The 144,179-nt window shown below is 44.2% G+C and overlaps 1 protein-coding gene across 1 annotated transcript; it reads left to right on the top strand.

Annotated features, from left to right (window-relative positions):
• The first annotated feature begins 48,040 nt into the window (after positions 1-48,040).
• On the top strand, positions 48,041-140,319 carry ptgis (prostaglandin I2 (prostacyclin) synthase). The gene is made up of 10 exons (XM_086005410.1): positions 48,041-48,331; positions 90,332-90,455; positions 97,216-97,394; positions 104,181-104,324; positions 107,002-107,156; positions 107,375-107,556; positions 119,593-119,746; positions 131,664-131,845; positions 135,967-136,118; positions 137,059-140,319. The coding sequence occupies exons 1-10, from the start codon at positions 48,258-48,260 to the stop codon at positions 137,204-137,206; spliced, it is 1,494 nt and encodes a 497-aa protein (XP_085861536.1). The 5' UTR covers positions 48,041-48,257; the 3' UTR covers positions 137,207-140,319.
• The last annotated feature ends 3,860 nt before the right edge of the window (positions 140,320-144,179 follow it).

Raw genomic sequence — 144,179 nt, 5'->3', positions numbered from 1 at the left:
TCGATAAGGTACAACACAAAAGGTTGTTAAACAAAATTAGAGCTCATGGGATTGGGGGTAATATACTAGCATGGATTGAGGATTGGTTAATGGACAGAAAACAGAGTAGGAATAAATGGGTCATTTTCGGGTTGGCAGGCTGTAACTAGTGGGGTACCGCAAGGATCAGTGCTTGGGCCTCAGCTATTCACAATCTACATCAATGATTTGGATGAGGGGACCAAATGTAATATATCCAAGTTTGATGATGATACAAAGCTGGGTGGGAATGTAAGTTGTGAGGAGGATGCAAATAGTCTTCAAGGGGATATAGACAGGCTAAGTCAGTGGGCAAGAACATGGCAAATGAAATATAATGTGGAGAAATGTGAACTTATCCACTTTGGTAGGAAAAATAGAAAAGTAGAGTATTTTTTAAATAGTGAGAGATTGGGAAATGTTGATGTTCAGAGGGACCTGGGTGTCCTCACATTAATCACTGAAAGTTAACATGCAGGTACAGCAAGCAATTAGGAAAGCAAATGGTATGTTGGCCTTTATTACAAGAGGATTTGAGTATAAGAGTAAAGACGTCTTACTGCAATTATATAGGGCCCTGGTGAGACCACACCTGGAGCATTGTGTACAGTTTTGGTCTCCTTACCTAAGGAAGGATATACTTGCCATAGAGGGAGTGCAACAATGGTTCACCAGACTGACTCCTGGGATGGGGGGATTGTCCTATGAGGAGAGATTGAGTAGACTAGGCTTATATTCTCTAGAGTTTAGAAGATGTAATCCTTCAAAAGATGGCTGGACCAGTTCCTGCCTGACATGGAGATCATGTCCTATAAATGGTAGTTGAAATAGCAGGTACTGTAATACAAGAATGGTAAATGTGGTCTCCTGAACTAGTTTTTGACCACCTAAGGGAGTTGGAGAGGAATCTTCTAGATTTCCCCCACGCCCCAATTGGCTTTGGGTTCTTATCTGATTTTATTTGTCTCCCTCAGGAGATGACATGGCTGCTGGTGATAGGGGGATGTTTAATCATGATGCTTCAGGCCTCACACTTGCGTGGATCAGGCTGGATGGACTAGATGAGTCTTTTCGTCATGTCGTATATGTTCATATAAGCCAAAGTAATTTGTTTCATGAAATGCCCTGAGTTTAGGTTTGGCAATATGTTCAGCAGAATACTCAACATCATTCAACAACAGTCTAATATGTCAATAAATAAGGGCCTAGAAATTCAGTTGGCGCCGCGCCAGGGCTTTAGCGCCGGAAATTTAGCGCCGGCACTAAGTCCCCCTGCGCGCGCCAAAAATTCAGTAGCGCCGCGCCCAAACGGCTGCCGGCGCTACAGGAGGGTGTCAGCGCCTCGAAATGGGCGCTGACTGCCACATTGCGGCGCAATTCCGGCGCTGCGGCACCCGATGCGGTGCGGCAGGCTGGGGAAGTGCAGGCCTCCTCCTTCAGTTAAGGAGGAGCTGCCTGCACCCGCCTGCTGGCCGTTGAAATCTTGAAAAAAATGAGCCCGGCACCTCGGAGAAGTGCCGGGCTCGCAGGCCAGACGCATCTGTTCCGCGGGGGGGGGGGGGGGTGGAGGAGTCCGGGGAGGGAGGTGCGGGCAGGCGGCCGGCGGGAAAGCGGCCGGCCGCCGCGCGACCTTAATGCGACGGCGCTAACTCGCGTAGGACTCTGCTGAAACATCGTTAGTTACGGCTGCCACGGGCGAGGCGGCCGCAACTCAATTTCGGCGTTGGGGCCCGTCACCACGGCAACCGGGACGCTGCGCACACCGATGACGTCATCGGTGCCGGCGCAGCGCAACCGGTCTAACGCCGATGGCAGGGCCCCACTGAATTTACAAACCGGCCATAACTCCGGCGCTAGGCCCTCTAGCGCCTCAAATGGGGCGCTAACCCTACTGAATTTTCAGCCCAAGGTGTTTTTGCTAGTAGTTGCCATAAATATATTTAACAATGTTTCATGTTGATGCATGGCATTTTTACTGTGACAAAACTGGCATTCAATTACATAATTCCTCTTGAAGTGTTAGCTCCAGCTAGCATAATGAGTTACAGTTTGTAGTGTATGTAACCGTTCCACCTTTAAGAGAACTATTTTAAGAGATGCACTACTTTATCTTGGCTGCTGTATACTGTAATACCGGTGGTGACCACACCGGTATATAAGTGCTGTGTAATGATTTATTGGGCAGTTCCGCCCTGACCTTCGACTAGTAAAGACCTGTTAAAATTTACTCTTGTGGTCTGTGTAATAATTCTCATTATAACACACAGACTTAACAGTGGCGACGAGTACGATCTTACCCTGCGGCAGAGATACATCCAAGGCAGTTTGACGGGCGTTGAGAAGAGGCATCCGCCCTCATCATTCTGCTGAGAAAAGACTCGGGTCTGCAGAGCAAAGGAAGAATTCTGACACGAAACCTTCCATCAGCAACAGGCAGTGATCATCCCTTCTATCACGGTGGTGGGTAAGCCGATCAGCGACGAGCAGCAAGTCGGCCACGTTGGCTGTGAAGTAGGGGAGGGAAAAACGGAGGATATAAGGGCGGAGAACTCGACCACGGCCGGGGGAAAAGAGCCGGACAGAAGTCGGGGCCAGAGGCGCTGAGACTGGGGCAGCGTAAGGCACGGAAGCCGCGGTGAATGCAAACGCAGCCGGTGTGAGAGACCGGGCTGCAAGCGGGCTGGGAGACGCAACAGCGTCGAGAGAGAGCTCGACCGCGACCGGTGAAAAAGGCCGGGCAGCTACCGAGGCCGCGAGGCGCAGCGACCGGAACAGCGTAAGGCACGGGAGCCGCGGTGAATGCAAACGCAGCTGGTGCGAAAGACCGGGCTGCAAGCGGGCTGGGAGACGCAACAGCGTCGAGAGAGAGCTCGACCGCGACCGGTGAAAAAGGCCAGGCAGCTACCGAGGCCGCGAGGCACAGCGACTGGGACAGCATAAGGCGCGGGAGAAAATAAAAAAAACCGCGGAGAACTCAGCCGCAGCCGGGGGGAAAGGACCGGACTGCAAGAGGGGCTGGGAGGCACAATTCGAGAACCGCTAGGGAGGGCGAACGCAGCAATACGGCAATCACCATTACAGCCAGCGGGGGAGAAAGGCAAACGCGGGAAGCCGCCATTTTCATAGGCGGGGGAAGAAGACAAGCGCGGGAAACCGCCATTTTGAAAAAAAAAATAAAAGAAAAATTTCTCTTTGTTTCTCAAGAAGATTGCGAGGATGCCTAAGCGTGGTAACATCAACGATTTCGATTCCGATGTTGAAGATTGGGCCACGTATGTAGAACGCATAGAGATTTATCGTAAGGCAAATAAAATATCAAATAAAGATAAAGCACTAACCTTACTAAACTCAATGGGTGCGAAGACATACGGGCTATTGAAGCATCTTCTATCACCAGCTAAACCGGCAGATCAGACTTTCGCTAATATTGTTGCTGTCCTGAGAAATCATTTGAACCCCACACCGCTGATGTTAGCGGAACGATTTAAATTTTATGCGAGAACGCAACGGAAAGAGGAAAGCAACGCGGAGTATTTAATTGAACTGCGTAAGCTAGCGAAATACTGCCAGTTTGGGGAAAGCCTGACAGAGGCACTGAGAGACAAATTCGTGTGTGGATTGTCGAAAGAAGGAACACAAAAGCGGCTGCTTGAAGAGAATGATCTTACACTTGATAAGGCTGTCACTATTGCAGCATCGCACGAAGCCGCAGCGAGAGGCACTGCGGAAATGCAGCTGAAGGCAGCGGTACTCAGCGTAGATCAAATGGCTTTGGGTACAACGAAATGTTATCGTTGTGGAAAGACAACACACGATCAGAACCAATGCTGGTTTAAAGACCAGGAATGTAGAAAATGTGGCAAGCTTGGTCACATAGCTAAAGTATGCCGGTCAGGAAAGAAGACCAGCAACAAAAAGTCACCGCAGGAAAAGTGCAGAAAGGTACATAAGGTGGCTGAGAAGCGTTCGGATGAACAGAATTCGGATTCAGACTCCAACAGCAAGGAACTGGGTAGTCTGAGAATTCACAATGTGAGTAAGGAAGCTGACCGACAAACTATCTGGGCCACACTGCAGATAGCAGGAGTCCAAGTGAAGATGGAATTGGACACCGGATCGGCGTTGACGGTCATGAATAAGCAAGATTACAAAAGGTTATTCACACATATTCCCCTACGGGATACGGAGATAGTATTAAAGACATACACAGGGCAAAGAGTATACCCCATCAGAAAGATAAAAGTCAAGGTGGTACACAAGGGCAAAGAACACCAAGGAATGGACATATATGTACTACCTGAGGGAGGTCCACCACTTCTGGGACGGGAGTGGATCAGGAAAATAAATATGGACTGGCACTCCCTAAAAGCAATAACGGTAGATTCCGGGAAAAACAAAGATGTCAAACCTGCACGATTGTCCAGAATATTGGATGAGAGCATATGCAGCAGTGACAGTGACAAAGCCGAGAGTGAGAACTCGGTGAAGACAATCGGCTCAGACTCTGGAACTGATGATGGTAAGACCAGCCCATGTGCAAAAGACAAGTCTAAAATGGACTTGCAGACTAATGATGGAAAAACGAAGGAGTGCATAAATGCTTCAGAAGAGAACAAAGTATCAGAACAGAATTCTACTGAACAACAACAACATAGTTTGACAGAGAATTCTGAGTCTGTCCAGTCTACAGACATGCACATTTCTGAGGAACACCGGGCTCGAACTCAACTCAATTTCAAACTACAACAGCAATTAGAACAAATGATTCGCCGTTTTGAGCAAGAGATGAATACAAAGAAAAAGTTCTTTGACACAGAGTGGGAGAATCTGGAAAGACAGCAGAAGCAGCTGATTGAGAAAATGGAACAGGAACACACAAACCGTCTGCGCGATGAGGCCAAACGAATCAAAGCTGAGCAAGAAAGGGAATATGTCAAATTCATCGATCAGTTGAAAGCTAAGAAGAAAGAGCACCCTTTTGTGAGCAGTGTCAGCAGTAATAAGCCACTCAGGGAATTGGTGACAGAGGCAAAAGCTGAAGTGATGGAGGAAATAGAAGACAATAGAGAAGAAGCAGAAGATGATGACTCATCTGAACCATTATCACCCCTACCAGGTCACGCACGTGGTCCCTCCGAACTGAGCCAAATCAGTCTGGAAGTAGAAAAACTTCCCAAGGTACTCGAGCCTTTAGAAGTCAGCAATGCTGGTTCTGCAGTTACGAAAGTTCAAGCTGTTAAGTCCAGTGAAGGACTATTAGATGAGTCACCCCAGCAACGAAAAACTACTACACCACCGAGGCGTTATCCAGACCGAGTCAGGAAGCCTCCGGAGAGACTGAATCTGTGAACTGTTTTTACATGAAGTTGTGTATATATGTTATATGTTATGTTTAATGGGGAATATATACTGTTAAGCTAAAAAGGGAGGATTGTAGTGTATGTAACCGTTCCACCTTTAAGAGAACTATTTTAAGAGATGCACTACTTTATCTTGGCTGCTGTATACTGTAATACCGGTGGTGACCACACCGGTATATAAGTGCTGTGTAATGATTTATTGGGCAGTTCCGCCCTGACCTTCGACTAGTAAAGACCTGTTAAAATTTACTCTTGTGGTCTGTGTAATAATTCTCATTATAACACACAGACTTAACACAGTTCTTCACCTTTTTCACCTCGAGGCACAATTCCAGGAGGTACTTTAGCCGAATATAACAAATCTGTTTGAACTTGACTTATATAAAGCTGGTAAACAGTGCCCTGTAAAGTTGTCAAATTTGTGACAGATCAAAACAAATCAAATTTTAGAAGGCTCATGGGTGCTGTCAGTTTCCAATTCTTTGTCCAGTGTTGTCAGTTTTCCACATAATACCCATCCTGTGATTGAATTCAACTTCCCTCCTCCCCATCCCCGCACCCATCGTGGATGAATAAAGAACTAAAGGGAAAATTGAATCTAAAGAAAAAGACATATAAGAAGTACTTCGATATTAAAGGTGAGGAGGACAAAAGAGAATATGAAGAACTTAGGAGAGAAGTTAAAAAAAAACCATCAGGAAGGCAAAGTGAAATTACGAAATCAAATTAGCAAGGAATATAAAAAGAAATAATAGTATTCTATCAACACATAAATAGCAAAAGGAAAATTAAAGTAGGGCTAGGGCCTCTCACGAATGAGCAAGACAAACTCACAGGTAATGACAGAGAAATGGCAGAAGTATTGAATAACTACTGCACCTCAGTTTTTACTAAAGAATATAACATATATATATATAATATATACCTCTGCTATCTCCTCCCTAGTTTCATATATATAATTTCTATAGAAGAGGGGATAGTGCCAGAGGACTGGTGGACAGCTAATGTTGTTCCTGTATATGAAAAGGGAGATAGAACAAAACTTGGGAACAATAGATCAGTCAGCTTAACATCAGTGATAGGAAAGATACTGGAACCTACACTAAAAGAAGTGATAGAAGAGCATCTAGTGACAGAAAATATAATAAAAAATAGTCAGCATGGATTCCGAAAAGCTAATTCATGCTTAACTAACCTGATATAATTCTTTGAAGAGCTAATGGAAAGAGTAGACGAGGGTAATGTAGTAGATGTCAAATACTTGTATTTACAAAAGGCCTTTGATAAGGTACCACACAGTAGGCTCATGACAAAGGTTCGGGCATGTGGAGTCAGGGGACAAATAGCTGAATGGATGGCAAATTGACTAAAAACTCGAAAGCAGAGAGTAGGAGTAAAGTGTAATTATTCAGTTTGGAGGAAGATAGAAAGCAGTGTTTCACAAGGATCAGTGCTGGGACCACTGTTAATTCATAATTTACATTAATGATTTGGACTTAGGAACAAGTAACTCAATATCAAAATTTGCAGATGATAGCAAACTGGGACTATAGCAAACATCGAAGAAGAATGCAACATAATACAACTTCCCCCCTCCCCATCCCCGCACCCATCATGGATGAATAAAGCGCAAAAGGGAAAATTGAATCTAAAGAAAAAGACATATAAGAAGTACTTAGATATTGAAGGTGAGGAGGGGTCTATAGACTCTGGAACAGTTCCCATGGATTGGAGGGTAGCTAATGTAACCCCACTATTCAAAAAAGGTGGTAGAGAGAAAACGGGGAATTATACACTGGTAAGCCTGACATCGGTAGTGGGGAAAATGCTAGAGTCCATTATAAAAGATGTAATAGCAGAGTACTTGGAAAACAGTGACAGGGTCAGACAACGTCAACATGGATTTACAAAAGGTAAATCGTGTTTGACAAATCTACTGGAATTTTTTGAGGATTTAACTGGTAGAATAGATAAGGGAGAACCAGTGGATGTGGTGTATTTGGACTTTCAGAAGGCTTTTGATAAGGTCCCGCATAAGAGATTAGTGTGTAAAGTTAAAGTACATGGGATTGGGGGTAAGATACTGACTTGGATAGAAAACAGGTTGGTAGACAGGAAGCAAAGAGTTGGAATAAATGGCTCTTTTTCCGAGTGGCAGGTAGTGACTAGTGGGGTACCGCAGGGATCAGTGCTAGGACCCCAGCAATTCACAATATATATTAATGATCTAGAAGAGGGAACTAGATGTAATATCTCCAAGTTTGCAGATGACACAAAGCTGGGTGGGGGTGCGTGCTGTGAGGAGGATGCCGAGAAACTCCAGTATGATTTGGACAGGTTGGGTGATTGGGCAGATGCATGGCAGATGCAGTATAATGTGGATAAATGCGAGGTTATCCACTTTGGTGGCAAAAACAGGAAGGCAGATTATTATCTGAATGGCAATAGATTGGGAGAAGGGGAAGTGCAACGAGACCTGGGTGTCCTTGTGCACCAGTCACTGAAGGTAAGCATGCAGGTGCAGCAGACGGTTAAGAAGGCAAATGGTATGTTGGCCTTCATAGCGAGAGGATTCGAGTACAGGAGCAAGGATGTCTTGCTGCAGTTGTACAGGGCCTTAGTGAGACCACACCTTGAGTATTGTGTGCAGTTTTGGTCACCTTATCTGAGGAAGGATGTTCTTGCCATGGAGGGAGTGCAACGAAGATTCACCAGACTGATACCTGGGATGGCAGGAGTGACGTATGAGGAGAGATTGGGTCGATTGGGCTTGTACTCGCTGGAGTTTAGAAGAATGAGAGGGGATCTCATTGAAACTTATAAAATTCTAACAGGAATAAACAGACTAGATGCAGGAAAGATGTTCCTGATGGTCAGGGAAGTCCAGAACCAGGGGTCACAGTCTAAAGGTAAGGGGTAAGCCATTTAGGACAGAGATGAGGAGGAATTTCTTCACCCAGAGAGTGGTGAACCTGTGGAATTCTCTACCACAAAAGGCAGTTGAGGCCAATTCATTAAATATATTCAAGAAGGAGTTAGATATATTTCTTAAGGCTAAAGGGATCAAGGGATATGGGGAGAAGGCAGGGACCAGGTACTGAATTTGGATGATCAGCCATGATCTCATTAAATGGCAGAGCAGGCTCGAGGGGCCGAATGGCCTACTCCTGCTCCTATCTTCTATGTTTCTAAGAGATTAGAAATCTTGCAGACTGGGCAGTTAAGTGGCAAATGAACTATAACATAGAGGTGATGCACTTTGGTAGGAAAAATAGAAACATCACATACACTTTAGAAAATAAGAAACTAAATGGGGTAGAAGTGCAAAGGGATCTAAGGATACAGGTGAACAAATCATTAAAAGCAGCATCACAGATCAGCAAAGCAATAAAAAATGCTAACAAAGGATTGGGATTTATTTCTAGGGGTATGGAATTAAAAAGCAGTGAAGTTATGTTAAACTTGTATAGGATCCCCATCAGACCTCTCTTATGGTGCTGTTGCTAAACAACAGACCAAGTCCCTACCCATTTTTGTTGACTCTGCCTTTATTAGTTTGCTAACTCACACCAAGTCCCGTTCACCCATCACCCCTGTGCTCGCTGACCTACACTGGCTTCCGATTAAGCAACGCCTCGATTTTAAAATTCGCAACCTTGTTTTCAAATCCCTCAATGGCCTCACCCCTCCTTATCTCTGTAATCTCCTCCAGCACCACCACCCCCGCTGAGATATCTGTGCTCCTCTAATTCTGCTCTCTGGAGCATCACTGATTTTAATCACTCCACCATTGGTGGCCGTGCCTTCAGCTGCCAATGCCCTAAGCTCTAGAATTCCCTCCCTAAACCTCTCTTTCCCTCTTTAAGATGCTTCTTAAAATCTACCTCTTTGACCAAGCTTTTGATTGTCTGCCCTAATCTCACTTTATGTGGCTCTGTCAAATTTTGTTTGACAACGTTCCTGTGAAGTACCTTGGGATATTTTACTATGTTAAAGGCGCTATATAAATACAAGTTGTTGTTGTTGCTAATAGGTCAAAAGTCCTTAAGTGTTCATTTATATTATCTCCTTCTTTAAGATTTGGAATGCAGCTAAATTTAGTAAAGTTGCTTCATTAAGGGCTGAGTTCTTGCTCACTGGTCTTGCAGTCAGCATACCTTATTCTACCAATGTATGGTGTGTGGTCACTGCTTTTGCTTTTCTTCTGCCTCATGTCTATGCTGTTCCACCTTGTGCTGTTGCAGTCTCTCTTTTCCACCACCCTCATGCTATTGCTGCTTCTTTTCCACCACCAGCTTCAAACTGCGTGGTTCAATCTCACAGTGGAGCACCTATTAGTTTGCAGTTGTGATGAAGGGTATACACTCAAAACATGAACTTCTTGTAGTGTCCGGGTATCAATAATACTCGGACTGCAGGAGAACAATAAACAGGTACTTACTGAACAGAGGGGAACTCAAGACTGAAATACAGAAGCCTGCTATGGCTTTATATACAGGGGTGGTCACTGATGGTACTGCAGTATAGAATCAGTTCTTCTCTTAAAGGTACATACACAACAATTCCTCCCCTTTTAGATAAACAGTACATAACATTCATTTAACAACTAAATAATAACTAATTACAATTACAATTTTCTCGGTACTATATACATCAACTGAAATAATCATTTGTAAGTTCAGTCTTTGAGGAGGCTTCCTGATCCTGACTGGATAGCGCCTTTCTCGAGTATCCTGTTCTTGCGGCGGAGTTGATTCTGGCTCATTGTCATTGGTTGGTTCGTCAGCTTCCAATACAACTGCTTCTGAGGTAGACGCAATCTGTACTTCGGGTTGATTACCAGGTGCACCTGCTCGTGGTATGGGTTTGGCTTGTTCCTGTGACTCTAGAATCTGGTCAGCATGGCGTCTCACGATGCTCTCTCCAACGTCCACTGTGTACATTAGTGGTCCCTGCTGTGTGCATATCGTTCCTGGCTGCCATTTTTCTGTTCGGTAGTCGTGGGCCAAGACTGGTTGCCCTATCTTGAAGCTCCTGGTTGGCTTCTCATTTATGTGCTGGAATTGCTTATCCTCAACATCTCGTCTTATGTTTGGTTTGAGCAAATCCAGGCGACATCTTAGCCTTCGGTTGAAGAACATTATGGCTGGAGCTTGGCTGGTGACTGCATGTGTCGCATTCCGGTAAGCAAACAAGAAATTATCCACCTTGTGTTGTAGTGGTATGTCGTCATTATGCCTTGCCTTTATGGCCTTTTTAAAGGTCTGAACAAACCTCTCAGCCAATCCATTTGTGGCTGGATGATATGGGGCAGATGTGTAATGCTTCACCCCATTATTCCTCAGAAACCTCCGGAAATCCTCTGACACAAACTGTGGCCCATTGTCGGAGCAAATCTGTTCTGGCAAGCCATTCCTGGCGAAGATGGTCTGTAGGACTGCAATAGTTTTCTCCGTGGTGGTGGAGGACATTTTGGTGACCTCTGGCCATTTTGAATGGGCGTCCACAGCAATTAGGAACATTGAGCCCATAAATGGACCAGCAAAATCAATGTGTACCCATTGCCATGGAGATGAGGGCCACTCCCATGGATGTAGCGGGGCCTGTGGCGGAGCATTTTGGACCTTCTGGCATCCTGTGCATCTCTTGGTCATATCCTCGATTTCTTTATCGATTCCCGGCCACCACACAAACGCCCTGGCTAGGCTCTTCATTTTTACCCCTCCTAGATGACCCTCATGAAGCTCATTGAGCACTCTATCTCTCAACTTGGGTGGAATTACCACTCGGGCTCCACACATCAAGGTCCCCCGGCACACTGACAGCTGTTCTCTCCTTGGCGAGAATGCTGGCAACAGTGAGTCGCCATGTGCTGGCCATCCCTTCACTGTCAAATCATAGACCCGAGAGAGTGTCGGGTCATTTCGGGTTTCCTTCTCTATACTTAAGTTTCTAACAGGTAGACATTCGACTATGGTCGCATGGAATATCGCAACAGGGTCCACTGCAGGTGCTTCCTCCACCGTAGGCAACGGTAGGCGCGACAGCCCATCAGCGTTTCCATGCTGTTTCGTACCCTTGTACTCTATGTTGTACTGATGTGCCCCTAGAAAAAGTGACCATCTTTGCAGCCGTTGCGCCGTCATCACCGGAACGCCCTTCTTTGGGTTAAAAATGGAGACCAGGGGCTGATGATCAGTCAGTAGGGTGAATTTCTGCCTGTGCAGATAGTGATTGAACTTCTTCACCCCCCACACCAGGCTGAGGGCCTCCCTGTCAATCTGGCCGTAGTTACGCTCGGCTGATGTTAACGAGCGCGACGCAAAGGCTATTGGCCTTTCTGAACCGTCAGGGAATTTGTGTGATGCATCACATGCTAACCGAATCGGTAGTGTTGGATTGTAGTGGGCCAATACTTCTTTTGAAGTGATTAGGCATTTACATTTCTGAAAGGCACGCTTACACTCATCACTCCATTTCCATGTGACTCCAGCTTGCAGTAGGGTGTTCAGTGGGTGCAGAATTGTAGATAAATTCAGCAAGAACTTATGGTAGTAGTTCACCAACCCGAGGAACGACCTCAGTTGCGACACATTTTCCGGTGCTGGAGCCTTGACTACAGCCTCAACCTTGTCCGGCGACTTATGCAACCCTTCCTCATCAATCATGTGGCCACAATACGAGATTTGCCTCCTGAAGAACTCGCATTTGGGGCGGTTGGCTCATAGCCCATATTCCTGTAATCTCATGAACACCTGCTCCAGGTTGGCAAGGTGTTCACTCTCATTTTCGCCCGTAACCAGGATGCCGTCCAAATAACACTGGGTCCCCGGGATCCCTTGCAGGACTTGTTCCATCGCCCTCTGCCAAATAGCCGGGGCTGATGCTACCTCGAATACCAGTCGATTGTACTGTTAAAGGCCTTTGTGAGTGTTTATCGTGAGGTATTTCCTAGACACTTCTTCCACCTCCATTTGTAGATACGCTTGGGCCAGTTCAATCTTTGTAAAGTGTTTCCCTCCAGATAGTGAGGCGAAAATATCTTCTATCCGTGGAATTGGATATTGTACTGTGTGCAGGACTGGGTTCACAGTTACCTTGAAGCCCCCACAGATGCGAACCTTCTTCGGTTCCCCAGGCGTGCTGCTCAATGACTTCTTCATTACAGGAACGATGGATGTGGCCCACTCGCTCCAGTCCACCTTGGACAGCACACCCGAACGCTCCAGACTCTCCAGCTCTGCTTCAACGGCTGGGCGGATCACGTAAGGTACCGGTCTGGCCTTAAAAAATTTTGGGTTTGCGTTATCTTCGATTTTTATCATTGCCTTTACTCCTTTTAGAGTCCCAAGTCCTTGTTGGAACACCTCTTTCGCGTCAGATAGAATTTTTGACAGTCGTCCAGGTGTGACGTCATCATCCTTTTTATCAGTCACAGTTAGCGTCTGAATGGAATGCCAATCCAATTGTATTTTTCGGATCCATTCACGCCCCAGTAATGGTGGTCCTCCATCTGGTAGTATATATAGATACAGTTTCTGTGTTTCCTTGCCGTTGTATTCAACTGGCACCCTTATTTTTCCTCTGGGGTAGACTTTTTGCCCCGTGTACGTCTTCAATACAATGGATGTGTCCTTCAAGGGTATGTGTGAGAATAGCCGCTCATAGTCTCGTCGATTCATGACAGTTAGGGCTGATCCTGTGTCCAATTCCATCTTTACTGGGGACCCTGCTATCATGAGGGTGACCCAAATGGTTCGGTGATCCTCCTTTGCGGTCACGTTGTGTAACTTTAGACAACTTAGTCTCCTGCTCCCGGAGTCCTTATCACTCTCCTGATCTTCCGAACTACTGTCTGTCAATTTTTTTACTTTCTTGTACTTTTCCTTAGTAGTTCTTGTAGTGTTGGTTTTCATTCCTGACCTGCAGACTCTTGCTATGTGTCCCATTTTCCCACATTGCCTGCATACTTTGTCCTTAAACCTGCAGTCCTTCTGGTCATGGGTTGTTCTGCCGCAGCGATAGCACTTTTCTGCTCCATACGCCATTTCGTTAGCGCTGTATTCTTTTGGTTTCTGTTGTATTTCCGCAGCTCCCCGTGCTGCTGCTTCGTAGGATACTGCCACGCTGAAAGCCTGTTCTAGCATCAGGTCCTTTTCCGAAAGTAGTCGTTTCTGCGTTCCTTCACTCTGGAGCCCGCAGACAAACTTATCCCGTAAGGTGTCTGCCAGTCCTGCTCCGAACTGGCAGTGCTTCGATAACTTGCGTAGTTCCGTAAGATAGTCAGCATTGCTCTCATCTTTGTGCTGGTTTCTTTTATGGAACTTGAATCTTTCTGCTATCAGCAGCGGTGTAGGGTTTAGCTGGGGTAATTAAATTCCGCAATAGGCCGTACATTCTCGCGCCCATCAAATTTAATAATACCGACGCCTTCTTTCCATCGGCCACCTCATTTGCCTTGCAGTACACTTCAATTCTTTCCACATACGTGGTCCAGTCTTCTACCTCGTTGTTGAAAGCAGTGATACTGCCACTTTTCGGCATCTTGGGTGATTTAAAATGGCGCCTCCCGCGCTTTTTCTTCTTCACCAATGGATTAAAATTGCGCCTCCCGCGCTTTTCCTTCTTCCCCACTGGAATAAAATGGCGCCTCCCGCGCTTTTCCTTCTTCCCCTTGCTGCCACGCTGCTCCTAGCATTCTACAGGGTAATGGCGGCGACCCGCGGCTTCGGCGCGTATCACTTTTCCTTCCCCTCATTCTATCCTCTCCATGCTGTCCGGTTCTTGAGCACCGACCGCACCCTGTGCGCTCCACCCTCTCTCTCTTCCTCCCGACGACACTGCACGGCCCTTTTGCAGAGGCGCTCGATCGAGCTCGAGCCCGCCGCAGTCCGGAAGGGTCAGCGCACTACCTGCTACCAGCACGACTTGCTGGAACACCTCGACTGGGGAGCCAGGCCCAGCTCTCCACAGCCTCCCCTGCAACTCTCCGATGGATCCCTGGGCGGTTGCCCGCGGTCGACGCCCGCCGTTCTGACTTCGACCTCCAAGAAGCTTCTCTTCAGGGAAAAGATCCCCGTGAGGTGATGCAGTACTGCAGGTGAGTTCGAACCTACCCGTCGCCAATGTAGTGTCCGGGTATCAATAATACTTGGACTGCAGGAGAACAATAAACAGGTATTTACTGAACAGAGGGGAACTCAAGACTGAAATACAGAAGCCTGCTATGGCTTTATATACAGGGGTGGTCACTGCCGGTACTGCAGTATAGAATCAGTTCTTCTCTTAAAGGTACATACACAACACTTCTCTTTTCTCTGATTGACCTGCTGTGTATTTCCAGCCATTTCTGATTTTATATCATGCTGGAGAATGCCTTTCCTGAGTTATTGCTGACTCTCTTCTGTTGCCAATCAAGCTACAGGAAACTTTGGTTTATCTGGAGGTTAACTGTCCGGAATGCTCGATCCACCGGCAAAATTCAGGAGTCGGTTCAGTAAGTTTTTTTAAATTTTCGTTGTTTTTTTTCACCAGTCAGGCTCTGCAAGGTCTAGCTAAAGCTATTGCTTAGCTACAGAGACGCTTGCAAGCTACGGCCGACTGTTTAGAAGCTGTTGCCAACAGGGTTTGTTGCTAGATACGGAGCTCAAGCTCCGTATGTTTTAACATTACCGCTGGTTTGTCCGGCAGTTTTGATGGGACGGCAACAGCTCGTCCCGTCGGTGCCGGATATCACAAATTTCCTGTAGTTCATTTTTTTTTACCAGCCAAGAGCACATAGTATTGTAATTTTCTTAGCTTGGTTGAATTAAGACTTTAAGCCCAGTGTTTACATAGTAAATTCAGCTCCATTAGCCCAGTACCAGTGTTGTAGATTCATGGAATACTGGGGCTATGAGTTGGTTGCTTGGGATAAGAGAACTGGATTTGGTATGAATGCTGGGAGCTGGCTCACTGACATCAGTGTCCTGGAATTCAAACTCAACAAGTATCAGTATACAGATGGCTTAGATTTAAGAAAGTGAGTGGAATCCATCTTAGATCTGGGTTAGCACAGCTTTTTAAGTATAAAAACAAACCTAACAGGATAAACCTCTAGTATTTTTCACAATGGGTTTAAAATAGACAATAAAAGAAATGGATAATTTTATGAATTTGCACTACCAATGCTGAACTTGAACACACTCCCCATGATCTTCCATCCAAATTAATGGATGGAAATTGTGTGGACATGCCCTCAATAGGTGAACATTAGTGCATATTCATAAAATTGTCCCATTGTAGTCAATTCTTTTTTAAGGTCAGAAAAGACCATCCAGGACAAAGTAGTTTGCTTGATCAGCAGCCCATCTATCAATTTAAACATTCATTCCTTCCACCACTGGTGCACCGTGACAGCAGTGTGTACTATCCACAGGATGTACTGCAGCAAATTGACAAGTCTTCTTCAGCAGCACCTCCCAAACTAGCAACCTCCAGCACCTATATGGGAACATCATCACCTCTTCCAAGTTACCCTACAAGTCACACACCATCCCAACTTGGACATTTCTCACCATTCCTTCATCGTTGCAATAAAATGCCGGTCTTGCCAATGATGCCCATATCCCGAGAATGAATTTTTAAAAAAAACAGGGCTCAATGAAATCACCCCATACTCCTTTGTACATTATCTTTTCATACAAGTGCTGAAACCTTGTGCAGAAAGAGATGATCCACAAAATATTATGGGGTGATGTAATTTGGCTGCGTCCTATTGAGATGAGAGTGGGGATGCAACACAAAAGGAGGCCTAAACTGTGCAAAACACGGATGATTGACAGCTATGCTCCTATCTTCTATGTTTCAGTTGACAGCCTGCTCCTATCTTCTATGTTTCTATGTTTCAACTGTCCCAGACCCAAAGTCCTTACATCTGCCTTTCTGCAGTTTTGTTTATCTTATCCAGTCTCCAGTTACCATTGGCCCAGAACTTGGTGTCGGGGTCTTCCCGCGGGTGCAAGCCCCCGATCTGCACTCACCCTGCGCGCTGACATCTGAAGCCCGGGCCTGCTTGCATTTCCTGTCACAGGCCCGGTTTAGATGTCAGCGCGCAGTGCTTACCTGATCCAGCGGCGTAGTTAGTGCGATTTGCCGGCTGGGATCAGGTAAGCACTGTACAACCAATCAGGGGAGGGGAAGGTTCATTCATGAGTTTGAGAGTAAGAACTGTCAAACTCATGAAAACTACGGGGGCCCAAAACACTATTTAAACTTTAAATAAAAATTTAAAAACATCCCAATCATTAAATTAAGTATAAATAAGTTTAAAAAAATAATTTAAACAATAATTTTTTTTTTGAAAAAAATAAATTTTTAATAAAAAGGGTCTAAAACTAAACTTACCTTATTGTAGATTCTTTAAAGTAATAAACCTGTGGGGGAAAAAATTCTAAATTGCACTAAAACACCACTTACCTGTAAAAATAAATACTTACATGTGCTTTTTACAAGCATAAAGACCGGAGGCCTTTACACATGCGCAAATCCCCCAAAACAGAGGAAATCCAAGACGCACGCGCTGCCCCCTACAGCGCACGCGCTAGCCTCTTCAATTCTTGGGTTAGAGGAGAGGAAATGCCGGTTTTCAGCGCATGCGCTGTGCATGCTGAAAACCGGCATTTCCTCTGGCCAGACGCGTGAGTACCCCTTCCGTACTCACGCGTTTGGGGAGGAATTACTGCCCCATTATCTTTGTTCATTGATCCTGATTCAAGGTTTCGTGGAGAAACTTTATTACAACTACTGCTACTGTTAAATGCTGACACTACATTTTGGTCTGACTTTGATCAAGCTTCCCATCATGCCTTGCAGTTACAGTTACATTTTAATAGCATAGCTTCTAACGCAACTATAATATACATTTAAAGGTTATCCAAACCTACAGATTACCCTATCAATATTCAAAAATCTATCGATTTCTGTCTTGAATATACTTAACGACTGAGCCTCCACAGCCCTCTTGGGTAGAGAATTCCAAAGATTCACCATCCTCTGAGTGAAGAAATTTCTCCTCATCTCAGTCCTAAATGGCCGACCCCTTATTCTGAGACTGACCCCTGGTTCTAGACTCCCCAGCCAGGGGAAACATCCTCCCTGCATCTACCCTGTCAAGCCTTGTAAGAATTTTGTGAGTGCAGTTGCACATTCATAGAAATATAGAAACATAGAAGATAGGAGCAGGAGTAGGCCATTCGGCCCCTCGAGCCTACTCCGCCATTCAATGTGATCATGGCTGATCATCCAAATTCAGTACCCTGTCCCTGCTTTCTCCCCCTATCCCTTGATCCCTTTAGCCTTAAGAAATACATCTAAATCCTTCTTGAATATATTAATGAATTGGCCTCTACTACCTTCTGTGGTAGAGAATTCCACAGGTTCACCACTCTCTGGGTGAAGAAATTCCTCCTCATCTCTGTCCTAAATGGCTTACCCCTTATCCTTAGACTGTGACCCCTGGTTCTGGACTCCCCGATCATCGGGAACATCCTTCCTGCATCTAGTCTGTCCAGTCCTGTTAGAATTTTATAAGTTTCAATGAGATCCCCTCTCATTCTTCTAAACTCCAGCGAGTACAAGCCCAATCGACCCAATCTCTCCTCATACGTCATTCCTGCCATCCCAGGTATCAGCCTAGTGAATCTTCGCTGCACTCCTTCCATGGCAAGAACATCCTTCCTCAGAGAAGGCAACCAAAACTGCACACAATACTCAAGATGTAGTCTCACCAAGGCCCTGTACAACTGCAGCAAGACATCCTTGTTCCTGTACTCAAACCCTCTCGCTACGCAGGCCAACATACCATTTGCCTTCTTAACCGCCTGCTGCACCTGCATGCTTACCTTCAGTGACTGGTGCACAAGGACACCCAGGTCTCGTTGCACTTCCCCTTCTCCCAATCTATTGCCATTCAGATAATAATCTGCCTTTTTGTTTTTGACACCAAAGTGGATAACCTCGCATTTATCCATGTTATATTGCATCTGCCATGCTTCTGCCCAATCACCCAACCTGTCCAAATCATACTGGAGTTTCTCGGCATCCTCCTCACAGCACACATGCCCACCCAGCTTTGTGTCGTCTGCCAACTTGGAGATATTACATCTAGTTCCCTCGTCCAGATCATTAATATATATTGTGAATAGTTGGGGTCCAAGGACCGATCCCTGTGGTACCCCACTAGTCACTGCCTGCCACTCGGAAAAAGACCCGTTTATTCCAACTCTTTGCTTTCTGTCTGCCAACCAGTTCTCTATCCAAGTCAATACCTTGCCCCCAATCCCATGTGCCTTAACTTTACACGCTAATCTCTTATGCGGGACCTTATTGAAAGCCTTTTGAAAGTCCAAATACACCACATCCACTGGTTCTCCCTTATCTATTTTACCAGTTACATCCTCAAAAAATTCCAGTAGATTAGTAAAGCATGATTTACCTTTTCTAAATCCATGTTGACTTTGTCCGATCCGGTCACTGTTTTCCAAGTGCTCTGCTATTACACCTTTTATAATGGACTCTAGCATTTTCCCCACTACTGATGTCAGGCTTACTGGTCTGTAATTCCCCGTTTTCTCTCTACCACCTTTTTTGAACAGTGGGGTAACATTAGCTACCCGCCAATCCATGGGTACTGTTCCAGAGTCTATCGAATTTTGGAAGATGACCAGCAATGCATCCACTATTTCTAGGGCCACTTCCTTAATTACCCTAGGATGTAGATTATCAGGCCCTGGGGATTTATCGGCCTTCAATCCCGTCAATTTCTCTAACACCATTTCCCTACAAATACTGATTTCTATCAGTTCCTCCCTTTCATTAGACCCTATGTTCCCCGACATCTCTGGGAGGTTATTTGTGTCCTCCATTGATCTCCATCCGGATGTGCACATCATTCCAAACCACACACTCTGCCTTCTCAAGCCTACTCTAGCACATCACTCCTCTAATCCACTTACCTCGCATGTGCACACATCCCTCTCTGTCTATGCACTTGCTCACATCCCCATCTATCCATCCACCACTCCCACTCACCCTCATCCTTATACAATTGAATGCCTCTCCCTCATAATGACCTTCACCAAATGCACTCCAGTCATGAATTGGACACATGCCATTACACTCACTCATAGGTCTGTTCTTTCCCTCCTTGCAGGAGAAGAGAGCACAGAACACCAGGGAGAGGCAGAGAACTGGTGGTGGCCCTCCACAGATCTCACAATTCACAAAGGAGGAGGCGCTGGAGATCAGTGGAGTCTCGGCGTGCCTGGCTGTCCAAGTTTGGGGCCTCCCAGCTACCTGGTGACAGATTTAAATATCAGACAGCCACATGTCATACAACATTCAGTCATGTTGACTTGATGTCAACTGCGAGTGAAATATGATCATAGAATCATAGAAATGTATGGCACAGAAGGAGGCCATTCGGCCCATCGTGTCTGTGCCAGCCAAAAAAGCATTGTCCAGCTATCCCACTTTCCAGCTCTTGGGCCATAGCCCTTTAGAATACGGCACTTCGTGCATATCCAAGTACTTTTTAAATGCGATGAGGGTTTCTGCTTCTACCACCCTTTCAGGCAGTGAGTTCCAGACCCCCACCACCCTCTGGGTGAGAAGAATTTTCCTCAACTCCCCTCTAATTCTTCTACCAATTATGTTAAATCTATGCCCCCTGGTTATTGACCTTGCTGCTAAGGGAAATAGGTCCTTCCTATCCACTTTATCTAGGCCCCTCATATTTTTATTCACTTATTAAGTCTCTCCTCAGCCTCCTCTGTTGCAAAGAAAATGACCCCAGCCGATCCAATCTTTCCTCATTGCCAAAATTCTCCAGTCTTGGCAACATCCTTGTAAATCTCCTCTGTACCCTCTCTAGTGCAATCACATCCTTCCTATAATGTGGTGACCAGAACATTATGCAGTACTCTAGCTATGACCTATCCAGTGTTTTATACAGTTCAGGTATAACCTCCCTGCTCTTGTTTTCTATGCCTCAGCTAATAAAGGCAAGTATCCCATATGCCTTCTTAACCACCTTATCTACCTGTCCTGCTACCTTCAGGAATCTGTGGACATGCACTCCAAGGTCCCTCTGTTCCTCTATGCTTCTCAGTATCCTACCATTTATTGTGTATTCCCTTGCCTTGTTAGCTCTCCCCAAATGTATTGCCTCACAATTCTCTGGATTGAATTCCATTTGCCACTCTTCTGCCCACCTGACCAGTCCATTGATATCTTCCTGCAGTCTATAGCTTTCATCCTCACTATCAGCCACACGGCCAATTTTTGTATCATCTGCAAACTTCTTAATCATGCCCCCTACATTGAAGTATAAATCATTGATATATACCACAAAAAACAAGGGACCCAGTACTGAGCCCTGCGGAACCCCACTGGAAACAGCCTTCCAGTCACACAAGCACCCATCAACCATTACCCTTTGCTTCCTGCCACTGAGCCAATTTTGGATCCACTTTCCCTTGGATCCTATGGGCTTTTCTGACCAGTCTGCCATGTGGGACCTTGTCAAAAGCCTTTCTGAAATCCATGTAGACTACATCAAACGCACTACCCTCATCGACCCCCCTCATTACCTCCTCAAAGAATTTAATCAAGTTATTCAGACACGACCTTCCCTTAACAAATCCATGCAGACTGTCCTTGATTAATCCGTGCCTTTCTAAGTGACGATTTATACTGCCCCTCAGAATTTTTTTCAATAATTTGCCCACCACTGAGGTTTGGCTGACTGGCCTGTAATTACTCAGTCTATCCCTTTCTCCCTTTTTAACTACGGTACAACTTTAGCAGTCCTTCAGTCCGCCTGCACCACACCAGCTGTTGCTAGTGCTGCTGCTGGTCATCTTTGCCCTCATCTGAGGTCCAATCTAAGGCAGCATAAGCACACCAATTTTGATCTGATAGATCAGAGCCCCAAAGTGCGGATGAAACCTCCAAAGTGTAGGTCAGACCTCCAAACCCCCAAAGTGTAGAAAGTAACCTTTCTGCAAAAGTACTGTGAACAAACCCTTTCCCACTAGCAGGTAAGAAAGCAGCTGTGAGTACTGAGTATTTATTGGTTTATTTCCCTGATATTGATTCAGCCCCCTCAATTGCTGCTGTACTCTTGCCTTGCTTTCACTGGTGCATTCCAGGAAGCCCAGGAAACACGTGGACCTGATGTTAAGCACAAAAATCTAGATCAATATCGCTCTAATTGAGCGATTTACATATGTTGATTTACATATGTCTCTCTCTCTCTCTCGGGGTTGCCGCACGCAGGCCAACACGTCCCAGTCAAATGCGGAAGGTGACAGGTTGGAGCCGGCTTCCTGAGGTGCTGACATTTTTGCCCTCCCTTGCCGCACCCAAACCCACGAACTCTTCCATGTATGTCTCAGGTATCGCAGTACTTCACATTTGGTGTCAGCCTTGGTTCAGTGGTTGCCCTCCTGCCTCTGAGTCGGAAGGTTATGGGTTCAAGCCCCATTCCAGAGACTTGAGCATATAATATAGGCTGACAAGGCAGTTAAGTACTGAAGGAGTGCCGCACTGTCAGGAAGTGCCATCTTTTAGATGAGATGTTCACCAGAAACCCTATCTGCTTTATCAGATGGATGTAAAAGATCCCATGGCACTATTTACAACATAGGTGACCTTGCCAGCATTTACCCCCTCCACCATTACCACCACTGTGGTGTATGTAACCTGTTCCACCTTAAGAGTTCCACCTTAAGAGATGTACTACTTTCTCTTGGCTGCTGTATACTGTAATACTGTAATACCGGTGGTGACCACACCGGTATATAAGTGTTGTGCAAGGATTTGCTGGGCAGTTCAGCCCTGACCTTTGAATAGTAAAGACATGTTAAAAGTTATTCTTGTTGTCTGTGTCCAGTGATTGATCCTAAACCTAACTGGGACATACAGACTCAACAGTGGCGACGAGTCCAATCTTACCCTGCGGCAAAATTACATCCAAGGCAGCTTCGTCCTCAAAACGGGCGTCGAGAAGAGGCATCCGCCCTCATCATCCTGCTGAGCACCATCGCACGGGAGGCATCGAGTACCCGGGTTAAAAAGAAAAAGAATTCTGACCACGAAGCCCTCCATCAGCGACAGGCAGTGATCATCCCTTCTACCACAGTGGTGGGTAAGCCGATCAGCGACACGAGCAGAAAGTCGGCCGCGTTGACTGTGGAGTAGGGGAGGGAAAACGGAGGAATAAGGGCGGAGAGCTCGACCACGGCCGGTAGAAAGGGCCGGGCTGCAATCGAGGCCGAGAGGCGCAGCGACTGGGGAAGCTTAAGGCTCGAGAGCCGCGGAGAACTCAAACGCAGCCGGTGTACAGGACCGGGCTGCGAGCGGGGCTGCGAGGCAAAGCAGCGTCGGGGAGTTGAGAAGCTTAAGGCTCGAGAGCTGCGGAGAATTCAAATGCAGCCGGTGTAAAGGACCGGGCTGCAAGCGGGGCTGCAAGGCAAAGCAGCGTCGGGGAGTGAGAACCGCTGGGGAGGCGAGAACGGCAGCAGAAAGGCAATCGCCATCGCAGCCAGCGGGGGAAGAAGGCAAACGCGGGAATCCGCCATTGTAGTCGGCGGGGAAGAAGACGAGCGCGGGAAAGACCGCCAAGCGCGGGAAGCTGCCATTTTAGTAGGCGGGGGAAGAAGACAAGCGCGGGAAGCCGCCATTTTAAAAAGCTTTAAAAATTTTAAAAACTTGCAAGGATGCCTAAACATGGGAGCATTAATACCTTTGATAGTGATGTCGAAGATTGGACCACGTATGTAGAACGCCTGGAAATTTATTGTAAAGCAAATAAGGTAACGGATGAGGAGAAAGCATTAACCTTATTAAGCTCAATGGGGGCGAAGACATACGGGCTATTGAAGCACCTTCTATCACCAAATAAACCGGCGGATCAGACCTTCGCGAATATTGTTACTGTCCTGAAAAATCATTTAAACCCCACGCCGCTGATGATAGCGGAACGATTTAAATTTTACAGAAGAACGCAGTTGAAAGACGAAAGCAACGCTGAATTTTTAATTGAACTACGTAAGCTAGCAAAGTACTGTCAGTTTGGAACAGGACTAGCAGATGCGCTGAGAGATAAATTTGTGTGTGGATTGTTAAAAGAAGGAACACAAAAGTGACTGCTTGAGGAGAATGAGCTTACACTGGATAAAGCTGTCACTATTGCAGCATCGCACGAAGCCGCAGCGAGAGGCACTGCGGAAATGCAGCTACGGTCACCGGAACTCAGCACCAATCAAATGGTCTTGAGTACAGTAAAATGTTATCGTTGTGGAAAGACAACGCACGATCAGAACCAGTGCTGGTTCAAGAATCAGGAATGCAGAAAATGTGGCAGGCTTGGTCACATAGCTAAAGTATGCCGGTCAGGAAAGAAGACCAGCAACAAAAAGTCACCGCAGGAAAAGTACAAAAAGGTACACAAGGTGACAGAGAACAGTTCGAACGAACAGAAATCAGATTCAGACGCCAGCAGTAATGAACTGGGTAGTCTAAGAGTATACAATGTTGGTAAGGAAGCAGACCTCCAAACAACTTGGGTCACACTTCAGGTAGCAGGAGTCCAAGTGAAGATGGAATTGGACACTGGATCGGCATTGACGGTCATGAATAAGAAAGATTACAAAAGGTTATTCCCACATATTCCCCTACGGGATACGGAGATTGTATTGAAAACATACACGGGGCAAAGAGTATACCCCATCGGGAAGATAGAGGTAAAGGTGGTCCACAAGGGCAAAGAAAGCCGAGGAATGGACTTATATGTGCTACCTGAAGGAGGTCCACCACTACTGGGACGGGAGTGGATTAGGAAAATAAATGTGGACTGGCATTCTTTAAAAGCACTAACGGTAGATTCCGGTACAAAAGATGTCAAACCTAAACGATTATCCAGAATACTGGACGATGCTAAAGAGGTGTTCCAACAAGGACTGGGAACACTGAGAGGAATTACGGCAAACATCAAGATTGAAGAACATGCAAACCCAAAATTTTTCAAAGCCAGACCGGTACCTTATGCAATACGACCTGCTGTGGAAGCTGAGCTGGAAGGGCTAGAACGTTCAGGAGTACTGTCTAAGGTAGACTGGAGTGAGTGGGCCACGCCCATTGTCCCAGTCATGAAGCGTTTGAAGTAAGCCCCCAAAGTGTGGACTGAGTGATATACACAGTCGACAACACTGGCTTGTTGTAAGAAAGACAGACTCAATAATTGAGGTAAAAACGGTTTATTCAGGCCTGGGGAGCTATGGCTCTTGCGTCCCAACACAAGGCTCCAACTCCACCGAATCTCTTGAGGTTCACACAGTTATACACATATTCCGAGACCTCCTACTCCAGAGGTCCAATCGATTTAAAAGTCTATACATTAATCACTAACTAGGTGTGCCTAACTTCTACAAGGTAACCAATAACATAAGTTTCACTTTTCACTGTATGGGCCTGTGGCCCCTCTGATTTCTTGGAAATGAGTCATCAGGTCATGTGATTTCTGAGAAACGAGACCCTCTCTCTCTTGACCACTACTAAGTTTCGTTTTTCCAGAAAAGGGTTATGTCATTGTCTCTTTTTGTAAGTTTCATCTCTCTAAACTGGTATGGTCATTTCTGCAATTAAACATACGAGTAATTAGTACATTTCATCTTTAAACATTTTGCTGCGCAATTGCGTTCTACTAAACGTGCCCTGTTACGCTCATTTTTAAATCTTACTTCAGTCCCTCCTTTTGACCTTTTGGACAATTGTTCCAAAACAGGTCAACATGTATGTCCACTGCCTGGTGTCTGCCAGAGCGTGCACTCCCTGGCCTTCTACCAGTCTAGGTTATACATGCATATATCCTATCAGTTTGGAGGCCGACTTCCCCCCTCTGTGGTATGGTGGTCTTTCCTCTACGGTGGGCTTTCCTTTAGGGTGGTCTTTCCTCTATGCACTCCTTCTGGTGTAACCATTCCCGGGGCCCCTTAGACCCTGCACTAATGGTTGAGGCTTTTCTGCTCAAGCCTGTCCCTCATTCCCACGTGGGGTGTGTGTCGTGCCAATTCGAGACTGTCATCACACACCAGTCCTCATTCACCACCCTCCTTCTGCCACCCTCCTTCTGCCACCTCCATCTTACGGTTGGCCGGCCCGGTCTTTAATTACCATGCCCAATTAATCCCATATAATTTCAGGGCTTCCCATCGCGTCTTACACCATTTGCCTTGGAGAGGCGGGGGAGTTGTCCATTCTTAACATCGCTACCTGCCCCTCCTCAGGCTCTACTTCTTTCACCGCACCAATTTCGGCCTTACTCATTCTGGCACAAAGGCACTGGAGAAATAAAAATACACAATATATCAGAATAACAATCAAGAGGAATATCATTATGCCTTGTACCACCGAGGCGCCCAAAGTCCCCGACCATCCTGGTCCCCAATTATCAAAATATGAGGAAGCGGGTGAGTTTCCTCTAATGTTGCACTAATGTCTTTCTGTTGTTTCTTTAAGCCTTCTTCTATTTTATGATAGTACTTTAAAATTTCCTTCGTTTCCTGCCGTAACTTCTGCCAAGCTTCCTCTAACTTAGGAATTGCCTTGGGCTCTGGTATGACATAAGTTTCAACCCTTTTTAGTAAGTCCCATATTATCAAATGACCAGGTTTTCCTATCTGTGTAGGTATCTTTAGACCAAAACAACGGTTTGGTTGGGGAATGGTATAAGCCATATCTTGATATTCATATTTCTGTTCAATTGTGGTGACACAACAGGTCCCATTGTTCCTTGATGCTACCCAGGTCCGGTGTATCCCCTTGGGTGTACCTCGAGGGTGCAATTGGTAATTTTCGCAAATCCGCACTCGGATGTGTCTCCCTCGGTGGGGGGGTGTGTGCACACCCATGTCCTTCCCTTGTGGTGGCACCCGTCCACTACCACCCCCCTTTAGGTTTCATTCTTCTGTTTATTATCTTCATCCCTTTCCCAAAGCACCTTGGTAGGGACATCATGATATTTAACCCACTTTCCCTTTGTACTTCTCCTATATTAATCACATCGTATCGGGGTTGTCCCCCTTCTGGGCATTGTGGGATGGCCAGTACAAAGCCAATCATCTTAGTCCATGGGGTCAGACAATCACCTGCCCGGTGTACTTGTCCCATTTTACATTCCTTACATAGGCTTTTATTTGTGTCAATCCAAGGTTCCAGATCCTTATTAGTAATCCAATCAGGGATCTGTTCATTATTTATTTGCCTCATGTTATGCTGAGCATTCGACAATAGCCATGAGCCCTACATGGCACATATTAGTTCCTTATCGGTTTGGCGAGAAGCATTATTAAGTCTATCAATAATTGTATTGATTGTTTCTGCATGGGGGGCTACTATCTCTTCCACCCCCGACAATTGCATTATTGTTTGGTTTCCCTGCCAGTGTCAATTGCTGGCTAGTTCCAGTAGCTTGTTTTAGTAACTTCTCTATTTTTGCTTGTAATTCTTCTACTCCTTCGTTTACTCCTTCTTTGTCCAAGCTATTAACTGTTGCTAACCCGGCCGCATACCCTGCTCCGGTCGCTTCCAATACTCCCCGTTTCTTACATCTTTGTAAGACAGATTTTTCCTGTGGATCCTCTAAGTGTTTTACCCACAGGGAGTTCCAGGTTTGTTTTGTATCTCAAAAGTACTCATATTAATGGCAAGCTTAGTAACTCTATGTGCTACACTAGAATACACCTCATCCTGTGTTCTCCTTATTACTAATCCCCCTCGATAATGGCAATACTTATATTTATCCCTAGAATCAAGGCGAGGACGCTCCATCTCATTCCGGACGTCCAATGTTCCTGTAATTACAAAAAGGGGGCTGGTCGTCACCAGCCAGTTAGAATTATTCTGCTCTTATACATTTTATCAGTTCAAAATGCTGTACATCTGGTTCATTTCTTGTTCTGTGGCTCTGTCCCCAGACATACCTGAAGATGCAAACTATGGCATATAATATCATCATACACAGCCCTATCATTGATATATGTAGTAACTCCCCTTCCCATTCTTTATATCTTCTAGTATACTCCTCACTCTGTCAAAAAGGGCACCATCTCTGGTTTACTCATTGTCTTTCTTATATATTTTTAACTGGGTCCAGTGTTTCCACCTTCCTTTACCCGTTCCAGACCCATCTACATGAGCACGTGTCATTATTCATTAATACTTCATAAGGTCCTGACCATCTGGGTGCTAGCCCTGGTTTGGCTGGTATTATTTCTGCTATCACTTTGCTGTCTATTGCAAAGACCTCCTTCTGGTCGTCCCGTGTATCCTGTTCTCGATCCCGTATAATCTGTTGGTCTTTGGCCTCATGTCTCTAACTATCTGTCCAGATTTATCTTTGGGTAACAGGACAGCCTCCCCAGCAGTCTCCCGGCCGTTTGAGACGGTGCTGCAATTAGTTTATAAGATAACTTCCATTTATCAAATCCTAATTTTCCTTCTATCACTGTGGGGAAATATCAGCTTAACATTAAGAAACTTAAATTTAATAATGTCCAATATCTTTAAATTCTATTCAGTAATACTGAAGTTGTTGCTTGGTGAACTCAAACAGCTGTCAGTGGAAAGGGTTAACTCCTTCGCAGGCTTTTGAAGGTGGAGCTAAACATTATTGCGTCACTGCACGCAACCCAAAAAAACATCCCTGACTGAAAGACAGTTGTGGTTTCACACTTTGATTCAACATGAACATTTGGGCTTCATTGGTCAGATTCCCTCTCTCAGTTGATCGTTTAGCTGCCCATCCTCTTGTGTGCTTTAATTTATTATTACGGACTCTTTGGGTAGGAGAGAGGTTCCTACTAATTTTTTGATTATATTCTTGTCTCTTACGGGTCTTCTCCTGGTGTCATATATCCCTGCCTACTCCCGCTATCATGTAATCAGACACCACCCCAAAGGCATTCCGACTATCTATATAGGTTTACACATTTTCCTTTGGCTACCCCCCTTTGATCAAATCCTGTATAGGCTGGGCCATTTCTACTTTGTTTCCCGGGCCTGCCTGTTTGTTTGACTTATAATCTGGGGGCCAGTACACTTCATTCGCTTTAGGGTCGACTAAAGCTCCTACTTCTCGTAGTATATCTATCCCTAGGATTGTTCCTTCGGTGTTCTCGCATACCCACAACTGGGTAGGTATTATTATACATCCAATTTCTAGTAAGACTGTTTCGCTCTTATAAGCCCTGATTCTTCGTCCACCGATTCCTGCTATACTAACTGAAAGTTTCGTTCGGGGCAAGGGTAAGTCTGCAATGAGATTGTGGCTCCTGTGTCTATTAACATTTTGCACTGTCGGCCCCCTACCAATGCATCAACAAACATCCTCGGATCCCCCTCCCCTCTCTGGCGTGGTCCCTTCCTGCTGCCATCCCTAGAAGCTTGCAAGCAATCAAAGCACGCAGCCAGTCCTAATGCCCCTCCCATCTGTTTTTGGGCATTTGTCTCTTCCCTTGTGTCACTATGTATCCTAGGTCGACTACTTCATCCTTCCCTACCTATACCTTTCTAAGGTTTAACTCTAGTCCCGCCTTCTATAAGGCTTCCAGTACCATAGTCAATTAAATATTGTAGAGGGACCTGCCACTATCGGATATTCTTGCGGAGTTGAGTTATCTTATTCAATTTGGACTACACCAATTTACATCAACCAGAATTTCACTGTGGCCACAATGAAAGTCTGGTTTTAATAGGTTAATTTACCTCATAACTCCAAGGTTAGATCTTAGACTGAAACTTAATCTTTCATTAAACAAACTTTTTGTTGCTCTTCTCAGTTTTTACACTCCAGCTTAACTTAAATTGTAATAGGTTTTTTTCATTCTGAGGGCACAATCTTATTTGCACATTCTTAAACTTCCAAAATCCCCGACAAGACAAAGGGGTTAAATGCTTTTACTTTAACACAGAGAAGTGGGTGGAGCTACAACACACAGCAGACAGTTCTTTTTCTTAACGGACAGATTTTCAGACAAAGGAATATTGAATCCTCTTAAACATTCCTAATCAGGAAAACATCCACACTCACACATTTTTATACAAACTGTAATTTCAGCATATGTCTAAGGTTCCTTTCACTCAGCAAATCTCGTGTTTTACTTGTCTTGGTACAGATGCTAATAACTTCCATGTTGGTAAAGCTTTAAGTTTATCTTTTCCTTCCTTTTTAAATCTGACTCAACAGCTTTCCCTAGTTTCCAAATCCCTGTTTGTTTTTTTTTTTTTGCTGGGGTTTCAAATTGGTTCGCCTGCAAATTAGATCTTTTTCCTTCTTTATCTCTCCCTTCTGTTTCAATTCCTTACATTATCTGTTGCCTCTTTATCTTTAGCTCCTCCCCACCAAGCCTTTGGCTCTCTGCACTGTTTCTTTTTATTTTCCAGGAGTCGGGTTATAGAATCCAGGTCCCTTGAGGATTCTTCTTCCACCCTCTTAGTCATAACTAACTGCTATGTTTCACGCATAATTCACGATGTTGAGGAATTAGGTTTGTACGCTACGTTGTTCGCCCCATAGCATCACCTTCATTAGTTTCTTGCTTTCTATTAGTCACTTTGTTTCGTTAGACACACACCAACCCTTTAGTCCCGAGGTTTTGGTACTGTGGGGTCTGTAGCTCCCGGCGTCCTACTTGATCCTGGCCGTCACGTGGGACTGCTGTCCTCTTAATTCAGGCTCAGGCTAGGTGCTGGGGACAGACCTCACCCTTGTCCGTTCTAACCTCTTTAGGACCGTCGGGTTTTATCTCATTCACTCACCACGGTGCACCCATTCATTCAATTGTTGAGATTTCACCGTCTCACGGATTTTAGGGAACTACCTGCCCCTAACTGAGGTATCACCACCTCCCGGTCCTTAGGGAACTACCTGCCCCAAAGGTTGGTAGGGAACTACCTGCCCCTACCGAGGTTTTCCCGCCTCACGGTCCTTCGGGAACTACCTGTCCCAAAGGTTGGTAGGGAACTACCTGTCCCTACCCCTACTGCAGTTTACTTTTTAACCGCCTTCAATTAAAGGTGTCTTTCTTTTTATAGTTCTTTTATACGTCGATTCTGACTCAACGTCTCGCCAGCAGTTAACCCCTAATTTTACAGGTGGTAATTAAAACATACTCACCCGTCTTAGGTTAACGCTGTCCGAGAGTCTGGTTCAGAACGCGTATCCCATCCTCGTCGCCAATTGAAGTAAGCCCCCAAAGTGTGGACTGAGTGATATACACAGTCGACAACACTGGCTTGTTGTAAGAAAGACAGACCCAATAATTGAGGTAAAAACGGTTTATTCAGGCCTGGGGAGCTATGGCTCTTGCGTCCCAACACAAGGCTCCAACTCCACCGAATCTCTTGAGGTTCACACAGTTATACACATATTCCGAGACCTCCTACTCCAGAGGTCCAATCGATTTAAAAGTCTATACATTAATCACTAACTAGGTGTGCCTAACTTCTACAAGGTAACCAATAACATAAGTTTCACTTTTCACTGTATGGGCCTGTGGCCCCTCTGATTTCTTGGAAATGAGTCATCAGGTCATGTGATTTCTGAGAAACGAGACCCTCTCTCTCTTGACCACTACTAAGTTTCGTTTTTCCAGAAAAGGGTTATGTCATTGTCTCTTTTTGTAAGTTTCATCTCTCTAAACTGGTATGGTCATTTCTGCAATTAAACATACGAGTAATTAGTACATTTCATCTTTAAACATTTTGCTGCGCAATTGCGTTCTACTAAACGTGCCCTGTTACGCTCATTTTTAAATCTTACTTCACGTTCATCGAGCAACAAGCCGGGGGAACTGGGGAAGGTTCGCATCTGTGGTGATTTCAAGATCACTGTTAATCCGGTGCTTCACACGGTGCAGTATCCGCTTCCACGGATTGAGGATATCTTCGCTTCATTGTCTGGCGGGAAACACTTCACCAAGATAGACCTGGCGCAGGCGTACTTACAGATGGAAGTTGAGGAAGAGTCATGCCAGTATCTCACGATCAACACGCATAGAGGCTTGTACCGGTATAATAGACTGGTTTTTGGAGTGGCATCGGCTCCAGCAATTTGGCAGAGGGCCATGGAGCAGGTATTACAGGGAATTCCTGGTACACAATGTTACCTGGACGATATTCTGATTACAGGAGATGATGATGAGGAACACCTTGCAAACTTGGAACTGTTGCTCACCAGATTGAAAGAATATGGTCTTCGAGTTAATCATCAGAAATGTGAATTCTTTCAGAAGCGGATCTCGTACTGTGGTCATGTCATTGACCAGGAGGGGCTTCATAAGTCTCCTGACAAGGTCGAAGCTGTTGTGAAGGCTCCCGCTCCGGATAATGTATCCCAATTGAGGTCGTTTCTAGGGTTGATTAACTATTACCATAAGTTTCTGCCAAATTTATCCACGGTGCTGCACCCGCTGAATGCTCTTTTATTGAAGGGAGTACCGTGGAAGTGGAGCGAGGACTGTAAGAGGGCTTTTCGCGAAAGCAAGGCATTGATCACCTCAGAGGAAGTGTTGGCTCACTTCAACCCAACGCTGCCTATTCGTTTGGCTTGTGATGCTTCACCATATGGTATTGGGGCAGTACTCTCACACAAGTTACCAAATGGCTAGGAGAGGCCAGTTGCGTTCACATCCAGATCATTGACCTCCGCTGGGCGCAATTATGCTCAGATAGATAGGGAGGCTCTCAGCCTTGTGTGGGGAGTAAAGAAGTTTAATCATTACCTACAGGGCCAAAAGTTTACGCTTCTGACAGACCACCAGCCGTTGGTATCCATTTTTAACCCTAAGAAGGGTGTTTCGGTGATGACAGCATAGAGACTCCAGAGATGGTCCCTTTTCCTAGGGGCACATCAATATCAGATAGAATTCAAAGGTACAAAGCAGCATGGTAATGCTGATGGGCTGTTGCACCTGCCACTACCTACAGAGGAGGAGGCACCGACGGTTGATCCTGTGGAGTTATTTCACTCGACCATCATCGAATGTTTACCAGTCACCAATGCAAGTATTGAAAGAGAAACCAGGAACGACCCGACACTGTCCAGGGTCTACGAAGTGACAGTGAAGGGATGGCCAGCACATGGTGATCCACTGTTACCGGCATTCTCAGCAAGACGAGACCAGCTATCCGTCTGCCAAGGAACATTGATGTATGGAACAAGGGTGATTATTCCTCCTAAGTTAAGAGAGAGAGTTCTAAAGGAACTGCATGAAGGTCATCTGGGGGGAGTCAAGATGAAAAGCCTTGCTAGGGCTTATGTGTGGTGGCCGGGTATAGACCAACAGATAGAGGAGCTGACGAAAAGCTGCTCAGGGTGCCAAAAAGTGCAAAATGCACCTCCGATTGCACCACTGCATCCATGGGAATGGCCTTCAACCCCATGGCAACGTGTACATATTGACTTTGCTGGTCCCTTCATGGACTCCATGTTTTTAATTGCGGTGGACGCACATTCTAAATGGCCAGAAGTGATTAAGATGACTACCACTACCTCAGAAAAGACGATCGCGGTGTTAAGAACGATATTTGCGAGAAATGGATTGCCAGGAGAAATATGTTCAGACAACGGACCGCAGTTCGTGTCAGAAGAATTCCAGGGATTCATGGAGAAGAATGGGGTGAAACATTATACCTCTGCCCCATATCATCCGGCTACAAACGGGTTGGCAGAGAGATTTGTACAAACGTTTAAAAAAGCAATAAAGGCCATGAGCGAAGATCAGACTCCACTACAACACAAGGTGGACAAATTCCTACTGGCATATCGAAACGCCACTCATGCAGTGACAAACCAAAGTCCTGCCATGATGTTCTACAACAGGAGGTTGCGGTCCAGGTTGGACTTGTTAAAACCAAATGTGCGGAGGGAAGTTGAAAATGAACAGTTCCAGCATATAAATAACAAGACCACTCGAAGTTTCGAAATAGGACAACCAGTGTTAGCCCGGGACTATAAAAACGAGAAATGGCAATCTGGAACAATTCAGGCCAGACAAGGACCCCTGATGTACACGGTAGATATTGGTGAAAATGTAATACGGCGTCATGCTGACCAACTGGTAGAATCGAGAACAAGGGTCGAACCCATGGTTACGGCAGAGACAACAGTGAAAGAAGTTAGTGAACCTGAAGCATCTACCTCAGAAGTGAATGTACCTGATGATGATGTCCAATCCATAAGAGACCAACTAGATGAGTCACCCCAGCAACGAGAATCAGAGACCCCTGAAAGGCGTTATCCAACTCGAATCAGGAGGCCTCCTCAGAGACTGAATCTTTGAACTGTTTTGCATGAAGTTGTATATATATATATATATGTTATTATGTTATTATGTTATGTTAAATGGGGATATAACTGTTAAGCTAAAAAGGGAGGATTGTGGTGTATGTAACCTGTTCCACCTTAAGAGTTCCACCTTAAGAGATGTACTACTTTCTCTTGGCTGCTGTATACTGTAATACTGTAATACCGGTGGTGACCACACCGGTATATAAGTGTTGTGCAAGGATTTGCTGGGCAGTTCAGCCCTGACCTTCGAATAGTAAAGACATGTTAAAAGTTATTCTTGTTGTCTGTGTCCAGTGATTGATCCTAAACCTAACTGGGACATACAGACTCAACAACCACCAAGAAAGCAGATTATCTGGTCATTATCTCACTGCTGCTTGTGAGACTTTGCTGTGTGCAAATTGGCTGCTGTGTTTCCCTACATTACAGCAATGACTACAGTAAGTACTTCATTGACTATAAAGCACTGTGGGATGTCCTGAGGTTGCAAAAGGTGCTAAATGTTTCTTTACAATGAATTAGTTTGAAGTACAGTGACTGTTATCATAGAAACTTATCGCACAGAAGGAGGCCATTCAGCCCGCCGTGCCTGTGCTGACTCTTTGACAGAGCAATCGTGCTTAATCTCACCCCCCGCATTTTTTCCGTATAAGTTCCGCATCCTCAAGTACCTGTCGGACTCCCTTTAAAAATTATTTATGGAATCAGCTTTCACCATCTTTTCAGGGAGATAAAGTTTCCACGTTATTAATTTTTTCAGTGGGGTCAGGGATCAGTAGATAGAAAATCATGGACAGTGAACCAATAATTCTCCAAAAGCCACTCGTGCTTGTGAGATCCCACTGTGGGAAGAAAGGAAATGGAAAAAATGGTCTTGTAATAATAGAACATAAGTAGAGCCATGATACAAATAGTCTCCCTTCAACTTAAAATAATAATGAACTTAACTATCAGAGACCCTTCAGAACAGAAACTTAGTCATCCAGTGTCACGTGGCTCATTACTCAGTGTCTTCTAGGTTCTTTAGAAATGCAGTACATTTCTTTGATGAGATTGTTTGAACTGGCAATGCACAGACTTTTCATCTATTAACCCTGAGTTTCCATGAGGCCCTCCCGACCTTGTACTGTAGCTTTGGTGGGATATTGCTGCAATCCCTGAAGAAATGACGAAAACGGCCATTTTTAGCTATTTATGTTGTCGCTCTGGGGGCTCCACCGATGTCCTGCCAGAGAACTCCTGTGAAAATTCCAGGCAGTTGTTTTATTTTCACACAATGAATGTCCAGTTAAGGGGCAAATTTCACTGGAAATGCTTTTCCAGTGGCCATCAGATTTATAACAACTGTACTAACTATTTAACATACTTGTACAGATTTCCTATGAACTACATTTATTATAACATAGAATCATAGAATAGTACAGCACAAAAGGAGGCCATTCGGTCCATCAAGTCTGCGGCAGCTCTTTCGAAGAGCAATCCAGTTAGCCCCACTCCCCTGCTCTTTCCCCGTATCTCTGCAATTTTTTCTCCTTCAAGTATTTATCCAATTCCCTTTTGAAGGCTTCTGTTGAATCTGTATCCATCACCCTATCAGGCAGTGCATTCCAAATCCGAACTACTCGTTGAGTAAAGACGTTTTTCCTCATGTCGCCTCTGGTTCTTTTGCCAATCGCTTTAAATCTGTGCCCTCTAGTTATCGACCCTTCAGCCATTGGAAACAGTTTTTAAACACCTCTATCAAATGTCCTCTTAGCCTTTTCTGCTCCAAGGAGAACAACCCCTTCTTCTCTAGTATATCCACATAACTGTATTCCCATCCCTAGAACCATTCTAGTAAATCACGTCTGTACCCTCTCCAAAGCCTTCACGTCCTTCCTAAAGTGTGGTGCCCAAAATTGGACACAATGGGCTAAAAATTTGTTATAGCCAAGGAATGGCCGGTGTTTAGACTAAAATTGGTTAAGTAGCGCCAGTTGAAAATCGTCTAGAGTGCACGCAAAATTCATCCTCACTCCTCATTAAAATGATCGCAGCTATGATTCTAGTCTAAAAACCCAAGCTCATTGACGTTATACTGAAAAGATGGACCAATATTGGGTGTAGTCTAAATGCAAGTAATGATTGCCACAGGCTTTTTTCACTGCCTAAAGGGGAGGTCCATTGATGCTGCAGCACCTCATTCTCAGCATTGTTTAGTGTGCAGCTGCCTCAACAACCATAAGAAGGACAACGAGAAGGAGCACTTATTTACAAATGCTGATGGCAGATCGCCGTCCCAGGAAGAGAGTCCGGGGGTTTTCCGAGGGAGCTTTGGAGGCATTGGTTTTAGTGGTGGAGAGAAGGCAGGTGGTCCTTTACCAACTGGCAGGAGGCCCTCGCCACAAGTCTGCCGGACTATGTGGAGGGTGGTGGCACGCCACGTCACAGGCAACGCCAGCTTCTCTAGTCTATCCACATAACTGTATTCCCTAATCCCTGGAACCATTCTAGTAAATCTCTTCTGTACCCTCTCCAAAGCCTTCACATCCTTCCTAAAGTGTGATGCCCAGAATTGGACACACCCAGTGCAGGAGGAAAGAGGAAGTTTAATGAGCTCACATGGGTGGTCAGGGTGAGTGAAGGCTTCAACAAATGCTACATAACACCATCTGTACCACAAGCTTCACACACTTCTCAATGTACCACACCCCCAGTACTTGCCCACCAACAATCTCTACATAGCAGCACTCACATCCACATCTCATGCTTTGCACACAATGACAGCTATTCAACTATGGCAGGCACAAGGGTCATTCATTATTAGAATTCATGTCATATGTGTGATATGTTTATAGATACATTTATTAATGGTCTTTGGAATATTTTTTGGTCTCTCTAATTTCACCTTTATGCCCAGGAGGATGCTGTGATGCGCCATGAGACAGGGATTGTTTGATGGGAATGTGGTGAGCTACAGGGATCTGGGATTTCATTCATGTGAATCGGAGTCTGATGAGCCGGTCATGAACCGCCCATCCAGAAGGCCAATTATTTCACTGCCTCCACCCTCCCTCGTCCTCTTCCTCCTTGTCCTCCTCTGCCTTGTCGTCCTCCTGAGGTAATCCTGCCGCCCCCATGACTGTGAGGAAATGTTGTGAGCAGAAGCCTTTAATGAATAATGAGTGACTTCTGCACTTAAATGAACATTCCCTGTCACCAAAAAAACTTGAAATAACTAAAGAAAGCTGTTACAGTTGCAGGAAGTAGCAAACAGACACTAAAATGGCAAAACCCCGTCATGTCCTGATTGGGGATGGTGCCTATTACGTCCGTGAATAATTGAGACACGGACAGCAGGAGTGGAACAAAATAAGTCTTTACTGATGGAAGTCAATAGTGAAACTGAAACAACCGAGGCTCACTAGCGCCTTTTATACAGGGGTGGTCACTGCCGGTACTGCAGTCTGAGACCAGTTATTCTCTTAAAGGTACATACACAACAATTCCTCCCCTTTTAGATAAACAGTACATAACATTCATTTAACAACTAAATGATAACTAATTACAATCACAATTACGGTTGCTAGATACATTGGTTAAGTTTAAGCAATTATAAGTTCAGTCTTTGGGGAGGCTTCCTGATTCTGTCTGGATAACGCCTCTTTGGGGTATCAGGTTCTTCTGGCAATGTTGAGTCGGGATCAATGTCGTTGTTTGGTTCATCTGCTTCCAATATTACCGGTTCTGCGGTAGCTGCAATTGGAACGTCGATTTCATTACCAGGTGTATCAGATCGTGGTGTGGAGTTGACGTTTTCCAGTGACTCTAGAATCTGGTCAGCATGGCGTCTTACAATGCTCTCCCCAACGTCCACGGTATACATGAGAGGTCCTTGTCGTGTACAAATCGTTCCTGGCTGCCATTTCTCAGTGCGGTAGTCCCGGGCCAAAACTGGTTGACCTATCTTAAAACTCCTGGTCGGCCTTTCATGCATATTCTGAAACTGCCTGTTCTCCACATCTCTTCGAACGTTTGGCTTAACCAAATCCAAGCGGCATCGTAGTCTTCGATTGAAGAACATCATGGCTGGAGTTTGGTTGGTAACCGCATGTGTCGCATTCCGGTAGGCAAACAAGAAGTTGTCCACCTTGTGTTGTAGGGGTATATCTTCATTACACATTGCCTTGATAGCCTTCTTGAATGTTTGGACAAACCTCTCGGCCAATCCATTAGTGGCTGGATGATATGGGGCAGATGTGTAATGCTTAACACCATTGTTCTTTAAGAACCTCCGGAACTCTTCAGACACAAACTGTGGTCCATTGTCAGAGCAAATCTGTTCAGGCAGCCCATTCCTGGCGAATATGGTTCGTAAAACTGTAATAGTTTTTTCCGTGGTGGTTGAGGACATTTTTATTACCTCTGGCCACTTTGAATGTGCATCCACCGCAATTAAAAACATCAAGCCCATGAAGGGACCAGCAAAATCAATGTGCAGCCTTTGCCATGGAGATGAGGGCCACTCCCATGGATGCAGAGGAGCTTGTGGTGGGGCGTTTTGGACCTTCTGGCATCCTGCACAGCTCTTGGTCATCTCTTCGATTTCTCTATCGATTCCCAGCCACCACACAAACGCTCTGGCTAAGTTCTTCATTTTTACCCCACCCAGATGACCCTCATGAAGCTCATTGAGCACTCTATCCGTCTGTGGTAAACCACTGTCATACCTGTCTGTGTCTGTATGTGTATTCCACTAGGTACAGGTCTGGACATGCCTCGGCTGACTCCTCCCACTATTCCAGGTATATAAGTGACTACCTCCCAGTCCCTTAGTATTCTGGACGGGTCGACCACTCGAGACAAGACCTTCATTCTTTAGTTAATAAAAGCCTGATTGTTACTCGCTCAACTTCAGTCTTTTGAGTAATTGATGGCGCATCACCGTCAACTTAGGTGGAATTACTACTCTGGATCCACACATCAAGGTTCCTCTGCACACTGACAGCTGTTCTCTTCTCGGCGAGAATGCTGGCAGCAGTGGTTCGCCATGTGCTGGCCATCCCTTCACCGTTAAATCATAGACCCGTGATAGTGTCGGGTCATTCCGTGTTTCCTTTTCTATGTTTGCATTCGTCACAGGGAGACATTCGACTATGGTCGAGTGGAATAACTCCATTGGATCCACTGCAAGGTCTTCTTCTTCCACCGTCGGCAACGGTAGGCGTGACAATCCATCAGCATTTCCATGCTGTTTAGTTCCTTTGTACTCGATGTCATATTGGTGTGCCCCTAGGAAAAGGGACCATCTCTGCAGCCGTTGTGCTGTCATTATCGGTACGCCCTTCTGAGGGTTGAAAATGGAGACAAGAGGTTGATGATCGGTTAGTAGAGTAAATTTTTGACCGTGCAGGTAGTGATTGATCTTCTTCACCCCCCACACTAGGCTGAGGGCCTCTCTGTCAATCTGGGCGTAGTTACGCTCGGCAGACGTTAACGAGCGTGACGCAAAAGCTATCGGCCTCTCTAAACCATCAAGGAATTTATGTGACAGTACCGCCCCAATGCCGTAGGGAGACGCATCACACGCCAGTCTGATCGGCAGTGCTGGGTTGTAATGAGCCAATACTTCCCTTGAAGTGATTAAGTCCTTACTCTTCTGAAAGGCACGCTTACAATCATCGCTCCATTTCCATGCTACCCCCGTTCATAGCAGGGCGCTCAGTGGGTGCAGAATTGTCGACAAATTCGGCAAAAACCTATGATAGTAATTCACCAATCCGAGGAATGACCTCAGTTGTGACACATTTTCAGGCGCTGGGGCCTTAACAACCGCTTCAATTTTGTCAGGGGACTTATGTAACCCCTCTTCATCAATCACGTGGCCACAATACGAAATCTGTTTCTTAAAAAATTCGCAATTGGGGCGGTTGGCTCGCAGCCCATGTTCCCGTAGTCTAGTGAGCACCTGTTCTAGGTTGTTAAGGTGTTCACTGTCATCTTCACCTGTCACAAGGATGTTGTCCAAGTAACACTGCGTCCCCGGAATCCCTTGCAGGACTTGTTCCATCGCTCTTTGCCATATCGCCGGAGCCGATGCTACTCCGAATACCAATCGATGATACTGGTAAAGACCTTTGTGAGTGTTTATCGTGAGATACTTCCTAGAGGACTCTTCAACCTCCATCTGCAAATATGCTTGTGCTAGGTCAATTTTTGTAAAACGCTTCCCTCCAGACAGTGAGGCGAAGACGTCTTCTATCCTTGGAAGAGGATATTGTACTGTGTGAAGGACTGGGTTCACCGTCACCTTGAAATCCCCACAGATGCGAATCTTCCTTGGCTCCCCGGACTTATTGCTTAACGTTTTCTTCATGACAGGAACGATGGGTGTTGCCCACTCGCTCCAGTCGACCTTAGACAACACGCCTGCCTTCTCCAGATTCTCCAGCTCTGCCTCGACGGCTGGGCGAATTGCATATGGTACCGGTCTTGCTTTGAAAAACTTGGGAACTGCATTCTCTTCTATTTTTATCGAGGCGGTTACGCCTTTAAGCGTGCCCAGTTCTTGTTGAAATACCTCTTTGGCGTTAGCTAAGATTGTTGACAATCGTCCAGGAGTGACGTCTTCATCTTTTTTACCATCCACCGTCATTGCATGAATGGAGTGCCAATCTAAGTTTATCTTCCTGATCCATTCCCATCCCAATAACGGTGGTCCACCATTTGGCTGTATGTAGAGATACAATTTCCGTATTTTCTTGCCGTTGTATTCGACAGGCACCCTTATTTTTCCTCTGGGGTATACTTTTTGCCCCATATACGTCGTCAAGACGATGGATGTCTCTCTCAAGGGTATGTGTGAAAATAGCCGCTCGTAGTCTCGTCGATTCATGACAGTTAGCGCTGATCCTGTATCCAATTCCATTTTAACTTGGGACCCTGCTATCGTGAGGGTGACCCAAATGGTTCGGTGATCCTCTTTTGCGATTACATTGTGAAGTTTGAGACAGCTTAGTCTCCTGTTCCCGGATTCACTATCGCTCATCTGGTCTTCGGAACTACTGTCCGTCATCTTTTGTACTTTCTTGTACGGTTCCTTAGTAGCCTTTTTGTTGTCGCTGGTCTTCTTCCCAGACCTGCAAACTCATGCAATGTGTCCCATCTTCCCGCATTGCCTGCATATTTTGTCTTTGGACCAGCAGTCCTTCTGGTCATGGTTAGTTCTGCCGCAGCGATAACATTTTGCAAATCCCTGTGTCATTTCGTGGGTGCCGTATTCCTGTGGTTTTTGTTGAATTTCTGCAGCTCCCCTGGCTGCTGCTTAATACGATATTGCCACGCTGAAAGCCTTATCTAGCCTCAGCTCTTTCTCTGAGAGTAACTTCTTCTGTGTTCCTTCACTCAGGAGTCCACAGACAAATTTGTCCCGTAGGGTATCAGCCAGTCCTGCTCCGAACTGGCAGTGCTTTGATAGCTTGCGTAGTTCCGTAAGGTACTCAGCATTGCTCTCATCTTTATGCTGAGTTCTCCTGTGAAATTTAAATCTTTCTGCTATCAACAGCGGTGCAGGGTTTAGGTGTTCCTGTAGGACAGCAACAATTTCGTTAAAACTCTTCGCCTTCGGTTTGGCTGGAGTGATCGGGTCCCGCAATAGGCCGTACGTTCTAGCGCCCATTAAGTTTAGCAATATCGATGCCTTTTTCTCCTCCACTATTTCGTTTGCCTCGAAATATACCTCGACTCTTTCCACATACGTGGTCCAGTCCTCTATTGTATTATCAAAAGCAGTGATACAGCCAGTCTTCGGCATCTTGCAAATCTAAAATGGCGCCTCCCGCGCTTTGCCTTCTTCCCCGATTTAACAAAATGGCGCCTCCCACGCTTTGCCTTCTTCCCCGCTGATTAAGATGGCGCCTCCCGCGCTTTGCCTTCTTCCCCGCTGTTGTTAGCGCTGCTTTCCGCGGTTTCTTGCGCGTTTAATATTTTTTTTAAAAATCATTTTCCCGTCGTGGAACAACCCTGTGGGACTCTTGCCTCCCTCTTCGCGGGTCTATACGCAGCCCGGCTTCGTAGCACCGGCCGCGCCCTGTGTGCTCCACCCTCTCTCTCTCTTCTTCCCGACAACGCTGCTCGGCCCCATTGCAAACCACCCGCTCGAGTTCGCGACCGCCGCAGCCCAGGAAGGATCAGTGCACTACCTGCCACCAGCCCGATTAGCTGAAGCACCGTTGACAGGAACCAGGCCCGCTTCCGACAGCTTCTCCAGCAATCTTCAACTCCGCAACACAGGGCGGATGCCCATGGTCGACGCCCGTTTCTACTGCTTCTTACTTTCTTTTCTTTCTGGCCTTGACCTCTGCTCACTTCGCTGTAGGAATGGATCCCAGGAGGTGGTGCAGACTGTAGGTAGGTTCGTATCTGCTCGTCGCCAGTATTACGTCCGTGAATAATTGAGACACGGACAGCAGGAGTGGAACAAAATAAGTCTTTACTGATGGAAGTCAATAGTGAAACTGAAACAACCGAGGCTCACTAGCGCCTTTTATACAGGGGTGGTCACTGCCGGTACTGCAGTCTGAGACCAGTTATTCTCTTAAAGGTACATACACAACAGTGCCTTTTAATATCGCTGCTGGAGCCTGCTTTCTGCTTGTAGACACCAGCTCTCCCTGTCATTGTTCTGTGCTGCTGTTAAGGTAAGTGGCTAAATCCAGTGTTGGAGATCAGGCGTCCAGTGAGCGTTGCATACTCACTGATGTCACGATCTCCATCATGGCGCGCTCCCTGGCAATCAAGATGACCAGCAGTGCTACCGGCACCACTGATATGGCGTGTGGCACTGGAACTGGCATCAGCTGTCATTACAGCTGTCAATGGCATTTCAGTGCCATCTCCTGGTGCTAACGTGCGGCGCAAGCCACACGAATTTCTCCCCGAATACTCCAGCTGGGGCCAAACTAGTGTTTTACATAGGTTTAGCATAATGTTCTGGCTTTTGTAACTTGGTAGATCTCTGGTGGTTTTGCTCACGGGTAACCTAAGCACAGATTTTAAACTAACCTGCCTGGTGAGAACAGGGCAGGTTCGGGTTGCATGCCCATTAATCCATTGGGCAGGTTAGGTTAAAATTGGGGCTCTATTTCCCTGAGTGAAGTTTTTTTATGTTCACCAGAGTCCTTTAATAGAGTTATAATTATTGCTAATACAGCAAATTTATTAAAGCATATAACTAGCACGAGACAAAAATATTACTGACCTCATGGGTATAATATTTGTAATACTATTTACTACCACTTCACAAAACTTGTTCACGATGAGAGTCATTTTGTTAATAAAAGGAAACAAAAAAGCTGCAAATGGTGGAAATCTGAAATTAAAACAGAAAATTATGGAAACTACGTTAGGTTTAACGGCATGTGTCAGTAGAAAAGTCGACTAATGTTTTGAGCAGAGATCTTTCATTAGAATAGGGAACTGGAAGAAAAGCAAGTTCTTAGGGTTGAAACAAAATAGGCGAGAGTATCAACGGATACTCTGATCGCTTTGCAGCCCTGGCTCATGATGCCAATCAGCAAGCCCCACGCAGCAGCAGAGAGGTGATACAATAAGGTATACGGGAGTTAGTGTGGAGCATAGCACAGGCATGCTTAAGCAATGATTGAAAGTCATTGTTCTGGTCGCTTCAGAAGGGTGTTGCTGCACAGTCCAGCCAACAGGAGTAAGATCATAATTCTTCACAATTTTGCAATCAGAAGATATTTATGCAGCTAGCTGAGAAGGACCAGAGATTTACAACCCTCTGGAAAATGCAGGAGGAGTCCTACTTAGAGGCAGCCGGTGTGCAGGCAGGCAGAGTGGAGCAAAACTCCCCGATTGCCAATTATTTTCTATAAAGGGTAGCACTTGTCATTATGCAGCTGTAGTTTGTCAGTGAAAGCACAAATATTATAACCACATGAAGATAACAAGCATTCCATCTACTGAACCTGAATTGTCTGGTTCTGCTGCATACTATCACTAAGAGCCTTTCAACCTGTCCTATTCCTCATGGTGCTTCATTCTGTCAGAAATATTGGATAAAGCGCTGCAGAAATCTGGCAGGTGGACAGTTAAAATCGCTCGTGACCGGGAAACAGTAGTGGGTTCCTGCCAGACTAACCCAGCGCAGGAGTGGATTAGGGCCAGAAGAGGTCCGAAAAGATAATTAAAAAAAAAAAAATTCCTTGTGGGGCCAGGAAAAGCAGAAGTGCTCCTCCAAGACCCACAAAGAAATCTTAGACACGTCTCCGACACCCACCTGCCCAAGCCTACCAAAAACTCTGGTGCCTGCCCACTTATGCGAGGTGGGTTGCCCAGGCCTCCCTCAATCCTCAAAATGGTTACATTGCCCCCCTGAGCAAATGAACTTATCTATGCATTAAAAAAAAAATCTGTTTGGAGGTCCAAGCTGATTGTCTGGCCTGTACCCCATTGATAGGTGCAACATACGCCCTTGTGGCGGTCAGCATGATTCCACTCACTTGGCGTGCTGGCCACCACTATAAAGTTGGGTCTTGACTGAGGCTCAGGAGTGGGAACTCCTGGCTTAGGGATTCTCTGGCCTTGATTTCATCCTTGGCTGACATTTATTCTGTAAAGGGTAGAAGGAGGTCCCATTTTCCTGAGGGTTCAGTTGGTCTTCTGCCAGAGTTACGACTGGAAACTGCAGGAACCACCGAAGAGTTTCAGGGCCAATCATTACAATTGCCTACCCCTTTCCAGTTTTAACGACTATTTCATTTTTGGTTGGGTGTTATAGTACCAACATGGATAGTTATAATATTTTGATTATTGAAAATTTAGTTTTCCTTATTCAGGGGCTTCAAAAATTAATGCAGAGATTGCAAAATGATAAGTGGGAATGCTCACAGTCAAACCTGAAAGAATCTCTGCTCTTTGTAAATTCACTTTCATGTGGAATGTAGGGGTTGTTGGTTGGGTGGTCGGTTTGGCCCGGGCCTGACCCAGTGGACGTTTTCGAGGCGTCCCCACACTCCCACTTAGTTCTGACACTGGGATCCTACTAGGCAGCTGATGCACAGAATAACAAGCTCGAGACAGACAAGCAGGTGAAAGGTTAAAATAATAACGGTTTTATTGAGAGAAAAATAAAACAAAACAAGCAAGCAGAGAAATTAATTGGTTCAGCGATACTAAACCAAGGCTACAGCTCTATACACTTTAAAAAGAAAAAAAGGAATACTATATATTCAAAACAGAGGGCACGCGAGTGCGGGAAGGAGTACGACACATCGAGGGGTATCACACATTAACACTCCCCTTAGCCTTATCCCCACCTCCTACACTATCCCTAACCTAGGTCGAACTAAAGGGGGATCAGACTCTCATGCTCACCCAACGCATTGGAACAAAGGCCTTTAGGTTGTCCTGGGACTGCAGCTTTAGTTGGTCTGGCCTGGTAAAGTTCAGTGTGCACTGGCCACACACTCTCCCGTCAGTCAGGTAGTGGATCTTCCTCCTTGGCTGGGTGAAAAGGCTTCCCTCCTGGGTCGGGCTGCGCCGTTTAGCGAGGCCCGCTCTGGGCACCGGTCCATACCGGGATGGTGCACTCCGTCCCGTGTCTTCCTGGTTCCACTCTGAATCCCTGCCTGAGGTGGTGGGCACGGGGTGGGGGGAACAGTCAGGTTTAAATCGGGAGGCAGTATGGACCGGGAGCTTCGCCTGCTTACCAAAGCATGGGCCTGCTGCGCATAGCCTTCCCCGTCTTGGAGACTGCTTTTCCCAGTAGAGTCCTCGAAGTTTCCCTTTTGCAGCGAAGTCCCAGGATGAAATCGAAGCGAAGTGTAGAAGCTGTCTCTCCCGAAGTGTGTTCCAAGTCGAAGTGTCTCTAACTGCCCTTTCTGTCTGCTTACTAAAAACAGTTATACTCTCTCGATCTGCCTTGCCTTCCCCAGATCGAGAGGTGTCCCAGGTTACTTCGTTAACTGTAAATGGCTGCAAAACGGCCGATTTCCCACTAACGGCCTTATCACCGGCCCTCATTGTTTTTGGTTTCAGTCACACAATGGTGTCTCTGGTGCCTAGTCCTCTAAAACGGTTTCTGATATGATTGGATCTGTTAGGATGGGCCCGATGATGGTTTTAACTAGCTTAACCCTGATTGCAGTGCAACCAGGTTCATTGTTCTTACTGGCCTACTGGCGACTTGCTATTACATATTCAATTCCATGTCTGGCCTGGAATCCACATAGGGACTGTGGAATTCCAGGCCCTGTCTCCAGTCTTGTTGCTGGGGAGAAAAATGACTCGCTTCCAGCAGCTTTCTGGTCACGTGTCCCAGAACTCCATTTTGTACGTTTAAAAAGTGGCCAACTTTGTTTGATTCGGAAAGTAGGCGAGGTGGGGGAATTTTGCAAACTCCCTACAAACTCCCTACAGGAAGGTTGTATAACATTTTTGGTGCATGAGAGACGCATTTACTCATACCGGAATCTTAACTTCTTACAATAAATGATGACAGCATGGGGAAAATAGATTATTATGATGCTTGATATTGAGCCAACACAAGCTGAGTTTTAGTTGACCTTTGGGGTTTTGTTTCAGTATTGTACAGAAGTCAATTATTTCATGTTTAAATATTTGAATTTGACTGACCCAGAGTACTGAGTAATTTTCTTTATATGTTACTATAAGTTGTATATTAGCAATACAGGAAACTTTGTGCTCTCCGGCACCGACAGGACCGAGCTGTTGCCGTCCCATCAAAACTGCCGGACAAACCAGCGCTAATGTTGAAACATACGGAGATTTTGAGCTCCGTATCTGGCAACAAACCCTATTGCTTAGCAACAGCTTCTAAACAGTCGGCCGTACCTTGCAAGCATCTCTGTAGCTTAGCAACAGCTTCAGCGAGACCTTGCAGAGCCTGACTGGTGAAAAAAAAGCAACGAAAAGAAAAAAAACCTAACGAAACGGCTCCTGATTTTTGCCGGTGGCTCGAGCATTCTGGACAGTTAACCTCCGGATAAACCAAAGTTTCCTGTACCTGCCTCACTGATTGAGCAGTGTGTAATCTTTTTGTGTGTTACCTATTGGAGATGTAGCTTGTGCACATAAGTTTAATTTGATATGTGTATGGGGTGGATTTTATCTGCCTTTGTCCTCATTCACGCTGAAAATTTAGGGGCGGTAGGCAGACAGAAATTTTTGTTAAATCTCCCGCCCATTGGCCGCCTGAGGTCCACCTGTCTCGTTCTTTGAGTGGTGGCTAGCGCTCTCACCTGAGCTGGAAGCCTTATTTCAGTATTTAAATAGGGGTCCTACGTAGGTTGCAAGACCCCAATGCCATTTTCATGTCACAAACGGGCAGAACGTGCGCCACATACGCTCCACCCATTGGTACTCGTCATTGAGCAGCCTAACCAGCAATCCTTAAAAGGAATGCTCCTACTGCCCCATAAACATATTACAGCCTGCTGCCAGCCTTAACTGCTTACTTCTGGCCCAGCTCTTTGGGAAGTCTCTGGATATCCCGCCCCCGACCTGGAAAGTTGCTTGTGCTTCAGCGTTCGCAGCTCGCCAGCATTACGGATATGGGGTCCTCCCACGAAAATTGGTCAGGCCTCGGAGCGATTCCATCGGGCGAGTTGTGGGCTTGCACTGCCCGCCGCTTGCCTGATGGAATCGGGTGCCCAAAATTCATCCATGTTTGTGTACGGGACGGCCTCATGTACCACACATTTAAACAACTGTGTAATTCTGTGCTCATTTATCTCATTCACTGTTGTTAACAAATGTAATAACTTAATTTTGTTTGGTATACAATTAAATAAATATTACTAAACAAATATTGCTTCCTGGATCCGAGGAAATAGGGTAGTTAAAATCTCATGTTCTCTAACTATCTCTGAGTATTAAACAGTGATTGAAATAGTCATCCAAGCAGAACTATTTACCTTCTGCTTATAGTTTTCTTAGTTTAACACTAAGTTAAATAATAAAATGTTAGAATTAAATGATCCCAATGCCTTTACCAACTTTCTCCAAGGTGGTGACATCGGAACAGATTTTGGAAGGCCTGGAGCTTCAAGTTATTTAACTAAAGTCTCCTAGTTTATCTATGAGCTGCCTCTTTAGGGAGATATCCAAAGCAGCAGATTAAGGTCTGGTTTGCATCTCATACGACAAAATCTCTGCTCTTTAAAACAAATAGAATCCTGCAGCACAGAAACACAGCAAGTCCATTTTTAAAAAAGGGGAGGAGTCCAGGAAATGGAAAGGTGCCATATACTCAACAGAAACTGTGCAACCAGTTATAAAGCAGTGTGGTTTTGCACTGTGTCCCTTCAAATAACAGAAAGTCACAAGGCAAGTCAAACCTGTTGCAGGTTGGATTGTCAGCCTTTAGAATTAAGCCAATTCTTACACCGAGATTTAAAAGATACTACACAGAGCTCATTTAGCATCACTACAGAAGCAGTGAAAAAAGCATTTTTGTGGGACAAAAAATGCAGTGGTACACTTTGTTCTTCTTTGCAGCTATTCTGTTAGTTATACTCTACCTTAAACGGAGGAGGAGAAGGTAAGACGAATAACTTAAAATATTTCTTTTCCCTTTTTTTTAGTAAAAGCAGAGAAGCAGGTGAATGCTTGTATTGGAACTTAAATTCCAGGGGACTTTAAATATCCTTTTTCATGTATTTCAGTCTTGAGCCAAACCCGCTGATATTTTGCTTATCCAGTTAAAAAATAATTAAATAGTTACAATTACAATGAAAATAAGAGTAGAGTGTTAAAAGGCGATGCAAAAGCTGTAGAAATTGATAAAAAGATTTATGATGTGCTGTAGCAAGTTTTTGTGATAATGAAGTATATAAATATATATGTGGCATGGAGTTATTGAATGTCAGTAGGCTGAAGGTTAAACCACCCAACAATTTATGGGGCTCTAACCTAGCAATAAATACAGTGAGGAGAGGTATTCCTGCCTTACATTAGTCACTTAGCTCTGCTTGAAATAAGCATGATTTGATATACTTGAAATGATAAATAGTTACAATTACAATGAAAATAAGAGTAGTGTTAAAAGGCGATGTAAAAGCTGTAGAAATTGATAAAAGATTTATGATGTGCTGTAGCAAGTTTTCGTGATAATGAAGTATATAAATATATATGTGTACCACAGAGAGATTTATGTCTGTATTACTTTATAAAGTAAAAACAAAGCCTCCTGTGCAACTCATTGCATTTTTTGATTCCAGGGAAGGTTGCTTGTTTTTAGTTTTTTTACTAATATTCTCTAAGAAGCTCCCAGTCTCTTAATCATGCTCCTTAGTTTTTCTTTACTGATTTTCATTTGAGAACTGATAGACTCACCAACTTGTGATTTCTTGAAATCTCATCAATTTCACCTGACTTGGTTCTATGTGCTGCTTTCAACTGCATGTGGCATGGAAGTATTGCTCGGTGTTGGCTGCAATATTTCCACATTCACTTATTCTTCAGGCCATCATCAAAAATATGGCGTTATTCTTTTGACCAAAATAAAACTAGAAAAAAAAAATCCACAGAAACATTATGAGATGCAAAACAGACAAAAAGCCTGAAATTCTGACTGTGCCATTGCACCATTGGCACAGAGGTGGAGCAGGACATCCATGGAGTGCAGGTCAGCTAATTTAAATAGGCAGAGGCATGCAGGTTGTGCAAGTACACCCTACAGTACCTCCGATATGCTGTGGGGGACATTGGCGGGCGTTCGGCCCCAAATGACTATGAATGGATACAAGCGAGGCCCTGGAAAATATCAGGAGGGGGGAATTTGATGGGTGTAGGGTGGGAGGAGGATTGAGGGGACAGAGAGATGGGGAATGGTAGTGAGGGTGATAGATGCTAGAAAATACTTGGAGAAGAGGCAGACACTTAGTGCAGCAGCATGGTATAAAACCTGCCGTTGCTTAACGGGACATTGGTAGCACTGGGTGGCAACTGGGTCAAAGATACAAGCAGTGCAATTCTGGTGTAAATGGTGGAGTTTCTGGAACAGCTTTGGGCCTCATTGTCCTGTAATTTTCATACATGCATCGCTTTGGAGGCCATTAGCTAAGTCTACCGGAATTTAGTGTGCATTTTAAAAGAGGCGTTAATCCCAGCATATCTGATTTACACCCAAATTCCAGTGCAGTCTACCAGAGCTATCCCACTTTTGCATGAAAATAAACAACTCATAATTTTGGGCCCAAAGCATATAAAGGTGGGAAAGATTTTACTGAGTCTTTTCATTGCATTAGACTTTCAAAGAGAAGCCTTAAGATTAGAAATAACAGTCGGAGATGTTATCATATGAATTTATAACAAATTCCTCTCTCAGCTAATTGAATGGAGGTGTTAATCCATTTGGAATGAACAGATTAACTCCTCTGTTAAAATAGCAGAAAGAGAAATTTGGTACAAGACATTACACATTCGTGTGATAAGATCCAGAGAAACAAAAGATTTTCCTGTCCTCGAGGAAGGCTGCTAAAATGCAAACTGTTACACTAATGATAAGTGGAATCCACTACCTTCTTCTGGTTATTAATGTTATATAATATATTGTGGATAATTCTGACTTAATTAGCTCTTCTGCTTTTCAAATAATGTCTTAATATTTAGATATTTAACTGTTTAAAGATCCCAGTTCATAGTAGAGAATCTGTAGTGTGATTCAAAATAAATGAGCTGACTTTTTTTAAATGTGCTTTGTTCCTTGCCTTTTTTTGGGACCTGCCTACAGTCTTCAACAGAGACCTGTTCTCAGACCAGTTGCACAGCTGCTTTGAATCTGCCCACTGAAAAGGGGATGAGAGTTGCCTGGGGAGACTCCCTCAGATTTTTCAGTCTCTCTGTGATGAAGAGACACAAGTGTTCCACTTGTCACCTCCCACAGAGATTCCTTTCTGTTTAATTGTCACCATGGTGATAACAAAGTGATAATCAGATATAGTTTGGTCGATTTTAATCCACAGTCTTAATATCATCGTAGCTAATTATTTTGGCAAATGAAGTACAAATTTTATTTGGCATTGCAATTTCATCTATTTTTTTTTACCCAGGCTTTTGTGTATTTTATTTTGAAAATGGTACAATGTTTTGTTTTGTTAACTTTAACACAATTGTGAATGCCATGTACATTGTGTAATCAAATAGAATTTTTTACTAAACACTTGTGGAGGGGGATGTGGTAAAATAGTAAGGGATTGGGACTAATTGGATAGCTCTTTAAGGAATGGGCACAGGTACGATGAGCCAAATGGCTTCTTTCTGTGTTGTATGATTCTGTGATTCCATGGAAAATGATGGAAATACCTGGAAATGTCTTTGTGGAAAAGGTGAAACAAGCTTATATAAAAAAGGGGAAAAATAACAAACAAGGGAAAAGAAGGCAATCAGGATGAGAAGCATATCTGCTGCAAGAATATCAGATAACTTTGAAAATACTATATAATAGTTAAAAGGATTCAAAGAATGAACAGAAAGGTCAGAGTGTTGAAGTCATCAGCGGGTGAGGCTTTTGACTAGCAGTAGTCTATTCATTTCTGTGCTAGGTGTGTCTGTAGGTTAAGTTTGAGTCAGCTGTGACAAACTTTGATTTTATTTTTGATGCCGTTATCTCCATAGTCCCTCCTTTGCTCTCAGGTTGGGGGTGGGGGTGGTGTGTAGCGGGGGGGGGGGGCGGATGGGCAGGTAAACATGGAACTTCTGTTTGAATGAGACTGAAACTGGAACTTTTGCCAGTTTTCCAATTGGAGTCCACTTAGTATTTCTCCAATTTTTTTTTAAAAAGCAGCTTTCTATCACCACACCAACCAGTAAAAATGCATTTTTACATTTCTCTCCCTTGAAAGAGAAGTTCATTAGATTCACAATAATCTTTATTTTAGTTTAAACTCTATCTGATTCATACTTTGCTGCTGGGCCATGGCTCTCTTCCTCACCTGATACTGTGCATTACACACTTCTGATGTAAAAACATCTGAATACACGCTAGCAACACCAAATTTAAATAACTGGCACTCATTGCTGAGCTAGGTTTGGCAGACTTGTGGGGTGGGGGGTGGAGTTTGAACTCAATATTGGCTGACTTGGCAGGAAGAGGACCGAACTGAGTACTGGGGAATGCCAACATATCTCATCTGAAGGCTGCGCTGGGAACCGCACAGACTTTCAAGCCGAACCTGGAGGCCGAAGACGGGTGACAATGGTTCCTAGGAGTAAATGGAAGCAGTCCTCCAAAGCTGCATTGATCAACCTCAAGATGATTTGGGGGGGTTATGAACCCCCTGACCTCACCCACTGATTGTTGACATAGGAAGATAGCAGCAAGAGAATGTAACTATTTCCTACCAGCCATCAACCCTACCAATGACCAGCCCTACAGTGGTTAACTCTACCAGCGGTAAACCCTACCATAGTAAATCCTACTGCTGTAGATCATAACAGTGGTAAGCCTTACCTGCCTAAATCTTACCAGATGTGAATCCTATTAACCTAAACCTGGTTAGGCATAAACACTACTAGTGGTAAACCCCACTAATGATAAATCGTAACAACGATAAACCCTACCCTGGCTGTCCTATTGTGAGAGACTGAGTAGAATGGGCCTATATTCTCTGGAGTTTAGAAGAATGAGAGGTGATCTCATTGAAACATACAAGATTCTGAAGAGGATTGACAGGGTAGATGCTGAGAGGTTGTTTCTGTGGCTGGTGTGTCTAGAATTAGGGGGCATAGTCTCAGGATAAGGGGTCGGCCATTTAAGACTGAGATGAGGAGGAATTTCTTCACTCAGAGGGTTGTGAATCTTTGGAATTCTCTGCCCCAGAGAGCTGTGGATGCTGAGTCTTTGAGTATATTCAAGGCTGAGTTAAAGATTTTTGGACTCTAGGGGAATCAAGGGATCTGGAGATTAGGCGGGAAAGTGGAGTTGAGGATGATGATCAGCCATGATCTTATTGAATGGCTGAGCAGGCTTGAGGGGCCGTATGGCCTACTCCTGCTCTTATTTCTTATGTTCTTACCAACCGTAAGCCCTACCACTGCCCTACTGTAAACCCCATCAGCGATAAACCCTACCAGTTGTAAACACTACTTGCAATAAGCTCTACCAGCCATAAATCTTACTAGATGCTCAAAGGACAATTTCTTCAATACTTACTTCAGCGGTGATTGATAACGCCATCAGTAGGGAAGGCTGCATGACTTAAAATGGGATAGTTTGCGCAGGAATGAATAGAAACATTTTGGCCCTTTGGAACTTATTAAACGATGGAGGTTATTATATACATTGCAAAGATAGTAAGCAGTTTTTGATGTATGGATTTATATAATTTAACATTGTAAGAGTTTGTGGCGGTGAAAGAATTAAGAGATATTGGGAGCAGATTTCATCTAACGGCCACCTGTTTTTCACTGGAAAAATGGGCACTAGGCCTCCGAATTTTTGGTGGGAATTTCGCTCAACCAATGTTCGCTGGATGTGCGGCCATCATCATTTTGACTTGAGTGCAATTTAGTCATCCAGGGCACCCGCCAGAAACCAGCAAATGCCGAATGCATATGTAAATGAGGGTCTTGCGCCTGTTTCAGGATGCTACTGCCATTTTCAACATCCTCAGCTCTGGATTTGCCCTTTCTAAAACCCAGCCATATACCCTGGGTGGGACCAGTCAGGAGAGCAGGTGTAGCAGTGTTATTTAAAGAGAATAATTACACACAAATGCAGAGTGCTGCACCCAGCCAGTACAATTGAAGTGTATTGAGTGCACTTCAGGTATTTACACACCCTTAAAACATTTACACAGGTTCTGCTTAAACTTCTAAAAGAAGACCCAATGGAACCCCTGACAACTTTGTGAACCTGGCTTGACATCACAGTAATATTCCAAGTGGTGTGATATGGTTTCCCACACTGGTGCTTAAAGGGACCACTGGAGGCCACCACTGTAGTGTATGTAACGTTCCACCTTTAAGAGTACTATTTTAAGGGTTGCACTACTTTATCTTGGCTACTGTATACTGTGGTACCGGTGGTGACCACACCGGTATATAAGTGCTGTGTAAGGATTTATTGGGCAGATTCGCCCTGACCTTCGAATAGTAAAGTCCTGTTAAAGTTACTCTTGTAGTCTGTGTATTAATTCACCATATAACCCACAGACTTTACAGTGGCGACGAGTTCGATCTTACCCTGCGGCAGCGATACATCCGAAGCAGTTAACGAGCGTCGAGAGGAGGCACCCGCCCTCGTCATTCTGCTGAGAGAAGACTCGAGTCTGCAGAGCAAGGAAGAAGGAAGAATTCAGGCACGAAGCCTTCCATCAGCAACAGGCAGTGATCGTCCCTTCTGCCACGGTGGTGAGTGAGCCGATCAGCCACGAGAAGCAAGTCGGCCACGTTGACTGTGAGTAGGGGGGAAATAAAAAAAAAAAAGAACGGAGGAAGGGCGGTGAACTCGACCACGGTCGGGGGGGAAAGGAGCCGGACAGAAGTCGGGCCCAGAGGCGCTGAGACTGGGGCAGCGTGGGGCACGGAAGCCGCGGTGCAAGCGGGAACGCAGCCGGTGTGAGAGACCGGGCTACCAGCGGGAACGCAGCCGGTGTGAGAGACCGGGCTACAAGCGGGCTGAGAGATGCAACAGCATCGTGAGACAGCTCGACCGCGACCGGCGAAAGGCCGGGCAGCTACTGAGGCCGCGAGGCGCTGCGACCGGGATCGTAAGGCGCAGGAAGAAATAAAAATAAGAAACCGTGGAGAACTCAGCCGCAGCCGGGGGAGGAAAGGACCGGACTGCGAGAGGGCTGGGAGGCGCGATTGGAAGCCGCTGAGGGAGAGACAGAGCCCGAGCGAGCGGGAGAGACAGAGCCGAGCGAGGGAGACCGAGGAGATTCAGCCAGCGGCTGGAACTGTTCGCCGTCAACGGGTTGTCCCCAGCGCCGGTTGCCCTGCCAAGAAAAGGGAACAAAGAACGCACTGAAGCCGGCGCGCAGGCTGCGAACCCCGAAAGCCAGCGGTCGTCGCCCGAGGGAAAAGCTTACCCCTCCCGCCAGTAGGCGGAGAAGAAGACAGGAGTGGGAAACCGCCATTTTGAAAGTGGGCGGGGGAAGAAGACAAGCGCGGGAAACCGCCATTTTTGGAAAAAAAAAGTTAAAGAAAAATTTCGTTGTTGTTTCTCAGGAAGATTGTGAAGATGCCTAAGCGTGGCAACATCAACGAATTCGATTCTGATGTGGAAGATTGGACCACGTATGTAGAACGCATCGAGATATATTGTAAGGTCAATAAGATAGCAAATTATGATAAAGCTCTAACCTTACTAAGCTCAATGGGTGCGAAGACATACGGGTTATTGAAGCATCTTCTATCACCAGCTAAACCGGCGGATCAGTCTTTCGCTAATATTGTTGCTGTCCTGAAGGATCATGTGAACCCCACACCGCTGATGTTAGCGGAACGAGCTAAATTTTACGGGAGAACGCAACTAAAGGAGGAAAGCAACGCGGAGTACCTGGTTGAACTGCGTAGGCTAGCAAAAGACTGTCAGTTTGGGGTAAATCTGACAGAGGCACTGAGAGACAAGTTCATGTGCGGGATGTCGAAGGAAGGAACACAAAAGCGACTGCTCGAAGAGAACGATCTTACACTTGATAAGGCTGTCCTTATTGCAGCATCGCACGAAGCCGCAGCGAGAGGCACGGCGGAAATGCAGCTGAAGACAGCGGTACTCAGTGTGGATCAAATGACTTCGGGTACAAAGAAATGTTACCGTTGTGGGAAGACAACACACGACCAGAACCAATGCTGGTTTAAAAACCAGGAATGTAGAAAATGTGGCAAACTTGGTCACATAGCTAAAGTATGCCGGTCAGGAAAGAAGACCAGCAACAATAAGTCACCGCAGAAGAAGTACAGAAAGGTACATAAGGTGACTGTGAAGAGTCCAGATGAACTGAATTCGGATTCAGACCCCAACAGCAAGGAACTGGGTAGTCTGAGGATTCACAATGTGAGTAAAGAAGCTGACCGACAAACTATCTGGGTCACACTGCAGATTGCAAAAGTCCAAGTGAAGATGGAAGTGGACACCGGATCGGCGTTGACGGTCATGAATAAACAAGATTACAAAAAGTTATTCAAACATATTCCCCTACGGGATACGGAGATAGTATTGCAGACATACACGGGGCATAAAGTATACCCCATCGGAAAGATAAAAGTCAAGGTGAGACACAAGGGCAAAGATCACCAAGGAATGGACTTATATGTACTACCCGAGGGAGGTCCACCACTTCTGGGACGGGAGTGGATCAGGAAAATAAAGATAGACTGGCACTCACTAAACACAATGACGGTAGATTTCGGAAAGAAAGATGTCAAACCTGAACGGTTGTCCAGAATATTGGACGAGGCTAAAGAGGTATTCCAGCAGGGACTGGGAACACTGAGAGGAATTAAGGCAAAAATCAAGATTGCAGAACATGCAAGCCCAAAATTTTTCAAAGCCAGATCGGTACCTTACGCGATACGACCTGCTGTGGAGGCAGAACTGGAAGAACTTGAACGTGCAGGGGTACTGTCGAAGGTGGACTGGAGTGAGTGGGCCACGCCCATTGTTCCCGTCATGAAGTCTTCATCAAGTAGCAAGCCAGGGGGACCGGGGAAGGTCCGCATCTGCGGAGACTTCAAGATCACAGTTAATCCGGTGCTTCACACGGTACAATACCCGCTTCCGCGGATTGAGGATATCTTTGCTTCATTGTCTGGCGGGAAACACTTCACCAAGATAGACCTGGCACAAGCATATTTACAGATGGAGGTCGAGGAAGAGTCACGCCAGTATCTCACAATCAACACGCACAGAGGCTTATATCGATATAATAGACTGGTTTTTGGAGTAGCTTCGGCTCCAGCAATTTGGCAGAGGGCCATGGAGCAGGTCTTACAGGGTATTCCAAGCACTCAGTGTTACTTGGACGATATCCTGATTATGGGAGAAGACGAGGAGGAACACCTCACAAATTTGAAACTGGTGCTCACCAGGTTGAAGGAATATGGCCTTCGAGTTAATCGCCAGAAATGTGAGTTCTTCCAGAAACAGATCTCGTACTGCGGTCATGTCATTGACCAAGAGGGGCTGCACAAGTCACCTGACAAGATCGAAGCGGTCGTGAAGGCCCCCGCTCCGGAAAATGTATCACAGTTGAGGTCGTTTCTGGGGTTGATTAATTATTACCATAAGTTTCTGCCAAATCTATCCACGGTGCTGCATCCGCTGAATGCTCTGTTGCGGAAAGAAGTACCACGGAAGTGGAGCGAGGACTGTAAGAAGGCCTTTCGCAGAAGCAAGGCGTTGATTACCTCTGAGGAAGTGTTGGCTCACTTCAACCCAACGCTACCTCTTCGTCTAGCTTGTAATGCTTCCCCTTATGGTATTGGAGCTGTACTCTCACACAAGTTACCAAATGGCTCGGAAAGGCCAGTCGCATTTGCGTCCCGATCATTGACCTCCGCTGAGCGAAATTATGCTCAGATAGATAGGGAGGCTCTCAGCCTTGTGTGGGGAGTAAAGAAATTCAATCATTACCTGCAGGGCAAGAAGTTTACATTGCTGACAGACCACCAGACGTTGGTGTCCATATTCAACCCTAACAAGGCCGTTTCCACTATGACAGCACAAAGGCTACAGAGGTGGTCCGTTCTATTAGGGGCACACCAATATGACATCGAATACAAAAGGTCCAAACAGCATGGAAATGCTGATGGGTTATCGCACCTACCGTTGCCAATGGAAGAAGAGGCGACTACAGTGGACCCAGTGGAGATGTTCCACTCAACCATAATGGAATGTCTACCAGTAACAAATTCCATGATCGAAGAAGAAATGACCCGACTCTCTCACGAGTCTACGATTTAACGGTGGAGGGATGGCCAGTACATGGCGAACCAATGCTGCCAGCATTTTCGCACAGAAGAGAACAGCTGTCAGTGTGCCGAGGAACCTTGATGTGTGGATCTAGAGTGGTGATTCCACCCAAACTCCAGCAGAAAGTACTAAAGGAGCTTCACGAGGGGCATCTGGGTGGAGTGAAAATGAAGAACCTAGCCAGAGCGTTTGTGTGGTGGCCAGGTATTGATGGAGACATCGAAGAAATAACCAAGAGCTGTCTAGGATGCCAGAAGGTCCAAAACGCGCCACCACAAGCTCCTCTGCATCCATGGGAGTGGCCCTCATCTCCATGGCAAAGGGTACATATCGACTTTGCTGGTCCATTTATGGACTCAATGTTTTTAATCGCGGTGGATGCACACTCCAAGTGGCCGGAGGTAATAAAAATGTCCTCCACCACCACGGAAAAAACCATCACAGTATTAAGGACCATATTTGCCAGGAATGGGCTGCCGGAACAGATCTGTTCTGATAATGGACCGCAATTTGTGTCCGAAGAATTCAGGAAGTTCTTAAAAAGCAATGGGGTCAAGCACTATACGTCCGCCCCATACCATCCCGCCACCAATGGATTAGCTGAAAGGTTTGTCCAGACCTTCAAGAAGGCCATAAAGGCCATGGGTAATGAAGACATAAATCTACAACATAAGGTAGATAACTTCTTGTTGGCGTACAGGAATGCAACACATGCGGTCACAAACCAAACTCCCGCCATGATGTTTTTCAATAGAAGAATAAGATGCCGGCTGGATTTGATTAAGCCAAACGTCAGAAGGGACGTAGAGAACCGACAATTTCAAGGCATGAATGAAAGGCCAACTAGATCCTTTCAGATAGGTCAACAAGTTTTGGCCCGGGACTACCGTACCGAGAAATGGCAGCCGGGAACTATTGGAAAAAGGCTAGGACCGTTGATGTATACCGTGTACATTGGTGAAAGCATAATAAGGCGCCATGTTGACCAGATCATAGAATCATCCACAAAGGCCCAACCTACTCCACAACTCTATACGTCTAATGTTGAAGCAGAGATACCCAGAGCATCTACCTCCGATCCGGTAATACTGGAATCTGATGAACCTGAAACGGTCCTTCAAGCCGAATCGACCTTGCCAGAAGAACCTACTACACCACCGAAAACGACTACACCACTGAGGCGTTATCCGGACAGAGTCCGGAAGCCTCCAGAGAGACTGAATCTGTGAACTGTTTCACATAAAGTTGTATATATGTTAAGATGTTATATTAATGGGAATATGTATATATTGTTAACCTAAAAAGGGAGGATTGTAGTGTATGTAACGTTCCACCTTTAAGAGAACTATTTTAAGGGTTGCACTACTTTATCTTGGCTACTGTATACTGTGGTACCGGTGGTGACCACACCGGTATATAAGTGCTGTGTAAGGATTTATTGGGCAGATTCGCCCTGACCTTCGAATAGTAAAGTCCTGTTAAAGTTACTCTTGTAGTCTGTGTATTAATTCACCATATAACCCACAGACTTTACAACCACCAAAACAGGTAAGTTTTGTAAAAACTACTTACCTGTATGTGGATCTGGGAGGAGCACTCCTGCTCCCCCCGGCTCCACAGCAGTCCCGATGGGAGCTGCCAGCCACACCCACCCACCACGTCCGACCTGAGCGGCCTGAAATTGATGTTAATTTTACTGGGAAGCTGTCTTGGGATGTGCAGCAGGTGTCCACAGCTCAGCAGTCTTATTTAAATGAGGCCCAGAGTACAATTTCAATCGGCCTCGGGCCTACCTGTTCCGGTGCAGGGATTGTTCTGTGGTCCCACCTCATGCCAAGTTGGCACTATCCAATTTCTCTGCCATTGTATCACACTGCTCCCCACTAGAGTGAGGTAAAAGCAACACACTGGATTTATACCATCATTTTTGCAAATGCTGTGAAGTGGAAGCACTTTGCAGATGTGAAAGTGGTATAACAACTACACTCTCAGTGACCCATACAGTGGTTTCTATGCTTTAAAATTGCTTGTTAGACATAGTCTAGATGGATAGACCTACCCTGGTTCACATTATGGTTTCACTCCAATAATATACAGGAGGAGCGGAGGTGTCACCTGAATGGAGCTGCAGGATGCCTCATCAGGATGAACACGCCTTTATAATTCTACCCGTGAGAGACATAATAAAATGACATATTATAAAGGAAGAAACTTACAGATTTGCTGCAAACTTGCACACACTTGACAGCTACAAATCCTGACTGAAGAAAATGTCCATGCTGACTTTGAGTGAGTCAGGAATAGGGCAGTGTGAGCACTCCTGCAGTTCTCCCACCCTGATGAGATATAGGGGGGAAAATTCAGTTGATTTGCACTTCCGCTAACGGGGCGCAAAGCAACTAGCACCTGGGCACGGCACCGCTAACGCCTCCCTTGATATTCAGCGGGAGGTTAGCGGTGGCGGTAACCGTTAGCACCCTACGGCACTGGGCTGCCGGCAATGACGTCATCACCGTGCGCAGCGCCCCGCTCGCGCCTTGGCTGCGTTCTTCGGTAATGCCCCTGACTTACTGCCAGACACTATGTCTGACAGGGTCAGGGGGGCCTACCTGTGACGCAAATTAAAGGGAAGGTGCTGGGCGGCCATTTTTGTTGCTGGCCGCCTGCCAGCACCTGCCCGCTTTGCCGTCCCCGGCCTTCTGTGCAGCCCCCCCGCCCCCGCAGAGTGCCAGCTGCGCTCCGTGAGCCCGGCACTTCTCTTGAGTGCCGGGCTCTTTTACCGGCACTCCAATCCCTGGTGGCCCAGCTGGGCCCCGGGTCGCGCTACGCTAGGCCCCTCCCCTTTAATAAGGGGAGGAAGGCCTGTAGTACTGCGGCACGTAGCACCACGATATTCACTCGCAGCGTCCCAAGAGGGAGGCGGGGTGCTTCGAGTAGCACCCCTCCTCCCTTTTGGAGCACTACCGGTGAATTTCGGGCACGGGGGCGATAACTTGCCGAAGTTAGCGCCCCAAAGGGGGCGCGACCCAATTTTTCCCCCATAGTGTTTTGCTGAATCTAATATAAGTTTGGAGGAGAATTGCCAGGGGGTGCTATTTCTACAGAGTTTAGAAATTATTTTTTTTATGGTTGTGGCAACTACCAAAGTTGCTAAATATTAGAGACTGGCATCAAACAGTATGCTGCGTGTAAAATATCCCAGATGGTGGAGCATCAACTGAGCAAATCTGGCTGGCTGGTGGTCTGAAAGAGAATCAAAGGAGGCAGCAATGAAATGAAACAACATAAGGTGGGAGAGAAAAGATAGAAATAGATGTTCAAGAGAAAGAGAAAAAATACAGGGCGATAAGCCAGAGGCAAAGAAGATCAAGTGAAAATAGAAGAGAAGCAAAGCACCTGAGAAAAGACACAAGAGATGTGCATCTGGTTAGAAAAGTCCCAGGCCCTGGCCTTTGTTCCAAGTTTTGGGAGGGTGGGGGGCCTATTTGGGGCAGAACTTCCATCCACCCCAAACACAGCCCGTTATGTTAGAGGGAATTTCCTCAACTCCAGTCTGGATTACGCCTGGCGGCCAGTACACCAGGAGGATTGCCAGCAGGATATGTGGGACCTACCTAAGTCTTGTCCCAGAGCTCACAAAATAGAGGTGTAATTTCTGAGCCTTCATCAGCCCCCTTTACAACGGGCCATCAAAAATAAATGATTCTGGTGGCTCGGGCACAGAGTTGTATGGCTGGCCAACATTGCTTTTCCAGCCCCACCCCCACTCTGGCAGATGCCCGAGATACACCCATAAGAGCACAAATACCCACTAGCAACATGAGAATCAGTGTACCTCCCTCTGACCCTGGATACTCCAGTGGGGTCAGTAGTGAAGCTTCCCAGTGGGGACATCCCAGCACTTACACTGGGAGTGATGGAGATTGTCAGGTCCGGTTTCTCCGATTCAGGTCTCCATTATTTTGCAGGGACTGCACCTGTCCTGAACTGAGAAATGGCTAGGGTTATGTTGCATTGTAATGTTATTGTCTCTTGTTCTAGTAAGAAAGGGAGACTTTGGTTTCCCAGCTGTGACTGGAGGAGTGGATTCCTCAACTTGACTCTGCTCACATGCATTGTCGGACTCCAAAGATCTCTTCCTGTAGAAGGCATGAAGTGAATGAGACTCTCATTTTGAATGTTTCTGCAGAATATCCAATACTATCACCATGGAGATAACCCAGAGCATTTATTGGCCAATGTCTTGAGGTGGCAACAAAAAGTCACATCGACTTGTAATGAACACAAGGAATGGTCAACTTGTGACTCACCTTGAGGAGATTAGCTGTGTAAATTATCACTGGTCTTATTCTGATCATTATCAATTGGAATTCAGGTCATGTATGGTTAGCTGTCTAAACATTAATGTATTTGGAGCAAGAGGGGGAGCAGGCTGCTCTGGAGGTAGACATGATTATAGAAGAGTTGCTCCAGTTTCTTTTAAACTGATAAGCTTTTCCTGGGGCTCATGCCTTCTACAAAAAGTTGATCTCAGAACTTCTGTTGAAAGTTTTCACCCTGCCGCTTATTCTGGTTCAATTCTTGATACCTGCAGAGACCCATCACCTTTATTTCGAAAAGGGACATAGGTCTGCTTCAGACAGAGCCATCTTCCCACTTCATATATGTTTTTAAAAATTCAACCTAATTGATTAATTTCCAAATGCGTCTACCCTAAGCTGGATGAGTTTTATTAAAACACTCAAATGATAATATTTTCCCATTTATAAATATTATACATATTGCAGTTCTTTGGAACATGCCAATTTGGCCCTCTCACTTGATGCTGGGAAGCTGTTGATTGAGTCCACTGGTCTTTCCTAAGAGTACTACTAGAAACTATGGGGCGGAGGAAAACCATCACTAGTTTTATTGTATTCTTACCCTTGATCTTTCATGGTCACCAATAAGATTGCATCTCCTTCTTTTGAACTGTTCAAAGTACTTAACAAAGCTATGCATTATCTCAGTCCCCAAATCTCCTGCTCTTGCACTAGATATGTAACTCTTTGCTGTGAGTAACTCGCCTGGTTCCATTCTTATCTATCTAATCGTAGCCAGAGAATCACCTGCAATGGCTTCTCTTCTCACTCCCACATCATTATCTCTGGTGTCCCCCAAGGATCTAAGCTTGGCCCCCTCCTATTTCTCATCTACACGTTGCCCCTTGGCAACGACATCCGAAAACACAGTGTCACCTTCCACATGTACGCTGACGACACCCAGCTCTACCTCACAACCACTTTTCTCAACCCCGCCACGGTCTCTACATTGTCAGACTGCTTGTCCGACATCCAGTTCTGGATGAGCAGAAATATTGGGATGACCGAAGCCATTGTTTTCGGTCCCCGCCACAAACTCCGTTCCCTAGCCACTGACTCCATCCCTCTGCTTAAAATCTGTCTGAGGCTGAACCACACTGTTCGCAACCTTGGTGTCATATTTGATCCTGAAATGAGCTTCCGACCACATATCCGCAGCATAACTAAGACCGCCTACTTCCACCTCCGTAACATCGTCCATCTCCGCCCTTGCCTCAGCTCATCTGTTGCTGAAACCCTCATCCATGGCTTTATTACCTCTAGACTTGACTATTCCAATGCACTCCTGGCTGGCCTCCCACATTCTACCCTACGTAAATCTTGAGGTGATCCAAAACTCTGCTGCCCATGTTTTAACTCGCACCAAGTCCCGTTCGCCCATCTCCCCTGTGCTCGCTGACCTACATTGGCTCCTGGTTAAGCAACGCCTCGATTTCAAAATTCTCATCCATGTTTTCAAATCCCTCCATGGCCTTGCCCCTCCCTATCTCTGTAATCTCCATCAGCCCCACAACTCTGCCCCCACTGTATATCTGTGCTCCTCTAATTCTGCCATCTTGAGCATCCCTGATTATAATCGCTCAACCATTGTTGGCCGTGCCTTCAGCTGCCTAGGCCCTAAGCTCTGGAATTCCCTCCCTAAACCTCTCTGCCTCGCTGCCTCTCTTTCCTCCTTTAAGACGCTCTTTAAAACCTACCTCTCACCTATCCTGAGTTCTCCTTAAGTGGTTTGATGTCAAATTTTTTGTCTTTTAACACTCCTGTGAAGCGCCTAGAGATGTTTTACTATGTTAAAGGCGCTATATAAATCCAAGTTGCTGTTGTTGTTGTTGAGTATGCACACCTCCCAGATATCAGAGGGATTCAGGAGAAGACAAGAACACTATGTGAATTATAAGCCTGCAGTAAACTAGGAGCAGCTGGAAACCTCAGGGCTCTGACAACGATCTTGGTGCTGTGCAGTCTGGCATCTATCAGATGCAGAGACATGACTGTCTTGAATCATACTGTGCAAATAGGTTTGACACGCTCACCTGATTAAGTTGGCTGTCTGGTCAATCTACTAATGACATTGGATAACAAGCAGCAACATTGCTGCTCAGCACGGCAATTTGTAATTATCTTACATTATACTCGAGCAAAACTCGAATTGGAGAATAAGTAAGTCAAAAGATGCTGAATTGTTGACACTACTTCACCATTCACTTTTACTGTAGATGTAGGCTGTATTTTAAATACATAATTAATACCATGCCTAGTTGATCAGGCGATCTAGGGGATCAAAATTCTTCTCTTTGCTAATTATAATTCTTTTTACTTATAAGAACATAAGAACATAAGAAATAGGAGCAGGAGTCGGCAATTTGGCCCCTCGAGCCCGCTCCGCCATTCAATAAGATCATGGCTGATCTGGTCTTGGCCTCAACTCCACTTTTCAGCCCGCTCCCCATAACCCTTGACTCCCTTATCGTTCAAAAATCTGTCTATCTCCACCTTAAATATATTCAATGACCCAGCCTCCACAGCTGTCTGGGGTAGAGAATTCTAAAGATTCATGACCTGAAGGGATAATTATTGTCCTAGCCCTACTCGGGCTACCCCAGATCAGGCGTATTCCCCAGATGTTCACCTTCAACTAAAGTTAGAGATAGCCGAATTCTATAAGACGCTTAATTGGGTCTAAAGGTCCAGACTATCTCTCTCTAAAGGAAAGGAATTACTTGAAGATGTTACCATCCTCCAGATAGCACTTTTAATAAGTTTAACTAGACTGTAACCTTACGGATATTATGAGGGTCCGGAAACCCCCCCCCCCCGCACCCAGAACTCTGCAACTCCTCACAAAAGAGTGTACAGAGATTGAGTTTGCGAGTTTAATACAGAAATACTATGTGAGACAATTCTAAAAATATATAGATTTATTAAAGAACCAACATGTAGTTAACAGCTGGTGAGTCAATTGCAACTTTAACAGTTCAAAAACAAATAGCTTACATTTCTTATTCTCAGAGATCCTTATTCTCAAATCTTAACTTCGTTACATTTTTACATTTCTTATTATTTCTAATCCAGAATATCCACCAAAATCAAATAAAAGCACCTTTTGATCCCCAAGACTCAACGGGCTAAAAATTCGGTATCGCCGTGCCAGGTCTTTAGTGCCCGAAATTTTGCGCTCGCCCGGATTCCCGTAGCGCCCGCCTGAAATTCAGTTGCGCCGCCCCAAGACGGAGGCGGGCGCTATTGCAGGGTTTGGCCGCCTCGTTTGGGGCGATGAAAGTCAGTTTCAGGCGTCCAGCTGCCGCTGCGGCACCCGATGCGGTGCGGCAGGCTGGGGTACTGCAGGCCTCCTCCTTCTCTTAAGGAGGAGCTGCCTGCAGCCGTGAGATCGCCGCTGGATTCCCCCAGCAAATGAGCCCGGCACCACGGAGAAGTGCCGGGCTTGCGGGAGTCAGACACCAATGCCGCGGGGGGGTGGTGCAGGAGTCCGGGGAGGGAGGTGCGGCCAGGCGGCCGCCGGGAAAGCGGCCAGCCGCCCCTCCACCTTTATGCGCCGGCCTCTCGGAGCTGCAAGGCACTGTTTTTCAAACGCTGTTTGCGGCCGCTACGGGCGAGGCGGCCGCAACTGAATTTGGCCATCGGGATGGAATAGCATTGGAACCGGGGCGCTGCACACACCGATGACGTCATCGGTGCCGGCGCAGCGCTACCGGCTAATGCCGATGTTAGGGACCAACTGAATTTCGGGTGCTAAAAAACTTCCGGCGCAAACCACTCTATAGCCAATAAATGGGCGCAAACGCGACTGAATTTCTAGGCCAAAGAGTTAAAAACTTACAGAGCCTGCATCTGAAGTTGAGAATCGCTCGCCCCTTCCAGCGACTTCGGACTTTCTATCTGAAAGTTCCATATTTTATACCCTTTTTGCGGTGGTATATCCTTTGAAGTTTTCTGCTGATGTAAGCTAATTATCTCTAGTCATTCTTTCTGTTGACTTCTTTCTAATCTTACTGTCAGTTCAGCTGTTAACTTGCAGAATCCTGTCTCTACCTTTAGGTGTTCAAATTTTATCATAAAAAATGGTTATGACTGATGTATCTATTTGATGCCATTCTTACAAATGTCTTCCATTCAATTTTTAAATCACCTAGCTGGTTTTAAGCAGACATCGTGTCTCCTAACTGTTCCATTTTCAACACAAGCACAATGTGATTGCTTGGTGCATCTATTGATGTAATATTTATAAAGGCTTCTGTTTGTACCTTTTACAATAAGTAAATCAAAAACACTTCAACCGAGTACTTGATTGTTTCCCTAGCCACCTCAATTGGTTGTAAGCAGACTTCTGTCTCCTTGTTCTATGTTTAACATAAAACTATTTTACGGCAGGTATTTCTTTTACTTTATGTCATTTTTTCAAAGGCACATGTTTTTTTAAAATTTGTGTGATGCTTTCTGAAGTGTTGGTTTATAACACTTAACTTGGGCATTGCTATTGTGTTTCTTCCAATGTTCAGACATAGAGGAACCTTGAACCTGCTTCAATAGGGCCATTGTCTCAGTTTAAACAACCAATTCCCATTTCAAAAGCTTGTATGGTGTTTACAGCTTGTGTTAACACTTCATCTTATCTCAGAAACCTGTATTCAGTTTACAACCCGTGTCTTTGAGGCTTTTAGATTTTTAAACCCAGTTTTCATATTTTAATAAAGTCAAAAAATCAGTTCATAGGATGGTGTATCTTTCTGAAATATGGCTATTCCTTTACAGACCCTCTGAGAGAAGAAATTCCTCCTCATCTCCGTTTTAAATGGGTGAACCCTTATTCTGAAACTATGCCCCCAGTTCTAAATTCCCCCACGAGGTGAAACATCCTCTCTGCATCTACCCTATCAAGCCCCCTCAGAATTTTATGGCCCAGAAATTAGGTTCGGGGGCTTGCCGTGCGTGCAAGCCCCCGATGTGCACTCACCCGGCACGCCGACATCTGAAGCCTGGGCCTGCTTGGAATTCCTGTCACTGGCCCGGTTCAGATGTCAGCGCGCTGTGCTTACCTGATCCAGCGGCGTAGTTAGTTCGATGTGCCGGCTGGGATCAGGTGAGCACTGTGCAGCCAATCAGGGGAGGGGAAACTTCATTCATGAGTTTGATAGTAAGAACTGTCAAACTCATGAAAAGTACGGTGCCCAAAAGACTAGTTTAACTTTAAATAAAATTTTAAAAAGCATCCCAATAATTAAATAAACTATAAATAACTTTAAAAAACTATTTTAAACAATTAATCCAATTTTTGAAAAAAATAATTTTTTTAAAAATCGGGTCTAAAACTACACTTACCTTACTGTAAAGTCCTTAAAAACAATAAAGCTGTGGAAAAAATGTTATAATTTTAAGTAATAGACCACTTACCTTAAAGAATGAAGTCCTTACGTCTCCTTTTTACATTAAAAAGGAGAGGCCCTTACACACGCGCAAACCTGTCAAAAAGAAGGAAGTTCAACGCGTGTGCACAGAGCCCTGTGCACACGCGTTGGACCTCTGAACCCCTTGGAGGAAATGCCGGTTTCCCGCGCATGCGCTGTGCATGCTGAAATCCGGCACTTCCAACGGGCCCACGCGTGAGTACCCTGTCCGTACTCATGCGTTGGGACCGGAATTACTGGCCCACTATGTTTCAATAAGATCACCTCTCATTCTTCTAAACTCCAATGAGTATAGGCCCAACCTGCTCAACCTTTCTTCATAAGGCAACCCCCTCATCTCAGGAATCAACCTAGTGAACCTTCTCTGAACTGCCTCCAATGCAAGTATATCCCTCCTTACATAAGGAGACCAAAACTGTATGCAGTACTCTAGGTGTGGTCTCACCAACACCCTGTACAGTTGTAGCAAGACTTCCCTACTTTTATACTCCAACCCCCTTGCAATAAAGACCAATATTCCATTTGCCTTCCTAATTACTTGCTGTACCTGCATGCTAACTTTTTGTGTTTCACGTATGAGGACACCCAAACCCTTCTGTACCGCAGCATTTTGTAGTCTCTCTCCATTTAAATAATAATTTGCTTTTTTATTTTTCCTACCAAAGTGGATAACCTCACATTTTCCCACATTATACTCCATCTGCCAAATTTTTGCCCACTCACTTAACCTATCTATATCCCTTTGCAGATTGTTTGTGTCCTCTTCACAACTTGCTTTCCCACCTATCTTTGTATCATCAGCAAATTTGGTTACATTACACACAGTCCCTTCATCTAAGTCATTAATATAGATTGTAAACAGCTGAGGCCCCAGCACTGATCCCTGTGGCACCCCACTAGTTACAATTTGCCAACCTGAGCATGACCCATTTATTCCGACTCTCTGTTTCCTGTTAGTTAACTAATCCTCTATCCATGCTAATATATTACCCCCAACCCCATGAGCCCTTATCTTGTGCAGTAACCTTTTATGTGGCACCTTATTGAATGCCTTCTGGAAATCCAAATACACTACATCTACTGGTTCCCCTTTATCCACCCTGCTCATTACATCGTCAAAGAACTCTAGCAAATTTGTCAAACATGATTTCCCTTTTATAAAACCATGCTGACTCTGCTTGACTGTATTATGATTTTCTAAATGTCCTGCTATTACTTCCTTAATAATAGACTCCAGCATTTTCCCAATGACAGGTGTTAGGCTAACTGGTCTATAGCTTGCTGCTTTCTCTCTCCCTCCTTTCTTGAATGGGGGTGTTACATTTGTGGTTTTCTAATCTGCTGGGACCTCTCCAGAATCCAGGGAATTTTGGTAGATTACAACCAATGCATCTCCTTTTTCATTGAAATTAGTAAAGATGAGAAATTCAGTTTGTAATTAGCATATTCTCAAATCTAAATAGCATAATAAATAATTACAAATGTCAAGAGCAGGATACCTAATAGCTATATTCAAACATTTACTGCATAAATGTTGGCAAACATTACAGTTTTGCGTACAGAAGAGTTGGCAGGTGTTGTTAAGTGAAAGGATGCAGCTGCTGTAGATTTTAGCAAAGAACCCAGTCCCTGCAAGTTCACAACTTATCGTAAGTTATTTCGATCTCACACAATCTTTCACTGACTGACATTGATTGATCGGCTATTCTGTTTAGGCCCATCCATGCTGAGAGAAGAGTGGGAGGGTGAAAAGGTGAGACAAAGTTCTAGAAAATATCAACCTTTGATCAACTGTCTGCAAATTGTAACAAAATATTAGAATCCGATGCATGGCAGCAGATTTTTCAGTCCCTGTGCCTAGGGGTATTGAGTCACCTGGGCACAGTGCATAGATGAAAACCGGGGTGGGGAGGATCACACACCTGTAAGGAAACCTGCCCAATTTTCCACCCATTTAGTGTAATGGGCATTGGACTCTCCCCTGTCAATTTTTAGCTATGCACTGTGCCTAAGTGATCCAATGTGCCCAGGCTTAGGAACAGGAAAATCTACCTCATATATTTTAAATCACTTGTACTTCGGGTAAGTGATTTAAAAATAAAAATAATTTGTAGTTTCTTCGAATTTAGAAAACATCAAAATTAAATAATTTGATTAAATTTTTACCATCACATTTAATATTTTAAGGACTAAGTTTCCCCCTGAGGCGGGTTCACTGGCAGAGCTGGATTGGTACAGGACTGCCACCTGCTGCCGTGACTCTGGCCCATTTTCATAGGTTGGGGCTCATTAGGAATTCAAGGTAGGCTCACGACGGGATTTCTGCCACACCGAGGGAGCTCGCCGCTACCAGCCAGAGAACTACTACGGCGCTGCAGCTGGACGCCTATATGAGGCACCAAAGAAGGGAAAGAGTCACCTTTAAAGGGGGCGACCCTAAGATTAGTGCTGCAATTTTATTTAAGGCTTCAGAATGAGCCAAGGCCTTTTTAAAGTTAGTGACTAGGACACAAGAAGCAGAGATGGCCGCTCTTTGGCCCTTTGCCCACAATAAAAGACTTGCATTTATATAGCGCCTTTCACAACCTCAAGACATCCCAAAGCGCTTTACAGCCAATGAAGTATTTTTGAGGTGCAGTCACTGTCGTAATGTAGGAAACGTGGCAGCCAATTTGCACACAGCAAGTTCCAACAAACAGCAATATGATAGTGATGCTGATTGAGGGATAAATATTGGCCAGGACACCGGGGGTAACTCCGCTGCTCTTCTTTAAAATAGTGCCCTAGGACCTTTTACATCCACATGAGAGAGCAGACAGGGTCTCGGTTTAACATCTCATCTGAAAGGGCCTTCAGCAGGCTTTTCACTGCTGCCTCAGGATGTACCACCATCTCTCTTCTGACAGTAAACTGGGTTTGCTGAGTCCCACCACCCAGTACCCAGGAGGTACAATATATTCACTGAACACGTTTCAAACCACACTATAGGCTAAATTCAGCAATCCAGTGCTCCTATTGGCAGAGCTGTGCTTGAAGGGAGAGGGCTAGAACACTGTAACACCCCGCATCTCGCTCCCTGTGGGATTAGGACATATATATATATTAGTTATACTGTATCCAGCGGTGTGTACATGTGACGTGGGACTGACTCCCCAAATGATGCTGTCACTTATGCATCATTCTCAAAACTGCACCCTTGGTCAATTGGATCATATTTAGTCAATCAGTATATCATGAAAACAATATTAGCCCATTAAGAAGCAACTCATTTTGTACATCACCAAAATATTAATACGTGGTATTTCCTGCTATCTTACGTAAACTTGAAAGCATAATGAAACCTGTTGATTCATTAAGTAGTTAATTTCCATGATTTCTCAACACTATATGAATAAAAGCATTCATTTGTAGCTCAAGAGATCTTAATTACTGGTTTAACAATCGAGGAAGGAATGAAATGTTACAGGAAATCCCATCTTAACCTCACTTCAATCTGTTGCAAAAATTATCAACAGAAAGAAATTCACCCCCTCGATTTCACAATCTTTCAATAAATTTCTTTGTTCTCACAATGAATAATTCTTTCTCTGCCGCTGCATCACGTAACTTTAGATATTAGTCAATTAGACGAAAAAAATTAGTCAGCAGCAAATTCAATTGTTGGACAAAAGCTTTATTGTGTTCAGTGTGATCATGGCCTGGGGAGAAATCTTGGTTTACCCCACATTATGTGGAGGAGAGCATGTCCTGTGATAGCATCTCTTTTATACAGTCTGCATAGTTATATTCTTGATTAATAGAAGTCTCTTTCTCAAATGCCAAGATATTTGAGTGTATAAAGCACCTTGGGACATTTTACTATGTTAAAGGCACTGTATAAATGCAAGTTGTTGTTGTTGATGATGTTATTGAAAGTAGCTTCTTACACAAAGTCCAGGAAGAGCCCAGCTTCAATCGCCATTCTGTGCTGAGTTAGTTGCTGTCAACAGAAGGGTGCTAAAATTGGTCTCTGTGCTCCTAGACTAGCAGAGCAAAGATTAGCAAATGTTTCCACCTGATTGCTGCCTACTGACTCCTTGTGGAAAGGTCACGTGTGTTGTTGTTGGTTGAAGACAGGATCAGGTTTGAATGTGAGAGCCACCTCAACAACTTGTGCTGGCTTCATACCAAGAGCAGAACCTTGGAAAATAATCCCTTACTGGTATACAATAACAACTTGCATTTATATAGCGCCTTTAACACAGGAACGGGAGGAGGCCACTTAGTTCCTCGAGCCTGTTCTGCCATGCAATGACCTGTGACCTAACTCCATATACCTGCCTTTGCCCCATATCCCTTAATAACTTTGGTTAACAAAAATCTATCCATTTCTGATTTAAAAGTAACAATTGACCTCGCCTCAAATACCGTTTGCAGAAGAGAGTTCCAAACTTCTACCACCCTATGCATGTGGAAGTGTTTCCTAACTTCTCGCCTGAAAGGCCTGGCTCTAATTTTCAGACTATGCCCCCTAGTCCTAGACTCTCCAGCTGAAATAGTTTCTTGCTATTTACCCTATCAGTTCCCATTAATATTTTGAAAACTTCGATCAAATCACCCCTTAACCTTCTAAATTCCAGAGAATACAACCCTAGTTTGTGTAATTTCTCCTCGTAATTTAACCCTTGGAGTCCAGGTATCATTCAGGTAAATCTACACCGCACTCCCTCCAAGGCCAATATATCCTTCCTAAGGTGTGGCGCCCAGAACTGCTCACAGTACTCCAGGTGTGGTCTAACCAGGGTTTTGTATAGCTGCAGCATAACTTCTACCCCTTTGTATTCTAGTCCACTAGATATAAAGACTAGCATTCCATTAGCCTTTTTGATTATTTTCTGTACCTGTTCATGACCTTTTAATGACTTATGTACCTGGACCCCCAAGTCTCTTTGGACATTCACTGTTTTCAGCTTTTCACCATTTAAAAAATACTCTGTTCTAACCTTTTTAGGTCCAAAGTGGATGATCTCACAGTTGCCTACATTTGAAATCCATTTGCCACAGTTTTGCCCATTTGCTTGATCTACTAATACCTCTGTAATTTTATGCATCCATCTACACTGCTTTCAATGCCGCCTAACTTTGTGTCATCGGCAAACTCAGATAGTTTTATAACAACAGAAAATGCTGGAAAAACTCAGCAGGCCAGGCAGCATCCGTGGAGAGAGAAACAGAGTTAACGTTTCAGGTCGATGACCTTTTGCTATCGGATAGTTTTATGTTGTCCCTTACCTCTTTAGTCGTCCATGGGTGTTTTTTGGGGGTATTAACTGGTTCTGTATTCTTTTTTGAACACCTCCCGCTGCTGTCGTTTTAGCCATTAACCGATTTGCCCAGTTTACTGTGGACAGTCTCTGTCTCATCAGTTGAAGTCAACCTTACCTAAATCTATTGGGGCGTGGGCTAGGCAGGGACCCTGGATCCCGTCGCACCTCCGTTAAAACTGGAAGTGGGCGGTGTAGTGTCCGGGTATCAATAATACTCGAACTGCAGGAGAACAATAAAACAGGTATTTACTGAACAGAGGGGAACTCAAGACTGAAATACAGAAGCCTGCTATGGCTTTATATACAGGGGTGGTCACTGCCGGTACTGCAGTATAGAATCATGTTCTTCTCTTAAAGGTACATACACAACAATTCCTCCCCTTTTAGATAAACAGTACATAACATTCATTTAACAACTAAATAATAACTAATTACAATTACAATTTTCTCGGTACTATATACATCAACTGAAATAATCATTTATAAGTTCAGTCTTTGAGGAGGCTTACTGATCCTGACTGGATAGCGCCTTTCTCGTGTATCCTGTTCTTGCGGCGGAGTTGAGTCTGGCTCATTGTCATTGGTTGGTTCGTCAGCTTCCAATACCACTGCTTCTGAGGTAGACGCAATCTGTACTTCGGGTTGATTACCAGGTGCACCTGCTCGTGGTATGGGTTTGGCTTGTTCCTGTGACTCTAGAATCTGGTCAGCATGGCGTCTCACGATGCTCTCTCCAACGTCCACTGTGTACATTAGTGGTCCCTGCTGTGTGCATATCGTTCCTGGCTGCCATTTTTCTGTTCGGTAGTCGCGGGCCAAGACTGGTTGCCCTATCTTGAAGCTCCTGGTTGGCTTCTCATTTATGTGCTGGAATTGCTTATCCTCAACATCTCGTCTTATGTTTGGTTTGAGCAAATCCAGGCGACATCTTAGCCTTCGGTTGAAGAACATTATGGCTGGAGCTTGGTTGGTGACTGCATGTGTCGCATTCCGGTAAGCAAACAAGAAATTATCCACCTTGTGTTGTAGTGATATGTCGTCATTATGCATTGCCTTTATTGCCTTTTTAAAGGTCTGAACAAACCTCTCAGCCAATCCATTTGTGGCTGGATGATATGGAGCAGATGTGTAATGCTTCACCCCATTATTCCTCAGAAACCTCCGGAAATCCTCTGACACAAACTGTGGCCCATTGTCGGAGCAAATCTGTTCTGGCAAGCCATTCCTGGCGAAGATGGTCTGTAGGACTGCAATAGTTTTCTCCGTGGTGGTGGAGGACATTTTGATGACCTCTGGCCATTTCGAATGGGCGTCCACAGCAATTAGGAACATTGAGTCCATAAATGGACCAGCAAAATCAATGTGTACCCGTTGCCATGGAGATGAGGGCCACTCCCACGGATGTAGCGGGGCCTGTGGTGGAGCGTTTTGGACCTTCTGGCATTCTGTGCATCTCTTGGTCATATCCTCGATTTCTTTATCGATTCCCGGCCACCACACAAACGCCCTGGCTAGGCTCTTCATTTTTACCCCTCCCAGATGACCCTCATGAAGCTCACTGAGCACTCTATCTCTCAACTTGGGTGGAATTACCACTCGGAATCCACACATCAAGGTCCCCCGGCACACTGACAGCTGTTCTCTCCTTGGCGAGAATGCTGGCAACAGTGAGTCGCCATGTGCTGGCCATCCCTTCACCGTCAAATCATAGACCCGAGAGAGTGTCGGGTCATTTCTGGTATCCTTCTCTATACTTGAGTTTGTAACAGGTAGACATTCGACTATGGTCGCATGGAATATCTCAACAGGGTCCACTGCAGGTGCTTCCTCTACCGTAGGCAACGGTAGGCGCGACAGCCCATCAGTGTTTCCATGCTGTTTCACACCCTTGTACTCTATGTCGTACTGATGTGCCCCTAGAAAAAGTGACCATCTTTGCAGCCGTTGCGCCGTCATCACCGGAATGCCCTTCTTTGGGTTAAAAATGGAGACCAGGGGCTGATGATCAGTCAGTAGGGTGAATTTTTGCCCGTGCAGATAGTGATTGAACTTCTTCACCCCCCACACCAGGCTGAGGGCCTCCCTGTCAATCTGGGCATAGTTACGCTCGGCTGAGGTTAACGAGCACGATGCAAAGGCTATTGGCCTCTTTGAACCGTCAGGGAATTTGTGTGACAGCACCGCTCCGATGCCGTAGGGAGACGCATCACATGCTAACCGAATCGGTAGTGTTGGATTGTAGTGGGCCAATACTTCTTTTGAAGTGATTAGGCATTTACATTTCTGAAAGGCACGCTTACACTCATCGCTCCATTTCCATGTTACTCCAGTTTGCAGTAGGGCGTTCAGTGGGTGCAGAATTGTAGATAAATTTGGCAAGAACTTATGGTAGTAGTTCACCAACCCGAGGAACGACCTCAGTTGCGACACATTTTCTGGTGCTGGAGCCTTGACTACAGCCTCAATCTTGTCCGGCGACTTATGCAACCCTTCCTCATCAATCATGTGGCCACAATACGAGATTTGTCTCCTGAAGAACTCGCATTTGGGGCGGTTGGCTCGTAGCCCATATTCCTGTAATCTCGTGAGCACCTACACCAGGTTGACAAGGTGTTCGCTGTCATTTTCGCCCGTAACCAGGATGTCGTCCAAATAACACTGGGTCCCCGGGATCCCTTGCAGGACTTGTTCCATCGCCCTCTGCCAAATAGCCGGGGCTGATGCTACCCCGAATACTAGTCGATTGTACTGGTAAAGGCCTTTGTGAGTGTTTATCGTGAGGTATTTCCTAGACGCTTCTTCCACCTCCATTTGTAGATACGCTTGGGCCAGATCAATCTTTGTAAAGCGTTTCCCTCCAGATAGTGAGGCGAAAATATCTTCTATCTGTGGAAGTGGATATTGTACTGTGTGCAGGACTGGGTTCACAGTTACCTTGAAGTCCCCACAGATGCGAACCTTCTTCGGTTCCCCAGGCGTGCTGCTCAATGATTTCTTCATTACAGGAATGTTGGGTGTGGCCCACTCGCTCCAGTCCACCTTGGACAGCACACCCGAACGCTCCGGACTCTCCAGCTCTGCTTCAATGGCTGGGCGGATCGCGTAAGGTACCGGTCAGCCTTAAAAAATTTTGGGTTTGCTTTATCTTCGATTTTTATTGTTGCCGTTATTCCTTTTAGAGTCCCAAGTCCTTGTTGGAACACCTCTTTCACGTCAGTTAGAAATTTAGACAGTCGTCCAGGTGTGACGTCATCATCCTTTTTATCAGTCACAGTTAGCGCCTGAATGGAATGCCAATCCAATTGTATTTTTTGGATCCATTCACGTCCCAATAATGGTGGTCCTCCATCTGGTAGTATATATAGATACAGTTTCTGTGTTTCCTTGCCGTTGTATTCAACTGGCACCCTTATTTTTCCTCTGGGGTAGACTTTTTGCCCCGTGTATGTCTTCAATACAATGGACGTGTCCTTGGGTATGTGTGAGAATAGCCGCTCATAGTCTTGTCGATTCATGACAGTTAGGGCTGATCCTGTGTCCAATTCCATCTTTACTGGGGACCCTGCTATCATGAGGGTGACCCAAATGGTTTGGTGATCCTCCTTTGCGATCACGTTGTGTAACTTTAGACAACTTAGTCTCCTGCTCCCGGAGTCCTTATCACTCTCCTGATCTTCCGAACTACTGTCTGTCAATTTCTTTACTTTCTTGTACTTTTCCTTAGTAGTTCTTGTAGTGTTGGTTTTCTTTCCCGACCTGCAGACTCTTGCTATGTGTCCCATTTTCCCACATTGCCTGCATACTTTGTCCTTAAACCAGCAGTCCTTCTGATCATGGGTTGTTCTGCCGCAGCGATAGCACTTTTCTGCTCCATACGCCATTTCGTTAGCGCTGTATTCTTGTGGTTTCTGTTGTATTTCCGCAGCTCCCCGTGCTGCTGCTTCGTAGGATACTGCCACGCTGAAAGCCTGTTCTAGCATCAGGTCCTTTTCCGAAAGTAGTCGTTTCTGGGTTCCTTCACTCTGGAGCCCGCAGACAAACTTATCCTGTAAGGTGTCTGCCAGTCCTGCTCCGAACTGGCAGTGCTTCGATAACTTGCGTAGTTCCGTAAGATAGTCAGCATTGCTCTCATCTTTGTGCTGGTTTCTTTTATGGAACTTGAATCTTTCTGCTATCAGCAGCGGTGTAGGGTTTAGGTGTTCCTGTAAGGTATTAACAATCTCTTCAATACTTTTCTCCATTGGTTTAGCTGGGGTAATTAAATTCCGCAATAAGCCGTACGTTCTCGCGCCCATCAAATTTAATAATACCGACGCCTTCTTTCCATTGGCCACCTCATTTGCCTCGCAGTACACTTCAATTCTTTCCACATACGTGGTCCAGTCTTCTACCTCGTTGCCGAAAGCAGTGATACTGCCACTCTTCGGCATCTTGAGTGATTTAAAATGGCGCCTCCCGCGCTTTTTCTTCTTCCCCAATGGAATAAAATGGCGCCTCCCGCGCTTTTCCTTCCCCTCGTTCTATCCTCTCCACACTGCCCGGTTCTTGAGCACCGACCGCGCCCTGTGCGCTCCACCCTCTCTCTCTCTCTTCCTCCCGATGACGCTGCACGGCCGCTTTGCAGAGCCGCTCGATCTAGCCCGAGCCCGCCGCAGTCCGGAAGGGTCAGCGCACTACCTGCTACCAGCATGACTTGCTGGAACACCTCGACTGGGGAGCCAGGCCCAGCTCTCCACAGCCTCCCCTGCAACTCTCCGATGGATCCCTGGGCGGTTGCCTGCGGTCGATGCCCGCCGTTCTGACTTTGACCTCCAAGAAGCTTCTCTTCAGGGAAAAGATCCCCGTGAGGTGATGCAGTACTGCAGGTGAGTTCGAACCTGCCTGTCGCCAGTGTAGTGTCCGGATATCAATAATACTCGGACTGCAGGAGAACAATAAAACAGGTATTTACTGAACAGAGGGGAACTCAAGACTGAAATACATAAGCCTGCTATGGCTTTATATACAGGGGTGGTCACTGCCGGTACTGCAGTATAGAATCAGTTCTTCTCTTAAAGGTACATACACAACAGGCGGATTCAATCAGGATTCCAATTTTTAACAATTTAACTACCCCCACGCTCCAAACCCACCTTTTTCTTAAGTTAAAATTCCCCCCTGCGTGTCTGGTGAGGATCACCTGTAAAGAAAGAAAGAAAGACTTGCATTTATATAGCGCCTTTCACACCCACCGGATGTCCCAAAGCGTTTTACAGCCAATGAAGTAATTCTATTTTGAAGTGTAGTCACTGCTGTAATGTGGGAAACGTGGCAGCCACTTTGCGCACAGCAAGCTCCTACAAACAGCAATGTGATATTGACCAGATAATCTGTTTTAGTCATGTTGATTGAGGGATAGATATTGGCCAGGACACCGGGGATAACTCCCCTGCTCTGCTTCAAAATAGTGCCATAGGATCTTTTATGTCCACCTGAGAGAGAGCAGATGGGACCTCTGTTTAATGTCTCATCCGAAAGACGGCAGCGCATATCAGAAACTTGGGCACTCACTCTACACTATTTTCAATCTATTAATTTCAATGGTTGTAAAATCATGTCAGTGTGTTCCTGAATTTCCAGTATGCACATCTAGCAGGTGAAGCACCCACCAGAAGCGTGAAGTTGAAAAATTACCCCTTAAAAGCTTGTTTCACAATACAATAGCAAATATTAGTCTTGAAAATATGGGTTCTATAGGAAAAGAAGTTTAATGTGCTTGTACTAAATTCATCTGTCCACTATTTTAGCAGAAGGGTTAACTTCTTAATTTTTAATAGCAGTGAGATATCCAAGTGTTAAGTTGATTTATACCATATCATCACCATGGTCATTTCTACCCTTGTATTTTATTTCTTCAAAGCACAGTCTTGCTATTTCTTTTAGGAATAATTCCGGTTACTATATTATTTTTAAGAAGAATCTATTAAATAAATTAATTGCACTTAGAGCGTCACTGATGAATTACAGTAAATTGATTTTACACTAATCTGGACAGAAACTCATCGAACTTACAGCACAGAGGGATACCACTCAGCCCATTGTACCTGTACCAGTGCTAACACCCCAACTGGAGCAGAGTCCTGCAATCCCATTACCCTGCCCTTTCCATTTACAGCATCTTTCTTCGTATTGAATAACCATTCCTTTTTCTGATAATTAATAAGATTTTTGCTTGGACACATCAACAAGAAATATAACAAATATTTTTTTTAATTGTTTACAGAAAACCAATCAGTTTCTGGCAGAAAAAAACCCCATGTCACACAGAAACTGAAACACTTATAATAGTTTCACACTGCCATTGTACAGGCACTGAACAGAACAACTCTAGTCCGTTGCCCACTGCATATGAGTTCAAATGTAAGCAAACATTCACCAATGAGCAGTGAGCTTCTGATTCACGTTCAGGCTGGGGTATTTTGACTCCCGGGCCTCATTAACATTTGATTGGTGAGTTTGCCACCTGTTTACGTTGGAAGCGGGAAGCTCACCCACTTTCATGGTACAATTTCCAGTAGGCCTGTAGAGGACTATTTAAAGCGAGCACGTACCTCTTCTGCAAAATTACTTCAAGGAGTTTGTCTTTGGAGAAATGAAGCAAGCTCCCAGGTTCTCCGAGGCCTCCCTGGAATCACTGGTTGAAGAGGAGGGAAGTTCTGCTTTCCACAAGTGGGAGGAAGATAGCAAAGTATGACATCCACCAGGCCTGGAGAGATGTGGCTGAGATGATGGCCTCCAGGAGCACCACCTCCAGGACCTGGAACAAGTGTAGGAAACGGTTCAATGACCTCACCAAGTTAGCAAGGCCTTCTACGAGCATCCCTCCTCATCTGCTCTCTCCTAACAGGCCCACCTACTGCTCATTGTGGTTGTTGAGCCTGCTGCTGCTCCTCCTCTTCAACTGTTCTTCCATCCAAAGCAATGAAGCAAGAAAAAGTGCCCATGATAAGCTGTGAGACAAAAAAAAACAACAGAAGGAAGCAATCGCAAGCTGGAAAATGCCTTGACAATCTACTCAGCACAATAGCATGCAAATCTCTATGATCTCAGTGGCTGTCACTATGTGCCCCTTTAAATTGTGCTTGCAGTCAGTGGGCAAGATTTTCATTGGGCCATGGAGGCAGGATTGGAGGCATGTGGGGGGTTAAAATCCTGAAATCGGGGGGCATGAACCCATCCCGCCCCCAACCCGCCTCCATGCCAGTTTCAAAGGAGGCGGGTACCCAACCTGCACTGGGACCCGCCTCCCCGAGGCGGAAAGGGGATTAGTGCCCATTAACTGCCTGTTTAGGCAGTTTTTTGCCTAATTCCTATTTTCATTCTTGAAGTGTGGGATTCCCGACGGCTCCAAACCACGCCAAGTTAGCGAGGCGGGCCGTCGGGCTGAAGGGCTTGGAGGGGTCGAGATGTCTGGTGTTCAGGTGAGTGATGGGTGCATAAGTACAGAGATAAGTGTGTTTGATGTGATTAAAGTGTTTAAAGAAGTTTTACTTACCTTTACAGCCTTCCTTCCTTCAGGTCTCGGGATTCCCTCATCTCACTGGCACAGAAAGCAGAATGGTCGCGATCTGTCAAAAATTGCAGCATTCAGCTTTCTGTTCCGGGGAGATCTCTAAATCATCCTGAGAGGAAGGAATTAAATTGGAGTACAGATTGTCAGTGTTTGACAGCTTCAAACAGCTGTGAAACGCTGATATTTCATCTGTCAAATGGTCTTGACAGATGACATATCAATCTGTGACATCACCTATTGCCAGGTGGCCTTTAATTGGCCTGCTGAGCCTGCTGGGCGGGCTCAACAAGGTCAATCAAGTCAAAATTGCATGGGTTGGCTACAACTCGATGGAGGCGGGACTACAACCCCGAAAGTTGTAGTCCCGCCTCCTACCCGCCTCCTCAATGAAAACCCAGCCCAGTGAGTCAGACAGTGCCTGAAGCCAAATCCCATGAGAATTTCAGGATCAGTTAAAGTCGCATTGGGGTCCTAATGACATCATAGAACCCAGATTTGCATTCATCCATGAGGCAACCGTCTACTTCCAGTTAGTGCATCAGTCAATTTACATTAAGTCAGGAGTTAAAATAGTAGCCAATGCGATTGTAGTGACAATGGGACATTGTGACATTGATCAATTGTAATAACCCCCTACCCTATTGTTGCCGCGGCGGGGGGTTAAATTCAACCTCCGTATCTAGGAGCAGGAAGGATTCTGATTCCTATTCATTTCAGTGACATCCAGCCAGAGAGAGATCTCTTACACATATCATCTAAGTAAGACCTTTCCAGACAGTTAACACAACATGGGCAGTCTCCACAAGGCTGCTGTTAGAATGACATTGGTTTTAACTACTACCATTTCTCCTCGATGTGGCATAAAAATGTGTCCACGTGTGTGGTGAATACCAACCAGTTAATCTGTTGATGGTTTATTAGTCTAGTCCATGTTTAGCATAAAACATTAGGAAAATCCAAAATCTAATTTTTTTTCCATCTAAGTAGATATAAGGCAAGTTGTTTAAAATAAATGAATATATTTGGCAGACGTAAGTATAATATTGTTGCTCTTCATATCTTGCAATAACTAGAATATGAAAAGAAACATTATTCTATCTACAATACATTATGTGTGCATTTACTTTTGTGAACTAACTAATTGCAACCAACAAGCACTCTATTAATAATGTTTACTTAGGAGAAACATTTAACTCAGGCACAAAATGGAAAATATGCTATTTAATAAGGGTAATGAGACAAAGAAAAAACATTTGCTTTGCAAAGTGCTGTTTTGATTAACATTGTGATTACTGCCTCTCTTTAAGTAGCTTTCTTAAAATACACCAACCTAAATTCAGTAACAAATGATATAACATTCAGCAACATTGGCAACATTGGCGTTCGGAAGAAAAAGCTTCAGAACCCCTGGCCCTGAACATAAGAATATAAGAAATAGGAGCAGGAGTAGGCCATTCGGCCCTTCGAGCCTGCTCCGCCATTCAATGAGATCATGGCTGATCTTCTGCCTCAACTCCATTCACCGGCCCTATCACCATATCCCTTGATGCCCTTACTAGTCAGAAATCTATCGACTTCTGTTTTGAATATACCCAATGACTGAGCCTCCACAGCTCTCTGGGGTAGAGAATGGGGTAGAGAATTCCAAAGATTCACCACCCTCTGTGTGAAGAAATTTCTTCTCATCTCAGTCCTGAATGGCCTATCCTTTATCTTGAGGCTGTGGCCCCTGGTTCTAGACTCCCCAGCCAAGGGAAACATTCTCCCAGCATCCATCCTATCAAGCCCTGTAATAATTTTGTATACTTCAATGAGATCCCCTCTCATTCTTCTGAATTCAAGAGAATACAGGCCTAGTTTACTCAATCTCTTCTCATACGACAGTCTCGCCATCCCAGGAATCAATCTCGTGAACCTTCGTTGCACTCCCTCTATGGCAAGTATATCCTTCCTTAGGTAAAGAGACCAAAATTGTACACAGTACTCCAGGTGTGGTCTCACCAAGCCTTTCTGTTTTTTCTACCAAAGTGGATAACTTCACATTTATCCACATTATATTCCATCTGTCATGTTCTCGCCCACTCACTGAGCCTGTCGAGATCCCCTTGAAGCCTCTTCACATCCTCTTCGCAACTTACACTGCCACCTAGCTTTGTATCATCGGCAAATTTGGAAATGTTACATTTAGTCCCCTCATCCAAATCATTGATATAGATTGTGAATAGCTGGGGCCCAAGCACCGATCCTTGCAGTACCCCACTAGTCGCAGCCTGCCATCCTGAAAAAGACCCGTTTATCCCTACTCTTTGTTTTCTGTCTGTCAACCAATTCTCACTACATGCTAGTATATTACCCCCAATTCCATGTGCCCTAATTTTGTTCACCAACCTCTTGTGTGGGACCTTATTGAAGGCCTTCTGAAAATCTAGATACACCACATCTACCGGTTCCCCTTTGTCTACTCCACTAGTTACATCCTCAAAGAACTCCAACAGATTTGTCAAACAGGATTTCCTTTTCATAAATCCATGTTGACTCTGCCCAATCTTATTATTAGTTTCTAAATGCCCAGTTATTGCATCCTTTATAATATGGTGTGGAGATGCCGGAGTTGGACTGGGGTGGACAAATGTAAGAAGTCACACGACACCAGGTTATAGTCCAACAGCTTTATTTGAAATCACAAGCTTTCGGAGCGCTGCTCCTTCTTCAGGTGAAGTGGAGAAATGCATAAAGACACAACTTATATAGTCAGAGAATCATGTCAGATGTTTACAGGTAACCTTTCCAACTGCCATTTATCACACCTCGGCAGAGAGATAATCACAGCAGTCAAAGGTGTGAATGGTGTCCAAACAGGTCAGTCAGGGAAACATTACATCAAAGAACAATGAGGTGGGGTCACAAGGGGTCAAATATTGCAGATGCTGGGGTCTGTATGAAAAACAAAAAAACAGACAAAAAACATTTTTTTTGGCTGGAAATCACAGCAGGTCCGGCCGCATCTGTGTAGAGAGAACAAGCCAATGTCGACTCGAGTCTGGATGACCCTGCATCAGGTGGGGTTACATGTAGCGTGACATGAACCCAAGATCTCGGTTAAGGCCGTCCTCATGGGTGCGGAACTTGGCTATCAGTTTCTGCTCGACGATTTTGCGTTGTCGTGTGTCTCGAAGGCCACCTTGGAGAATGCTTACCCGAAGATCGGAGGCTGAATGTCCTTGACTGCTGAAGTGTTCCCCGACTGGGAGGGAACACTCCTGCCTGGTGATTGTTGCGCGGTGTCCATTCATCCGTTGTCGCAGTGTCTGCATGGTCTCGCCGATGTACCATGCTCCGGGGCATCCTTTCCTGCAACGTATGAGGTAGACAACGTTGGCCGAGTCACATGAGTATGTACCATGTACCTGGTGGGTGGTGTCCTCACGTGTGATGATGGTATCTGTGTTGATGATCTGGCATGTCTTGCAGAGGTTGCTGTGGCAGGGTTGTGTGGTGTCGTGGTCGCTGTTCTCCTGAAAGCTGGGTAATTTGCTGCGAACGATGGTCTGTTTGAGGTTAGGCGGCTGTTTGAAAGCGAGTAGTGGAGGCGTGGGGATGGCCTTAGCGAGGTGTTCGTCGTCATCGATGACATGTTGAAGGCTGCGAAGAACATGGCGTAGTTTCTCCGCTCCAGGGAAGTACTGGACGACGAAGGGTACTCTGTTGGTTGTGTCCCGTGTTTGTCTTCTGACGGGCCACAGCGAAAAATCGCATAGACCTCCTCAGAAGACAAACACGGGACACAACCAACAGAGTACCCTTCGTCGTCCAGTACTTCTCCGGAGCAGAGAAACTACGCCATGTCCTTCGCAGCCTTCAACATGTCATCGATGACGACGAACACCTCGCTAAGGCCATCCCCGCGCCTCCACTATTCGCTTTCAAACAGCCGCCTAACCTCAAACAGACCATCGTTCGCAGCAAATTACCCAGCTTTTAGGAGAACAGCGACCACGACACCACACAACCCTGCCACAGCAACCTCTGCAAGACATGCCAGATCATCAACACAGATACCATCATCACACGTGAGGACACCACCCACCAGGTACATGGTACATACTCATGTGACTCGGCCAACGTTGTCTACCTCATACGTTGCAGGAAAGGATGCCCCGGAGCATGGTACATCGGCGAGACCATGCAGACACTGCGACAACGGATGAATGGACACCGCGCAACAATCACCAGGCAGGAGTGTTCCCTCCCAGTCGGGGAACACTTCAGCAGTCAAGGACATTCAGCCTCCGATCTTCGGGTAAGCATTCTCCAAGGTGGCCTTCGAGACACACGACAACGCAAAATCGTCGAGCAGAAACTGATAGCCAAGTTCCGCACCCATGAGGACGGCCTTAACCGAGATCTTGGGTTCATGTCACGCTACATGTAACCCCACCTGATGCAGGGTCATCCAGACTCGAGTCGACATTGGCTTGTTCTCTCTACACAGATGCGGCCGGACCTGCTGTGATTTCCAGCCAAAAAAAATGTTTTTTGTCTGTTTTTTTGTTTTTCATACAGACCCCAGCATCTGCAATATTTGACCCCTTGTGACCCCACCTCATTGTTCTTTGATGTAATGTTTCCCTGACTGACCTGTTTGGACACCATTCACACCTTTGACTGCTGTGATTATCTCTCTGCCGAGGTGTGATAAATGGCAGTTGGAAAGGTTACCTGTAAACATCTGACATGATTCTCTGACTATATAAGCTGTGTCTTTATGCATTTCTCCACTTCACCTGAAGAAGGAGCAGCGCTCCGAAAGCTTGTGATTTCAAATAAAGCTGTTGGACTATAACCTGGTGTCGTGTGACTTCTTACATTTGTCCTTTATAATAGATTCCAGCATTTTCCCAACTACTGATATGAGGCTAACAGGTCTGTAGTTCCCCGTTTTCTTTCTCCCTCCTTTCTTAAATAGTGGGGTTACATTTGCTATCCTCCAATCTGCAGGAACCGTTCCAGAATCTATAGAATTTTGGAAGATGACAACCAATGCGTCCACTATTCCAATGGCCACCTCTTTCAAAACCCTAGGATGTAGGTCATCCAGTCCTTGGGATTTATCGACCTTTAGTCCCATTAATTTTGCTAGTACAGTACTGCTTTTTTACTAATAATAATTTCTTTAAGTTCCTCATTCTCATCACACCCTTGGTTTTCTCATATATCTGGGAGTTTTTTTGTGTCTTCCTCCGTGAAGACAGAAACAAAGTATTTATTTAATTCTCTGCCATTTCCTCATTCCCCATTATAAATTCTCCCATCTCAGACTGTAAAGGATCTACATTTACCTTCACCAGTCTTTTCCTTTTTACATACCTATAGAAGCTTTTACAATCCGTTTTTGTATTTTTCGCTAGTTTGTGCTCATATTCCATTTTCCCTTTCTTTATCAATTTCTTGGTCCCCCTTTGCTGATTTCTAAAAAGATCCCAATCCTCAGGCTGACTGCTTTCTCTGGCAACTTTATAAGCTTCCTCCTTTGACTTAATATTAGCTTTAATTTCTTTTGTTAGCCATGGTTGGATCACTTTTCCTTTTGGATTTTTATGCCCTAGAAGAATATATGTTTGTTGCAAATTATGTATTATTTCCTTGAATGTTAACCATTGTATGTCCACCTTCATACCTACAGTTACACTGTAGGAAACTAATGTCCAAGCGCACAACATATTTGCTGAAAATTGTTTCCGCCACTGTATTAGCGGATGTATTACCCAAATTAAGATAAATCATTTAAGATCTCTGCTAAAATAGCAGAGGAGGAAATTTGAGATGGACATGTTAAGTGCTCATATTCCAGAACACCTCAGTCTCATTTCAGGGCCCATGTGTTTATCTTAGAAAACAATATTTCTATTATTCTTTTTATTTGTACATTAAATCAGTTTAACATACAACACAATCAGACTTCAGAGGGTGGGGGTGGGAATTGGTTTCTGTTGCGCTTGTATTTTGTGCACAGAATGGGCGTTAAGGGTCCAATTTCCGGGTGCAATCTTGCTCTCTCAATCCCCCCTGGAAGTGCCCGAGATGCTTGCCTGAAACAAATGCTAGGCCCCTTGAATGTGCTAATCAGGGGCCTGTTTTAAGACCCCACTGCCAAATGTGGCAGAAACTGGATGGAGCATGTGCTTTTGGGGGTAAAAATTGGTGGGGGGGGTGCTAATGGGAGGTGCAAATCAACTGAATTTAGCCCCCTTGGAGTCTAAAGGAGTGCTCCTCCTGTCTCCACAGCAATACTATGAGCCGCTGGCTGGTTGTTCTTGCTTCCACCCCGTCATGTTCACCGACCCTCCCCACCTCCTCCACCCCAGGACTTACTCGGCGTCCAAGCCAAACAATTTTGGAAAAGCCTGGGCTGGTGAGCTGGATGCCTGATTGGAGCCCGCAGCTCACTGTTATTGTAGAGATTAGGCCCAAGGCCCAATTCCGATTGAGCCTCAGGCCTCCCTCTTGGGGCGCAGTTTTTAGCTGGGCCGCTCACTTTCGTGCTGAAAACCAGCGCAAAAAAGAATTGCTGTTGTCTTTAGAAAAGAAATAGGCCAGTTTTCATTCACAGTTACTATTTTAAACCTACAAATATAGATCTGCTTGTCTAGCTCAGCAAGGAGGTCCCAGCGGTATCCTATTCATTTCTTTCCATTACCTCTCCATTTGAGCCAGCAGGAACTCTGCCCAATGGAAAAATCCTGCAGCCTTATCAGCCCAACTGAAAAAACAAATTGGAACAAACTGAAATTGTTATTTCAAAAATAATAGGATAATGTTACATGCTCGTAACTGTTTGAGAACTGAATTACTTTTATTATTAAGTAGAGCATCAACTTGAATTTATATAGCATATAGTAATGTAGTAACCTAAAGATCGATGTTTCTATATTCCCTACATAACCTTCACTCAGCACATTTCCATGACGACTTGTTTATGTGTAAGGAATTTAAGACTTAAACTTGTATCCTACGACATGACATAAAAGCAGAAAACACTATAAATACACAGTAGATCGATCAGTATCTGTAAAGAGATGAGAGAGATTGATCTTTCGGGTGTAGACCTTGGAACTGATGAAGAGTCTACACCCATGAGACAAAGAAAAACATTTGCTTTGCCAAGTGCTGTTTTGATTAACATTGTGATTACTGCTTCTCTTTAAGTAGCTTTCTTAAAATGCACCAACCTAAATTCAGTAACAAATGATATACCATTCAGCAACGTTGGAAACATTGGCGTTCGTGTTAATCTAACCTTTCTCATTACAGATGCAAATGGATTTGTTGTGTGCTTCCGCAATTTCTATTTTAATTCCGGGGGGGAATTTTAACCTTAAGAAACGGGTGGGTTTGGAGCGGGGGGTAGTTAAATTGTTAAAAATGGGATTCCCGACCTGATCCCACCTCCAATGGTTTTAACGGAGGCAGGATGGGACAGGTGAAAATGTAAATATTATAATGAGACTGGAAGCCTCTTTTTTAACCTCCATTTTGTTTTTAACTGCGTGTGGACGGGTTTCATACAACTTGTGAAACCCAACAGTTAAAGCAAGACGGGGACTGCTGGATCCAGGAAGTAAGTGTCTTATCACCCACCTCCTGGATCCAGGGTCCCTGCCTAACCCACCCCCCGCAAACAGAGACCACCAACAAGGCCTCCGATCACCCCCCAGACATTCCACCCCCCGCCCCTCAGCAATGATGCTGAGGCCAGCCTCAATCCTCCGGTGGCCGGCCATGATCTTCCCTTCCCTCCCCCGCCCCCGCCATCCGGCCCCGATCCTCTCTTTCACTCCACCCCCCCCAATCCTCTGCCCAACCCCCCTGATCCATTTAACAGCCCGAACCCCGATCCTCTACACCCCACCTTCGACCCAGTTAAAGGTCTGGCCCGACCCCCGATCCTCTACCCTCCACCTTCGATCCATTTAACGGCCTGGCCCGACCCCCAATCCTTTACCCACCCTCCCCCGATCCATCCACTTAACAGCTCGACCCCCACATGAACCCTCCCTGTATTTTCTGTGCGGCCGCAGGCCTACCCGACCGGCACTCAGCCAGCCTCTCAATCTGGCTGGTTGTGGGCGGGAAACCGAGACCTCGCATGCAAATCAGGCCCTGCCGTTAAAGTTGGCAGGGCCTGCGGGAAACCCAGGCCGGGTTTCCTGACTGCCTCGGAGCCCCCCGCCCCAACCCGCCTTCCTCCTCAAAATTTCGGCCCAGGTTGCCAGTATTTGCATTTTTTTTTACTTCTTATATACTTCAACTGAAAAATCGGCACGGGACAGGTGGGAAATCCCTGCTCCCTTCCCTTCCATTTTTATTTTTCTCTTTATTGGTTTTCACTGTTTCACTGTAGCACTGATTAGGGCTGCTTTTGGTGCTGAGAAGTGTTCCCTAATCCTCACTTTTTTCCTATGTTCTTGAAATGATAGACACAGACTCAGATTAAATTCATTTCTCAGTTTATTTTTGTCAGTTCCTGATAACTACAAAGGGTACTCGACGCTTGCTATTTTTGCTACCAGTTCATTAGGCATTGATACGGGTGTACGGTTCTATATCCATTCATATATTATATACTCCTTAACATTTTAAACCAGCCACAGATTGGATTTTATTTAATTCTTTTGCTTCCAACTCACATAATTATCAGAGTGAAGTGATTTAATTGAAGAAGTCATTAATGTAGGAGCTGCCAATATATTATGCACTCCACCTCAAACTTGGGCTAAAATAATTCTTGGGAGGTTTGCAGTGCAGTTTATTTCCACTTAATGATAATATTGTGTGTCTTCAACAATTTGTAACTACTTTGACACAATTGTGTTTTTATAAATTACCATGGCTTAACCCACTTAACAGCCATTGAGGTTAGCTGTTAGAATAAGCTGCTGAAAGCTTGAGATCAGCAGGAACGGAGTGTGAAATGGAATAACTCTATTGTAACTGTTCCCCCACTGCTTTCCCACCAATTTGGGAGAGTTAAAATTCCCCCTTAAGACTCAGGACCAGCCTTGTGGCTCTTCTTTGCACTGCCTCCAATTGCTTGGCTGTCCCCTTGTGCCTCAGTGATCAGAACTGGGCACAGTGCTCAATGTGCAGTGTGATCATGACTTTCTCTGACTTGTATTCTGCTGTTTTGCCTCTGCTGCTGAACATTCAGTTGGCTTTGTGAATCACTGCTCTGCACTGGGTGAACATATTGAGCTCTGAGTCGACTGAGATGCCTAGGTCCTTTTCAACTTCATCCATAGCTACTTTAACACCATTTATTAAGTATTTGTGTTGCCCATTGTTTTACCTATGTGCAGTAGTTTACATTTGTCTGTATTAAATTTCATCTGCCATTGTTCTTCTCACTTACATATTTTGTCCAACTCATTTTGTAATTTCTGAGCTGCCTCCTCTGATTCCACTGCCCCTTTCCTAGGTTGGTATCATCTGCAAATCTGACCAGTTTACTTTAGTGTTATGAGTCTAGTTCATTGATGTAAATTAGACACAGTAGTGGTCCTTACGCCGAACCCTGGGACAAACCACTCAGTATTTCACCCCCTCCAAACCCCAACATAATTCCTAACATTTTTTCTACCCTTCAGCCAATCTCATATAGATACCCAAGATTAACTCTGAACCCCCACAGCTTTGAGCATAATTAATAGTTTTTCATGTGAAACTTTGCCTTCTGAAAGTCTAGATAGGCAGGACTTACCACAATCCACTTAGGGTGCCATATTCTCAAAGTAATCAAGGTTATCAGACAGAATCTTCCCCTTCTGAATACTAGATTCCTCTGTGTGTTTTAATGCAGGTTTTAACCCAATTATGTTAGTGTTGTGTTTAAGGCATACATGTTTTCTTATCCATTTTAGTAATAGTGATAGTAGTAATAATAATGGTGAACTTAGAATTAATATTTTTGATTGTTCTTTTAGGTTATCAAATGAGCCACCTCTAGATAAAGGTTTCATCCCATGGCTGGGACACGCCGTCGAGTTTGGGAAGGATAGTGCCAAATTTTTATTGAAAATGAAGAAAAAATATGGAGACATTTTCACAGTAAGAACTCTTTAACTTTGATACTGAAGTATAGCTGCAAACTTCCAAATATACTTGTTTTCATTTAATGTTGCTTTTAGAACAGCCTATACGCCAATTTTATTTTTTATATTTATTACTCTAGCAGCAGCAGAGCAGACTTCTCATTCAGTTGGCTTTGGTTACACAGCCTAAACACTTCCACACTCCGAACTGAAGAACAGGACAGTGTTATACTATAGTGAAAAGATTAAATCTAGTATAAAATCGTAAAAAAATACTATCATTGATACCATTCTAATGTGAGAATTATCGTTACTATTATCAGCTGGTCTGTTGATGATATAGTGAATCCAATTTGAACTTGTATGAAAGGGAAAGTGATGAATTAAAATGTAATACCCTGCCTGGCAAGGCAGATACATTGAAAAAATACTTTCGCTATCATAGTTCCTGAGGCAATGTTAAAATTCAATTCTATGGCAGGTTCTTCTCGACAGCCGTATGCAGGGAATTCTAGCAGGATGATAACTTCCACTGCCACCTAGTGTTACTAAAAGTTAATTCAGGAAACAGCACGACCAAACAGGAGAATGGGGGAGAGATGTTGGGAATGATTGGCAAGATGTTCTGAAAAAAACAAATGAAAGGAATGTTAAAGTATTTTACAGAAATGAAATGATATTTTAGGTGAGGTGTTTACTTCCAGCTACGTTTTCTTTATTACAGACTTGTAAGATTAACTTTTACAATCGTCATTATTTTTATGTCAGTGTTAACTCGTTCATGCTAAACGGGTTAACATCAGTGTTAAAATAACACTGAACGGAAAGTTTAGCTGCAGTCTCAGAAGTAATACTTATTTCTGCATCAGGACTATATCATTGCTTTAACACTGCATGCTTTGACTGCATTTCATTTCAGATCACCAGCCTTTTACAGAAGTAGACTGCCCTTCCATTTTTCTGCTTCCTTTACTTCCCTTTTCAGTTATTAAGGGCTGAATTTTAATGGGGAAGGCACATTGGGGACCAGGGGGTGGGGCTCCGAGGCGGTCGGGAAACCCGGAAGAACGGGTTTCCTGCAGGCCCTGTCGAATTTAACGCAGGGCTTGATATGCATGGGAAGCCTCTGTTTCCCACCCACAGCCAGCCAGATTGAGAGGCTGGCAGGCTCCGGGTAGATAGGCCTGCGGCACTAGGCCGCACAGAGGAGGGAGGAATCGTGTGGAGGTCGGGGCGGCCGGAGGAGCACAGGGTGGGCCGGGACCAGCATGGGAGGGGGTGGCTAAGAATCATGGGGGGTGGGGGGGCGTTAGGTGCGAGAATGATCGGGGTGGGGGTGGTGGTGCAAGGAGGATTGCAGCTGGCGAAGGATTGGGGGGGTGGTGCGAAGAGGATCGGGGGCCGGGAGCAGCACGGGGGGGGGGGGTGGCAAACAGGTTCAGGGCCGGAAGCAGCATGGGCCGGGGGGTGGTGGGGGGGAGAATCGTAGGCCTGGGGGGGATTAGATGCCTGGGGGAGGGATTCGGAGGCCTTGTGGGAGGGTCTCCAATCGCAGGGGGTGGGTTAGGCAGGCACGCTGGATCCAGGAGGTCAGTATAAAGGCACTTACCTCCTGAATCCAGCTGTCCTCGCCTTACTTTAGCTGGCCGGTTTCACGAGATGTGCAAAACCCGACCAGCTAAAGTTAATTACAAAATGGAGGTTAAAGCAGAGGCCTCCAGCCTCATTATAATATTTAAATAGATAACCTTCCTCCTGGCAGCGGATTGGCTGCCCTCCTCCCGTCCCGCCTCTGTTAAAACCGTAAGTGGGCAGGTGGGATGCGGGTTCAGGTCGGGATTCAGATTTTTAACACATTAATTACTCCACCAGTCTTTTTAGGTTAGAATTCCCCCTTTGTCTCTCTCCTGCCTGTGTTGGGCGGAGGTGCTGGGCGTTCATTTAAAGACCTGTCTGATAGTTGATTCAGGCAGACAAGGTCTCCATCAGACGTTCAACTGCCAGTCACCTGTTTTTCAAGTGAGAAACAGGTGGTCGGCTGTTTAAAGTCTCCCGCTATAATTGATAAAACATGTTAGCTTGTCCTCCAGTCAGCAGGTCCTTCCTCCAACACTCCCACTTTCCCTTCCTCACTCATGTGAGTGAATCACTAGAGCTCCCTCCTCAAGCTCACCACCTAATTTGCCAAGGGGTGAATCCACCTGGTGCTTATGGCAGTGTTATGTGGTGCTGGTTTGTTCAGTACCAATGGTATTGCTGCTTAGCTCTACTTCCAAGCCTACAAAAACAGAAAAGGACCATAAGTTACAATGCTACCTGCAAAGCGTTCCTTCAAACAGTGTTTACACGATAATATATATATGAAACTATGGCAGCAGTCTGAACATGCATTGACAAAGCAAAGATTTCCCTTAGGCCTCTGACATGGAGGCCTTTGTTGCAAATGTCCCTGGAGCTGCTACACACTCCATGGTGGACTGCAGTGCTGTTAAATGGTCATTCAAAGTGCTGCACGTGTTGCTGGTGGAGTCCTCCACCTGAGACACCATCTACAGCACACTAATATACCTCCAAGACATGGTGCTCTGCCAGTACTGTTCCTTTAAATGCAGGGTCTATGAACTGCACATTCTCAGGTTGATTAGCTGAGAGGCAAAGCATCCTGATCATCTGGCTAGCAATGTCCTCCTCCCTATGTGCCAATATTCCAGCTGCTAAAGTGTGTCACCCTGTGCAGTCCCCTCGTCCTGACTCGCTAACTTCCCCAAGGTGTATATCTCTGGAATGGTACTTGGTATGGATAGAGTGAGTGATGGTGCATGCTGTGAAGTGCTTGTATCACCAAATGCTAATAAACCTGTTATTGGTCTGGTAGAACATCTAGAGAATGGATTAGAGTGATTTCTTGAGGTGCAAAACTTGTAGAAGAAGTGACAGGAGGGTTTCATAATATGGTTAACTAACAATTAATGAAGGGTGCAATAGGAAGAAAAGTAAAATGTCATGATGCACCCTCAGCTGCCCTCCTACTCTCCCATATTCAGTTTTTCCAATAACCTCCATCCCCAGGATGTGCAGAGATTCCGCTTCATATGGAGATAGGGATCTCAGGTTGTGAGTCTGAAACCTGTGGCTGATCTCTCCCTGCTGTTAATGGCAGTCTTGTCCTGGAAAAAGAAAGGCAAAAGGGTCAAATTACCTTCAATGACAATGGAATACAGTAAAACCCAAGTTTCTGCAATAATCGGTGTGATGACTGGTACATGCAACAAGTAATTACATATCATGCAAAGCTTTTTATAGGGTCAAAACATGGAAATTCTGGAATGAAGAAATATTCCCAGGTCGAAGCTGGGATATAAAATGCACTGTCATACCTCCTAGGCATTAACAGTAAGCCATTACATTTTAACATGTGAGGGGGGGGAATCATTGTGAAGTGGCAAATATGCTTAGTACAGTATTTTCTTGCACGTTGTAGCTGATTACTCTTACCTTGCCTTAACTGGTAAGGTCATTAATTGTTTTTCTTGCATTCAGTGGCAGTGCGATGGGTGATTGCATTTACTGTCTGTCACATCCATCTACTGGTCCTGAACAGCTCTTCTAGTGTATAGCTTAACCAAAGAAACTTCTGGCAACAACTAAAATATAAATAGCTAGTTTCCATTTTTCTTATCTAATGTTTTTCTCCTCTATACAGTGTATTTCTCAACTTAGTATACCCAAGTAATAATGCTTCTAGAAGATATATTTAATGGTGATATTTGTGATCTGTGCATTCCTTCACAAGAGCATTACCTCAACATGACAAAAGTTACAGCTCAAAAACTTTTACTGACATAGTCCCTATCAGGATATATATACTGTAAATAAAAAGACTGGAATATCAATATTTTAGATCCTTGTTAAAAAAGAAACTGAAAGCAAACTTTTGAAGCCAGAATATTAGCATGCTAAACATGTAACAGTTTATTTGAAATGGGTTAGCATTTCTGTTACAATAGCGGACAAAATAATGTCCTAAAAACACGTCAAGGGTTCATACGCTGACATCACACGCAATAATTTCTCTGCTTACGCTATTGAATAAATGCATGTAACTTTGACAATGGCAAAAGATCTAACAGCTGTGTAAAACTTTTACAGAGACTAAATAAGGAATGCATGGTCACCGTCACTACTGTGATTAATTATTCTGATGATTGTCAAATTCCTGTCAAATTTCTGTGTCTCTAAACTCCCAGTAAACATTGGGGGCGATTTTAACCCACCCTGCCCAGCGGGAACAGGGCGGCCGCGCAACATGAAACAACCTCCAAAAACTTACCAGCCTCTACCCTGCTCAATTGCCACTCGCCACCTTAACTGGGCTCTTTTTTTAAAAACTGACTCAGATAGGAACCTCATTAATACATGCAATTCGGGGTCCAATGGTGTCATTAGAACACCACTGGCATTTTAACCACTGATTGGGTGAGATACCTACTGCTAATGGTGCAATTTGGTTCTCTTTTTAAAGTCATACATTCTGTCCTTATTTTGTGTACATAACGCTTTGATTTTATATTATTTATTTGAATAGCAAATGTTATGGTAATTTGGGAAAGAGTGAAGTAGTGTTGGCTAGAACCTAAGAGTTTCTCTACAGTGCAGTCTAAATAACTGGGAGTCACAAAATTGAGATGGTACAGTGCCACTATTTACAGGAGTATGTAATTGCAGTGTGACAAGTTTACATAGGCAGTTTCCATTGTAAATGTGGGCATAGGAATTTATATTGGGAAAAAGATGACAACAGGAAGTGAAGCTTTGTAAACAGGAAGGCCTAGAAATTCGGTTTTGGCGCAGCGAGGGCTTTAGCGCCGGAAGTTAGTGCCGGCGCTAAGTCCCCCTGCGCGCGCCAAAAATTCAGTAGCGCCGCGCCCAAACGGCTGCTGGCGCTACTGAGGGGTCTCAGCGCCTCAAAACTGGCGCCACGCGCCGCATTGCGGCGCTATTCCGGCGCTGCGGCGCCCGCTGCGGTGCGGCAGGCTCGGGAAGTGCAGGCCTCCTCCTTCCGTTAAGGAGGAGCTGCCTGCACCCGGCCGCGGCCCGCGATAATCTTTTTAAAAATGAGCCCGGCACCTCGGACAAGTGCCGGGCTTGCTTCTGTTCCGGGGGGGGGGCGGGAGGGAAGTCCGGGGAGGGAGCTGCGGCCAGGCGGCCGGCGGGAAAGCGGCCGGCCGCCGCGGGGCCTTTAATGCGCCGGCGCAAAGTTCTGTAAGGCACCTCTGCCAGAACGTTGCTTGCGACTGCCACGGGCGAGGCGGCCGCAACTCAATTTCCGAGTTCGGGCGGGTTACCATGGCAACCGGGACGCTGCGCACACCGATGACGTCATCGGTGCCGGCGCAGCGCTACCGGCCTAACGCCGATTTAGGGCCCCTGTCAATTTCTAAACTGGCCATAACTTCGGCGCTAGGCCCTCTAGCGCCTCAAAAGCGGCGCTAAGGCCAGTGAATTTCTAGGCCGAACTGTGTGCAGATGTAAGATTTTTAATATATTATAGATAGTTTCCATCTGTCATATAGACCTCTTTCATGGTACTTGTGGAGATTTTCTAAATATCAATACTTTCTCAGTAAAAAATGAACAAATGTGACTGGGATGAAAAGGGTAGATACTCCTGAAATATAAAAATTTTAAGTATCACAGACCTCCCTTTGTTACAGTTTTAGGGTAATATTAACAGAAGGGAAGGGACTATTTAAGCTTTTAATGTGCTTAAAATTAATTTTTATAATATAAATTATAAATAAAGACAATGTCACAGATCTACGATTACTTAAGCCATGTGGCTTTAGAGCCCTGTCAAATGTTCTCTTATATCTTTGGAAAAAAAGTTTGTGTGGTGGAAGACAAATTTTATAAACGCCCATGTTATCCAATCTAACCTCCAACTTTTTTATCAAAACTTAGATTCACGTGAACAAACTGTGCGGGTTTCATTATGGGGAGTTCCACAATGGCCCAAATTTTCTGGGGCCTATGACTGCATATGTGGTGCATACGCGATCGTAAGTGCCCCGCGAGCTCCAGTTTTCCACATGCGATGCTTTGAGCTTGTTTCAGCTTGACAGATCCACCGCATCCCCAGGAAATGGACATTCGCGGGCGGAGAGTTGGGCTATTTGCCCAACTACTGCCCAGTGAATGCCCATGAAACTCTTATGCCTGGTAAAAGCAGGCATAAGGCCTTCTTTTACCAGTGTAAAAGTTTAAATAAATAATTAAATCATTTTTTTTCATTATTTAAACATAAAAAAAACTTTCAATTTAGTTTAGGTTATTTTTAGCTCCTTTTAGAACGTTTACTTTTTTTTCAAAAAATGTAATTTCTGTTTTAAATGTTTAATTAAATTGTATTTTAATTCATTTTGAACATGTAATGATTTATTTTTATTTAACTGGTGTGTAATTGTGTTTTTTAGGGGATTCCTATTCATGCTTATGGGGATTCTGTACGTAAGTGGAACACCCATAAGCATAATGGGGATCCCCCTTTTTGATTGGTTGGCCTGGCCCACATGATCCCAGGGGCGCTTGCGAACCGTGTTCGCCCCTGGGATACGTGGGCCTTTATGCAGGCGTACGCGTGTGTTCGAACCTCTGAGACCATCAGGTAGGTTCGTACTTTTCTAGTGGTCAGGGCATTCGCCAGCGGGAAGCCTCCGACCGCAAATTCAGGCCCAATGTGTGCTTACTAACACTAGCCTGTTGTTTTATTTCCTTAGGTCCAAGTGGCAGGACGATTTGTAACTTTCCTATTTGATCCTCATTCATTCAATTCGGTTTTGTGGGAATCCAGTGCAAAGCTGGACTTTACAAAGTATTCATTAGCTTTAACAGATAGAATCTTCAGCCTTCAGTTTCCTGACTATGATCACAGCAAAGAAAACGCTTTGATGAAATTGTAAGTATTCTGCAGTCACCTAATATACATTATAAATATTTCAAGAAAGAAATCAATGGCATGGTAATCAATCCATTATAGTTTCCACTGAAGTGTGTGATGGAATAAATGACTTTATTGTACGGAAATGAGTTTCATTTCAAGTAAAGTAATAATTCAGATAAGTGACAAATAAAAATTCGTAAGCTGCATCAATTATCATTTACAAGTACATGCAACTCTCTAAAACATGATTTAAGCTTGGCACTGAATTTGCAGGGATAGAGTTAAAAAAATATTTTGCAGGTGATTTTCATGGTTTCTATCACTCGTGCCTTAAGACTGTTTTTTGACTCTTGTGAATTAACTTCAGTGACTCCATGGGCTGGATTTTCATTCAGGAGTCGGGTTGGAGGCGGGACTACAACTTTCGGGGTTGTAGTCCCGCCTCCATCGCGATGCGGCCAATCCACGCGATTTTAACTTGATTGACCTTGTTGAGCAGCCCAGTTAAGGGCACTTAAAGGCCACCCGGCAACAGGTGATGTCACAGACTGAAATTTCATCTGTCAAGACATTTTGACAGATGAAATATCAGCGTTTCACAGCTGTTTGAAGCTGTCAAACACTGACAGTCTTACTTCTAACATGAGTTCTTCTCCACAGACTCAGTTAGAAATCTCTCCTGCACAGAAAGCTGCAAGCTGTCACTTTTGACAGTTCGCAGCCATTCTGCTTTCTGTGCCGGTGAGATAAGGGACTCCCTGAACCTTAAGGAAGGAAGGCTGAAAAGGTAAGAAAAGGTAATTTACACTTTTTAGACACACCAAACACACTTACCTTTGCACTCATGCACACATCACTCACCTGAACACCGACATTTTGACCCCTCCAAGCCCTTCAACCTGACGGCCCGACTCCTCCAACTTGGCGTGGTTTGGAGTCGTCGGGAATCCCACAGTTCAAGCTTAAAAATAGCGATTAGGCTAAAAACTGCCTGTTAACTACCTGTTAACAGGCAGTTAATTGGCACTAATCCCTTCCCGCCTCGGGGAGGCGGGTCCCAGTGTGGGGCGGGTTGGGGGCGGGATGGGGTCGGGACCCCCGATTTCTGGAATTTAACCCCCCGCACGCCACCAATCCCGACTCCACGGCACACTGAAAATCGAGCCCCTTGTCATTGGTGAAGCCATGAGAGACCCTCAAAATATATCTATCTATAGCCATCATTACTAGTGTTCAAAAGGCAGCTGACCAATAGGGAACTAATTGTGTCAGTACTTCATTTGAGAAAACTTACCCATAAGTTATCCACTCCTTCAAAAAAAAAGGATAACATTTCCGAGACTTCGGAATCAGCAGGAACACTGTTCAAAAAATATGGAAGAGAGGTCAGCGTGCCCAAATTGCAACACCTCCATTTTCTGGTCATTAATTTTAATGAGTGCCAGACATAGTGGGCTCGATTTTCCAAGCCCCGAGGAGGCGGGTTTAGAGGCGGGAGTGGTGGGAAAATTGCAGAATCGGGGGGCAAGAACCCATCCCACCCGCAACCCGCCTCCGTGCCAATGTCCCAGGAGGCGGGTAGCCGACCTGTGCTGGGAGCCGCCTCCCCGAGGCGGGAAGGGGATTAGTGCCAATTAACTGCCTGTTAACAGGTAGTTAACAGGCAGTTTTTTGCCTAATCCCTATTTTTAGCCCTGAAGTGTGGGCTGTCCGACGGCTCTGAACCACGCCAAGTTAGCGAGGCGGACCGCCGGTCTACAGGGGTTGGAGGGGTCGAGATGTCCATTGTGCAGGTGAGTGATGGGTGCATGTGTGCAGAGGTAAGTGTGTGAGGTAAGTGCAAAGTGTTTTAATAAGTTTTACTTACCTTTACTTTCTCCTGCAGGCTTCCTTCCTTCAGGTCTCGGGAGTCCCTCATCTCACAGAAAGCCGAATGGCCGTTGAAATGTCAAAAGCTGCAGCCTCTGCTTTCTGGTCTGGAGAACTCTCTAACTGAGTTTGAGTAGAAGGACTCAAGTTAGAAGATAGATTGTCAGTGTTTGACAGCTTCACAGAGCTATCAAATGCTGATTTGTCATCTGTCAAAAGCTCTTGACAGATGAAATGTCAATCGCTGATGTCACCAGTAACCAGGTGTCCCTTAATTGGCCTGCTGAGCCCGCTGGGTCAATCAAGGGAAAATAGCGTGGGTTGGCCACAAGTCGATGGAGGCGGAACTACAACCCAAAAAGTGGGAGTCCCGCCTCCAAAAACTCCCCATTGACAAAATCGAGCCCAATGTGTCTTGGAAAAGCTGCATTTTTTTATTTTTTTATTCATTGATGGGATGTAGGCGTCGCTGGCTAGGCCTGCATTTAGTGCCCATCCCTAATTGCCCTTGAGAAGATGGTGGTGAGCCACTTTCTTGAACCGCTGCAGTCCATATGGTGTAGGTACACCCACAATGCTGTTAGGAAGGGAGTTCCAGGATTTTGGCCCAGCGACAGTGAAGGATCGGCGATACAGGTCCAAGTCAGGATGGTGTGTGGCTTGGAGGGGAACTTGTAGGTGGTGATGTTCCCATGCGTCTGCTGCCCTTGTCCTTCTAAGTGGTAGAGGTCGCGGGTTTGGAAAGTGCTGTTGAAGGAGCTTTGGTGAGTTGCTGCAGTGCATCTTGTAGATGGTACACACTGCAGCCACAGTGCGCCGGTGGTGGAGGGAGTGAATGTTGAAGGTGGTGGATGGAGTGCCAATCAAGCGGGCTGCTTTATCCTGAATGGTGTCGAGCTTCTTGAGTGTTGTTGGAGCTGCACTCATCCAGGCAAGTGGAGAGTATTCCATCACACTCCTGACTTGTGCCTTGTAGATGGTGGAAAGGCTTTGGGGAGTCAGGAGGTGAGACACTCGCCGCAGAATTCCCAGCCTCTGGCCTGCTCTTGTAGCCACAGTATTTATATGGCTGGTCCAGTTCAGTTTCTGATCAATGGTAACCCCCAGGATGTTGATAGTGGGGGATTCAGCGATGGTAATGCCATTGAATGTCAAGGGGAGATGGTTAGAGTCTCGCTTGTTGGAGATGGTCATTGCCTGGCACTTGTTTGGTGCGAATGTTACTTGCCACTTGTCAGCCCAAGTCTGAATGTTGTCCAGGTCTTGCTGCATATGGACACGGACTACGTCAATATCTGACGAGTCTCGAATGGTGCTGAACAGTGTGCAATCATCAGCGAACATCCCCACTTCTGACCTTATGATGGAGGGAAGGCCATTGATGAAACAGCTGAAGATGGTTGGGCCTAGGACACTGCCCTGAGGAACTCCTGCAGTGCTGTCATGTGATTGAGATGAATGACCTCCAACAACCACAGCCAACTTCCTTTGTGCTAGGTATGATTCCAACCAATGGAGAGTTATTATGATGGTGGAGGTGCTAACCCATTTATTTTAAATGAGTTATCAGACAGACTTATTAAACATTCTTATGCTCATATCCCACAGCATTAGAAGCTAACAAAATATTTAATAAATTAAAATTGAATAAAGCTAACTCATGGACAGATTTACTTGTGGTATTCCTTTCAATTCTATTATACGGATGATTAAAATATGGAGCTGAAGATTATTTTTCTAAAATGATGGGATTTTAAAATGTATTAATTTATCATGAGGATCAATGAATGAGGCTGCACAACACTCTGTTGGCACATGTCAGTATTTCTTTAATAAGATGATTATGTACCACCAAGGCAGTTTTTCCCTTTCACAGACAGGCTTCTCTTCACTATCCTTCTCCAGTCATAAGGGGGAGTAAGTGAGCTACAGATTCAGCCTTATTTCCTGTTTCCCATGTTAGTCATCTGCCTGGAGACCCTCACTTGATTTTGGCGTGTCTTTGTTCTGTGGAGCGGCAGCTATGAAATAAATGTTACTGGGTGAACTTTAATTCACAGTAATATCTAGAATGTGTAGGAATGTGGGATTCTCCATATTACTGATCCATAACAGAGCAAGCTCGAGGAGCCGAATGGCCCACTCCTGCTCCAATTCTTATTTCTTGTAACAGGATGAGACAAGTGCTCTGAAAGTTCAGGAGAGCTCAAAAGTTCAATTTTTCATTTTAAGTTACTTTTCTCAAGCTGGAGGATCAGTTGGTATTGCGAGCTAGAGTTAAACTGTTCCGGAACACAAAACTATGAGGTGGATATTCAATAGTGGTGTTATTGTCATTGGAGAGATCCCTACATCGTTTCCCTCTCAAGTGGTAAGGAAACTGTTAGTAAAAAAAACAATGTGAGGCATTTTAACAGTAAAGAGCGTGTGGGTTTGGGTTCGGGAGGGTCGTTAAAATCAGTGAAAATGTCAGTGTGTCCAGAAGCTGGCTCCAATGCGCCAATTTCCAGGTTTAACGCGGATGCGTTTTGATGCATTTGCGTAACCCCCTCCGGAGAGGTGAGTTAATGCTTATAATATTTAAAATAGGAAATTTGAACGAGATTTTCACTGGAATTTAAATTTAACATGACATGCACGAATTTCCTGGGCTTCCTGAAACTCGCCATTGAAACAAGGACGAGAAGACTGAATGGCAATTCATGGGGCTCATTAAATGTCAGGCATACGGACATCAACAAATACTCAGTGCTCACAGCTGCTTTCTTACACCCCTGTGGGAAAGGGTTTGTTGAGAGAATTGTGTTGAGAGGCTAAGCTGTGCACTTTAGAGGTATTGAGACCCAAGGTCAGGATGGGTGGTGCCATGGTGACCTTAGATTGGACCTTGGATGAGGAGCAAGTTGGCCATCAACAGCCTGCTGTAGAGAGGCCTGCAGGTGGTCAGCAGCAGAGAGGAGAGCAGCAGAGTGGTTGAGCTCGCAGGAGGCATTACCCATATAACAGGGTGTACAGGCAGAGGCTCAGCTTCCTTGACCTCTCGGAAGAGCAATGCTTCCAGAGGCTGTGTGTGATGAAATATTCCATTCATCACTGCCTGTGACTGTGGTTGGTTTCAGGTTTCCCCTCACCATTGTATTGCCTGTGACTGTGGTTGGTTTCAGGTTTCTCCTCACCATTGTATTGTATATTGGAATGTATGGAATGTGTTGTGTGTAGGGCTCCGCCCATACCTGGCCTCTATGTAAGCCAGCTCAGTCTGGCCTCATATCCAGTACTGCAGAGCTCCAGATGGAAGATACCTCTCTCCACTGCGTGTTATCTTCTAAGTTAATAAAAGCCTTGTTTTGTTTCGCTAACATCGAGTCTCGGGATTATTGAGGCACATCACTGTGTGTGTCACCTTAGGTGGTGGCAGATATCTGTGGCCTCCTAGAAGAAGACCTGCTCCCTGCTGGGCCTGGTGGTCATGCATTACCAATGGCTGTGTAAGTGATCACCGCCCTCAACTTTTTTGCCTCCGGCTCCTTCCAAGGCGCTACCGGAGATGTACTCAGGATCTCCCAGTCGGCTGCACATAAATGCATAAGGCAGGTCACTGATGGGGTGTTTGCCAGGCCAGCAATTATCTCAACTTCGTCTGTAATGACACTAGTCAGAATGTGCAGGCACTCGGGTTTGCGTCTCTGGCTGGCTTCCCACAGGTGCAGGGTGTCATTGATAACCCAGAGCCCACCTCTGGGTTATTATCGGGGCCAATGATTCTATACGATACATAGAAAAGCATTCTGTTACATTAAGGAATTTGTTTTATTCCTGAGAAGTTGAACATAAAGGGGAAATTACCACTTCTCCCCCAAATATTAGCTGCTCATGAAGCCACTTTAAAAAAAAAATAATGAGATTGCAGTGAACAGTAAAGTCAAAACCACTCTGGCAGTTGCATACTACTCTGCACGGCAACTGTGTCTTTGAAATTCTGGTTCAATCTGGTTCCCAACACCTGTATTACAGTTATTTACAAAATGTCTGTTTACCTCAGCTTCACAGTTGTTTAAGATCTCCTTGTCCTTCTCCTGCCAGCATGATGCAGATAACATCACAACAAAATATGAAAATCTTCTGTGGTTTTCATTAATCCAACCAATGTATGTTTGGGACATTTGACAATCTAGTTTACTTCAGACTGAGTTTAATAAGCTTCTGAGTTCTATTTGTAGCAGACATCAATTGCTCCTTCGGGCACAGGAATTATTCAATAAAAGTACATTGGGCCTGACATGTGATCAGAGCCTACCCGTGGGCAGAAGCCTCCGACCTGTAAAAAATCTACGAATGCATGGAGGCAGGTTGGGGGCGGGATGGGTTCATGCCCCCCAATTTCGGGATTTTAACCCCCCACATGCCTCCAATTCCGCCTCCACGGCCCAATGAAAATCCTGCCCATATAGTGTAAATTGGGTGGTAAGGAGAGCTTCAAACTGAAGTGGAATAAGATTATTCCCCTGGGAATCTCTACTTTGCTCTGATGCCACTATAACTGCATCAGTGTGAAGCAAAATTACAGAGGCTACAGTTGTAGTATAAAGCACCTTAAAATAACAAACAATTATGTAGTGGCATCCCTATAAGCAGTTTTAATCAGTGAAAATATTGCTTTATAAAGATTACAAGAAGGCTAATGGTTATAAGAAAGATACTGGTGCACCCACAGCTCTTTTTCAAAATTTCTCTTGGCCACTTGTAACCTCACATCTATGGTTTTTAAAACAGGCCTACAAACAAAAAAAGTTCATTTATAACACATTTAAGAGTTATAACCCTGGAAAATTATTATTTATTTATTGAGTTAATGCTTGACCTGGAATCTCTAAATGATGAACATAAAGGCATTTTGTGAATGTTAATGCTGGTTATTTTTGTTTATGTAAGGCAACTCCAAGGGAAAAACCTTTCTTCGCTGACACAGGCAATTCTGTCTAATCTTAAAACAATTTTACTGGCTGATGAAAATGGAGCAAAGAACGCCTGGAAGGAAGAAGGGTTATTCAACTTCTGTTATGATGCTATGTTCAGGTAGTGTTTTAATGAGGTTTCTGCGCTTATGTGGATTTTACTCTGAACTCCAGAGTATGAGCTTACGGTGTAAGCCTTTTTCAATATCAAAGTAATTTCTCACAGAGAGAGAGAAGTAATTGTACGTACAAATTAGACTAGTCTTTCAAAAAAGTTTTGTCATCTGATATAAGTACTTTGTAGGAGACTTTATTGTTTAGCAGTAACTACCAATGTGTTGATATTATAGTATTTACAGGAAACTCTTTTTTATCTGGCACCGACGGGACCGGCGTGGTGCCGGTTGATCAAAAAGTCCGGATTACAGAGAGGTATACTTACCAAGGTACGAGAGCCCCGTACACGGCCACAGATGCAGGAGCCCCGGTTACACGGCACTTGTGCAGGAGTCCCGGTTACACGGCCACAGATCCAGGAGTCCCTGTTGCACGGCAACAGGTGCAGGAACCCCGGTTACACGGCCACAGATCCAGGAACCCCGGTTACACGGCCACTAATATATAGTAAAACTTACCTGAACCTACTCCTGAATTTTGCCGGTTAAGAGAGATTTCCGGATTTTTTTTAGGTGCCAGTTAAAAGAGAGTTTCCTGTAGAAACTAAGCAGAATGTAAAATAATGGTGTAAAAATGATAGTAAAATGCACTAGCTGATGTGGTATTGAGACTAGAATGTCTCAGGTTAGAATCCTGCCAATGCTGAATCGGTAGAACTTTTAAAACTTCAATTTAATTAATTATTACAGGCACCCTTCAGGCTTACTGGTTCAAATCAATGAGTAGTTGAGTCGTACAGACCATCTTGTTCCCAAATTCGAACTAGGTCTATGCTGAGAAAGAAAAAAGAAAGAACTTGCATTTATATAGCGCTTTGCATGACCTCAGGACATCCCAAAGTGCTTTACAGCCAATTAAATACTCCAAAGTCCCCATACCAAACAACACAGCATCAGCTTAGTATCAAAATAATGCATTGCACGCGTGCTGTTATATAGAAAAGCATATCATCCAATTTAATATGAGCAACATCACGGGTGATCCACAAGTATAAAATATTTAAAATGGTATATCAGCACATGCAGATATCACACTTACTCGAGATGCCACACTCCAGATGTCACACTGGAGACGTCACACTTTGTTGTAGATGTGACAAAAAAGAAAGGAGATTGTTATTTAACGCTGGCTGCTTCTGACATACACCTGAAACTAACAGGGACTTCCTAATTTGCAAAATCTTCTGACTAAAAAACAATTTAGCTTATTTCCACAGCCTTGACTTAAAAATTAGCCGTGACGTTAATAAGTACTTTAAAAAAAGCTAGTCTGACCTGTAACTGGCTAGAACATGAAAATCAAGCATACATAGCAATTACACTGTAGCATTAAAGGGACACACACCTACACTGCATGTTACTTGTTATAAGCTTCTGACTGCAAGTATTTGTCTTCCTCCTGCATGGTTATGTTTCATTGGATAACAACATTTTACAGTATGTAGCAGATAACAGTAAACTTGGAGCTGTATTATGCATCTGCAAAGATCCTTCACGATGCCTGTCACGTGTTCAATGATAATCTTAGTAGCTATATGGGTCTCAATGTAATTGCGCTCTGCTGCTATTCATGGCTTTTTCAGCGGTATAATGAGCCAGGGGCCTAGAAAGTAATCTTGATCTTTTAGAAGCATTCTTTTTTGTACTCAAGAAATCCCAGCACTGTGAACTGCCCTAAACTGAAAATAAAAGTTCAGGGCTGTGATGACCTTGACAGCCACTCACAGTGCTCTCTCTGTGATGGCGATTGACTGGAGGTCAGTTTCCAGGCAATCCCACTGCTGTCACTGCCTCTCAAGTGAAGCATAACTATGAAGACAGCTTTCCTCAGACATACCAAGGGAGGTTTGACTCTGCCTGTAGATACAGATAACAATGGGGCATTCCTCTTTTTCTTCCTCCAAATAATACAGAAATAGTAGGATTCCCATTGCAGGCCCATGTTGTAAATTATAAGTGATTTAACTAAAAGTATCTTGGCCAAACCTGTTGTATGAGTATCTAGAAAAACAACATGGTACAATAAGTGCACCGATAATCCTTATCCTATAAATCTCCACTAAACTGAGTTTCACCGTGCAGTCCAACGAAATCACAGATCTCCTTTTAAATGCTCACTCCCTGTTAGTGTTGAATGACACTCCCAAAAGGCCTGCTTTATATAAATGAGGTTAACACAGCAAAAATCATGGGAAATCGTGTGTGAGTTTATCTAAATATCATTACCAATGAGTTTAAGATTGTAAGAAAACTTCTGCTCCTTTTCAACGAGAGCTTCATCTGCCCACTTATGACACTCAACCCCTCCTGAACTCTAATCGTGGCCCACGGTAGATTGGGTTTTCTGCCCAATTTTCAACTGTCTGTTCCACTAGTGGTGACAATCAGAAAATATACCCTTGCATTGTAGGCTGTGAAGATGTACTTGGATTTATGAATAACAGGAAATAAATGACCTTATGACTAGTACATGTGAGCAATGTCATTTGAAAATGAAATGTCCATGATTGATTCCAAAGGAGATTTAAAATCATTTAGGAAAGAAGGTTAATTTTCTTGTCGACAATCAGCACCTGAAATTATGACCAGCATATGTAATGTTATTTTTCCTTGTTTAATTAGGGCAGGATATCTTACGCTGTATGGAAATGAAGCTGCACAAAATAATGAGCAAACATCAAAAATTAAAGATGCAATTCATTCAGCAGAACTCTATAATGTATACAAGAGACTAGACCAGCTCTTGATGAAACTAGCCCGCTCAACACTATCTGCTGGTGAGTCACCATTAGTAAATCATCTGTGTCATATTAATCAGACGTGTAATGATGCTGAAGGAAAAATAACTTGAAACAAATTATATTAGAATTACAGATCTAATAAGCTGTCACTTATAATTGTTGACCATCGTAATAGTTTCATACATTGAAATCATCTTTAATTATTACAAATTACAGCAGGTTATTAAACAAATTATTCATTTTACTCTTGGTAGATGAGAGGAAGGAGGCTGCCTTGGTGAAGGAACACCTATGGCAGTTGTTGTCTGTGGAGAATTTAAATGCAAAAGTGAACAGAAGCAACTGGCTTGAAAGCTACATCAACCACCTTCAGAATCTGGGCTTGCATAATGACATGCAGGCCCGAGCAATGGTACTACAGCTGTGGGCCACACAGGTAAGGAATCCCTGCAGTCTGCAGCAGGATATCCCTTTCACTGCTACAAACCTACGCTTAGATTTGAATAGCATGCTATCTGCCCAGAATATCTCCATCCTCAACATATGCAGTAATAGCATTTTTAAATCTTTACATTTATATATATATGTAAGATATCTAAGTCACTTAATATTTCAACAGATGAATTTATTGATAAGCCATTACTTCTAGTATCCATGCGACAGCTATATCCAACACAGTAAATTGTTTTCACTGAGTTCTGTTGAATGTACTTTGCCCCCTAAATACACATAGATTGAAACTTTCTTGTATCGGTGTTTTTAAGGCTATACAATAAGGGCGCACATTTTAAATAGATTATTAATGGATGACCATCTACATAAGAACATGACAACATAAGAAATAGGAGCAGGAGTAGGCCATTCGGCCCCTCGAGCCTGCTCCGCCATTCAATGAGATCATGGCTGATCATCCAAATTCAGTACCCTGTCCCTGCCTTCTCCCCATATCCCTTGATCCCTTTAGCCTTAAGAAATATATCCAACTCCTTCTTGAATATATTTAATGAATTGGCCTCCACTGCCTTCTGTGGTAGAGAATTCCACAGGTTCACCACTCTCTGGGTGAAGAAATTCCTCCTCATCTCTGTCCTAAATGGCTTACTCCTTATCCTTAGACTGTGACCCCTGGTTCTGGACTCCCCGGCCATCGGGAACATCCTTCCTGCATCAAGTCTGTCCAGTCCTGTTAGAATTTTATAAGTTTCAATGAGATCCCCTCTCATTCTTCTAAACTCCAGCGAGTATAAGCTCAATCGACCCAATCTCTCCTCATACGTCTATCCTGCCATCCCAGGTATCAGCCTGGTGAATCTTCGCTGCACTCCCTCCATGGCAAGAACATCCTTCCTCAGATAAGGCGAACAACACTGCACACAATACTCAAGGTGTGGTCTCACCAAGGCCCTGTACAATTGCAGCAAGACATCCTTGTTCTTGTACTCAAACCCTCTCGTTATGAAGGCCAACATACCATTTGCCTTCTTAACCGCATGTTTACCTTCAGTGACTGGTGCACAAGGACACCCAGGTCTCGTTGCACTTCCCCCTCTCCCAATCTATTGCCGTTCAGATAATAATCTGCCTTCCTGTTTTTGCCACCAAAGTGGATAACCTCGCATATATCCGCATTATGCTGCATCTGCCATGCTTCTGCCCAATCACCCAACCTGTCCAAATCATACTGGAGTTTCTTGGCATCCTCCTCACAGCACACATGCCCACCCAGCTTTGTGTCATCTGCAAACTTGGAGATATTACATCTAGTTCCCTCATCTAGATCATTTATATATATTGTGAATAGCTGGGGTCCTAGGACCGATCCCTACGGTACCCCACTAGTCACTGCCTGCCACTCGGAAAAAGAGCCATTTATTCCAACTCTTTGCTTCCTGTCTGCCAACCAGTTCTTTATCCAAGTCAGTACCTTGCCCCCAATCCCATGTGCCTTAACTTTACACGCTAATCTCTTATGCGGGACCTTATCGAAAGCCTTCTGAAAGTCCAAATACACCACATCCACTGGTTCTCCCTTATCTATTCTACCAGTTACATCCTCAAAAAATTCCAGTAGATTAGTCAAGCACGATTTACCTTTTGTAAATCCATGTTGACTTTGTCCGATCCTGTCACTGCTTTCCAAGTGCTCTGCTATTACATCTTTTATAATGGACTCTAGCATTTTCCCCACTACCGATGTCAGGCTTACCGGTCTATAATTCCCCGTTTGCTCTCTACCACCTTTTTTGAATAGTGGGGTAACATTTGCTACCCTCCAATCCATGGGAACTGTTCCAGAGTCTATCGAATTTTGGAAGATGACCAGCAATGCATCTACTATTTCTGGGGCCACTTCCTTAAGTACCCTAGGATGTAGATTATCAGGCCCTGGGGATTTATCGGCCTTCAATCCCATCAATTTCCCCAACACCATTTCCCTACAAATACTGATTTCTTTCAGTTCCTCCCTCTCATTAGACCCTATGTTCCCCGACATCTCTGGGAGGTTATTTGTGTCCTCCTTTGTGAAGACAGAACCAAAGTATGTATTTAATTGTTCTGCCATTTCTTTGTTCCCCATTATAAATTCCTCTGATTCTGACTGCAAGGGACCTATGCTTGACTTCACCAATCTTTTTCTCTTCACATATCTATAAAAGCTTTTACAGTCAGTTTTTATGTTCCCTGAAAGCTTACTCTCATACTCTATTTCCCCCCTCCTAATTAATCCCTTTGTCCTCCTTTGCTGGATCCTAAACTGCTCCCAGTCCTCAGGTTTACTGCTTTTTCTGGCCAATTTATATGTCCTCTCCTTGGATCTTATGCTATCCCTAATTTCCCTTGTTAGCCATGGTTGAGTCACCTTTTTTGTTTTATTTTTATGCCAAACAGGGATGAACAAATTCTGTAGTTCATCCATGCGATCTTTGAATGTTTGCCATTGCCTATCCACCATCAACCTTTTGAGTAACATTCCCCCAATCAATCCTTCCCAACTCGCGCCTCATACCATTGTAGTTTCCTTTATTTAAATTCAGGACCCTAGTCTCTGAGTCAACTACTTCACTCTCCATCTTAAATGGGCGGCCCCTTATTCTGAAACTATGCCCCCTTGTTCTAGATTCGCCCTCGAGGGGAAACATCCTCTCAGCATTAAGGAAACCGGCTGATGATATGTCATCAAATGATGTCATCAGACCCGCTTCCTTTTAATTGGCCGGGAACCTCGTAGGGCGGGCTTAACAAGCCCTATTAACGTAAAATCATGTCGGAGGCTGGGATCCAGACAGCTGCGGGGTCGGCACCCGCCACAGACCTGCTGAGGTTGCTAAGATCCAGCCCCTGGTGTCTCACAGATCACAAGTGAGCAAGTACAGATGGTGGAGACAGTGACAGCAGTGGAGACTCCTCATCGGAGGGCGCAGGAGTCTCCTAGCTCTGCTCAGCTGCATGCAGACACTGAGCCTCGGGGACCATCCATGAACAAGTTCAGGATTCCCTGACTGGTTTTGCCACTGCAGTGACTACCAGTGTGCAGAGAATGGAGGAGTTCTTCTCCAACATGAGCACCACCATGGCACAGTCACTGGCAACTATAGCTTCCTCCATGAATAGGATGGCCACCTGCATAGAGGAAACACTGCGCCAGTCTCATGAGAACATGGTTTCACTTCAAAATAGATGGGCATCTATGGAGGATAGATGGGCATCTATGGAGGAGAGAAACCAGAGGCTCATAGAAGTCCTTTGTAGGAGAGGACAACCACCAAAGGCATCTAAGCAGGTGCAACAGGGAGGTGAGGAGGCTGCCTCTACCTCTGCTGAAGCCACAGGGTAGCACCACCTAGAAGCTCCCGGAAAAGAAAGATCCCACGCAAATAGTCACAAAGGTAGTCACTCAAGTGTCTTTTTCATTATCACTGTCCTCTTTATATTATATGAAATAATTGTAATCAATCATTTATTTGTCACACTTTGCCAAATGTGTGTGCTCAAACGGAAGTGACAGAGTGAACGGTCGGGGCTCATTTCACATCCAGCAATGGTGGTGGGAGTGAAAACAAGGGACTAGTCATTGTTTGACTGCTCTATGGTGTTGGTGTGGGATGATGCCAACCTGCGCATACCTGTGGCAGCCACATGTCTGAACTGCATAAAACTAGTTAAGTCTGGCATTGATTAGGGCATCCCTGGTGTGACGGGCAGCAATATGCTCATGTACTGGTCACAATGGCACCGCCGGCTCCTCCAGGTCTTCGTCATCCTCGTTTTCAACCTCATGGTGCTCCTCCTCATCCTCCTCTGATGAGGCTGTGCGCGCTGCGCTGTCTTCCTCATCCAGTGCTAATCCTCACTGCTGTGCTATGTTGTGCAGGGCGCAGCAGACCACGACTATTCTGGACACCATGGCTGGTGTGTACTGAAGGGCTCCTCCAGATCTGTCGAGGCATCTGAAGTGCATTTTCAGCAAGCCTATTGTTTGTTCTATGACAGTTCTCATCCAGATGTGGCTTTGATTATAACGTCCCTCAGCCTCGTTTGTTGGCCTCCTCAAAGGTGTCATGAGACACGCCCTTGTCTCCAAGCAGCCAGCCAGAAAGACTGTTTGGCAGAACGAAGAGCTGAGTGGTGCAGGATGTACGAGTCATGGCAGCAGCCAGGGAACTTGGCGCACACATGGATGATAATCTTCCTATGGTTGCAGACGAGCTGCACATTGAGGGAGTGGAAGCTCTTGCGGTTAACAAATACTACTGGGTTCTGTTAGGGTGCCCTGATGCCCACATGTGTGTAGTCGATGACTCCCTGCATCCGTGGGAAGCCAGCTAGAGCGGCAAAATGGATATAATTGGCGGACTTGTTAAAGAGGGTATCGGTGAGCTGTGTGATGAATCTGTGGGTGGCCGACTGCAAGATGCTGCAAATGTCTGCTGCAGATGCCTGGAAGGAGCCTGAGGCGAAGAAGTTGAGGGCAAGGGTGACTTTGACAGCCACTGGTAAGGGGTGTCCACCCCTTCTTCTGGGCTGCAGGTCTTGCTCCAGCAATCCATAAATGTCAGCGATGACCTGGCGCGATAGCCTGAGTCTCCTTTGGCACTACTGCTCTGTCATGCTGAGGAAGCTCATCCTCTGCATGTATATCTTGTGTTGGGGGTATCACCTCCAGCGCAGTGCAGCCCTGCATTGGAAGTGATGCAGTTTTACAGGTTGGTGGAGTGTCCTACTGGTGCTGTTTCCTGGCACACTAAAAAGACCTTGTGAGATATTGTGAGTAGCTCCTTGGCAGCCGTTCTGCTCAGAAGAGCATAGATTAGACTGGAGCCAGTGCTATTTTAAATATGGATTGCATGAAATTACTAGATCCTATTACATTGTACTGTGCTGTTATTCCCCTATATTATAAAATGATCCCAAACCATTTTTGTCTTTAAAGATTTCCCTCCTATCATTCTATCATTTTATGGCTATTTTAGACACAAATAATAAGAGAATAGAATACCTCGGTCAAAGACATTGAGCCCATAGATGTGTCCATTAAAGAAATCTAATGGTGATTAGCTGCAATTCCACGCCAAAATATTGTGCAATATTTTATATTTAAAGTGAAATTGCATAAAATTGTGTTATGCAGTGGGAATCTGGTCTTCTACATTTTCATTATGCTTCTTGGAAGACTTTGCATTTTGGCTTACATTGAAAAGGCAATCATTTAAAACTTGGAACAGATGCACAGTGCAGTAAAACACTGTGTCAAAACGTCATAGAACATGGCTATTTCCTTGTGGTTTCCTGCACAGTGACATCTCAGAGGATAGTCTGGAATACAAACAGCCAACAGAATGTGTCTTCCGAGAAGGAGTGAGGAAAAGTCAGAGGGCGAGTAATTAAAAGGCTAATAGGCTAGAATAAAAAGGGGTGAAAGTTATTCTACAGTTGCATAAAACTCTGGTTAGGCTACATCTGGAGTACCACAGTTCTGGACACAAAGGATATATTGGCCTTGGAGGGGCTGCAGGTCAGATTCACCAGAATGAATACAGGGCTAAATTATGAAAACAGTTTGCATAGACTAAGCTTGTATTCCTTTGAGTATAGAAGATTAAGGGAGGATTTAATTGAGGTTTTTAAGATAATTAAAGGATTTGTCAAGTGGGGGAGTTCAGAACAAGTGGGTATAATCTTAAAATTAGGGCTAGGCTGTTCAGGGGTGTTGTCAGGAAGTATTTCTTCACACAAAGGGTAGTGGAAATCTGGAACTCTCTCCCTCAAAATCTGTTGAGGCTGGGGTGTTAATTGAAAATGTCAAAACTGAGATTGATAGATTTTTGTTAGGTAATGGTATTAAGGGATATGGAACCAAGGCAGGTAAATGGAATTAAGATACAGATCAGCCATGTTCTCATTGAATGCTGAAGGGGCTGAATGGTCTACTTTTGTTCCTATGTTGTTATTTTACTAAGTAAGGTCATACTGCCTTGTAGCAAAAAGGAGCTTACATTTATTATAGCACTTTTCACAACCTCTGGAGTCCCAAAAAACTTCCTATCAATGAAGTACTTTTGAATAGTTACTGTTATAATGTAGGGGAACAATTTGTACACAAAGTCCCACAAACAGAAATGAGATAAATAACCAGATAATCTATTATGGTGGTGCTGGTTGAAGTGTAATATTGGCCAAGACACTTGGAGAACATCCTTGTTCTTCTTCAAATAGTGCCATGGGATCTTTTTTATGTCTGCTTGAGAGGGCAGATGGGGTTACTATCTCACCTGAGAAAGAGCACCTCTGATAGTGCAGCAATCCTTCAGTGCCACACTCAAGTGCCAGTCTAGATTATATACTTCAGTCCCTGGAGTGTGGCTTAAACCCACAACCCTCTGACTCAGAGTTGAGGGTACGACCACTGAGCCAAGGTTAACACTTGAAAGCTTAGCCCCACTTGCTATTATTGGCAAATCAATATTTCACAAAACCTATATTTCCCTGTAATGGAGCATTATTCTTTTTGGGAGCCTGCATAAAAAAATCCATCTCTTGCTGCTGGTAATTCTATCTTATTTATATTGAAATGCATAATTTTTAAACTACCAATGAGCAATAAGGTAAATGTTGTGAGGCAAGGCTACCAGTGTGGTGCTTCACTCACTAGGAGTACAAATCAGTGCCCAACTCACAGCATTCCAAATTGGCCGATCACCCATCCAATCTTCTAATCCACGGTCCTGGCAAGCAAGGACCTGCACTGGGACCCTCACCTCCCAACATTAGCTTATTAATTCTGTCTTAACATATTTATTATATTAGGATATAAAATATTCACTCCCTTGTCTTTCTAACATTTAGCAGCATTTAGAACCTGATTTTTGGAATTCAAATGAGCAACATCAGTAAAGTAAATTGTCATTTAATAGAAATGGCTGCAGGAAAAGTTATGTGGAAGAGCAGTACAAAAATAACAATAGCTCTTAGCAACCAGGGACCAGATGGTGCAAAATAAAAGGCGAGGTGTTAAAGCCTAAGTAAACACGCAACCTTTTTAGTTTGTTGTTCCGAGCAAGTTACAAGTACAGGAAACAATGTTGTCTCACTGAGTTCCCAGCAGCAGCTGGGTTTGCTAATTGATTTCAATAATCACAACCATCTTTTTTGGCTGAGAAGAGCAAGGAGCTCTATTTTGTGTCCTGGCCAACGTTTCCCCTCCAATCAATGACACCAAATAAAAACAGATTAACTGGTCATTCATCGCCCTGCTGTTTGTGGGATCTTCTTGTTTCTAAAAGGACAAGTCTGCTGGCTTCTATAACAAGAGTCACTGCACTTCAAAGTAATTAATTGTGTGAAGTTCTTGGGATATGTCTGAGAGATGCAGTAAGTGGTTATCTTAATACAAGTCATTTTTGACTCTTCACTCATGCTGTGAAAAGTGCTATTATTCTCCTTTGAGTGGTATCTTATTAAAAAGTTATTTTTGTCTTGATCTGATCACTTGGGAGAAAAAAATAGCAGTCTCTGATTCATCCTCTGCCTAGTTCAATGTAAGGAAACTGAAGGGCTTGCTTCTATATTTGCAGTACTGTCTCATAACCACTAGGTGAAGCTTTAAAGTCTTGTGGAATAGATATGTGTGTCCTTGACCATGGTGCTGCATTCTCAGAAGATAACGCAGAGTTGCTATCAGATATTGTACATGACAGTTTGTCTGTTATTATCCGCATTATGTATTCACATTTCCTCTGGGTATAAGTTTTTTTTAGTGATTTGAATTGTTGTTTCTATTCTAACACACAAAGGATAAAAATATAAAATCCAAGGACACAATTCATTGATTTTTTTTGTGTTAGATACCATATACATTTTCTAAGTATCTGCAGAAAATAGATAAAGATTGTAAGTATTCAGTTTTAGTAAAAAAATGAAAACCAGCCAGGTTTTTAAAAAATTGATTTTCCCTTTTACTCTCTGGCTGTGTGTGCACAGTCACATCTATGATAAACTGTCATGGGCTACAGTACCTCTGTATTGTTGCAGGTGGGCAGGGAATGTTGATGGGGTGATAGTTTTTTTTAAATTTGTGTCACTGGGAGATTCCTGATTCAGGGGTAAACTGACCACATGCATTACTCCTACTGATTCTACCGAGCAGCTGTAATTGTTATCAATAAAGCTGCAGTCTATGCCTGTGCATGTACAGCAGCTTCAACTTATTTTCACCTGTTGATGTCCATTCTAATGATAAGCACTTTTATTTCCTGGACCCCATACCCTTCTGAAACAATTTCATTAATTTCTAACACCTATCAGGTGTCAGCCTTTGACATAATCTAACCTGACACCTCAGTGCAGTGCTGGGGAAGTGTTGCATGGTTAAAGGTTCTGTCTTTCAGATGAAAGATTAGATGGAGCCTCTGCCACCCCCCCTCAGGTGAATATAAAAAAACTCCAAGCATTATCTGAAGCAAGAGTAGGAGAGTTGTTTTGGCTAACATTTATCCCTCAACTAACATCACTACAAATAGATTAGCTGGTCATTTTTTTCATTGCTGTTTGTCAGACCTTGCTGCTGTCTTTCCCTATATTACAACCACAACTACACTCATTTCAAAATTATTTAATTGGCTGTGAAGTGCACAGGGATATGCTGAGGTCGTAAAGTGCACTATATAAATGTAGGTTCTTTATATATATAGTAAGAATTTCTGCAGCTGTTCACCCAATCTACCACCGTTTATGTCAGCAAAGATCAGCAGAACCACCACCACCACACCCACCCCACCCCCTCCCCCCACCCCTCCTCCCGGAGCCATTTCTCCAGGATTTCCACCAATCTTCTGCTGAAGTTACAATGGGAGCTTGGGAAAACCTCATGGAAATTCTCCCCATATTGATTAAATGGAACATTCACTTTTTTCCCCTACTTCTTAGGAACATTTTGTTATTTAAGCAGTGAGCATGTTGGCATTGATGGAGGACTGTATTGACTCTGTATTGAGGAGTTGCGTTTACACACAAATGGTTGAGAAGGGGAGGGAAGATTTCCTCTGTTCTCTATTTGTAACAAAATACACACATTTTATCTTTGGAGTCGGTAGATTCACATACCCCCGCCACCCCTTTATAAAAATGGCATAAATGACTAAAAACAGCCATTTACTTCGATCCTCTGGGGTTTCCACGATTTTCCGCCAAAGTTGCGGTGGGAGATTGCAAATTTCCTCCATGCTCTTTCTGCACAGAAGAAGTCTTCGCCCATTGTTGTAATAACAGAAAGATCCCAGGAAAATGATAATAATTCAGCTCTTAGGCTCAATATCTCCTATATACCAATTCCCAGTAAAGTCAATAATATGGGACAGAAAAGAAAATATGAAAGGATGCTACAATTAATGATAATTCTTTGGAAAATGTTTAATAATTAAATGGGGTCCGGATAATGAGACTCCCTTTTAATATTCCTCAGAACTGTTATTGCCATTGGCAAACCATAAGTGAGAATAACCTGAGCGCACTTCATTAAGTAAGTTTTCATATCTGGCAGTTTCAGAAAAAATTTATTAAATTGTGTAATTCTAGTCTCTAGGAGAGATATTTACCGCAAAATAGGTTTAGTAATTTAATGAAACTTTTCAGTTAAAACTGTAAAGGCCAAATAACTGCATATTCAGAACGAGGAGTAAACTGGTTTCCTGCCTAGCATGGTGACAATGTGGAAATCAAGGACAAATTGCAGGGTTGCCATTTTGAGTGATCTGATTGATTAGACTTGGTGCATCACCAGTGTAACTGGAAACCAGCCTACCTATTACTTCCATGACAATGCACGCAATTCAAGGTCACCAGTTTCCTAAGATATTTCTTAATCAAAACAGCTGTCCAACTCAGAATTTATTCCAAATTAAAAGATATTGTTCATGTTTAATTAAAAATTTTATAGAATATTGAAAAATGTAATCTAAATGTTACAAATTGCCTTGCTTTTAAGTCCAAATGTTTCTTTGTTGGGACAATAGATAAATTATGGCAATAGTGCTCTACTGAAGATCCTCGACACATATAATTTTAATGATCGCAAACCAAACCATGAAAGGGAGCTGAAAGTATGAGTCAAATTATGGTTCAGTTTCATCAGTGAACAATAAATCAGCTCTAAAATTACAAATTAAACACTGTCAATCATGTTAGGCTACAATATATAGATATATAGACAGTGACTATCTTTGTAAAATGGTGAATATATAAAAGTCTCCATTCCTGTCAAATGAATTTTTGGACATGAGACCTTTTTAGCCTACAATTTCACCCTGCCTTCTCTCCTAAGGTTGCTGTCCCTTGCTGGAATACTGTTTTGCAAATGACGACACATCTGTTGTATCATTCTTCATTTTGTGAGCCTAGTGTCAGCACTACACCAGTCCTTTTCTCACCTGACAATCGTGTACATATACTTTTCAGCAAGGGTCACTGGATGGCGATCAGGCCAGGAACCCAGGCTGATTATTCCCCTAATAACAGAAAATGCTGGAAACCCTCAGCAGGCCAGGCAGCATCCGTGGAGAGGGAAACAGAGTTAACGTTTCAGGTCTGTGGCCCTTCGTAGTTCGGACAAAGGGTCACAGACCTGAAATGTTAACTCTGTTTCTCTCTCCACGGATGCTGCCTGGCCTGCTGAGTGTTTCCAGCACTTTCTGTTATTTCAGATTTCCAGCATCCGCAGTATTTTGCTATTGATTATTCCCCTTCCTAGATCATGATTGTAGCATTCTGGTTGAGATCAGTTAACTGAGCGCAGACTGGGAATCAAAACTAGGACCTCTGTCCTGAATATCTTTAGCTACTTGGCCATTTGTGGGGGGGGGGATGCGGGGAAGAGAGGGGCAGGGGGAGCGCAGGCATTTAACTTTTCTTGCCACATGTAAAATTTCAGGGCAACACTCTTCAAGTATAAAGAAACAACAACAACTTGCATGTATAGAGTGCCATTAATACAGAATAAAATGTCCCATGGTGCTTCACAGTGGCAAATGAATGCTGAGCCAAAGAAGGAGACATTAGGACCCATGACTAAAAGCTTGGTCAAGAAGTTTGGGGACTAATTTTAACATTGTTGCACCCGTTTTATGGTCCCAAAATGGGCACAACAATAACCAATTTAGCAGTGCCGAGGCCCACACCCAATATACACGAGAGTTCGGGCCACTGCTAAATTGGTCGGGGCCTTTTTTTTAGGTGACCTTAGCAGCCACCAGAAGTAAACATAGCCCTCGTTTCAATATTAAAATGAGGCTCCTATGCTATTTTCAGAGGACTCATAAATTTGTTTGCCCTAGCCAGAGCTTGTGGTGCGCATGTACTGAATGACATTTCTCAGGCTTAAGCAGCGATCCTTAAAGGAACCATTGGAGATGCTCAAAACAGTGAGGCAACAGTGCTGGGGCAGGAAGAGAAACTGGAGTTGCTCTGGCTAAAATTGGATACGCAAGAGTGGAATCAAGAAACTTAGCATTCTGAGTGGCAGGAACAGAAGATACAAATATAAATAAAAGTTGCCAGTACTAATGGAAAATTGCCACCCTCACTGTAAAGTATATTAACAGTACTGGAAAATACAAACTGACACAATAACACAAAGCTGGCTCTTATATTATGAACAGCTGCTTCATTTCCTACTTTTTAAAAACAGCTTTTACACCATATGAAAATTAAATTACTGGGAAATAGAAGAGGCAATCGTCCAGTCCATTAGATGCTGATAAGGGTTCTTATCCAGAGAATACATAGATGCACAATCATCTTCTGCCCTGAATCTCTGAAAGTTTTTCCAGAGGCTCTGTCAACAAAGACTTCTACAAACTGTGTCCTACATGTCTATTTATAGCCATTGGCACTTGACATTGACACATGTACTGAAGAGCTTGATAAATAAAATCTTTCTTGTCAAAAATGTAACAACATTCACTGCTTTTGATTTTTTTAGGGTAATATTGGACCTGCAGCATTTTGGCTCCTATTGTTCCTGCTGAAAGATCCAGAAGCAATGGCTGCAGTCCAGGAGGAAATCAAGAAAATCTCCTTTAGCCGTGCAATGTCTACCATTAGTCAGGATGTTCTTGACAATACACCAATTTTCGGTACCATTTTCTTTACTTAAAATGTTACTTTATTCATTTCGTAATTACTATATGTTGATAACCAATAATTGTAAGAGTTTTTGTAAAATAATGTGATTAGCTCCTACCCAAACAGCAGGTCATGGACCCAACTCTGCTTCAATTTTCGTATGACTATCTTTAATCCCTGCTTTGGAACTTGTAGATTTACAGTTCTGTTGTAGTACTTTTTCTTTCTAATAGTGACTAAATTTGTAACATTAAGTGCACTGACGATTTCATATTTCCTTTCTTTGTAATGACCTTATTGAAGTGTATGAAAATATTCAACAATCAACTGGCACAGAAGCAATGTTGTGAATCCGACAAGTTTACGTTGGTGTGACTGTGGGTGCATGAGACCCATGCATCGGGCCGAAGCATTGGTACAAACGCCATATTAAGGCTAATGTAAAAGTGACTATGGTGTAGATAGTGTCTGGTCAACTTGTAATTAATATTTGATCATGTTTGTAATGTAGTATCACATGGTTTGTCACATGGTTTAGTATGAGCATGCTCAGTTTGCTCTGGCCTAGTAAACTAGTTCCTGGACTGGCAACTCATGCCTCTGTCCTACATTTGTTCCACCCACATATATTACATTTTTGGCGACGAGGATGGGATCCCAAAGCCATTTTTAGGGATCATGGAAGGACAGTGTTCAACCTTCGAGTGGTAAATTTTAAGGTGAATTTGTGACCTAAACTGAATTTTTTGCGATGTTTTACTGTTAATGCTGATGCAGAATCATCTGTGCTTTGCCTTCGTGTGTATGTATAGACAGCAACAGTGGCATTGATTCACACAGATACACAGGTAGCGTGCTGAGTCACTGTTCGACAGGATCGGGACAGTCATGGCCGCACCTACAGGATTCATCGGAAGCCTCGGCATGTATGACTGAGCTCGCGAACCATTTAGTTCTTACATTGAGCGGATGGAGATATATTTTAAGGCCAATAACATTATTGAGACCGAAGGTGCAGATGAGAATGTTCAAGCTGAAAATAAAATAATTTGTGAACATAAAAAAGCTATTTTTCTAACGGCGATCAGGCCAGATGTCTACAGAATGTTGACAAACCCACTCGCGCCAGGGAAAGCGAAGGATTTGTCGTTTGAAGACATTGTCAAAAAACTCAAGGACCATTTCGACCCAAAGCCATTAGAAATAGCAGAGAGCTATAAGTTTGGTACCAGAAACCAAAAACAAAGTGAAACCATCAGTGAGTACATTGTAGCTCTTAAAACCCTGTCTTTGCATTGTAACTGCGGCACATTTTTGGATCGTGCGTTGTGAGATAAGTTTGTGTGTGGTCTGGTGGATTAGCGCACACAGTCCAAGTTACTGAACGCTCCGGCCCTAATGTTTGATATAGCATGCAAAATTGCCCTATCTATGGAGATGGCATCTAAGAATGTTAGGGAACTCCACCCAACTCAAGTGACTAGTGCAGCTGAGGTCTACAGTCGTAAAGCCACTGCCAAATCTAAAGCTGTGAGACCAAGTCAAAAGCATGTAGGTGCGAGCAGTTCAGTGAATTGTTGGCGCTGCAATGGAAATCACCCACCACTGTCCTGCCAATACAGAAATGCGAAGTGTTTTCACTGCCAGAAGCAAGGCCATATTTCAACAGCTTGCAGAGCTAGATCGAAAGCAGGAAGTAAGAACCATTCTAATGGCAACGCACAGCAGCGACAACAAAAGGGAGGAATTCACAATATTGAAGTGAACACACCTGATATTAAAGAACTAGGCATCTACAGTATCTATGCCACTAGCGGCAATGCCAGCAGTCGTGAGAAAGACTTCCGTACAAAACTTTTGATCAATGACCAATATATTGATATGTGTATTGACACAGCGGCGGACTGCTCTATCATAAGTAAGGACACATATGAGAGTAAGTTTAGCCAAATACCACTTACAAAGAGTACCGTAGAGTTAAAAACCTACTCCGGAGAAATCCTAGAGACATGTGGACAAATGGAAGGTACAGTTTAGCACAATGGCCAGTCAGTAAAGCTACCTATTATTGCTACAACAGGCCAACCCTCATAGGCAAAGTTTGGTTGAGAAAGGTGAAACTAGACTCGAAAAACAACTTCAGTGTGGATGCTTCAAAGAAGCGGCTCAACACAATGCTGAACAAGTCAGCATGTTCTCAGACAGTTATGAGGGCATCACTGGATATAACGAGCATATCCGCATCAAGTCCAAGAACATAAGAACATAAGAAATAGGAGCAGGAGTAGGCCAATTGGCCCCTCGAGCCTGCTCCGCCATTCAATAAGATCATGGCTGATCTGATCCTAACCGCCAATCCACTATCACAGAACCATCTCCTGAATCTAACAGAATTAGACACTCGAAATAGGAGCAGGATCAGGCCACACGGCCCCTGGGCCCGCTCCGCTACCCACAGGGCCATGACCGATCCGAACCTAGACTCATGTCCAAATTCCTGCCCGCTCCCCGTAACCCTTAACTCCCTTTACTTCTAGGAAACTGTCTATTTCTGTTTTAAATTTATGTAATGATGTAGCTTCTACAGCTTTTTGGGGCAGCATATTCCATGGACCTACCACCCTCTGAGTGAAGTAGTTCCTCCTCATCTCAGTTTTGAAAGAGCAGCCCCTTATTCTAAGACTATGCCCCCTAGTTCTAGTTTCACCCATCATCGGGAACATCTTCCCCACATCCACCCGATCCGACCCCTTCATAATCTTATATGTTTCAATAAGATCGCCTCTCATTCTTCTGAACTCCAATGAGTAGAGTCCCAATCTACTCAACCTCTCCTCATATGTCCATCCCCTCATCCCCGGGATTAACCGAGTGAACCTTCTTTGTACTGACTCGAGAGCAAGTATGTCCTTTCTTAAGTATGGACACCAAAACTGTACGCAGTATTCCAGGTGCGGCCTCACCAATACCTTGTACAACTGAAGCAATACCTCCCTATTTTTATATTCTATCCCCCTAGCAATGAAAGCCAACATTCCATTGGCCTTCTTAATCACTTGCTGCACCTGCATACTAACCTTTTGAGTTTCGTGCACCAGGACCCCCAGATCCCTTTGTACTTCAGTACTTTCCAGTTTCTTGCCATTAAGATAATAACTTGCTCTATGATTTTTCCTGCCAAAGTACATAACCTCACACTTTCCAGTATTGTATTCCATCTGCCAAATCTCTGCCCACTTACTTAGCCTGTCGATGTCCCCTTGCAGGTTTTTTATGTCCTCCTCACTCACTACTTTCCCTCCCATCTTAGTATCATCTGCAAACTTTGATATGTTACACTCGGTCCCCTCCTCCAAATCGTTAATATAGATTGTAAAGAGTTGGGGACCCAGCACTGACCCCTGCGGAACACCACTAGTTACTGATTGCCAGTCTGAGAATGAACCATTTATCCCAACTCTCTGCCTTCTGTTAGATAGCCAATCCTCTATCCATGCCAGAATATTACCCCCAATCCTGTGATTTTTTTTATCTTAAGCAATAATCTTTTGTGTGGCACCTTGTCAAATGCCTTTTGGAAGTCTAAATACACTACGTCCACTGGTTCCCCTTTATCCACCCTATACGCTACTTCCTCAAAGAACTCCAGCAAATTTGTCAAACATGACTTCCCCTTCATAAAACCATGCTGACTTTGTCCTATTAAATTATGATTATCCAAACATCCTGTTACTGTCTCCTTAATAATGGACTCCAAAATTTTACCTACCACAGATGTTAGGCTAACCAACGCAAAGCCTGTCTATTGTAAGGCAAGGCATTGAAAAGTCAGGTGGAGGAAGAGCTAGAGAATGGAGTGCTAGTAAAAACTGACAAAAGTGAATGGGCTACCCCGATTGTGGTAGTGCCCAAAGCAGACAAAACTGTAAGCTTGTGCGATGACTACAAAATTACTATCAACCAAGCAGTTGACGATGAACAGTACCCGTTACCTACATCACAAGATTTGTATGCAGCACTCTCTGGGTCAAAGGTTTTCTCTAAGCTTGACCTGTCGCATGCTTACGCTCAAGTGAATGTTGACAAAGAGAGTCAACAGTATCTCATTATCAACACACACAAGGGACTGTACTCAGACACCAAGCTGCCGTATGGTGTAAAGTCCTCCCCCAAAATCTTCCAGGCTACGATGGATAACATTTTGCAAGGTTTTCCAAATTGCTTATGCAATCAAGATGATGTGCTGATCGCAACAAGCAGTGAGGAAGAAAATCTAGAAGTGTTGAAGTTAGTGCTTCAAAGGTTGAATTCCCACAATGTAAAACTGAAAAGGAGCAAATGTGCTTTTGTGCAGCCCTTGGCCTGAAAGTTGATGCAAATGGCTTGTAATCAGTTAAGGAAAAGGTTAATGGGGTCATCAATGCTCCAAAATGACAGAATGTGTCTGAGTTAAGATCATTCCTTGGAACGGTCCAGTACTACGCACGTTTCTTACCTGAGTTAGCGACCATGTTAGCTCCATTGCACGAGCTCCTCAAGAAGGACGTCCAGTGGAAGTGGACAAAAGCACAACAGGAAGCTTACGACGCTTGTAAGAGAAGTCTCTCTGGCAATGCTCTACTTGTGCACTACAACACAGAGCATGAGCTTAAGTTAGCCAGTGATGCTTCTAGCTATGGTGTGGGAGCTGTCTTAAGCCACGTAATGGATGACGGCCAAGAGAAACCAATCACGTTCGCATTGCGAACCCTCACAAAGAGTGAAAGAAATTACATGCAAATTGAAAAGGAAGCACTCGCCATAGTGCTTGGAATCAAGAAATTCCAACAGTTCCTAATCGGCAAAACCAATCACAAACCGCTCCTAGCAATATTGGGGCCCAAATCTGCAAAGACTTTCCCGTGAACGCGACTGAGATTGCAAATGAGACTCAAAAGGACTTGCTACTGGAAAGAGTGTATGAAAACACCTTGAATGGATGGACTGATCGGTGTCTGGACAGAGAGTTGAAACCATTCCATAAATGTCATACTGAATTGTCTTGTGAGCAAGGTTGTATCAAGTGGGGAAACAGAGTGGTGGTACCTACTTATTTGAGAGATAGAATTCTGGCCAAACTTCATACTGAACATCCAGGGACCGCCAGTATGAAATCAATTGTAAGAAGTTTTACTGGCCTGGATGGGACAGTGATCTTGAATAACTTGTCAGGAAAGGCAGCGTTTGCCAAAATTGCAGAAACAAACCACCCAAAACTCCATTACAACCCTGGTCAGGGCCAAGTAGATCTATTCAGAGCGTATATGTAGACTTCTGTGAGAAAGCAAATGATTATTTCCTGGTACTTGTAGATAGTCACTCAAAATGGATTGAAGTGAAACACATGGGTTCAAATACTACAACTGACTGTACCATAGATGAGTTGAGGTCCATCTTCGCATGTCTTGGATTACCTGAAGAGCTTTTTTCTGACAATAGTCATCAGTTCCATTCTGCTCTATTCCATGAGTTCATGAAATGAGACGGTATCAAACACACTGTCATTCCACCATATCATCCACCTTCAAATGGAGCAGCCAAAAGGTCAGTCAGAATAGTAAAAGAAGCTCTCAAAAAACAAGTGTAGCAGGGTTGTTCGGGACTCGGCATGAAGCAACGTTTGGCAAATTTCTTGCCAAAGTACAGAACTACTCCACACACTACAACTGGATATACCCCAACAGAACTCCCGATGAAGAGAAGATTGAGAACACGATTCAGTCTTGTTCAACAAAATTTGGCCTCAAGAGTTGAACAGAAACAGTTGAGTCAGAAACGTTATTATGACAGCAATCAGAAAGAACGCAATTTCAGACAAAATGAGTGTGTTCATGTTCTCAGTCCCCCTGACAAGTCGAGTTCACACAAGTGGGATATAGGAACCGTAGTAGAGGTTGGTGGAACCAAGAGATATTTGGTTGCGATTGGTGACAACATCTGAAGTGTTCTTGTAGATCAAGTGATCTAATCTATTATTAAGGACGTGGTAACAGGGCTTTAGAAAATAATAATAGGATTGGTCAGAGTCAATTTTTATGAAAGGGAAATCGTGTTTGACAAATCTGTTGGAGTTTTTGAGGTTGTCACTTGCAGAATAGATAAGGGGGAACCAGTGGATAAGGGTGGATGTGGTGTATTTGGATTTTCAGAAGGCATTCGATAAGGTGCCACACAAGAGGCAATAATGGAAACATGGCTAAAAAACAGTGGGAACTGGGCACTTAATATTCAAGGGTACAAGGCGTTCAGAAAAGATAGGGAAGGAAAAAAGGGAGGTGGGGTGGCAGTGCTGATTAAGGAAGACATTGTAGTGTTGGAAAGGGAGGATGTTCTTGAGGGGACAAGAATAGAATCCACTTGGTTAGAGTTGAGGAGCAAAAAGGGTATGATCACACAATTGGGGGTATTCTATAGGCCTCCAAATAGTGAGAGGGAGGTAGAGGAGCAAATCTGCAGGGAAATTGCAGAGATATGCAAGAGCTATAGAGTGGTGATATTGGGGGACTTTAATTACCCAAATATCGATTGGGATAATGCTAGGGTAAAGGGAAAGGAGGGGGAGGAATTTCTGAAATGTGTTCAGGAGAATTTCCTTGACCAGTATGTTCTTGGCCCAACTAGGAAGGAGGCATTGCTGGATCTGGTGCTGGGGAATGAAATGGACCAGGTCGACCAAGTGTCTGTGGGAGAACATTTGGGTACGAGTGATCATCGTATCATAAGATTTAGATTAGCAATGGAGAGGAGCAAAGAACAATCTAGAGTGGAACTTCTAAACTGGAATAGGGCTAACTAAAGGTACAAGCAATGGAAGGGATGAAAATTGATAGACAGGATGTACTAGAAAGGCTGGGTATGCTTCGAGTGGCTAAGTCGCCTGGTCCAGATGGCTTGCATCCTAGATTGCTAAGGGAATTGGGGGAGGAGATAGCGGAAGGGCTTGCCATAATTTTGCAATCTACCCTAGATGCGGGGGACGTGCCTGAGGATTGGAAAGTGGCAAATGTGACACCATTGTTCAAGAAAGGGCGTTTGGACAATCCTAGTAACCACAAGCCGGTCAGTTTAACATCAGTGGTGGGTAAAGTTTTAGAAACAATAATCAAGGAAAAAATTAACAGGCACTTAGAGAGGTTGAAGCTAATTAAGGAGAGCCAACACGGATTTGTAAAAGGCAGATCATGTTTGACTAATCTAATTGAATTTTTTGATGAAGTAACAGGGAGGATAGATGAAGGGAATGCAATGGATGTTGTCTACATGGATTTTAGGAAGGCGTTTGACAAAGTACCACATAGAAGGCTGGTTAATAAAATTGAGGTTCATGGAGTAGGTGGGCCAGTGGTAGCTTGGATAAGGAATTGGCTTAAGGACAGAAAACAGCGAGTTGTGGTAAATGGCTGTTTTTCAGACTGGAGGATGGTAGACAGTGGTGTTCCCCAAGGGTCACTGCATTTTTGATATATATATAAATGACCTGGATATTGGAATACAGAGTAGAAATTCTAAATTTGCTGATGACACCAAACTTGGTGTGGCAAACAGTGAAGATGATACCAAACGACTGCAACAGGACATAGAAAGGCTAGCAGAATGGGCAGAACAGTGGCAGATGGAATTTAATACAGAGAAGTGTGAGGTGATGCATTTTGGCAGAAGGAACAGAGAGAGACAATATACACTTAATGGCACAGTTTTAATGAGTGTGCAGGGACAGAGGGACCTGGGAGTTAATGTGCATAGGTCCCTGAAGGTGGCAGGACATATTGAGAGAGTGGTTAGCAAAGCATATGGGATCTTGGGCTTCATAAATAGAGGTGTTGAGTACAAAAGTAGAGAAGTTATGCTGAATCTTTATAAAGCGCTGGTTAGGCCACAACTGGAGTATTGTATCCAGTTCTGGTCACCACACTTTAGGAAGGATGTGAAGGCCCTTGAGAGGGTGCAGAGGAGATTTACCAGAATGGTTCCGGGGATGGGGGATCTTAGCTACAAGGACAGGTTGGAGAAGCTGGATTTGTTTTCATTAGAGCAAAGGAGGTTGCGGGGTGATTTGATAGAGGTGTGCAAGATTATGACGGGTTTGGATAGGCTAGACGGGGAAAGGCTGTTCCCACTAGTTGATGGTACAAGGACTAGGGGACACAGATTTAAGGTTTTGGGCGAGAGATACAGGGGGGATGTGAGGAAAAACTTTTTTATACAGCGAGTGGTGAGGACCTGGAACTCGCTGCCGACGGAAGTGGTGGAAGCAGAGACACTCAATGTTTTCAAGGGGAGACTGGATAGACACTTGAGGGAAATAAAGTTGCAGGGCTACGGGGATAGAGCGGGGGAATGGGACTGACTGGATTGCTCTGCAGAGAACTGGCACGCACTTGATGGACTGAATGGCCTCCTTCTATACCATTATGACTCGTTGGGCTGGATTTTGTCAATGGGGAGCTTTTGGAGGTGGGACTCCCACTTGTTGGGTTTTAGTCCCGCCTCCATCGACTTGTGGCCCACCCACGCTATTTTCCCTTGATTGACCTTGTTAAGCCCGCCCAGCGGGCTCAGCAGGCCAATTAAGGGAAAGCCGGTTACAGGTGACGTCAGCGAGTGCCGTTTCATCTGTCGAGAGCTTTTGACAGATGAAATGTCATCGTTTGACAGCTCTGTAAAGCTGTCAAACACTGACAATCTGTCTTCTAAGTTGTGTCTTTACTCAAGACTCAATTAGAAAGCCTTCCTGACCAGAAAGCAGAAGGCTGCAGCTTTTGACAGTTCAGCGGCCATTCTGCTTTCTGTGCCGGTGAGCTGAGGGACTTCCGAGACCTGAAGGGAAGAAGCCTGCAGGAAGAAGTAAAGGTAAGTAAAACTTATTAAAACACTTTACACACACATCACACACTTACCTCTGCACACATGCACCCATCACTCACCTGCACACCAGACATCTCGGCCCCTCCAACCCCCGCAGACCGACGGCCCACCTTGCTGACCCTGGCGAGGTTCGGAGCCGTCGGGAAGCCCACACTTCAGGGCTCAAAATAGGGATTAGCCAAAAAACTGCCTGTTAACTACCTGTTAACAGGCAGTTAATTGGCACTAATCCCCTTCCCACCTCGGGGAGGCGGGACCCAGCGCGGGTCAGCTACCCACCTCCTGACAAGATGGCATGGAGGCAGATTGGGGGCGGGTTGGGCACCCGCCCCCAAATTCTGCCATTTTCCCGGCAGTCTCGCCTCCAAACCCACCCCCTCAGGGCTGGCAAAATCCAGCCCTATGACTCTAAGAGGTTATTAAACAAAATTAGGGCTCATGGGATTGGGGGTAATATACTAGCATGGATTGAGGATTGGTTAACGGACAGAAAACAGAGAGTAGGAATAAACGGGTCATTTTCGGGTTGGCAGGCTGTAACTATTGGGTTACCGCAAAGATCAGTGCTTGGGCCTCAGCTATTCACAATCTACATCAATGATTTTGAATGAGGGGACCAAATGTAATATATCCAAGTTTGCTGATGATACAAAGCTGGTTGGGAATTTAAGTTGTGAGGAGGAAGCAAGGAGGCTTCAAGGGGATATAGACAGGCTAAGTGAGTGGCCAAGAACATGGCAAATGGAATATAATGTGGAGAAATGTGAAGTTATCCACTTTGGTAGGAAAAATAGAAAAACAGAGTATTTTTTAAATGGTGAGAGATTGGGAAATGTTGGTGTTCAGGGGGACCTGGGTGTCCTTGTACATGAATCACTGAAAGTTAACATACAGGTACAGCAAGCAATTAGGAAAGCAAATTATATGGTGGCCTTTATTACACAAGGATTTGAGTATAAGAGTAAAGACGTCTTACTGCAATTATATAGGGCCCTGGTGAGACCACACCTGGAGTACTGTGTACAGTTTTGGTCTCCTTACCTAAGGAAAGATATACTTACCATAGAGGGATAGTAACGAAGGTTCACCAGACTGGTTCCTGGGATTATCCTATGAGGACAGATTGAGTAGACTAGGCCTATATTTTCTAGACTTTAGAAGAATGTGAGGTGATCTCATTGACACATACAAAATTCTTACAGGGCTTGACAGGGAGGATGTTTCTCCTGGCTGGGGATTCTAGAACCAAGGGTCACAGTCTCAGAATAAGGGGTCGGCCATTTAGGACTGAGATGAGGAGAAATTTCTTCACTCAGAGGGTGGTGAATCTTTGGAATTCTCTACCCCAAAGGGCTGTGGAGGCTCAGTCGTTAAGTATATTCAAGACAGAAATCGATAGATTTTTGAATATTAAGGGAATCAAGGGATATGGGATAGTTCAGGAAAGTGGAGATGAGGTAGAAGATCAGCCATGATCTTATTGAATGGTGGAGCAGGCTCGAAGGGCCAAATGGCCTACTCCTGCTCCTATTTCTTATGTTCTTATGTTCTTACATGATCTCTGCTAGAGATGAACGAAAACATGATCTTGAACCACTTGATCATAAACACATACATGAGTTTGACTCCGTTCAGACTTCAGAAACTGAAGTATCAGGTTCAAAGAAGTCTGAGATAGAAACAGGATCATCTTTGAGTTTGGAACCAGAACATAACAACCCGAAAATTGGTTCAACACCAAAACCTTTTGTAAGGAGATCAGGAAGGCTCCGCAAACCTGTTATTAAACTGGATTTGTAGTTCATTTGTAGCATTTGTAGTTAACTTAAAAGAAAAAAAAGCCAGGAGTTTTTGTTATATGATACATGTAATGCTGGGAAAGGTAGAACCATAATTTTGTTGTAATTGAGAGAGGAATATGTGCTTTTTTTAAGGGGAAAGCAGTGTAATGTAGTATCACATGGTTTGTCACATGGTTTAGTATGAGCATGCTCAGTTTGCTCTGGCCAAGCTCCTGGACTAACCACTCGTGTCTCTGTCCTTCATTTGTTCTACCCACATATATTACAATGTTGAACTCCTTATCTAAATTAAACACAGTTGAACTTTTTTGTGACCGGGGACTGGGTGGCACAGTGAGTTAGCACATTGTCCTTTCAGCTGTAGGTCTTGATTTTGAATCTAATCAAGACTGCTGGATGAATGTATTTTCTTCGTATTGGCTGAAAGAGTCCCACATGAAATGAGCTTGGGCAGTCACTAGCAAGTTTCTTTCTGGGGTCGACCTGATTATCACAATGAGGGGGAGCAATGTTTAACAGCCAATAGCAGCTTAAAGGGAGTGGAGATCTGTTCTAGTGGCTTCAGAAGCTGCATTAATATACATTTTGTGTATCATGTGGATGAAACCTTGCACCTGACAAATCTAAACTTTTTTAAAATTTGTTTTTATGGGATGTGGGCGTCGCTGGCGAGGTCAGCAGTTATTGCCCATTCCGAGTTGCCCTTGAGAAGGTGGTGGTGAGCTGCCTTCTTGAAACGCTGCAGCCTGTGTGGTGAAGGCACTCCCACAGTGCTATTAGGGAGGGAGTTCCAGGATTTTGACCCAGTGAAGATGAAGGATCGGCGATATACTGCTAAGTCAGGATGGTGTGTGACTTGGAGGGGAACTTGGAGGTGGTGGTGTTCCCATGCACCTGCTGCCCTTGTCCTTCTAGGTGGTAGAGGTCGCGGGTTTGGGAGGTGCTGCCGAAGAAGCTTTGGCGAGTTGCTGCAGTGCATCTTGTAGATGGTACACACTGCAGCCACGGTGCGCTGGTGGTGGAGGGACCGAACATTTAAGGTGGTGGATGGGGTGCCAATTTAATCCATTCTCAGCAAAAGTTCATGTCAGAGTGAGAATGATAACAAAATGGATCTCTGGTGTGTTATCAGTATCACAATGGTTCTTCACTGGGAAATTCAACAGAGCAGTATGGAGACACTAGGTGCATTAATAGTGATGTGGCTCCTTTTTGTTAACAGATAGTGTTTTAAATGAGACTCTGCGGCTGACAGCAGCGCCATTCATTACCAGAGAGGTTCTTCAGGACATGTCCCTGCAGCTTGAAGATGGCCGAAAATATCGCCTGCGAATGGGAGATAGACTCTGCCTCTTTCCTTATTTAAGTCCCCAGATGGACCCAGAAATCTATGACGAGCCTGAGGTAAGTTAGATTCACTTGATCGTGCATTTCACAAATGGCTGAGAAATTATTCAAAATTGAAAAGCCTCCTGGTATAAATATCTTATTAAAATGACGAGCACAGCACAAAAAGATGAAAAAACAACAGAAAATGCTGGAGAAACTCAGCAGGTCAGGCAACATCCGTGGACAGAAATTTGAGTTGACGTTTCGGGTCGAACCCTTCTTCAAAAAGATGATCTTATTGAAAAATATAAGATACTGAGGGGGCTCGACAAGGTAGATGGAGAGAAGATGTTTCCCCTCGTGGGGGAATCCAGAACTCGGGGGCATAGTTTCAGAATAAGGGGTCGCCCATTTAAAACTGAGATGAAGAGGAATTTCTTCTCTCAGAGGGTCATAAATCTGTGGAATTCTCTACCCCAGAGAGCTGTAGAAGCTGGGTCATTGAATATATTTAAGGTGGAGATAGACAGATTTTTGAACAATAAGGGAGTCAAGGGTTATGGGGAGCGGGCAGGGAAGTGGAGCTGAGCCCACGATCAGACCAGCCATGATCTCATTAAATGACGGAGCAGGCTCGAGGGGCCAAATGGCCTACTCCTACTCCTATTTCTTATGTTCTTATGTTCTTAACAGTTTCCCTTTTAACCAGCTCATAAAGGCTGTAGTTTAAAATCATTAAATGCCAAACATAATTAAATCATGTTGTAAAAATTTGGCTTGAAGTTTTCTTTAATTAGAGTATCATTTTGGTTCAATTGGTAGTACTCTTGCCACTGAGGCAGAAGGCTGTGGTTTTAAATTCCACTCCAGGACTTGACTTCCTAATCTAGGCTGACATTCGATTTAGTCGTGAGGAAATGTTGCATTGTGGGAGGCGGTGTCCCGTGGATAAGGTGGTCAGATCAATTTTAGCTTCCGGCAGGAAGCTGCAGAGGCCAGTTCGCATCTGACCCAGGCCTCATTACCATGCCACCCATCCAATTCTCGCCCATAACAGGCAGAAGGAGGCTGCTGGCCTTTGGAAAATTGGACAGCGGATAGTCACCCACAGGCACACAGGTGATTCTGGAGAAGGAGATTCTGGGGATGGCCTCATGGGAGGGAGCTGGGGGGTCGGAGGGAGGGGGCGAGTCCGGGGCAGGGGGTATCTAAATGTTCCTTGTGGGACCTGGCAGAGCACTCCTGGTCCCACAAAGAAAAGCAAAAACTTACCTTCACATCCTGATCCTCTTCTAACCTGCTTCAGGCTGGCGGGAAAGCCACAGCAGCTACACCACACAGGCCAGAGTTAAAATTGGGGCCTGATGATGTCATCTGAATATTTAATAAAGGACCCTACTGACTTCAGGTGGATGCCTTTGATGTCTGCTCAAAGAAGCAGGTTAAAATCAGGATTGTCGGGGAAATCGGCAGGTATGTCACCTGGAGCATTTTAACTGCCTACCCGTCCGGTTTCTACCAGGCGGGTAGGGTTAAAATCCCCCCGGCTGGGATTATCCTTCATAGGGCAGTGCTCTGATTTCAGGTAGGACCATAGAGGAGAATACTTTTCATTAAACAAAGGCTTTTCTTGGATTTGTTCTCGGGCTGTGGACAATGCTGGCAAGGCCACATTTATTCCTCGTCCATAGTTTCCCAGAGAAGGTGGTGGTGGGCTTTCTCCTTGAACCGCTGCAATAATTTTGGTGAAAGTGCATTCAAAGTGGTGGCAGGTAGAGAATTCCTGAATACTGACTCAGCAACTATGAAGGAACAGTAATATATGTCTAAGTCAGGATGGTATGTGACTTGGAGGTAATGGTTCCCATGACATTGCTGCTCTTGTCCTTCTCAGCGATAGAGGTCACAGAGGAGGGCTGTCAAAGCAATGTGTGTATCCTGTAGACCATTGTACGTCCTTATTTACTTTTACAAAAATATCAACTGAAAGCAAATCAAATACAGACTCTACAAGGATGGTATTATATTTTCACTGACATTACTCATAGTGCTGTAATTAGCACTGTTATTCCTGATATATTCACTGATGCCTATCCATCTGGGAGTCTCCTTCAGCTAGGAGGGCAGTCACCTGATTGGCACAAATGCTGCTCTGTTTCAACCAGCGGGATACATCACTGCTGACTGAAACAGATGTCCTACTCCTCAGTGAAGAACAACACTGCCTCAAAGTTTTGTCTCATAATAGCTTACTTTTTGGGTATATAAAAGGCATAGCTGGAGCCAAGCGAGTGCCAGCTGCGACTTAACTATTCAGCAAATGAAGCCAATTGCATTTTACTGATCCGTGCCAAAGCATTGCCAGTCTTTCACTGCAGTGGCTAGGATTAGAAATTTGACTGATACCTCATCATTAATAATTCATTATTGTCCCTGTCAATCATGACATTTCTGTTACTGTTGGTTTGACTTACAAAGAGGTGTTGGGACAGCAGCATTATCTTGTTATGTGGCTTTAACTGAACATGGGAAGACCTTGGCTTTAGGACCAGATTAAATTTGAGGCCAGTTTAACAACAATGTGTTGGAGGCTATGAAAACTTTCAGTACAAGCCATAATTGGCTCTGCCACAATAAGTCTTGCAGAGAACAGCCAAGATGTTTCACAGATGAGACCATTAACCATAAGGGATGCCAAAAAATGGTAGAAATCACATTTCTGTCATCATCATTGCATAGAAACAGGAAGTTACAGAACTGGAGACACTCATTGCAGTCCATCAGGCAGATCCTGAAGTCCAGAAAACATAATTTGCCATGCTATCTCTCTCGCCTTTCAATCACTTCACTTACTAAATATCCATTCAACTCCCTCCTTACTGACAGTCAACCTCCTTTGCCTCTCAGATAGTCTATTCCACATATTCACCAATGTAATTCAATTCAAACAGTCTGATCATCTTTCCTCCTCTGAACTTGAGTTATTGCTCCCTTGTTATAGATTTTGTGATTATATTAAACATGTTATTATGGTTTGCTTTTTCTGTACTCATTACTCTGCCTATACATCCCATGATCTGGTTAGCTTTCGTTACTGCTGCCACACACTGTGCTGTTGGTTTCAGCGAGCAATTCACTAATACTTCCAGTACTGTCTCCTGTGTTGTGTGCAGTAGCTGAAAGTCATATTCCCACTGTTTATTTACATTCCCTGGTCTCGTTGCCTTGCATTTGTCTACATTAATGCCATTTTCCACACATTAGCCTACTTTCTCAACCCATCTGGATCGCTTTGTGCTTTTGCACCTCTTCCCTATTGTTTAAAACCACCTTGCCCCGATTTGGTGCCATCTGCAAAGTTAGATAGCTTTTTATTTATCCCTAGCTCTACATCAGCTATCTACGCTGTAAATTGAATGGTCCCAGTACTGACATCTATGACACCCTTTGCCATGTCACTGAGCTTTCTCTGGCTTTGCCAATTTTCAGTCCTTCTCAGAAGCTTGCTTCCTATTCCATGCCTTCCTATCTTGTGGACTATTCGCTTCTGTGTCAAGGTGTTAAAATTCTAAAATCTAAATATATCACGTTCACAGAATTGCTCTTACCAACAAGCTCTATCATTTCCTCAAAGAACTGCAGGAAACCTGTTTGGCGTTCTCTTTTACCACACCATCCCCTCTTCAGGATGTCTTCCAATACTCGCCAATGGATGTTGGCATCACTGGCCTGTAATTCCCTGGGTCTTCTCTATGTCCCTTTTTAAAGATTGATGTTATGTTAGCTGCTTTCCATCGGTTATTATTCCCATTTCTAATGATTCCCAAAAGATAATGGCAAGAACAAGATTGATTTTGCTAGCCACTTTTTTAAGTAGTATGAAGTCCATTCAGGTTTGATGCCTTGTCCTCTTCAGCATGTCAGCCTGTCCATGATATCCTTATGTGTAATTCTTCAGTGCACATAAATGACTTGGAGGTGGGGGAAGGGGAATATAAATGACAATATCAAACAGAAAAGAAGGAATTTGCGACCACAGGTATAAGACATGAAAGTTTTAATTGCCATTATAGTGGGCCCACTGATATGTTAGTTTCTGACCAGCAACCATTTCACCTTTATGATGGTTTTATATTACTGCACTATACTTTAAAATATATGATTCTAATTATAACATTTTCTTATTGAACTTATAGAAATTTAAGTATGATCGATTTTTATATCCAGACGGAACAAAGAAAACAATTTTCTTCAAGGGTGGAAAACAGCTGCAGTACTACAACATGCCCTGGGGTGCAGGGGCTAATGTTTGTATTGGACGATCTCATGCAATAAATAGCCTAAAAATGTAAGTGTCATATAGATTCACAGTATATATCTCATATATGGCATTTCCCTGTAAAGGGTATTCCCTATAAAATCCTCTTGAGGAAGTTGAGAGGTTTGACTGTACGATCTCACAAAGCAACATGGGTGCCATCTAATGTATCTTGGATGTCAGGAAAGCCAGCAACCCCATAAAACTGGATCGCCCTATCTCGCTGCTGCCTTGCTGTGATGCCAAACTCATAGCAGCAGCATCATTTTTCAATTCTTCTGAAAAGTGCATCAGTCACCTGATGAATGAATACATGCCTATATTGCAGAATCCCCCATGGCTGTCTGAAATGGCCTTGTGCCATAATGATTGATGATGGTCATTGCCTTCATAACCACAGACAGAGCAATGCAGGCAGATGACTGTGGTTGCAGGCCAGTTTGAATTGCATTGTTGCCTATCTCAGCTAAGAGTGGTTTGTCCATTTTGGATTAATTTGCTATATGGTGCTAACAAGTGCTTGGAATTTCCACAGGGGTTTTCTGGCGGTAGATCAATGGAACCCCTGGAGAAACAACGTAAGTGGCTAAAAATGGCTGTTCACACCATTTTTCCAGGGTTTCCACTGATCCTCTGAAGTTGCGGTAGAAGATTGGGAATATTTCTGTAAAAGTTCTGCCCAAAGTCTTTTGTCTCAGGGTAGTAAAAGCTTACGCCACCCATCCTGCTCAACTTGAAGTGGTCACCTGCGTTTGTTTATTCAGTATCCAGGCTATTCCATCCGTCCAGCTGGAACAGAAATCATGCTGGATAACATTCTATGGGAAGGAGGAAACAGATAGGAAAGATGTCAGATAAACCAGGAACACCAGTGAATCTGTATCTTAAACTATGTACATAGCAGCAGCATCATTTTTCAAACAACTTTTATTGAATGTAACTGAAATTAATTTTACTTTTTGTTTTACAGGTTTGTTTTTGCAATGCTGAGCTGTTTTGATTTTCAACTTACTGACCCAAAGACAAAGGTCCCAGCCTTTGACACAAGTAGATATGGATTTGGATTGATGCAGCCTGAAAATGATATCACATTTCAGTATAAACTCAGGGCTGAATAGCCCGAAGGACAACAAAGCAACAGATACCAGAATCCTTGTGTGTGCCAGGGAACTTCATCACACTTGTTTTTTTGCAGCTTGCACATTCTTATTCACTTGATGAAAAATTATATTTCCTGTTATGTTGAGTAGTTCTCTTTTTAAAAAGAGAAGTTGATGGGGAGTGGAGTTATCAAGTGACATTTTTTGTAACAGTGTTATTATATTTCAGAATGGAATTAGTGTGAGCATTACACTAACCTCTGTTGGGATGAATTGATGAAGTGGAGAGGCTGAAACACACAGTTGTAGCCAAAACATTTCTTAACCATTTTTTGTTGCTATTTTTTAATATTTAAAAATGTAGAAAAACTCCAAAGCCTATTATGACAATAGCAATCATTTTTGCTGTGAAAAGAACTACAGAATTTCAAGGAATGTGTTTAACACAACCCCTATCTATTGTTGTGTACCAATGCCACATGTTGGGGAACTGAACATTTCAAACAGTTCTGCATAAAAATGTAATGATGGAATGCAGCATGAAATAACTGGCGTTAATAATTCATATTTTTACTGTGCTACATGAATACCCAATTAGAACTCTTTGAAATGTCAGTTCATGGACGTGTCACTTACTTCTAATAATTTGCATGAGAATATTCTGAGATTCACCAATACACTGCTTTTAATTGGAATGCCTAACAAGTTCCAGTGACGTTAGCCAAGGAGACTCCCTGGAGTGCATCTGCCTGCTGGTATTGATGTTTCCAGATCAATAGTGAGCTGTCTTCTATTGTTCAGTCTCAGCTGCATTTTTACTGGTTTTGTAAGGGAACTCTGTAAGACAAGAGTAAAAAAGAATTGAAGATGGCTTATCATCAGTCAGATAATAAATCACACAGTCCGACTTCACCAAAAAGTAAGCATGCTTTATTGACATCAAGGGAATGCATCTACTTTCCTGTTCACACACTACAATTTTCCAGGGTCTGTCTGGAGGCAATTGTTCAATGTACCCACTCCTGGGACCACTGTCTCGTTCAAGGCTCAAATTTTTCTTGCTCCGGCTTGAAAATTATTGAATAAATTGACACCGAACAGAATCAGAAGGAAACTGCAAAATCAGTGAGAGATTGGAAAGATAAGGGCTTGTGTTGCAGTAGAATCAAACAGAGGAATCTATCTGGAACACAGATTCAGAAGTTAGTGTCACATCAATGAGCTGGATGGGATATGTGGGCTTTTCATGTTACCTGAATTATTTGTCCCTGTGGGACCTTGCTGTGTGCAAATTGGCTGCCATGTTTCCTACATTACAACAGTGACTGAACTTCTAAAGTACTTAATTAGCTGTAAAGCATTCTGGGATGTCCTGAGGTTGTGAAAGGTGATATACATAATTTCAAGTCTTTCATTTAACTGTTACAATCATGTTCTCATTTAGCACTGCAATGAAACTAGTTTATGTATTTAAACAGATACTTATATATATTTTGGAATATATATTAAGTTACTATTTTATTCAAGCTATTTAAATACTGATTTTATATGTATAATTTGATTTATACCTTTTAGAGTATTTATAGAGGTAAGGGGGAAATTTTAATAGTAAAGAATGCATGGGTTTGGGTTCAGGAGGGTCGTTAAAATCGGCAAAAATGTCTGCACGTCCAGAAGTTGGCTGCAACGCGTGACTTCCGGGTTTAACTCGGGTGCGTTTCAATGCCTTAGGAGAGATGAGTTACTGCTTATATTTAAATGAGGCAATTTGAACAAGATTTTCACTGGGATTTAAATTTAACATGACATGCACAGGTTTCCTGAGCTCCCTGAAACTCATCATTGAATCAAAAGCAAGAAGACTGAACGGCAATTCATGCGGCTCATTAAAAGGACATTAGTGAACTAGTTTTTACAACTATCCAGTAGTTTCATGGTCACCATTACTGATACTACAGGAAACTCTCGATTTACCGGCACCCAAACAACCGGAAATCTCGGTTAACCGGCAAAATGCAGGAGTAGGTTCAGTTAAGTTTTTCTTCATATTAGTGGCCATTCCTTGATTCTTGGCTGTGTAATCGGGGGTTTCTGCACTTGTTGCTAAGCAACAGGGACGCTTGGTCTGTGGCCGGGCTTCTTGCACCTGTTGCTAAGCAACAGGGAAGCCTGGATTTGTTACTGTGTATGGAGCTCTCGTACCTTTTAACTATAACTCTCTGTAATCCGGACTTTTTGATAAACCGGCACCATGCTGGATAAAAAAGAGTTTCCTGTAGTTTTTTATTCCAGATTTATTTAATTAACTGAATTTAAATTCCCCAGCTGCCGTGGTGGGATTTGAATTTATGTCTCGTAGATCATTAGTCCAGGGCCTCTGGATTACTAATCCAGTAACATTATCACTATGCCACCATTTCCAGTCAGGGTGGGAAAGAAGTGAGTAAGTCTCCACTCCATTTTAACTGTCTGCCCACCTGGCTTCCAGCAGGCGTGGGAGTTAAAATCGAGCCCAGAGTCAGTTTAGCCAGCCCTACATTTGTATCAACATGCATTGGTTGAAAACTGGTACCAGTAGTATAACAACACCCTTAAAAGGCTTGTTGGTGACCCTTTCCTAACTTTCTAACAATTTAAGAAAGAATTAAATAATATATTTTCTCTATTTAGTACCATTGTACACAATTCATCCATTTCATTTGCAGTTTCTGCGATGAGGCTGAAATAACTGTTTGGGGAGGGGATGATGACACAGTAAGTGTTATCAACATTACTGTGTTAGAAAAATATTACTGTTGCAGGGCACAACATTTGTGAAAGGTGAAGTTTTTGGCAGTGTAGTTAATGTGCAATTTAACACTTTAAGAGGTATTGTGATTAACATAAAGAACAAATTAGATTGATGAAGGGAAAAGGCCACTGTGTAGGAATCCTCCAGGGTGCAAAAGAGTGGAAGTGACGATAAGTTAAATCAAGAGGTAGTGGTAAGATGACCAAGCTTGCATTTCAAAAGCCTGCAGAAAGAAAATATTTGTTTTCAAGTGAAATGAATTCCTATTATCTTCATGAAAGTATTTTCTGTGCTTTACTAAAATTGTTACATGTAATAATAAATATTTTGAAACGTCAAACATTAGTCCTTATTTATGTGTCAGCAAAGTACACCAGAATATAGAAATACTTTGAGGTATTTCAATAACGAATTGTTTATATTTTGGGATTTAAAAAAAATTGAAACATCTTTTGGACAATCATGCTACAGTATAATATTTGAACCTATGTAAATATTACTCGTGCAAATTTTGATTTAAACATTTACTGTATGTGCAACATTCTCATTGCTGTTTAAACTTTGTACACATTTGTCTTATGTATACCTAAAGGTAAAATTAAAAATGGATTTTTAACAGGAGTTATTTTATGGGAAAGGTGAGAGAGGACAGTCTTTACACTTTAAATGAATATGAAAATTAGGAATTTAAATATTTGTTCAGTTTTTGACAAAAGGGCAAAAAGAAGTAAAAAGTGATCACTTTAAATTCAATTCAGTAGTCTTTTAATGCCACACCCTTTCATTGACATGCAGTGGTTTTCACAAAATAAAAGTGGTACAGCCTGGTCTCTAAGGCTTACAAATGTAATTAGGCCAGGCTCGTTTCGGCCACTAAAGGGGCTCTTAAGCATTCAATATAGCGGTCAGGAAGCCCCCTCCATTTTTGGACACGATCAAATTTCTAGGCCTCACTTGCAATGTGTAAGCAGAACAAGCCCCAGCTTTGGAGGGGACAGTATTCAATTCATAGACACAACAATGCTGCATCATACCACATGGGCCACGTAGCTGCCTGCTTATGGGGTGATGCTCTGAATATCAGAGGAAGCTGGGGCAGCCAGTATAACCAGCCTGTTATAATGACCAATATAATTGGGTCATCACATTTTACAGTTACTAGTGCATCACCTATCAACATGTATCTACCAAGGCAGTAGGTGGAAACAGGCACAATTATGCACAACCTCTTGCCGACAAGCTAGAATGGCGGCCGGGTCCCGATGACATCATCACAGCCCGATCTGCATATGTGAAGAGGGACCCCGCTGGCTGCCGGCAGATGTCCCTTTCGCCTGCTCAGAAGAACAGGTCAAGATCCGAACCTTCAAGAATTGGTGCGGGTAAGTTCCATGAGCCATTTTAACTGCCCGCCCCATTTCCGCCGGGTGGGCAGGGTTAAACTTGGCCTTTCTCTGTTGGAGTCCTCCTTTAACATTCAGTGAAAGCCTCAATTTTTCAAGACTTTCTTCATATTATTAAGATTCTTTATGATTCTTTCTGACTTACATACTCAAACTAATATGAAACATTAGCAGTTACTATAGTAAAGAAAGGTATATACACATACTTATACTATAACACTTACAACCACTACATAGGCGGGTCTCTATTAAAGCAGCACTGTTGAGGCTGATTTAGTGCAACAACAACAACTTACATTTATATAGTGCCTTTAACGTAGTAAAATATCCCAAGGCGCTTCATAAGAACCTTATCAAATAAAATTTGACACTGAGCCACATAAGGAGATATTAGGGCAGATGAGGTAGGTTTTAAGCAGCGTCTTAAAGGAGGAAAGAAAGCGGAGAGGTTTAGGGAGTGAATTCCAGGGCTTAGGGCCATGGCAGCTGAAGGCATGGCCACCAGTAGTTCAGCATCTTTTTGCTGGGATTTCCATGTAAACAGTTACAATTATAGTGACATAAATACATCTGATATGGTAATGATATTCGAGAATCCCTTTGGATTGTAGATATCAGCATTATAAAAGAGAGTAACAATGTATGTAGGCAGATTCACTTCGCTACCAAGTAAATCAGGTTTCTATTAGAGACAGTTTTTATAAAATTGCCAGTAGCTGATAATGGTAGGTGCAATTAAAGTTCTGTACAGCATCACATAACACAAATTAGCCTCAGAAATACTATAAAAGACAGTGTTTTAAAAGGTTACCAGGTCAACAATACAGATAGAATAACCCGCTCTTCATAATCTGACAAAACTGAGAAACATCCTCCTCATCTATTTGCAGTTTATTCTGACATTAAATCAAAAACAATGCAGAAACAACAAATAATTTATTTTCAATGTCGTCTCCCCCACATGGATTGATTAACTGCACCATTTGTTGTTGTGCTCCAAAAGCAATTATGATTACTTATCACGACAGGAGGGCAGCCCACAGCTGGCATCGTGTCCTTTGGCCGCCACACAGTATTCTTCCTACCGGCCTAATTAGAGCTGTTGTGTAATAAAGGTCTCTCCACTGCTAATTATTGTTGATGGTAGTTCAAGGACATACCCAAGAATCCTACATTGTTTAGATGCACATCTGTTGTTGTTCGCCTTTTAGACCACAGCACAGGAAGTGATAGTAATTTGCTGCAAGAAAATATCCTAACCCGGAAAAGTGCAGGAACCTCCTGTCAAATGCTTGAACCCAGCATCAATTATGTGAGGCACCCATTCACCATTTATTTTGCTAGCATGTTTATCATCATTCTCTTATTCTCTTCAAGTTGTTATGAAGCATGCTGAAACAGGTTCTGGATGTAATGCAAATATAAAAGCAAAATACAGGAAACTTTCGCTTAACCGGAGGTTAAATGTCCGGAAAGCTCTATCTACCGGCAAAATTCAGGAGCCGTTTCCTATAAGTTTTTTTACTTCTCGTTGCTTTTTTTTTCCAGTCAGGCTCTGCAAGGTCTAGCTGAAGCTGTTGCTTAGCTACAGAGATGCTTTTAAGCAGCGGCCGACTGTTTTGAAGCTGTTGCTAAGCAACAGGGTTTGTTGATTCACACGGAGCTCAAAAGCTCCGTATGTTTTAACATTAGCGCTGGTTTCTACGGCAGTTTTGATGGTACGGCACCAGCTCGGTCCCATCAGTGCCGGATACCAGAAAGTTTCCTGTACTGCAGATGCTGGAAATCTGAAATAAAAACAGAAAATGCTGGAAATACTCAGCAGGTCAGGCAGCAGCTGTGGAGAGAGAAACAGAGTTAACGGTTCAGGTCGATGACCTTTTGTCAGAACAGGAAATAGTAAGAGATGTAACAGATTTTAAGCAAGTGCAGGGACAGGGATGCAATGTACTGTGTTCATCATTCCTGGTGTCAGTAATACAGCCAGGAATTCCAGCCTCTTCTCAACACACTTATAGATAATTGCTTTTCTATCATTTACACGTTATCTTCTGTCGCTCTGATTTCAGTTTAAAGTCCACAATCAGAGTAATTGTGCAAAATTTCTAGACATTGATAAATTGATTTTCTCTTCTCTTTTTTTAGGTCTCCCTGCAGACAAACAGGAGGCCGACTTTTAGGTTTCCACCTGCACAGGTTGCTAACATCAGGGAAATGGTACAAGTAAGAAATATGAGTCCGCATTTTCCGATGCCTACGGGTGTGTACGAGCTGTGTACACCCTCAGGTAAGTGCGTAGATTTTTTCCCGATAGGAGGCATCCGCACGCAGGAAGCCTCCTATAGGAAATTACAGACCATGATCAGCAAGACACAGACTGTACTGTTTTTGTTCTTCTCTGTTCCCAACTGGCAGTGATCTGCTTCCATGGACCTGCAAACACTGACTGGTTTCTGATCACTTCTTAGGTAAATGTCTGCTGCAGATTCCAATGAAGCTGCAATTTGATACATTGATGTCTGCAACAAAGAAAAAGCTTCTCTGAAGTTTTGACACAAATGAGGGCTCTGGACTCCAAAGTCACTGCTGCCAGTTGCCACACAACATGAAAGACTCACCTCAGATCCTGCACCAACATGCGATGTTCCTCAAGCATCCTACTTTTCCAGGTGATTGTCCGTGAGATCTGGGTCCCGCAGCTCTGAAGCCACGAGCAGCTTTCTCCGCAGTCTCTGCTGGGAAGGGAGCCGATTCCTCACCCACTCAATCTCACTAAACTGGGTCATTAATCAGTTTT

The sequence above is a fragment of the Somniosus microcephalus genome, chromosome 13 (genome assembly GCF_052327205.1).
Source record: "Somniosus microcephalus isolate GS21.2 chromosome 13, FLI_Smic_1.0, whole genome shotgun sequence".
NCBI classification, from domain to species: domain Eukaryota; kingdom Metazoa; phylum Chordata; class Chondrichthyes; order Squaliformes; family Somniosidae; genus Somniosus; species Somniosus microcephalus.
Note: the sequence above shows the minus strand (reverse complement) of the source record. Positions and strands in the feature narration are given on the sequence as shown.

Excerpts from the sequence above, each read along its gene's own strand:
- ptgis (XM_086005410.1), top strand. The coding sequence starts at position 48,258 with ATGCAGTGGTACACTTTGTTCTTCTTTGCAGCTATTCTGTTAGTTATA. Across the intron at positions 107,157-107,374 it reads CCGCTCAACACTATCTGCTG|ATGAGAGGAAGGAGGCTGCC; the intron begins GTGAGTCACCAT and ends TACTCTTGGTAG. Across the intron at positions 136,119-137,058 it reads GCAATAAATAGCCTAAAAAT|GTTTGTTTTTGCAATGCTGA; the intron begins GTAAGTGTCATA and ends TTTGTTTTACAG.